At 39.1% G+C, this 116336-nt stretch overlaps 4 protein-coding genes across 6 annotated transcripts; 3 read left to right on the top strand and 1 right to left on the bottom strand.

The window, feature by feature from the left end:
- Positions 1–6488: 6488 nt before the first annotated feature.
- On the top strand, positions 6489–33541 carry LOC109044752 (uncharacterized). The gene is made up of 3 exons (XM_019062603.2): positions 6489–6940; positions 24929–25288; positions 29807–33541. Exons 2-3 carry the CDS (start codon positions 24934–24936, stop codon positions 30043–30045), a joined length of 594 nt encoding a protein of 197 aa, XP_018918148.2. The 5' UTR covers positions 6489–6940; positions 24929–24933; the 3' UTR covers positions 30046–33541.
- Positions 33542–33677: 136 nt separating this feature from the next.
- On the bottom strand, positions 33678–39018 carry LOC109044731 (lysophospholipase-like protein 1). The gene is made up of 5 exons (XM_019062577.2): positions 38604–39018; positions 38065–38189; positions 36814–36958; positions 35938–36053; positions 33678–35141 (listed from the first exon to the last, which is right to left on the bottom strand). The coding sequence occupies exons 1-5, from the start codon at positions 38686–38688 to the stop codon at positions 34920–34922; spliced, it is 693 nt and encodes a 230-aa protein (XP_018918122.1). The 5' UTR covers positions 38689–39018; the 3' UTR covers positions 33678–34919.
- Positions 39019–39283: 265 nt separating this feature from the next.
- LOC109044717 (uncharacterized) lies at positions 39284–64298 on the top strand. 3 transcript variants are annotated; one of them, XM_019062556.2, is made up of 24 exons: positions 39284–39502; positions 40757–40829; positions 41197–41314; positions 41825–42058; positions 43028–43457; positions 44099–44246; positions 45320–45511; positions 46092–46323; positions 46712–46885; positions 47454–47696; positions 48702–48940; positions 49520–49588; positions 51306–51542; positions 52311–52413; positions 53289–53419; positions 53700–53945; positions 55064–55123; positions 55812–56048; positions 56761–56881; positions 57871–58001; positions 58962–59228; positions 60562–60681; positions 61456–61624; positions 62084–64298. In XM_019062556.2, the coding sequence occupies exons 2-24, from the start codon at positions 40767–40769 to the stop codon at positions 62281–62283; spliced, it is 4164 nt and encodes a 1387-aa protein (XP_018918101.2). In that variant the 5' UTR covers positions 39284–39502; positions 40757–40766; the 3' UTR covers positions 62284–64298. The 3 variants fall into 3 exon arrangements, with proteins under 3 accessions (XP_018918101.2, XP_018918099.2, XP_018918100.2); XM_019062554.2 differs by having other exon boundaries at positions 47454–47786; XM_019062555.2 differs by having other exon boundaries at positions 39285–39502; positions 47454–47786; positions 56782–56881.
- Positions 64299–80093: 15795 nt separating this feature from the next.
- LOC140225564 (atrial natriuretic peptide receptor 2-like) lies at positions 80094–111219 on the top strand. The gene is made up of 4 exons (XM_072304812.1): positions 80094–80284; positions 100618–100716; positions 103729–103820; positions 105120–111219. The coding sequence occupies exons 1-4, from the start codon at positions 80134–80136 to the stop codon at positions 105408–105410; spliced, it is 633 nt and encodes a 210-aa protein (XP_072160913.1). The 5' UTR covers positions 80094–80133; the 3' UTR covers positions 105411–111219.
- Positions 111220–116336: the final 5117 nt, after the last annotated feature.

The raw sequence follows: 116336 nt of genomic DNA, 5'->3' as shown, positions 1-116336 counted from the left end.
ATTTGCAATTTTAGAAAAAAAATTCATGTCCGACCTCTTTCATTGGCTCGATCCATTGTATGCCGAAAAGTATTCCCTACATAAATTAATGTACCTATATCGGAAATTTTAATTACAGTAGTCCGAGAACGTGACATGAAACAAACGATAAAAACTCGTGGAAAACAAGGTTAAAACACAATATACATTAACGCAAAACATTTGGTTGGTGACCATAGCCATTATCAACCCCTGAAATATTAAAAAAAAATAAAAAATAACAAGAACAATCTTATATAAAAATAAATTCGTGTGAATCATGTAAATCATGCATGAGTACATATTTACAATATCAGATTTTCCTGTCTCTGCTAAAATTGGACTTGGGAACTCTTGAGCATAAAATATTTATACATAAAAAAAAAAAAAAAAAAATTAAGGGTGTTTATCTGAGGGAAATTTTTAAAATCAATTGATATGGACCCAAAAGATCAGTACGACTTAAAGACGTTAGAAATAAGGGTGGTACTCCCCTCAAAAAACACTGTATTCAACAACTTAAAAATTAAAGCATTAGGTACCTGGATCAAAAGTACGGCTAACGTTGCGAAGAACACTTTTTTGATCTCAGCACCCATGATCAAAAATAACTTGCAAAGCTCCAATCTCGAAGCCCACTTTTATACCTTCCTCTTAAGGTTAAAGTCATATTTTTGACGCACTTCAAACCTTGAAAAGTGTTGCTAATGGGTTTGCCCTTTTGCTCTGACATACTGCGAAGTTTTTCTTCGAAACGACGAGTAAGTGAGATCAACTTACGCACAAAATTAGTTCCCGATTTGATAAAAAAATGTGATCGGTAGTTTTACTCGGTAAATGCGCAAGATTTTTCAGCGAATTGGTTTTCTGCGCTAACTTTAGCTCTGATGAGTCAGAAACCCCTTTCCTTGAGTTTATAAAGTTTATTCTTCCGGGGAATCCGAAAATGTTGAGAAACTACTGTTTTGGTGCCGAATGTCACTTATAAACATTTGGAGAGGACAATATGTAAATTTAGAAAATATTGTTTGAAGTATATACTACATAGTAAAAGTAGGCCTCAGCAAATTTCATCGGAACAAAATCGATATAGTCCGTAACAATCCCCGTTTATATAAAAGTGACCACTTTTCCTCTGACATCATTCTATTTTGAGGTTAAAATGTATTCGATCAAAATTTTAGATCGTGAAATTTTACGCACATAAATCAAGTTGATTTTGTTGATTCTGAAACCGGCAATTATCTTGCTGCAAACCGTGACTGAAACTACGAAGAATGTAAGCAGCATTGTTGCCAGAGAGGGCTGAAAAATCAACACGTTTCTTGATTTGGACACCTGTAAAATATCCACATTTCATCGCACTTGGTTTCATCGGTTGGTAGGTATCGTTCACTTAAAGTTCGTCTTCTGGGCGAGGGCAAACAAATTTCAGGAGAGAACGACCCTGGTAAAAATTGGCTATAAGAACTGCGTTTCAAAATACCATAGGAATTCTTATAGCTGGCTAAAGAAGGCTACAGAAAATCATATAGCTGGCTGTAGAATGCGGAGAAAATCATACGGCCGGGCTATACGAAGCGATAAAAAATTATGCAGCCGGGCTAAAGTTCCTATCGCCGGGCTTTACACTTTCTCGCCTGGCTGTTGCTTCTTCGCCATCGATTTTAAAAGGTTATAAGAAATTGTGTAAAAACTTGTGTGCTTTGGAAATCATTAAGTTTGATACGGAACCACCTTAATATTTACAAAACACACATTATATTTTCCTTTAATACATATTTTTTTTCATCAATTAAAATGAGAATAATCCATACAGGATGCGCAAACATTTCAAAATCATGAGTTGAATAACGCTGGCTCCGCCACATTAAATATTAGAGTCTAACACAAAGCGGAGCGGCGACGCACTGGCGCCTACAAACCTAACAGGGATACCTCACGCGTTGCGCAATGCGTGAAGTATCCCTGTTAGGTTTGTAGGCGCCAATGTGCGTTTCGGGCTGGCTGCCCGCCGCAGCGTGCCACGGCGCTTGAGGCAACTATTTCACACCAGAGGTATTGCACGGTATCATACGAAACTGAAGGCGCTCTAATATATTAGGAATGACAGGCAACCATCAAAAGTACGGAGCTTTCCTCAAAAAATAAATCAAGATACTACGGCCCGAAAAGAGAGCAGTGGTCCAAAAACTCAGTAAGCCCTAGCATCCGTAATTAGTGACGTTTAGCATACACTTTATCGCCTGGCTGTGAGTTGCTTAATCGCCATCGGCTATTAAAGGCTATAAGAAATTGTGTAGCCGGCTATAGAAGCTATTGGAAATCTTACAGCCGGCTGTAGGTCTGTGGTATTTTGGAACACAGATTCTACTGCCAAGTTTTACCAGGGGAATGGTTATCTATTTGGAAAACATCTTAATCTTACACAACGAGACAACGTTGGACTAAACTTTGATTGAACTAATGGAGACGATGCGTAAACCCGTTGGGAGAAATCGTTCATGTTAGGTTCGCCTTCAAATTCGCCGTTTAGGCAACATACATACCGAGGAGTGCGTTTAGTTATCTGATCGAAAAACATACGACTATTGCATTGCTCTGAGAGTCTCTTTATACTGAGAGTCAAGACAACACCCCTTCATGGAGTCACAAACGGGAATGAAGATTACAGAAATTGAACGTTTTTTGTAATCTTTGATTGGCCCATTCTCAAATTCCTCTCTCCGTTACTTCTCTCACTCCGGTTGTTCCTGGCCAAACCCGTAATTCCCTGGCCCATTCCAGATTATAATCTTTGCAATCGGTGAAAGTATAATCTTTATTCCCGTTTGTGACACTGTGAAGGCCTAAAATACGGGAACCAATCAGAAATGAATTCTTATTGTCTTGACTCTAGGTCCAACTTTGGGGCTCCATGATAGCCGGCCGATCAGAGAGCAGCACACTTTTTCTGTAGTAAAAGGATTGAGATGACAATACACTGAAAAAAATTCTCGGCATTTTTACCAAGGTCCGTCGGTACCTTTACCATCTCACTTTTTTTTACCAATTATTGGTAATTTTACCAAGACAGACTAGAGAGCTTACCTAAGAACCGGTATTTTTACTGTTTTTCAGGTAAGAAAACCACTTTTATTGGTAATCGATTCCCGGTAACTTTGCCATTTTATCGCGGTAATTCTACCACAGTCGATAAAAAATATTGGCATTTTTACCAAGGTCCAGTAAAATTACCGAGAAAGTTCGATAATTTTACCGAGGTTTCTCGGTAAAATTACCAATTCCATAAATGGTAATTTTACCAAGAAAAAACTGGGATCAAATGGACTACATTTTGCAATTTGGACCTATAAATTCTGGCTCATCTGAAAAAACACTCATGTGCACAGGGAAACTAATGGCACATACGTTGTTTTTGAACCGGGCCAGAATTTATAGTTCCAAATTGCAAAATACAGTCCAAATAGAACCCTGAATTCTAGGTAATTTTACCCTTTTCTTAGTAAATACACCGAGATTTTTTTTTTCAGTGTACGCTTTCGTATTTAGGCACTCTACTTTGGTCAGGGGAACGAGGAACTGTGTCGAAGGGTCCATAACTCGGAGCGGTGTCTAAGACTGGGCGGGACGAGCGTTGGAATCACTGTTGTGCTTGGGGATCAATGGGCGGGGGGCGGGCGGAGGGAGGGATGACGTAGCTGCGTTCTGACCGACAACGCGGGGCCACGGAGACCGCGACTGACGTCATAGCCTATTAAATTGCAGCTGGCAAGCGCGGCTCTGGGACTGTGCCCCGTAACCCTGTGCAGTATCAGGGACGCCTGGACGGCGGGGGTCCCGCATCCCCGCTCACCGGGGTCGACCCCAGCGGAACCGGGCGAAAACCCCCCGCGACAACATTCCAATGTTACCAAATTTCCCGCCATAAAATGTTTAGTTTGGGTGAAAGTTATACAGTGTAGAGTCCCTTTATACTGAGAGTCAAGACAACACACCTCATGGAGTCACAAACGGGAATAAAGATTACACGAATTGAACGTTTTTCGTAATCTTTGATCGGCTCATTCTTAAATTCCTTTCTCCGTTCCTTCTCTCATTCCGTTTGTTCCTTGTCGAACCCGAAATTCCTCGGTCCATTCCAGATTATAATCTTAGCAATTGGTGAAAACGTAATCTTCATTCCCGTTTGTGACACTGTGAAGGCCTAAAATCCGGTTAACCAATCAGAAATGGATTCGCATTGTCTTGACTCTCAGTATAAAGGGACTCTAGATGTTGCATGCGCGAGGAATTTGCGATTTGACTGTTGAATCTTATGTAAAAGTTCGCGAGAAACACGATGGCGCTACTGGTTTTTTCTGAAATCAACTCCCAAGCTCAAAAAAAGCTCTCAAGTTGAAGCCAAAATGGAGGGGATATCCCACCCTACCCTGAGAGTCCACCTATACATAAAAAGAAACTCTCCGTGCAAAGATAGGGAGCAAATACATTAGCAGGGTTGCCGTGTTTTCAGTTTTGGAGTCCCCAAATAAAGTGGCAGCCCTGTCAATGTATTTGGTCCCTATCTTTGCATGGAGAGTTTGTCTTGATGTAGAGGTGGACTCTCAGGATAGCGAGGGATATCCCCTCCATTTTTGCCTCAACTTGAGAGCTTAATTTTTTTGAGCTTGTCGATAAAATCGAAATTAAATCGCCATTTACCGCGATTTTTATTTCGGAAATATCGCTATAAATTTCCTGGCGATAAAATTACGATTTTATCCCGATAAGATCGAGGATAATCACTCAGGTGTAAATGATCCTATAGCAATTCTATTGCCGATAAAATTGCAATATATCCCGATGTTTCCGTTGAAAAATGCTACTTGGATAAAGCTATAGCAACTATCGCATACTTCAGAGTGAATTGCCGTTTGAATTCCCTGTTGAATTGTCCCTGCGGCCTGATTGTTGAAATTGATAGACAAAGCTATAGACAAAGAAGACAAACGGGATATGAAGGGATCCTATACTGGTGGAAGCGGGTGGTTGCAATGGACGAAAGACGTAGGTAATGGACTAACTAATAACTACCTACGAGACACCTCACAGTTGGTCATCATTTACCCCCTTAGTCTATAAGAACCACGTGACTGAACCACTAAGATCGCCCTTACTCACCGCTACTCTATCGTTTTGTCTATCAATTTCAACATTCAACCCGATTTTGTTCCCTGATTTTGCACGCTTAAAACATCGATTTCGATGTACTTTCTACATATCTTTCTGATGTGGGAATTAGTATGAACATAGATATAAAAGTGAGAAAATGCACCGCCTGGTGACGTCAACCGGTGGCATTTCCCATTTAAATACGATATATATTATAGCAGATGAGATCGTTTTGTCATACACATACATAAAGCCGCTTTTATAGCGCAGCCTCGCGCTCTGCGACGCCCAATCGCCATTGCCCCCTATCCTCCCAGAGATCATCGTTTTTTCATAAATTCTCTAATAATTGCTCAATATATGAACCGAGGGTATCTCGTGTTCAGTTTACTCAGTATATTTTTATTTAAACACGAAATTCATTAAATTTCAGACACATGCAAACTCTTTATCGAAAGAGAGTACTCAGGTTTTTCTCTCAGGTGCGAGGAATTTGCGATTTGACTGTTGATTCTCATGTAAAACTTCGCAAGAAACACGATAAAGCTACTGGTTTTCTGTGAAATCATCTTCCAAGCTCAAGAACAACTCTCAAGTTGAGGCCAAAATTGAGGGGATATCCCACGCTATCCTGAGCTGAGAGTCCACCTCTACATCAAGACAAACTCTCCATGCAAAGATAGGGAGCAAATATATTAGCAGGGTTGCCGTGTTTACAGTTTTGGAGTCCCCTAATAAATTGGCAGCCCTGTCAACGTATTTGCCCCCTATCTTTGCATGGAGAGTGTGTCTTGATGTAGACGTGGACTCTTAGGATTACGTGGGATATCCCCTCTATTTTGGCCTCAACCTGAGAGCTTTTTTTGAGCTTGGGAGTTGATTTCAGAGAAAACCAGTGGCACCATCGTGTTTCTCGCGAACTTTTACATTAGAATCAACAGTCAAATCGCAAATTCCTCACACATGCAACATCTCCATTGACTCAAACTTCTGACTTCCAGATCCGGAACGAAGTTAAACCATTTTAGTGGATAATCATGCAGTGGAACTGCAATAATTTAGGTACATAGAAATCAGCAGTCAAACTGGAAAAAATGTTTTCATCAGACGAAATTCGGCAACATTCGAAAGCTCATAGGTCGTTTTTCCTTAGCGCGGGATTGCTCCACTCAGCGCTGACCCATCTCGCGAAATCCACCCCGTGATCAAAATTTCACCGTTACAACGACAACCCTCTAGGGCGGCCCCGTGAGCGGCGCGACGCCTGCGCCCCTGCGACTTATGCAACCGTCGCGACACCAGTGCAGCCTGAGCTGCATTCCCGCGCCCACCCGTCCGTCCGTAGCACGTGTCCCAATTTCCGCAAACCCCGTCCCGAAATCCAGCGCGAATCGCTCGCTCCAGCTGATTTTTCGCCCGAAATTTTACCCCCGGAAATAAAGGACGAACTCGAAACGATTAGTTCATATAAGAAGGAAGAAAAATCGGGACAAGTGTTTTTGCCAATTATTACTATTTTACTTCGAATTGAAGGACTGCTTATTGGAGACAGTGAATTTGATATTTTAATTAAGTGTTAAAATTTGGAATTTGTCTCCCCGTAGAATTATTCCCACCAGTGTTCGCACAACGTAAATTAGAAAGACTATACCGGTGATTTTTTGTTGAATTTTTGTGTTTTTGAGTTTTCGCATGTGGTTCGAAATAATCACCCAAGGAGATCCTCAGATATGCTACTCCATCGTACCAACATTCGTTACAATCTGAGGTACGTAAAGGTTTGAGAACTTTTGAATAAAGAAAGGGGAAAATTTTCTAAAATTTTTGCCCGGAAATTGATGAACATGCAGGATGTTGGAGTAGTCTGGTGCTCACACGATTTAGAGGGTAAAAAAGAGGAGAAAATACAAAAATTAGGTTGGAATTTCATTCAATATATCAAAATTTCATTAAGAAATTCTGATTTAATCTATTTGTAGTTATTTGATTTTATTTCCTCTCAATCGAGCATGGAACCCGAATGATTTTGGCTTGCTGAATAAAAATTCGCATGAACATTCAAATGTTGCCAAATGTCTCATGATAAGATATCCACTGCTTAGAAAACTTATTAGTGTCCCATCTAATAAGTTTTAAAACATCAGGTAAAATTACCAGTTTATTTGAAAACATTAAAGCAAAAGGAGCACAAGTTTGCCGAAGCAGTCCAATTTTATCAGAAAAAACAGAACAAGGCTCGAAGGCTCCTTCATATACGGCATCATTGTAAAATCCAGTTTCAAATTTGAGTCGATATAATGCCTAAACTTTCAAAAATCGATTTTTGTTGGGTCAATAAACGCTTCACAACGTTGAGAAAATTTTCGATTAAATTTTTAGAGGCCATAATTTTAAAAGTCGTTTGGCCGGTGGATTTAATCTCTATGTTCTATCTGTGATTTATTTGAGACCATGAAGATGTTTGATAATGCGGCGAAATTTCGTAAAGAATAAGTGAATCAGTGAGTTCGAAAATACACCAACTCGGAAAAAAAATTGTTCAGGTAACACCTAAAACTGCGCAGCGGGCGAAGAAGTTAGTTTGAGAAAAACCTTTTTGGTGCCAAAGGACAAGTACTTAGAGACTTTGTAAAGCACCAAGTTTAAATCGATACACCATGTTTGATGACAGAGAATTAAGCGTTTAAAAATTTCCGAGTTGGTGTGTTTTCGTTCCCACCGACTTTCAGATACCTACTGATTTTTCACAGGCTGCCCTGAAAAATTTATATTTTTCGACCTGAATAACGCTTGAATATTTATATAACTTGTTGGTACAAGGTATACTGAACCGAAAAAAGAAAGCCGCAAAATCGGGTGGTCGCACCCTTTCCCCTTGAAATGCCCAAAAATTGGTATTTCCAATGAAATACATCGATTCTTCCCTTTTCCCGTCGCTGTTTCGAGCACTTCCGATTCCAATTTCGAAATTTCCTTTTGCGTGCGGATGCTTCTATCCATAAGTGTTACTAAACCGCAAAAAAGTGAAAATCGAAAAAACCCGAGTTGGTGTGTTTTCGAACTCGCTGATTCAAGTAGACGCGAGAAACATTAGGGACAGGGATTAGTCGGAAAATATGGTTCGAGGCCTGACTTTTAGACCGAACAGTCTACCCACAATTTTTTTGCGTTAATTAATCAGATAGAGAGTGTCTCAAGATTTCAATTTGATCCATCCCGTCTCCGCTGTGAGTATTTTTACGTGCGATTTCACCGAACCAGAGAAATATGGTTGCAAGGCTACATTAGTTAGCACCAATTCTCCATCAATTCGTCGTCCCGGGCGAAAGAACGCAACTCCATTCCAAGGTTGCAAAATTGACGCAAACAATTCAATTTTTTACGAGAATGTATCCACGCAAGTTTTGTTTAATTTTTTTTTATTTTTGCCATCTAAGGAAAAATTAGTGAAATATTCAGATAGAAATGCCCAAGATACATACGTAAAAACCGCTTCCATAGCGCTCTTTGGCGCTGTGCGACACCCAGTCACTAAAGTATACCCTATCCTCCCAAAGTACTTCAGGGAGTTGACACTCCCTCATTTCCTCTAAAACCTCCTGTCACCTCCCTTCGCTGGGCGTCCACCTTGTCTCCTGCTCCCAGGAGGAAATCAATTAAGTATCTTCTTCGGCAGCCTTTCTACCGTTATCCATCTAACATGACCATACCAGACAAGCTGTTTGGTGATGACGTCGAATACGATGTCCAACAATCTGACGCACTCTATCATTACGGACCCGATCTCTTCTAGAAATCCCAGTCGACCGGCGACCGTCTTCAGAAACCCGTCTCCGTTGCTTTTAGCATACCCTATGTCCGTTTCTTCAGATGCCAAACTTTACATCCATAAAAACCCTGATAAAAATTGGCAATAAGAGCTGTGTTTCAAAATACCGTAGGAATTCTTATAGCCGGCTAAAGAAGGCTACAGAAAATCATATCATCGCGCAACATCACCCGAGTTGATTTAAGTAATTCTTATACTTGTAAATTTCATCTCGTCATAGCTAATCTCTGTTACTTATAGTCCAAATAATTCTTGTTCCTTAAATTCAATTTATCACTTTCATTGTAAGTGAAAACGCATCTGTTCTATATCAAGCGATAAAAAAAAAAAAAAAAAAAAAAAAAAAAAAAAAAAAAAAAAGCTGGCTGTAGAATGCGGAGAAAATCATACGGCCGGGCTATACGACGCAATCAGTGGCGTACCGTGCTCTGCGATATATCGATTGACCTGTCATTTAAACCTATGGAAAAGGATCGATTAACAGGGTGTTCCCGGCAAACACCTAAATAATCGATTCTTTACCACGATTTCAAATGAGGAAATATCGATAATCGATCATTCACGCCACGCCACTGGAAGCGATAAAAAATTATGCAGCCGGGCAACACTTCCTATCGCCGGGCTTTACACTTTATCGCCTGGCTGTTGCTTTTTCGCCGTCGATTATAAAAGGCTATAAGAAATTGTGTAGAAATTTGTGTGCTTTGGAAATCGTTAAGTTTGATACGAAACCACCTTAATATTTACAAAACACACATTATATTTTCCTTTAATACATATTTTTTTTCATCAATTAAAATGAAAATAATCCATACAGGATGTGCAAACATTTCAAAATCATGATTTGAATAACGCTGACTCCGCCAGATTAAATATTAGAGCCTAATGCAAAGCGGAGCGGCGACGCACTGGCGCGGCGCCTACAAACCCAACAGGGATACTTCACGCGTTGCGCAATGCGTGGAGTATCCCTGTTAGGTTTGTAGGCGCCAATGCGCGTTTCGCGCTGGCTACCCGCCTGCCGCGCCGCGGCGCTTGAAGCAACTATTTCACACCAGAGGTATTGCACAGTATCGTACGAAACTAGGCGCTCTAATATATTAGGAATGACAGGCATCCATCAAAACATACGGAGCTTTCCTCGCAAAATAAATCAAGATACTACGGCCCAAAAAGAGAGCAGTGGTCCAAAAACTCACTGGGTAAGTCCTAGCATCCGTAATTAGTAACGTTTGGCATACACTTTAGTGCCTGGCTGTTGCTTAATCGCCATCGGCTATAAAAGGCTATAAGAAATCTTGCAGCCGGCTGTAGGTCTATGGTATTTTGGTACACAGATCCTACTTCCAATTTTTACCAGGTAAAGAATACTTTTGACCACAACATTGTAAATTCTCCTCTTGTTCTCTTTGGAAATCCGCGGATCCCAAAAGACACCGCTATAACCTTCCTCCCTAGTAGGATGTTCCCAGAGTCGGACTGGCGTAAAAAAAGTTAGGCAGCTACTAGGATTTTGGGGCCCCTGACGTAAAAACTGGGCCCCTATGGGGGGTCTGGGGGGTCGCCCCCCAGGGATGGGGGGGGGTCCGGGGGTCCTCCCCGGAAAATTTTGAAAATTTAACCCCTGAAAATAGAAGTTTTAGGCTCTTTTCGCATTGAAATTTGATAAATAGCGCCTCCGAAAATGTCACCAATTTTTTAGATATTTTTTGAAAAATTCGGCGATTCCTCTTGTTGATAAAGAAGCACATAACCTCCTCAAACTTTACGCATGGGCCTCTGCTGGTATCTTTTCAGAGGCCCCGCCCCTGAAGTTACCTTCTCCCGGCTGCAGGGCCAGTAGGGGCGCCTCCAAAAAGAAGTCATCTTAAAGTGAGTAACCTTCAAAGACCGGAAAAAAGAGCTTTCGAGACCCGGAAGGGCCCCTGAAAGTGAAACTCTTTTTGTCGAGCCCAGGGTTAGGGGCCCCTGCTGACATATTTTCAAGGGCCCCAGAAGTGACCTTCTTCGGGCTATAGGGGTCTCAGAGAAAGAGTCATGCTGTTTAAAGTAAAAAACCCTTAGAGGCCGGGAAAATATAGCTTCGAGGGCCGCTCCAGGGCCCTTGAAGCTCATATTTTCCGATCGCTGAGGGGCCCTTTCAGGGGCCCCTGAGGTTACCTTTTTCCGGCCGTAGGGGCCTCAGAGAAGGTGTTATGAGTTAAACCCTCAAGGACTGAAAAAAACGAGGGGTTTTCAAGGATTCATTTCATTTATTGAAGAATAAATTCAAGGATTTTTCACTTTTTCATGGATTCATTTCATTTATTGAAGAATAAATTCAGGAATTGTCGGCTCAGGGGCCCCGTCGGGGCCCCTGAGCCGACAATTCTTAGGCAGCGATCGCTGCCTAGCTGCCTTAGCCAGTCCGGCCCTGGATGTTCCTTTCTTTCCTTGATCCATTTCCATCCTGGGTTACCAGCACTCAATATTACTTATAGTCCGCGCAGCTTTTGCCCAGATTCCCCGGGAAAAAATGCGATTTGCGAGAGGAAATTAGGTAACATTAAAACACAACGACGGTGTAAGTCGGCAATCACATGACTCGGTTTGCGACGTCGCGTCGCAGACCCCTGTAATACTTCACATTTTAAAAAGAAAACTGCTCAAGGTCAATTCTTCAAAACTGCCGTGATTTTTCCTCTCTGTCCGAAGAAAATTCTGCAAAAACTTCAAGGAATGATGTCAGTTTGTTTCCCTTAAAAAAAAAATAAAATAGAGGCGGAGATTTTCAGAAACCGCAAACGAGATATGTTGTTGCAGACTTACGCCGTTGATATGATTATTCATATATATTCCCAGACAAAGCGATAGACAAAGAAGACAAAGGGAGGCTTGAACAAGCCTAGGAACTGATCATTGAAATTGATAGACAAAGCGATAGACAAAGAAGACAAAGAGAGTATGAAGCTATCTTATTGGTTGAAACGGGTGCTTCTCATAGACTTCGAGGGAAAATGACGGAAACAGAGGGCCGATCAGTGAAATTGATAGACAAAGCTATAGACAAAGAAGACAAAAGAGATATAGAGGGATCCCATTGGTGGAAGCGGGTGGTTGCAATGGACAAAGGAGGTAGGTAACAGACTACCTAAGTAACGGCAACCCACGAGCGACCCGATAGTTAGTCGATCATTTTCTCCTTTAGTCTATAGAAACCACCCATTTCAACCAATACGATCACTCCATACTCCCTATGTCTTCTTTGTCTATCGCTTTATCTATCAATTTCAATTATCGGCCCGCTGTCGGGTCTCTCGTGGGATGTAGTTACGATCTTTCGTAAGAGAAATGACCAAATAGACAAAGATTACTGTAGTGTGGCATCCATGTCGGCCGTCGACTTTCAAGAGGGCCGCATCAAGATCAATCTTGAGGAGGCAATGACTTAAAATAGGGGAGAAGGGCGGTGGGCGAATCGTTTGCCAATGAAATGTATGAGAAAAACGTGCCGAATAGGACGACGAAAGAGAGCGCGGGAGAACACGTGAGTGTAAAGGGAGGTTTTCAACAGAACCAAATACTCAGAGACTGCGTCACGCCGTGTGTCGAATGAGTAATGAATTTTTTTCCCATTGTTGCCACATAAGGAGCGTCATTGAGGAATGGAGATGTTGCATGTGTGAGGGATTTGCGATTTGACCATTGATTCTTATGTAAAAGTTCGCGAGAAACACGATGGTGCCACTGGTTTTCTCTGAAATCATCTCCCAAGCTGAAAAAAAGGTCTCAAGTTGAGGCCAAAATGGAGGGGATATCCCACGCTACCCTGAGAGTCCACCTCTACATCAAAACAAACTCTCCATGCAAAGATAGGGAGCAAATACATTAGCAGTGATGCCGTGTTTTCAGTTTTGGAATCCCCAAATAAAGTGGCAGCTCTGTCAATGTATTTGCTCCCTATCTTTGCATGGAGAGTTTGTTTTGATGTACCTAGAGGTGGACTCTCAGGGTAGGGTGGGATATCCCCTCCATTTTGGCCTCAACTTGAGAGCTTTTTTTGAGCTTGGGAGATGATTTCAGGGAAAACCAGTGGCACCATCGTGTTTCTCGCAAACTTTCACACAAGAATCAATGGTCAAATCGCAAATCCCTCACACATGCAACATCTCCATTTATTCGAATGTCTGAACTGAAAAAATAGCTCCGCACTGGAAAAAAAGTCGCTTGAATCTAGAGCCCAAACTCTAAAAAACTGACGAGAAGAAACGATACTCTTGATTCAGTCGGATTTTTGCTCAAGTCAAAAGGAAATCCGCTTAAATTAAGAGGCCTGGCTCTTGATTTAAGCAAAAATCCGATTGAATCAAGAGAAATGTTCCCTTTGCTTGTCAGTTTTTAGAGTTTTGACTCTAAATTCAAGTGATTTTTTTTCCAAACGGCCGTGGAAGCCGCGCTTAGGTACGGGCTATGTAGACATACCGTCCGGGTTCCGGGCTCAGAGGCCGAAAGTTCCGGCCGTAGCACCCGGAGCAATCGAAGCTACGGCTCCAGCGCCCGCGGAACTTTCGGCCTCTGGATCCGGAACGGACAAAACGTCTATTTAGCCCGGAGCTTCTTTTTCAGCGCGTCAAACCTGACAACATGATTCTTGCATAAACTTTCAATGCTGAACTGTGGACAGTTTTTCCGTCGCTCTCCAAAACTCTCCGCAGGCCTTTGTCGCACTCTGTACAGAATTTCAGCCTTAAAACGATGCCCTACCTTAGACTCAGGTATGGAAGAAACTTGCGTTTTTGTCAAATTCGTGCAGCAATTCAAGAAATATGGGCCAAATTTTTTAGAAATGCATCGAGTCGTATCAAGTTTGAACCAGGAGAATCATTTTTGAAGGCTCCCTCCTCCATCAGACTATATTTTGAGTGCTCATCTCAATGACTTTTTCCGCATTTTCAGAATATTTTTTATGACAAGGAAAGTGGCCATAGCGCAACGCATTTTATTAAATTACACTTCAAGGCTTTTCAACACGAGTGTCATTATCAAGACAAGTGCAGTGGCGTGGCAAGAAAAATCTCACCCTAGGCAAAGACCTGGCGTGCTTTGCGATATATCGATTGATCGGCCTTTAAACCTATGGATAAGGATCGATATACAGGGTGTTCGCAACGAACACCTAAATAATCGATTCTTGACCATAGCTTCAAATGAGGATATATCGATAATCGATCATTCAATTCACGCCTCGCCACCGTACAAGTGTCATCAGTCACGAGTGTGTATCAATATCATGCGCTTAACTACCAACGTCTTCAAAAAATAAATTTTGTCGGCTTGGAATTTTTTACAGGAGAAATTTGCGCCATGTTGGATTCAAAACTAGTTGTGTTGGACTCAGTCCAACTGATTAGTTAAGAATAGATCGTATTCGATAGTGGTTCCATAACCACCATAAAAAATTCTAAGATTTAAGTTGTAAAAGCTGAAAATAAGAAAATTCCTAACAATTTCATCTTGCATTGCCTTTTTATTCATCACAATAATAAATAATAAATTATTAACTCAATCAATGCGGTATACCATACGCCAGTTCGACCATTCCAGAATATCGATCCTATTCGATAGTAGCTCGACGTATCGTTTGGTTCAAAATAATAGAACATAACCTCAAACTAAAACTTTAGGATTCAAGTTGGAAAGTTGAAAATGAGGAAAATTCCTAACAATTTCACTCTTCATTGCCTTTTTATCCATAAAAATACAAAATCTACCACAAATAACCTGAATTCCTTCAGATTTCTTAATTGACTTTAGAGGCTATGTTTACATGTTGAACCAATCGATATCGATACAATCTCACCTGTTTGATGCATTGAATACGACTCATTGACGCATGTCGCATCATACTGCCGTGCTAAGGTAGAACGCCATATGAATATTCGAGAATTGCCAAATTTCCTTCGATAAAAGGTTTATTTTTGAGGAAAGATACGAATATTCTTTTGAGAAATTTTCAAGAACTTTAGGTAAAATTGCGAACGAAATTATCTGAAAAATCGGAAGAAAAATATTTACAATCTTTCCCGAAAATTCGTGATTTACCAACGAAAATTTGGCAACTCCTAAAGGTTCATAAGGCGTTCTTCCTAGCACGGCGTCATAAGTCACCGAGATCCGGCGGAATTAACATGCGTCATCAATACTCCGTGAGAGCTGCAGTGGCGTGGCGTGAATTGCGATGTATCGATTGTTCTGCCTTTTAATCCTATGGTAAAGAATCGATTATTAAGGTGTTCGCTGCGAACACCCTGTTTATCGATCCTTTTCCATAGGTTTAAATGGCATAACAATCGATTTATCGCAAATCATGCCACGCCACTGGAGAGCTGAGGAAACTAGGGCCAGGCTTTTGAAGTTCGGAAAGGGATTAGGGAGTCGTTCACGCTGCCTTTGAAAAACGCCGTTTCGCTGAGAGGCCTCCGCGACTCCGCGAGGCCCTTTTTCCAGGATGCGACATCGCGGCATTATCGTTAAAAGCCGGAAATCCCTCAATTTTCGAAAAAGCCCGCGGAGGACCGAATGGGGGACGGATGTTTGGGGAAGAATGGAACACGTCCAACCGGCGCCCGGCGCTAGCCACCCTGTTGCCGCCATATACAAAAAAATGCTAATAATCAAACTTAGTGATTGAATCAGTGAGTTCGAAAACACACCGACTCAGAAAAAAAATTGTTCAGGTAACACCTAAAACTGCGCAGCGGGCGAAGAAGTTAGTTTAAGAAAAACCTTTTTGGTGCTTAGGACAAGTACTTAGAGACTTTGTAAAGCACCAAGTTGAAATCGATACACCATGTTTGATGACAGAGAATTAAGCGTTTAAAAATTTCCGAGTTGGTATGTTTTCGTTTTCACCGACTTGATACTGATTTTTCATAATCTGCCCTGAAGAAATATTTTTCGACCTAAATAACGCTTGAATATTTATATAACTTGTTGGTACAACATATACTGAACCGAAAAAAGAAAACCGCAAAATCGGATGGTCACCTGTTTCCCTTGAAATGCCCAAAAATTGGTATTTCCAATGAAATACTTCGATTCTTTCCTTTTCCCTTCGCAGTTTCGAGCACTTCCGATTTCAATTTTGAAATTTTCTTTTGCGTGCAGATACTTCTATCCATAAGTCGTGAAAAAGTGAAAATCGAAAAAAACCCGAGTTGGTGTGTTTTCGAACTCACTGATTCAATTGTCAAGAGGAAAAGGAAAATAAGAACAGACAGAAAAAATCTCACCATAGGCAGTGGCCCGACATTCTTTGCGATATGTCGATTGATCTGCCATTTAAACCTATGGGAAAGTATCGATAAATAGGGTGTTCGCAACGAACACCCTGTACCTGTATCGATTCTTTACTATAGCTTTAATTGAGGAGATATTGATAATCGATCATTCACGCCTCGCCTCTGCAGAAAGGTCTAAGATCGCCCTTCCATGTCGCACAGCAGCCTGATTATTGAAATTTTTTGTTTGTCGGATCGACATAGATGACATAGGTTAAATCGCGGAGCGTGATTGGTTGGCTATGTCTTATCGCTGCTTTGTCGTGTCTATGTCGGGTTGACCTCTCGACAAGCAACGGGACCTCTCGACAAGCTAACGGCACCTCTTAAGTTTCCGACAGTATGTCGATCATTCCACCTGACAAAGGCACGATAAAACAGCGATAAGACATAGCCGACCAATCACGCTCCGCCTTTTAACCTATGTCATCTATGTCGATCCGACAAACAAAAAATTTCAATAATCAGGCTGCAGCTCGTCTGCCGTGCTGAGGAAAAACGCCGTATGACCCTTCAGGCGTTGCCAGATCCCCCTCAATAAAAACCAAATAAACTGGTTTCAGAAGCGTGATCCGAACCTCAGCAGCTAGACCTTAAGTGTTCAGATGCTCAATGTGAAAACTTCAGAGATCCATATGACCTAAACTTCGGGTCCCACGCACGAGTTTTTTTTTTTCTCCGTGTCCATAGGTACCCCACTGCGGACAATTTTCGGGGAAGCTTCTCTTTACATCTGACAACAATGACCGCGATTCACCACCCCCTTTCCGCCTCCATCCCTCACCACTTGATGGGACAAGCGGTGAAAGGTCGGGGGATGGAAGCCCGAAAGTACACAAATATTTCCGGGGCCTAAAATCGGCAGTTCGTGTTCTCGGGGGTCGTTCGCGCCACCGCTGCCGCCACGACAAGGGCGATTAAAAAATGGATGATTAATCCCCTTTTTACCCTCTTCACCCCCCCTCCTCCTCCTCCTTCAGAGCCGCTTGCATCTGCATGCAACTTGGAAGGTCGCGCAATTCCTTCCGCGTGGGGCTATAAAAGCTGTCGGTCGACTTATTGCCCTGCCCCCCCCCCCCTCCGGCACTTCCCTCGAGGGAGGGGGGGGGGGGTAAGGGTAGTATATATGCCCTTCGGTGACTGTGTCAAGGAATGAAGCGGCTCAAAGGTCGTTAAATATCTGCCCGGGAAAAGCCTGTGCCGTTTAACTGCTTCGAAACTCATCTGCTAAACGTCTGCCTGGGTGGACGATGTTCAGCAAGCGCTTGATGTATCTTCAAGAGAGATCACTGGGGGGGGGGGGGGGGGGGGAAAACACATTGGATCTAGAGTCGAGACTCGTGAAAACATTGACAAGAAAAAATACTCTTGATTCAATCGGATTTTTGCTTGAATCAAAACGGAGTCCACTTAAATTAAGAGGCTTGGTTCTTGATTTAAGCTAGATTCTGATTGAATCAAGAGTAATTTTTCTTGTCGATGTTATTAAGAGTCTGGACTCTAGATCCAATGTGTTTTTTTTCCCCAGTGATTCGGAAACTGTTAGCTGTGATACAACTATTTTGACTCCCAAGAGACTCACATTGCATACCTTGTGAATTGAAGGATAACTGAGTTTGCTCACCTGGTTGTTACAATTATGCGATACAACTATTTCGACTCCTTTGTGGCTTAAATTGCATAATCGTGACAATGAAGGAAAACCGAGTTTTTATTTAAAAGTACATTCCTGCAGACTAAGTTAGTGTTATAAAAGGTAGTAACTGTATACTTAGGCTAAAAACTTGAAAGCTAGGGCTAAACGAGTGAGAAAACTCAGTTATAATTCGATTCGCCTTTCTTGTATATTAAAACGTACCTACATTTCAAATTTCCTTGCACAATTTCTATTTTTACTCGAAAATTACTTAACATGTTTCATCCATCATTTCAAACACTTTTCCACGGATGAATGAAAATTCAGTGAAAATTTTGAACAGAAATTGCGCTGTCATTTTTTGCGCGAAGAAAATAAGTTAGTGAATGGATTTTGCAATCTTGCAATGTCGATACGTTTTAAGCGAATTCGGAGCTTCACAATTTGAATCGCTTGAGAATCGAAATAGTTGTCTTGTTTTCCGTTGTCTCAGTTGTAGCGTTTCAGCGCGACGTTGTGACTAATAAGTGAGCCAACGCAGTTGTCCTTCAATTCAATGGTTATGCAATTTACGCAACCCGGAAGTCGAAATAGTGTTGTCGCGTGATTTAGTACTCCATCGCTCCATTTAGCGTCAAAAACATTATTTGTAAATTATACAATGACACCATGATCTTAACATGGTACCGACATTTTTTTTTCTCAGCAGGGGCTTTTACACCCTCCCACGTGCTGGAATGTTTGCACAGTACTGCGTTTTCATTACCGAGGCAACATTAGCGGATCTAGCAAATTGGCAACACTGTTTTTCTCCATTTAACCCATGGAAATGTATCGATTCCTGGAGAGGCCAGGTGCCTTGACAAGAATCGATTATTTAACATAGGTTTAAATGGAAGGAATCCGTTGTTGCCAAATTGCTAGATCCGCCCCTGCGAGGCAAACGTCACAACTTAGGCATCCCGCACGTAAACTACCGTGTTCAGTGGCGTGGCGTGCTTTGCGATGTATCTATTGATCGGTCATTTAAACCTATGGAAAAGTATCGATAAACAGGGTGCTCGCAGCGAACACCTTTATTATCGATTCTTTACCACAACTTCAAATGGGGAAATATCGATAGATCGCAAAGCACGCCACGCCACTGACCGTGTTAGATAAGGTCAGGAGGGTCGGAAAATCCAAGGGGCTCTTAACGGCCGAGTCGTGCGAAGAATCCCTCACTTAATCGTCTTGCTTTGGAAAAGCGTCGCAAGAGCCATCGGGCGCTGCCAAATTTCCTACGTCAAATCACGCATTTCCAGGAAAATTTGGTACTATTTCCCCTTTAATTTTTCAGAGGATCTCGTTCGTAGCTCGCTCTTAAAAATCTGAAAATTTCAAAGAAAAAAGTTCGTAATTTCCTTCAAAATCAAATATTATCCGAGAGGAAATTTGGCAACATTCAAATTCTCATACGGCGTTTTTACCTAGCATGGCAGTGATCTCATCCGCGGCGACGAGAAGTGCGTGACGTCATCAAATATTCACTCCTCTGCCTCCGTTCCCAACTCAGCGCTTGGATTGTTGAATCGATATCGAATGACCTTCATCGATACTTAACGCTGCTAAGATAGGGATCATTCGATAACGATTTCGATAACGATATCGAAAGACCTTCATCGATACTTAACTCTGCTAAGATAGGGATGTATCATTCGATAACGATTCGATAACGATTTCGATAACGATATCGAATGAACTTATTCATCGATACTTAACACTGCTAAGATAGGGATGTATCATTCGATAACGATTCGATAACGATTTCGATAACGATATCGAATGAACTTATTCATCGATACTTAACACTGCTAAGATAGAGATGTATCACTCGATCACGATTGGAAATCGAGCCGCATGACTCGTTAACGGGAAACACGAAGCGTAGCGGGGACGTTACGACTGGGGGATGCGAAGAGCCAACCCCCCTCCCCCCTTTCGCCCGGGAACTTGAATTTGACCGAGTTGGAACCGGGTCTAGGTCACCTCTGCAAAGCTCACGGTCTTCAACTTCCGGGAGCATAGCTGCGCCGCACAGTGGAGCAAATCAATGGGAGAGGTTGGACATGATTTTTTGGACTAAAACTACAAATTTAGATGTTTATTTCGTAATATTTTAAAGTTGGAGGGTTGCTATTTGAAGTAAATTATACGAGAAAACCCGTGGGAACACTTTTAAGACTTCCCAGTTTCGTAATAATAGAGTTACGAGCTTTTTAAGTTTCCAAATTTTGTCCGACTTCTCTGATTGATTCATTCCATTGTGTGTCGTGTCTGTGATATTTACCGGGCTGGTGTTATTTATTGAATCTAGTGGGTCTGTTGCAATCTTTTGCGACCTTTGAATCGCGTTCTATTGAAACGCACCAATGATGTGTTTTTGTGGAAAAAAATGAGAAAAAGAAAAAAAAGGAGCTAGGAGTAATTTTAAATAGTCGTACATCTTCTCCTGTTGAAACGAGGGAGAATATTTCCAACGAGAGAGAATATATCCAACGAGAGAGAATATTTCCAACGAGAGAGAATATTTCCAACGAAACAGAATATTTCCAACGAGAGAGAATATTTCCAACGAGAGAGAATATTTCCAACGAGAAAAACAGTCGTTGAACTTCGTCATAAACATGAACAAAACACAAACGTCAACAAATGAAGAAAGTGAGCCTCAAACCCTTGTTCCTCTTTTCAATCTTGATACGACTCTGTGCGTTTAACGGGGTCCATTTTAATCGGGGTTGCCACAGAATTTGGAAAAAGAAATTCCCTGACATTTCCGTGACAAATTTCTGGGACATTCCCCGACAATTGAAGATATGGCAGATGGATAAAAAGACATAGTTAGAAATTTGGTTTTCAGGCGAAATTTGTTGTTCGAAATGCCAAACCAATTCTAGAAAGCATTTAAAGGTGGCTTAAAATTTCCCCTGACATTTCCAGGTCTTTCTCGGTATTCCCTGACTGTGGCAACCCTGTTAATCCTATGCATTTTCCGGATTTTATACATATATTATATAAAAAAAGAAGAAAAAAAGTATCTCCTATATTTGGCTGTGTTGCTCACGTTTGGCCTTTAAGCATCACTGCGAATAAGACAAACGCAACCAATGCATAATATGGGAAGGATGGACGTTGGTGACGGCGCAGAGATACGACTATTCGTGCTCGATGGATGTCCGTGTTGCATCTGAAAAATTGAAGGCGCGAGACGTGAGCTCGCAATGCCTCGCTTCATGCTGCCAATGAGGTTTCGCTCAGATTCGCGAGAAAAATTAAAAAACGAGGCCCTTGTACGTCTCACCTCGACTGTATTCATATTTTCTCCCCATGCGAAGAGTCTTAGCAAAATATTTTGGAACTTTTGAAGGAGTTTCTCAATCAAAATGTTCACAGAAGATTAATTACAATGTGGAGTTGTTGTGGTTGGTTTTCTGTCACTAAATTGAAATGTAATGGGCAGTTTTGAAACGTCCAAATTGACTGACGCATTTTTAAATTTAATTCATCAATATCGATGGCTAGTATGCGAGACGACGTATCTTCGTTTGCAAAGTTTTAGACATCCAGTCATACTTGATTTTTTCCTCGGAAAACTAATGAACGTATTTTCTTATTCTTATTCTTAACTTCCTTAATTTTTCAAATTCTCTGTCAGTAGAATATTTGGTAGAAATTTCAAGCTATGAAGTTGACTTGTCGTTCTTCGAAAAAATAAACCAAGAGCAGAGAATTTTAAACATCGCAATGGAGACACGCAGTGTCGCTCTTTAACCATCGATGTATTATTTCCTAAAAGGAGAAATTAGGCGGTGATAAACATTTTTTTAAAATTTGTCGGTGGTTTTTTTTCTTGCTTGAGAAACTAAAAAAAAAGTCCCTCCATTTTTTATTTAAAAACGAAAAAACAAAAAATCGGACCTGTTGAGACGCTAACACGCGTATTTTTTCACCTCCCTTGTCGAGATGTATTCTAAATCTCGATTTTATCCTTACTGAAAACTCGGGTATGAAAGTTGGAAACGTTATCCTTTCATAGCGAGTAATTTCAGGAAGGAATGACAGCCCCCAGGGAGCATTAAATATCCCCCCTCCACCCCGAAACGCGCACCGTGGCGCTACCTCGAGGTCCCACTCCGAACATAAACACGAACACCCTTGACCCTGACAACACCCTCGCGATCGTGGCGTGATCATGTTCGGGGGTTGTTTTAGACTCGGCACCGGTCATGCTCGTTAAAGCTTTTCCTATTCTGCCGTGCTAAGGAAAAGTGCTGTATGAACATTGAAGCGTTGCGAAATTTCTGTGCGTAGAAACCTAACCAGGGTGTCTAGTTGCTTTTTTTTATTTTGGGAAATCCTGATGAAATCCTATGTTTGTATCAGCCGCTTTTACGGCACGTTTGGGCGCTCTGCGACGCCTACCCGCCACAGGATCTGTCATGGTAGAGATCCTCCGGAAGCTGGCATCTCTCCATCTCTTCACAGATGCCCTCTATCCACCGTTTGGCTGGACGCCCTCTCCGTCGCCTACCTGGGGGGACCCACTTCAACACCTTATTCAGCAACCTGGTATCAGCCATTCTCTGCACATGCCTGTACGTACCATACCACTCGCTTGGTCATGGTACCGTGCACAATTATTGTCCCCTCAACGCCCATTATCTCTCGGACACGTTCCATGAAATCCTGATTTCATGATTTTTCCAAATCCTGATTTTTTGCGGAGAAAAATTAATATCACAAAAATAGCTCGATAAAAAAATCCGATCGGTCGACCGACTTTTCTCAAATCCTGATTTTACGACTGATTTTTCCTCAAATCCTAATTGACCTTAAATCCTGATAGAACCTGATATTGAGTATAACTTGTAAATGTTTTTCTACAAATGTTTGGAACAATTTGGTTTGTATTGAATGTAAACATCTGAAAATTTCAAGGAAAAATGTGCAGAACTTTCTTCAAATAAAAATTTTGTAAATGGGAAAATTTGGCAACGCAGCAAAGATTGGCACTTGAAAAAATACACAAAAAAGGGAAAAAAAGGCTAAAAAATAGATCTGGTGGATCTGAAAACTGGTAAAAACAGAACCAGGAAGTCTCGCATGACTATTTTCAACTGGAAATGAGGTGTTTGGAGGACAAGGTTCTTGAGTGCAGTTTTTTTTATAAAAAAAAAAAAAAAAAAAAAAAAAAAAAAAAAAAAAAAAAAAATTGAAGGATTAATGAATTAACTAAAACTAATCTTCAAATATATTCTGTGAGAAATTCACAACTAAAATCCGATTTTTAAGCATCGGAAAGTGAGTTTGATTGGCCTCATTGGCAGCATGCATGGAGCGGAGTATTGCGAGTTCAAGCCTCGCGCCTTCAATTTTGCAGATGCAACACGGACATCCATCGAGTTCGAATAGTTGTATCTCTGCGCCGTCACCAACGTCCATTCTTTCCATGTTATGTATTGGTTGCGTTTGTCTTATTCGCAGTGATGCTTAAAGGCCAACGTGAGCAACACATTGATTGATTCTGAAGATATAGTTCCGACTTTCCCATAGTTTTCATACACGAAGAGTAAACCGGGCTAGAATTTGAAGTTCCAAATTGTAAAATGGGTAAAATGTAGTCCAACTGATGAACCAATCAGAGAGCGGCACAGAGATGGCAATACTCTCCCGTGTATAGGTACTCTAAAACACCCCACTTATCGATCCTTTTCCATGGGTTTAAATGGCAGATCAATCGATGTCCTGCAAAGCACGACACGCCACTGCAAGCTACCACCCTCGCAGAGAGACGGGGCTCATTACCTACCCCTCGCTGCATAAACACCGATCCCGACTTCCGACCTTCAAAATTGGCACGACACCTTGACTTTCATTGAGACCCTGACCGCTCCTCCTTTTCCGACGACGATCCTGCCTCCGCGGTCATAAATTCACCGCCTTTATCGAAGCATTTTACGATTGCCCGGTCCGGTGCCTAGCTAAATCAATTCCACGTGCAGTTAACACGAATTCCGTATAATTTTATGCTGACTTACTTAATTTCCAAATTAACATTGTTACTTGCCCGCTTTAACTTCAGCTTTACTCTTTTAGTCATTTTTAATTTTTATTGAATCTTCAGGTTCATCGTTGGAAACCATTTGTCTGTGTGTGTCATTTGGACGTATTTCTGTCAAATGGAACTAAGCGCCAATTTGAGTTGTATTTGAGGAATTTAGAATGCCGGATAGCGCGTTCTGTCAAACGGACCTAAGCGCTATGGAAACGCATATTGCGAGTATAGGACGGAATGAGCCCGACTCCCGGTTTCGCCGCCAATCAAAGCCCCCCTCTACCTTCAGGGGCGGACTGGTAGTCGAAAAGTTATAGGAGGCGACCTAAATGTGGGGGCCCCTCCTGTCGTTCGGGGGCCCTCCCCCGAAAAATTTTGAAAATTTCACAGTTTTTAAACGCAATTTTAAGCATTATTGGAGTAGGATTCTACGGTACTTGAACTTTAAAATAACCCATTTTCAGGATTCTTCGGGGGTCCCTTCATCACATAGGCTTTAGACGACTTTTCATGTCTCTTAGAGACAAATTTAAAGATTTCGGAGCCTTTTAGTGACTGAAAAGGATAGGAAAATTACAACATAACAGGAAAAAAACGATGACCCGAAAAAAATTCGCCGCGGGGGCCCCTTCGGGACCTCCGCGGCAAATTGTTAGGAGGCGATCGCCTCCCCGCCCCCCATGGCCAGTCCGCCCCTGTCTACCTTCCTCACCCTATGGCGCTTAGTTCCGCTTGGCAGAAATATGTCCAATTTCATCAGATGATGTTGATGATCCTAGGGATTTTATCTCCAATAAAATTGCAATACATCCCGATTTTTCCGTTGAAAAATACTACTTGGGACGTAGTTGTTGAAGTTTTGATTTTGTGTGTTGCAGCTACCATGTCGAGTCGGGTGGGCGGTGGTAGCAGCAGGCTCGGGCCGGGGGGCCCGGGGGCCGGCGGGGACGAGCACGCGCCGGTCCAGGAGCAGGGGAACGCCGCCGGGCTCGTCGTCATGGTGGCCGTGCTCTGCTTCATGCTCGCCTACTGCTGCTGGGGCGCCCCCTGCTGCCGCGGGGGCGCCGACGACTGCTCCGCGACGCCCAGCCGCGCCTCCACGCCCAACATCCTCCTCCTCCCGCACGGCCGCATCCTCCTCCTCGACCAGGTCGTCGTCAACGCCTTCCACCAGGAGCTCGGCCTCCACCACGAGCTCCCGCTCCCCAGGCTCCCTCCCACGCACCAGATCCGCTACGGTAGGTCTTCACTTCTAGAATATAGGTACTTAAGGGAGACTAAGGGCTTTTTTTTTATCACGGATCAGGGTGGATCGCAGTTAAACGCACTGGATCGGAATCCTGAGCGATCCGGACCCATCCACAGTGTTCCAAGTGATAAAAAAATCCAAACTTGGAATTTGGGTTGATTTGTTATTGTTTTGATTTGTTGGGGACGGCAACTTCCTCGTATTAGGTTAGGATCACAGTGGATCGCGAGCTCGCCCCACCTCGGAAGAGCGATCCAGCGTTCCACCCTGATCCACCTGGAACGCTTGGATAACGGCTGAGGAACGGAATAAAAAAACAAGCAGGAAGCTCCAACGCATTGGCGTCGGAGAGCGGCTCTGGGGGCAGTAGTTGTAGTCAAGAATGAGGGCCTAGACACATTTTGTCATTGATGTACAATCCGACAACTGTCGATTCAATCAACGAAAACGATTCAAACTGTCGAATCGCCCCAATGGCCACGATAGTTGTTAGACGTTTACGGTTTCCCTGGTAACCTTTGTTTGCTATCAGCTGATATCAAGTAATATGACTAGGAAGCTCCAACCCAGTAGTTAAAGCTTCCTTAACCGCGAAAACTTTAAAATTCAAATTTTCAAATTTTGAACGTAAAGTACATTTTTTCCATCACGAGATAAAAGCACAAACAAAGTTTGAATTGTTGACTGTATCACCATGATTCCAAAAATACAATACACAACATAGCATTGACTAACAATAAAACAGTATGCAATAAAATAAAGTCATGACAAGGAACATAGCCGAAAATGGCGCCGATTCCCATCAACCAACGCGCGGTCTCTACAATGTAACATGCTGCATTGATACTCCCCAGCTGGGACCGTCCGGAATAGCAGCTCTAGTGCAAGCACCAGAGCCGCTAATACCGATGTTCATCGCGATCCACCGCGTTCCACTGCGATCCGCATAAAAAAAAAGCCCTTAAAGGAATTGAGATGTTACACGTGTGAGGAATTTTCGATTCGACTGTTGCTTCTTATGTAAAAGTTCGCGAGAAACACGATGGTGCCACTGGTTTTCTCTGAAATCAACTCAATGGAGAGAGGAAGAGGTGTTGTTGTGGTTGCTCATTTTCTAAATGAAATGTTACTTTCTCCTTTTGATTCATATTTTTAACTTGTCACTGGTGAACATATGGTTTTATTTCTATCCTTAAAATATTCGATGTACAATATACCTTACATATGTATAAGTACTTTTTTTATTTTTTAATTTTTTTTTTTTTTTACGAAATTATTACTTCATTTTGTAAACATTTATATTTTTAAATCGTGAAAAATATTTGTAAAACCTTTCCCAAGCGATGGCATCGATATTAATCTCAATGAGCCGCAGTTGTGCCGAAAGAAACTGCAAAAATGAATAAAAGAAAGAAAAAAAAACCAAGAAGCACGCAATCTTTAGTTTTAACACATTTGTACATCGACCTTTTAGAGTCAAATACGTCAAATTTTGAGCGTTTGGTTGCGCATACACCTCGCTGCAGCACAGCAAAATCACAAAATGTAAAATAAAAATTAAAGTGCCTTGGAGATCATTAAATTTGACACGGAACCACCAATATTTAAAAAACACATTATATTATTACTCTCCTTTGAAAAATTGATACGTAAATTTTTTTTTTCATCAATTTAGGTAAATGAGAATAATCAATGCACAGTGTGCAAACATTTCAAAATCAGCAGTTAAAAAACGCTGAGTATGCGAGTATAAATATTAGAGCCTAACAGAGCGGAGCGGCGTGCTGCCAGGCGTGAGAGGCTCACTGGCGCCTACAAACCTAAGTGGATACTTCTCGCATTGCACAATGCTTGAAGTATCCACTTAGGTTTGTAGGCGCCAATGCGCGCTTCGCGCTAGCCGCCTGCCCGCCGTGCGGCGGCGCCTGAAGCAACTATTTCACAACAGAGGTGTTGCACAGTATTGTACGAAATTGAACGTATTAAGAATGACAGGCATCCTTAAAAAGGACAGATGTTTCCTCGCAAAATAAATCAAGATATTTTTCGTACACAGGAAAAATCTAAGAGCCTTTAGCTGAGGCAAATATAGAGGTTTATTCGGTTCAGGTATAGCAAGGTGGGAATTTCTTGAAAGATAATCAAGTCCTGTTACACCAAAGAGGTGTAGAGAGTTTTAGCGAATTTTGTCTCGTGGAATTGACGCTCCCTCATTTTTACCACAAATCTCCATTATATATTATTTTCCGTTGGATCAAGCGACTAAAAAAAAAACAAGCAAATCCTCATTCTTCCAAGACATTATACATTTTCATCCAAAAACGTCGTGAACAATTGTCGTTAGTATTTACATGTGGACCAATTAACTCTGGGTCTCAACTGGCACGTGGACCAAAACCTCCGTGCCGAAAAAAACGCGTGGACGTACCTACTTACTGGAAAAAACAGGTGCGCGGACAAAAAATCGTTGACGAAATGTCCGATAACCCGGCAGCGATCGCCGTGTAACGCATAGCGCCTACAAGACTGCACGAATACTTCACGCATTGCGTCAAACACAGTGCGATTGTTCTTTCATAATTTTTTCGTTCATTTCTTATTAATGGATTTCTTATAAATCCGGCCCTGCATTCAATACTACGTCACATTGGGTGCTCCCTTAAGAAATACATTGCAGGCACTAAATAATACACTGGAAAAAAGAAAAACATTGAAAACATTGACAAGAAAAAGGACTCTTGATTCAATCAGATTTAAGCTTAAATCAACAGGAAATCCGCTCAAATTAAGAGGCTTGGTTCTTGATTTAAGCTTGAATCTGATTGAATCAAGAGTATTTTTTCTTGTCGATGTTTTTAAGAGTCTCGACTCTAGATCCAATGTGTTTTTTTTTCCAGTGTACGTTACTACGCAGTCGAGTTCTAGAACTCGTCCTCAGGAATGACTGACCTGTGTGGATTGGTCTTGGGTAAGGGGCACTAGACAACAGTAACGGCTGGAAATTTGCCTCATTTTACCATTAGGCGACGCAGCTATCTTTCAAAAAGAAAAACTTCAATGTGAAAATTTTCGGTCAAAAAAAAAAAAAAAAAAAAAAAAAAAATAAATGACAGAAGCTGCAAAAATTTTAAATTTGAATGTATTTTTTTGAATTTAATGTTTTTTTAATTAACTTAAAACGTCAACTCTCAAATATACTTTTCCACCCTGCTGTATTAGTATAGGAAGTTGTGTAAAACACACAACGCCAAGGTGTTTTGAGAATAAACTTTCCATTTAGAGCCGAAGCTTTTCGACCTTCAGCCTTGATAATGATCAAAAAGATAGAAAAGCTTCGGCTCTAAATGAAAAGTCAACTTTCAATACACCTTGGCGTTGCGTGTTTTACATAATTTCCTACTAGTTCATGATTAGTGTTACAGTGATGCCTATTCATCATAATGTTCAAATACCCTGCTGAATGTCTCTACGCGGTCAGACCATGGTAAAAATTGGCAGTAGAATATGTGTTCCAAAATACCATAGACCTACGGCCTGCTGTAAGATTTCTAACAGCTTCTATGGCCGGCTACACAATTTCTTAAAGCCTTTTATAGCCGATGGCGATTAAGCAACTCACAGCCAGGCGATAAAGTGTATGCTAAACGTTACTAATTACGGATGCTAGAACTTAGTGAGTTTTTGGACTACTGCTCTCTTTTTGGGCCGTAGGATCCTGATTTATTTTGCGAGGGAAGCTCCGTACTTTTGATGGATGCCTGCCATTCCTAATATATTAAAGCGCCTTCAGTTTCGTATGATACTGTGCAATACCTCTGGTGTGAAATAGTTGCTTCAAGCGCCGTGGCACGCTGCGGTGCGGCAGGCGGGCAGCCAGCGCGAAACGCGCATTGGCGCCTACAAACCTAACAGGGATACTTCACGCGTTGCACAATGCGTGAAGTATCCCTGTTAGGTTTGTAGGCGCCAGTGTGTCGCCGCTCCGCTTTGTGTTAGGCTCTAATATTTAATCTGGCGGAGTCAGCGTTATTCAACTCATGATTTTGAAGTGTTTGCACATCCTGTATGGATTATTCTCGGTTTAATTGATGAAAAAAAAATGTATTAAAGGAAAATATAACGTGTGTTTTGTAAATATTAAGGTGGTTCCGTATCAAACTTAATGATTTCCAAAGCACACGTATTTCTACACAATTCCTTATAGCCTTTTATAATTGAAGGCAAAAAAGCAACAGCCAGGCGATAAAGTGTAAAGCCCGGCTATAGGAACTATAGCCCGGCTGCATAATTTTTTATCGGTTCGTATAGCCCGACCGTACGATTTTCTCCGCATTGTGCAGTCAGCTATATGATTTTCTGTAGCCTCCTCTAGCCGGCTATAAGAATTCCTATGGTATTTTGAAACGCAGCTCTTTTCGCCAATTTTTACCAGGGGATAGCCGATTGCTTGGCAGCTATGAAGTCACTACCATTAACGATTTCAAATAAGGATGAATTTTGGTTTCAGATGATGCGCCGAATGCTCGCCGGGCGCTTCTTCAGTATAGAGACACCTCCATCGAAACAGATTCGGACAAAGATAGCGAGTTGTCGCCCTCAAACCAAGGGATACCGCCGCCGACATATGACTCACTGTTCACGAGGACCGAGTCCTCTTCTAGCCAGTCCTTCCCACCTCCATACGAGGAAATCACACGACTGAATATTGATGTAGATAAAAATTCCGTAGCAGAGAGTAGCGTTTGACGGTAGAGGGAAATTTTCAGCGCTGCTGCATTTTCGGAGCTTGCATAGATCCAGGCACAAATAGCATATTTTTTATTTTTCTTAGAAATATGGGTTAAAATGGAGCTGGGGGGAGGGATACTTACAGACAAAGGGGAAAATGAAGACCTATGTGAGTAAAAGTAATCTGAGTTTGTTGAGTTGAAATCGGTCGTTTCTTTGGAACATTAAGCACATTCCACCGATTTCCTTCTCGGTGAACTCCGAACTTAGTTAAGTTTGTAGAGAATTCTAAAAAATAGAGAATTTTTGATGGAAAATGTGTCAACTTTTAGGAAAGTTTGAGCTATTTTTTGGTTCAGCGAATGTCGTTGCCAGCCTAACGGTGAATAATAAAGTGCTCAACCTTGAACATCATATAAGCAATTCTTGGCTTTGATCTTTTACAATAATCCTCGAATATGCATATTCTAATGAGGAAACCGAAGGACTTAACTTACCTTTCAATCAGAGGCTGCTAAGAAAATCATTCCGTATGAAAACAAATGAAAAGTTCTTGGTTTTCCGATTTTACGAAGAGAATTATACATTCGACAAAAGCATATCAATGAACAATTACTCTTAAGAATTACGACAACACCATTTTTAATCTTGGCCTTTCATTAAAGGGGGGTGTGGAGGAGCCAATTTCGGGTATTTATGAAAAGAAAAAACATGAAAACAGGAGGGAACTGAGTAGGTAATTTTCTACAAATTTGAAGTTCCTGAATGTTTAAGATTTGGAACACAATAATTCCTGGCATTTTTAATAAGTATAAAAATATTTATTAAAGGGTACTATGACCTCATCTCCTTAGTTGAAAAAAAAAAAAAAAAAAAATTCAAAATTTGCAGGCTCAGAGAGACATAAATGTATGGTTGTTTGACAGCCGATTTTTAGACTTTTCACAGCTGGGTAAAATTTTCTGTCACCTCTAAATTCTTATCAATGTTTTAAAAACTGATATTATCCAGACCCTGAGAGAGGGTTTTTAAATACTTTAAAAAGGAGAAGGGAGGAATTTAGTAGTCCTAGTTAAGGCATCTTGAAAAAAGTTCCGTACACATTTTAATTGATATGGTTAATTTTCCTGTATAAGAAGAGAAGCAAAGAAGCTAAAAAATGAGAGTTAAAAATTTCATTCTTTTCCCTGCTTCCTGCGGTAATTTAAATTGGAGGGCAACTCCACAAATCCCTGTTTCGATGGCCAATGATTTTAATACATAAGGTTGTATATTTTCAGCTACGTACGTAAGTGTCAAAGTTTTATTTTTTAGATTTTATCACTAGAATATGTTATGCATAATAATGCATGACTTTAGTTATAATCGTCATGGGAGCATTGCCCTCACACCTTTCTATTGATCAAAAGTAGTTTCCGATGCTACCCTATTCCAAGGTTGGCTTATGGCATTGATTGGCATTTTTTTGTCAAAAAGGGGGGGGGGGAGATATGTTCTGAGAGGTGGAGTATGCTGCCATGCTAAGAGAGAACGCTGTATGAGCCTTCAGACATTGCCATTTTTCCTTCAATAAAACACGAATTTTCCTGGAAACCTATGAGTTTTTTCTTCACAGAATTTCATTTGAAAGAGCCGTATGCAAAAACGACATTTTTCGCCCCCCCACTAAAACTTATTCAAACTTCGTCTATCAGTTACTAATACTGGAGCGCTTCTTTCCCCAAATTTTCAGACCCCCAAAAAATTTTGGGGGGGGCGCTAGGGGGGGTGGAAGTCAAAACCTGTGACCCTCGATATCTTTCGAACGAAACGAGATATTGAAGCCCGGTTTGGACGAAAAATCGTCTAAAATTGCATACTTTAAGATTCTAAAGGTCAAAATCCCAAAATTAAATTTTTAACTTAACTTATGTGCTTTTTTTCAGTTTTTGAGGAAAAACAATTTCTTTTAAACAGATTAAACTGAAATTTCACATTTTTTTATTTGAACCAAAACCAGTTTTTTAAATTGTTCGTCTTTTTCCGCATCCAACGAGTGGTCGTATAAGCTGGGGAACCGAACGGTTCCGGAGTTATGATCGATTAAAGTTTCCGCTCAACGCGCGCCGACCGATTTTCGCGCGCAAAAAAGTCGGATTTGACTGTTATTAAATCAGATTTAATGTTCAAACTGAGCAAAATGCATTATTAGGGACCCTTGAGGGTCGCTGAGTCCAGAAATTACAGATACTTCCAAAAAATTCACGTTTTTAAAATTACAGCTCCGTACAGGACCACTGAGCGGCCGGTCGGCGCTCAGTGGGCCTCTAAAATAGCGCTACGGAGCTGTAATTAAAAATTCATACTTCATCACTGAAAATTTAGCAACATTCGAATGTTTGAACAGCGTTTCTCCTTAGCAAGACAGGGCAGGGGAGATCTCTGCCTTAAGTCCATTTTGGTTGCCCTTGGAATTTCCCCAAATGAGGCCATAAAGTAAATATAAAACGAACAGCGTTTTCATGACAATTATAGCAATTGCTTTGCAATTGCAACTACTATAGCTTGTTTCTCACTTGTGTTCATTATTCAATAAATATTTTAATAAAATATTACTTCCTCTTAAAACAGCATACAACATTGAAGAATATATTAATGATAGAGGTATATGTATTACGATTTTACTTACATCATATTAATTTATATTGGGTGTTTTGATTAGGTGGCGATAACTTAAAAGTTTTTCCACCCGTTGAAACAAATAAAAAAAGTTCTGTAGACTAATGTCCGAAAAAGCAATCATTTGCTAAGGGCAATACATTAAAAGAAAGCAATGTCTTGAGAAATATTTAATTTTTCTGTAAAAAGTACCTACTTAAAAAGCTGCCATTCATTGATTAAAGAAAAAAGATTGGCATCATTCTGTTTTCCGATTTTTTTATCCTCCGAGATCTAAAGTATTATTTATTCATCTTGATGAGTGAAATAAGATCTTCTAATTATTATGTACAACATTCTCAAAATCCTGAGCCAAAGTAAAAAACTTGACTAAAAAATATTTCCGACCCAAATCTGCAAGAAAGAAAATCGACGGCTTGGAAATTATATTGGCCTCGTAATGTTTTAAAAGAATTCCTACACTGAAAACAGTTACTCAAGTTTCTTCTGATTGCAATTAACTAATTTTTTTTAACTTTGATGAGGAAAAGTCCTCCTCTTATTTTAAGTAACTTCATATGTAGTTAAAGGTGATACTCCCAACCTTTCCTCTCTTCCCTAAAGCTTATTTTTTCTCTAAGCTAATTGTAAGTTGATACATGCCTCCTATATGATTACTATTTTCATGATTACAATTGATGCATATTTACCTTTGTGTGTTTTTCAAGCGCTATTATCTTTTTCAACAGAATTTGTTAATTTTAATAATTCAAGAGTAAGAATTTGTTGTCCAGAACACTGCTTGTTCAGAATAAAAATAAATTGAAAAAAAAAATAACCCTTGAAGTTTTAGGACTATTAATTTTTCCTGTGGTTAAAGCAACTGCATAAAACGCTGCGAAATTTGGAAGCTGCGCAATGATATGAGGCTACACGATAAGAAGTCAACATTTACTCAGAGAGCACGAGCAATTTTTAAAATCATGATGTAATTGTAGATATAAACCTCAATGTAGAATTAAAATGACTTTATTAAAAAAATAACAATTATTTTCCTTGAAAACCTAACAAATAAAACACTTGATATAAAAACGTTTTGGTTGACTTAATAAGATCAAATATACATCTTAGATGTTGTAATATTCGGGCATTTTTATTTTTTATTTTCCGTTTCTCACTGGCATCGAAAAGTATGAGAAAGGCGATAATATTTTCTTATAGATAGACATACTATATTTATTGCCTGATATTACCATGATATTCTCAAAAAGCATGGTAGGAAATTTTCAAGCAATCACCTCCCATTACATTAAAGTACGTAATGTTGCCTTCCGAAATACAAAATTCTGACATTATTTTTGTATTGGAATTTTTGGATACTTAGATCAACACAGTAACATTAAAAAATAGGGGTTTAAAATTGACCTAAAAAAACTTTTGATGTTCATTAATCATCTCAGACGACCATCTGAGCTCATCAAATTTAAGGCATTGCTAGCAACAAATAATGTCAAAATGCCCTAATTTATCTTTATCTTAAAAGATTCCCTTGCAATTTCTTCTTTTATTTCATTCAATTGGAAGTTGCCCAAGAAATGAACTTTGATTTGCTGGGCATTCTAGATATGGAAAAACTACACACAGCTACCAACATCTCATCATATCACAAGCTTTTGAGGGAGCCTTATTTCTCAATCCCATTGAAAATTGTACTATGTTGCTGGAGATGGTTTAATAGGGTACATTTTTTTGGACTTAAATTGATCACTGGTGCAGATGCAAAATATGACCATGGCATTCGGATATACATACATTTTTAATGCTTTTTAAAGCAATGGCATATACACTACCTGTACATCTATCGATGATCTAATCATAGAGTATTTGTTCTGAGAAGCCATACCGGGTAGTGCTATCATCAACCCAATTACGAATGCAAATTCTATTGCTATTTGTTGCAACTGAATGCAAAGTGTTTTGATAACCAAGTAGGAAAGAAGAACCAAGAGACCCTGGCAGTGACAGCGTTAAAGGAAGGAGAAACTACCTTAAAATTTTATAGTGGAGCACTTGTCATGACAAGGACCGTACGTTTGTTCCTTAAAAATTATTGGAGCGCCTCAATTGTGATACATGAGAAACATAACAGTTGTCTCAAAAAACATCACAAGGGTTGAAACCCTCCATTCCTAAATCTAAGAAAGGCAGCATGGAATAAACACTTGAGCATGGCTATTGGCAATTCCTAATTTGAACTATGATGGAATTAATTTGTTTATCCAACTCCATACCTCTTCCAATTCCCTCGTCTTCATTTCATGCAAAGTGTTCTTCAGCACTTTGAACTCGACATCGACATTGTGCGACTTCAGTTTCTCCACGGTGGCTTCGCCCCACTTCAGAGGGACCAGCTCATCTCGGTCACCATGGTAGTGCAGTAGAGGAGGAAAGCGTGAACCTTCCTTCTCGCTGAGTGCCTGTGGAGAAAATTCAGTTTGTGAGAGAGGACCTGAGAGGAACACGAAAATGCTACAAAAATGAGATTTGAGGTAATAAAGATTTTGGTCTAGCCTCTAGCATCATGGAAATTCTGAACTAAACTTCAGGAAGCTGTTCACTTGTATGATTTATACAATTGGATTGCATTTTGCAAAAAGGAACCACTAGCATTGCAATGTTGCTAAGATTGTGCAACTTCTTTTGTCTTGGAGGAAAAACCCAATTATCCATTCATAATTTCTATTTTACTCGCTAAAAACTGTACATTTAAGAGAAAAATTACCATCTAAATTTCATAGTTTTTCACGATTTCCGCAATTTTATTGCAAAAGATGAAGTTGCACAATCTTAGCATCATTGCAATGCTAGTGGTTCCTTTTTGCAAAATGCAATCCACTTGTATGATTTATACAAATAGCTCTGAGGGTTTTCAAATTAAAAAGAGACAACTCAGGGTTGCCACAGAAGCTTGCTCATGTTGTTGAAAAGCTTGATTTGATTCAAATACACTCTGGTTTTCTCAAAAGTGAGAAATTCCGACTTTTTTGCAATCAGTGCTACAGAAAAACAATAATATCTGGGATGAGAGTATTTTTAAAGCGCAAATCGTGTTCTGCATACAATTTTGAAAAGGAAACATACCTAGGTAAATCAGAATGCTTAAGTTTGCACCTTGCGAAAACATCACAAAACTTAAACCAAGTTAGGCTTGCGTTAAGAATTAAAAAGCAAATAACAAAGAAAGTCACACACACAAGTTAAATGAAAACTCACTGTAAAAACAGACGAATCATTGTTCAAGAATGCAGACAGCGAGAAACAACCAGCAACCTCTTGCAATCGTTTGTACGTTAGATGCATTGCCAGAGCTCCTCCCATGGAGAATCCACCTAGATAAAAGGAAATAAAGTTAATGATAAAAAAAGACACTTGATTTATTTCCTGTGGTACAATGCAGGATTTGCCACTTAAAAACACTTTGTGGTAGATTTTAAGACTGGTAATTTAAAATTTTAGAGAACTGCAATTTCTTCTTTCTTTTTGCTTTAAAAGATATTAGGTATCCTGAAAATTGAAATGAAAATTCTGTTACTGACACCTTTAGCCATTTAATGGATCTTAAAAGCAGGGATATAAAGACTTCTCAATCATGTGATCATGATTGCATGGCCTCTTGCGTGGAAAATGGGTAAAAAACATTCAAATTATAAATTCTTGATCATGGTGTTCGGTTATTTTTGTAACTTCAGGAAATTTACTACACTTGAAACATCATGAAGTTCCCATTAAAAAGGAATCATAAAATTGAAATGTAGGAATCATTTTGCTTTCCCTCTAGCAATTTGGGCAGAGGTACAGAAATTTCTCGACCATGTGACTACAGTGGCATGTAAAAATAGGAAGGCCCCGAAACTAGGTTTAAAAGAATTTAAACCTGCGCTCGCATACAAAAATTGCGAGTTTCCTATGAAATTGAGGGAAAAATCTCATCCTTTCACAAAATTGCACAATTGAAGCAAAAAAAAGTCATAATTTTAACAATTTTGAGGAAAGAGAGATTTATGCAATAGGGAGGTCAATTTGAAAAATGAGGAGGCTAAGAATGTTCTTCTTTCGTGCATTATATTCTGTGAAAACTTTCTTACAAACCTATGATGACATTTTCCAGGGCAATGTCTTTAGCCACTTCTTTCTTTATAAGCTCTACGACTTGATCGGTGATGGAGTCAAGAGTTTCTTTGTCTTCCTTTGCTTCTGGGGTGATGGATTTTCTATCAAACCACACATTTCGCATCTGTAGGTACATAAAAATAATAAACATCGTCAAAAATTAAAATAAAATCAATATATTGCCAAAGATATTCCAATGAGATAAAATTGGTTTTGAGTCATTTTTAATGTCATCTCTTCGGTTGTTTATAGTGTGGGAAACCTTAGAGGTAAAACCATGCATCTTTAGTATATTCTCTGCAAGAGACATATCATTTGTATGGACATGGTTTCAAGTAAAAATAGGGCGTTTTCTGAGGATACAAATACTTAACAACATTGAGACTGCAATAAAGCATATCACTATTGCAGTGTTTCAAAATCTCTGCTCCTATCTTGTTTTATACAAAAAGACCAAACCGGCACCGAGGCTGGAAATTTTCAGAGAATATTCATAATCAACAAATTTTTCAAGCTATGACATTTATGTTCATAGGCGGTTCTAGACCTTCATGCTTGGGGGTGCCCAGGGGTAGAAAATGTCGCAGACCGGCCCAGAAGGGGAACGGTCGCTCAGGGGAGGCCTAAACTTCGGCCCTCAAGTTTCATCCCTTTCCTACCCTCCTTTCTCTTTTTCTCTCCTTCCTTTCTACTTAAATACGTCTAAATTCAATGTAGGAAAATTTTTAGCAAAACTTTCCATCAAAACTACAACCTTACCATAAAAAACAGTAGAATCTTTGTAAAACACGGCTTTCAATATTAATTTTTCAAGTCATGATTTACCAGAAGTCAACTTTCGACGAGATCCCCCCTCCTCCCATCACTCCTTGCCCATAATCATTGAATACTGGACTCCTGCAGATTTCAAAAATTCATGAAATAAAAATATTGCCAATTTTTTTCGCTTCATAATACGATTTTTTCTCGACGTTTTTACTTGCCCAAAAGCCACGGTTCCGGTAACCGTACTTAATTTTTGCTTGGGGGTGCCCGGCACCCACTGGCACCCCCGTAGAACCGCCTATGTTTATGTTGTAGTTTCTTGTGTTGATGATAAATTCTCGGTTTACACCAGGGAATTTTTCTGCAGGAATTATGAAAAATCAAGGAAATAATTAAGAATAAATTAACTATATAGAATACTGGACACATTGATTTAAGCTACAAAATGACTCTTCCAGGACTCACCTCACCTCCAACCGCTGAATAAGATCTTATTGGAGCAGTGGGAAAGTAAATATTTGCATGTGGTAGAGCAGCTTTATCTTGCAATAGGAATTCAACCCAACTTTTGGCACCTCTTCCAGTATCACCTAAAAGGATCAAAGAATAATATTAGACGAGAGCTAACAATATGGGTAAGTTTTAATTCTGGGAACTAGCCTCATAATGTAGGTTTTCCATAAAAACGGACCATTCAGAAATAATGGAGCTGGCACCTCATCAGTTGAGACAACGTCAAAGTATTATTTATGTCACCACTCATCAATAGTGCCATCTGACTGCATGTACTAACCTGCTGAGCGGTGCTAATTCAGAGTTAATCAAAGATTGATGTTTGTCTCAACATACGATGTGCCAGCTCTAATTATGAAGGATAAGACAGAATATTAGACATTTAATTGGATAACTATTTACATTGAGCTCAGAGAAATGAAAAATTCTGTGGAGCCTCTAAGAAGAATCAGTTAGTGAGAAATTAAGAAAGAGCATGGATGAGTAGGTACCTGAACCATGAAGGAATACAACGGCAGCTGTTGGTTTATGTCTGGCTGCGATGACTTCAAGCACTGAGCTCATTATAGCTGCCATTTCTGATGAAAAAAGCTTTGAATTATTAGAATCTGGCCTAAAATGTTAGAAAACTTCTGAACGAGGACAATTAATTCTAATTTCAAGAAGGCAGAAAGAGGGTCTCTCAAAAGATCTCGAAGTTAGCCTCGAGATGAGTGGGGTGGCAGTTTAAATACAAAATATCAACCACAAAAATTGAATGTGTGACAAAAAGAGGCGGACATAAACACACTAAGAGAACTAATTAACATAATTGATGTCGCCGAATACAGGCAGACAAAAGAAATTAATTAGAAGCGGCACAAAACTGATAATCACCACTTTTGTTTATAACCTAATCTTGTCTCATGATGATAAGGAGGGAAAAAGTTGAAACGCGAAATTTCCCATTTGGAAAAATGGAACTGCAAACTAATGAAGTCCCGAGGATGGAAGCGACAAACGTCGCATTAAATAGAGATTTAAATTGAAATATATTTAGAAACTACATTTTTCCGGTATCTTTAAAATCTAACAAGCTGAAACTGGATAAGTAACATACTTTCGCCCTGAAAAACTTCTCTGGGATATCCCTTGATTGCAAACCTGGTAATCAGGGTAAGATGGCGTCCAGGTAGATGTGACGTCATTTTCCAAAATGTCAATTGTTCGTGACATGTAATCTTTCATAATTTTTTACAGTCTAGAAATGTTGAAAAATACTTGATTTTCCCATGGATTTTAGTGAATTCTGATTGCGAATAGGCGAATCTCTTCTGTCTTGCTGGAACTACGAAACCGCCCTCGGTCAAAGTGTGTAGGATCTTCTCGAACTTCATCGTATCCTACCCTGGTACTTTAAACTTTTGTTTCCTGTTTATCATAATTTTGTGAAATCCTCTTCGTAGTAGCTTGTTCTTACTGATCACTCTACATTCCATAAGTACAACCCAATAACGATCGTAATGCTGCAGGAAATGTAAACTGTAATTCCAAGCAGATTGGTCATGTCAGTTATGTCAATGAGTGCAAGACTGCCTGCGGACAATTGCCCTGGAGCATTTCAGTTTATTCGTGTCTAAATGCATTTGCAACCTGTAATCGCACAATACCATCGCACTCGTTTTTTCTGCAACTCATTTCAATCACAGCCTAAAGCAAGCAATTGGCCTCCTCCTCATACATTTCTAAGGTCCTAAGTTTGAGGCTGTCTGATCTCGCTGTGCAATTTTTTACGAAAGACTTATGTATTAACCCCACCCAATAGTACACCTATCAATGCTTGAATCTGTGAGACAAGCATGCACAATGTTTGTCAATCCTAAGATACTGATAGTAATTCTTAATCTAGAATCATAAATCTTGACCAACCCATTTCAGAGAGCTTAACCTTAAACTTTCCTTTAACCTCAACTACAGCCTCTATGCACTAACATCAGTGAGGTGGAACTTGGATAACTGTACAATTTCATCATAGAAACGACTCAAGTAATGTAAGCAATGTATAGAATCGCAAAATATGTGGCGTAGTAAAGAAACTTAAGTTGCAAATGTCCCTATCGCTTTGTAAGTACCGCCTGTGCCTCTAGCAAAATGTTCTATTTGTATTTTTGTGAACTTTCACAGAGAGAGTCATAAAATTAGTCTACTATTTTTGCTTTTAAGCCAACCAGTCAGGTTTATTCTTGGAAATTCAGAAAAATTTGGTTAAAGAGGCTCTGATAACAAAATGTAAACATGTATACGGTGAAGAGCCTATCAGTCCAGGTAGTTTTAGAACACCTTGAGTTGTCAGAAAACTTCCCAAGCACATATGAATCACCTGCGTTCTCAGTGGGGCTTTAACAAATCTCTGTTTACGTAGATTATCAAAGCATCTTATGAAAGAAGAAAGGCTGCTATCGATCTAAATGGTCATGTGAAGCTACCCTATTTTGAAACGTACAGTAGCTCTAAGTTAGTAGGCTTTGGTTAGCAATTGTGACTGCATTTGTAAATCACAATTGGACCCATATAGTACATGATAGTTTGTTTTGACAAAAAATTTGCTTTGTTTTGTTCTTTTTCATTCATTGAATATTAAACACTGTCTGCCTCTATTTTGCAGGTGAGACAAGATGATCAATCTCACAGTGAAGACTTTGGATTCCCAGAATCGCTCATTCTCTGTACCAGATGAGGTAAGATTCACTACTACTACTACTCTTGCTACTCAAGTTAGTATTTAGATTGTAAATGCTGTAGCTAGAAAAGTTTTCCAGGGACCGGTGAGGTTCCTTGGGAGACCAGCAATTGAATTGATTCTCCATGAAATCAAATTCAACAAAATGTAATTTGTTTTTTGTCGATGATAATACTCTCCCCTCAAATGTAAAAAAAATTTCTAACATCGATTTATAGACTCTTTTCTGGTTTAATCTAACAGTATCAACTTTTTTTTCTTCTTTTCTTTAAAATTTTGTTCTAGATTTTTGTAGATTTCCACGTGTACTTTTTATTTTTAATTGCAATATTCTTATTTTTTTCCTTGTGTTTGATAATTTGCAGTACACTGTAGAGCAGTTCAAACAACACATCGCAGAGGCAGTCTCTATTCCAGTGGAATCTCAAAGGCTCATCTACTGTGGTCGAGTTTTGGATGATGAGAAAAATCTTACAGATTACAGTAAGTTGGACTCTTTTCCATGAATTCTCATTTTAAGTTAGGGTTTAATGATCATCAATGTATTCCATCATAACCTTGCAATGTATATGAAGTATTATGAAGGTTAAGTAGATTCAAGTATTATGTAAGGCACTGAAATAAGGCAGGGAGATCTGATTGTTAACTTGCCTAATGGAGTCTTATGAGGAGGGAATGGGTTATATACCTACCCTTGAAGTTATTTAATCATTCAATCCTAATGATTTTACAGTCCAGCAATAACAATTTCTCTTGTTGTAATTTTGCTTGATGGTTTTTTACATACTTGATTTTTTTTTTTTTTTTTTTTTTATTTATGAATATAGGTACGTATAGTGCGCTCGAGAATTATTGATGAATGTTGTTCCATCTTTTATTGCTTTAGCTTGAAAATTACTCCTGATATGAGCATGTTGAGTGGAGATAGGCTCAGACAATTTTTCATCCTTGCAAGCATATTTTTATTTTGTCCTTGAACTGCTTTTATTTCAGATCTCGATGGCAAAGTCGTTCATTTAGTGGAACGTTTGCCTCCGTCACGGCTCGGACCTTCGTCTAATTCAGATGGAAACAATGACGGTCCATCCACCCGCGGTTCTCGCGACTCTCGAGCAGACCGAATGCGGGCCTCAGCTTTACGCAGAACTCGTCTGGGTACCCAAGCTAATGGCGGCAACGCTATGTATTTGGGGGCGATGGCCATCGATGATTTAATGGATGGGCAAGGTGTGTAACCATTCATTTTTCAAAATTCCGAAACCATTTTCTAAAGCTACTTTTTTGTTCACATTACTACTATTATAGCTGAAACCTGATTTTTATTTTTTTCATTTAGTATAATAGTATGGAGCTCATATCAGAGGACTTTAAATTTCATTCCTCCCTTTCTATATTATATCATCCTTTCATTATATATTGTAAGTAAACAAGGTCTCTGTCTTAATTAAGAACCTGGAAAGTCAGAGAATTTATGGTGACCTGCAAAAGTCATGGCATATATAGGTAATGGGACAGTTGCGCTGGTCACAGAATCGTGTTTTGATACTTGATTCTTGTAGATTAGCAAAAAATAATATCTGTCCAAACCGCAACTTTCTACCTTCAATATTACTTAACCGAGAAATCGCCCTTCGAAAAGTCAGGTTTTTGACATCATCCACCCTTGAAGACACCCACATCCGTGACACCCTTGGTTTCTTTCTCTTTTGTTCAATCAGTGATGCAGAGGGTGCAACGCGAAACTTCAACGACGTTAAACGTAAAGAAATTCAAGAAACAGACGGATTAGCACTTCACAGATCTTCTTATCAGGAGAAAGTGCACTCGCCGCAAAAAGATTAGGCGGTCAGTCAGTTCACCTCAGTTTGTTTACATTTAATGTCGCTGAAGTTTTGCGTTGCACCCTCTGCATCACTGATTGAACAAAAGAGAAAGAAACCAAGGGTGTCACTGCCGCAGTGGATGACGTCAAATACCTGACTTTTTAAAGGGTGATATCTTGATTAATATTGAACTAATATCTAAACTTTGAAATACCGTTTTCTCCTGTTATTAATTACCTTTAAAGATTTGAGCTTTTTTTGTCGTTTGGCAACGGTCATGATCTTTAAGGTTGGTGATGTTGATTTGGAGAAAATCCTGTTATACTATATTTGTTAAAGTCTTTCCTGAAGATTGTCTTCTGTAATTTTCCAGGATTGAATATTCCTCAGTTAGGTGGCCGTAGGCTGCTTCAAAGCCGATTTGACCTCGCAACTTACATGGCTGAACAGTTAGATCAAGTGGTACACCGTCTAGAACAAGCCTCAAATCCAGATCAAGCCTCTGCCCCAGAACAGCCGGAGCCCCCGACAGCCTCTGAATCGATCCCACAGAACTCTGACAACACCGTTACAGGGCCTGATCCCTTGGACCTGGCTAGTTTTCTTGTCCATGCTACAGTGGCAGGAGCTTTTGGTGGTGATGCAACTGTTGAGCTTGAGATTAGACCGGAAACGGAAGATCAGTCCCAAGATGGAACATCGCAGAATGAGACGGCTGATAATGATAATACCAACGCAGCCAGTGGCCTAGGGAGTAGCTCTGGGCCCTCGTCAGCCTCAAATGAAAATGAAAATCAGTCATCGTGAGTAATCTTCAATTTATTAATTTTACTTTAATCCAGTCAAGGTGAATTGAAGTAATCAAAGGAGGAAAACTGCTACAACGTTGTGCTGTTGCATGACTGGTTTCTTCACGCAGAGATATTTTCTGTTCCTAGTCTTGGAGGTCATGAAAGAAAGTAATCAATAGGTGCAAAGCCACTGGCAACGAAAGCTTTTTCTTGTTGATGATTGATCGAACTGAAATGGGTGGATCATATCAGTTTCGTATTTTGTTTTGACGCCATCATACTTTTTCAGATCAACTTCGGGACTCACCAGATGGAAAGAAAGTGAAATTCTTTCAAACATTGGAGCCAAAATATAATCCTACAAAAAGTAGGACTTAGAAATGACCTGATAAAGATGATAGCATCCAACCAGCATTAAGTCGGAAAGTCTAACCTCAAATGTTTACCAATCCGATTATGATCTCTCCACCATTTTAGCAGCATTTTTGCTCGACTGATCATCAACGAAAATACGCTTCAATTAGAACAGAGCTCTCTTCGCAGTGGCATTTGGATTATATACATGATTGTGTTTTCCTATATTACCATCCCAATTTTTCAAAAGAAGAGCAGTATGATTTCTTGTGGTTGACAGATTAATTCCTTTGTTTCAGTTCATCAAGCTCACAAAGGCGACCCCAAGCAACCCCTGCAAACTTAGGCGCATTGTTACAACGTGTTGAAGGTATCAATGACCGATTCAGACCCTTCTTGCGGCAATTCGCAGACACCATGGTGAATGATCCCACTCTCCCTGCAACCGTGAGTATATTACCGTAATGCTTAATAGTAATTGTTTGTTTGGTCAAGCTTTACAGGTCCAATTTCATCCTTGACATGAAATTATTGCTGTAGTTCATGGAGAAGGCTTATGACTTCTGTGTTTTAAAAACTTTTCAATGAGTTTTTTTTTGTGATTAATTAATGTCATCATTACTCTGATGCAGCTACAAGCTACTGTAATTGAAAGGAATTATCGTCAGAACGTTCATCCTTGAGAACTAATTTTGACCACCTTATACCATCTCTTTTTTGAATCTTAATCTCTGAAAGAGCCAGACATTGTCGAATGATATGATTTAAAGTAATTTATTAATTCACAAACTGCGTCCTATTAATTCGTTTTTTAAAAAATGGGATTTAGTCATCCGTATGAAAAAGGGAAAAACCCACTAAAAATGTGGTCTGAACTTGGATTAAATTTTTATTAGAATTAAAAATTTGAGCTCTAACAAGTATCAGTATAAGACTGAGGTGGGAGGGTGTTCAGCATAGGCAGGTGCACTGGGATATTAAGCTGGGATCATGCCGAGAGATCTATACCTTTTTGGGTTTTATTAGACCTCACCTATAGATTACCCGTCAGTGGTCAATGAATCCAGCTTAGCATCCGGCAAAATCCAAGATGGCATCGAAATGCTATCATAAATGAATACTGAATACTCATCAGAGCTCAAAGTTTTTACTCTAATTGAAGTGTTTGAACTTTTGGGCTGTGCTCTCTCCGTTGAATATCGTGGACCCTACACTATTTTACCACCTTGTCTCTGAAAGAGCATATCGTCTTAAATCTGAATATGCGTAAATGTACTGTTTTCAGATAGATGTTTGTAACCAAACTATTGGTTTCTTTGCTACCAAGCGAATTTGCAAATGAAATGTTCCATACGCACATTTCAGATATCGGTAGTTGCTTTGATGTGGATTGCTGATAGCAATAAATCATTAAAAAGGCTGCACCACTAATATTAACAGTACAAGAGGGTATAATTGAACATTTTGGTAATGATAGTTTAGTCAGGCTCTAATTTTTGCCTTATTGAACTTTTTTACAGGGTGAAAACAGTGTTGAATCCTTGCAGCGTGTAATGGATGGAGTTAGTGAAGGAATGCATTTCCAAGGTCATCTTCAACATGCAATCAGTGAGCTCATGTATGACCTTTCCGAATCACCTCCCAGGTCCTTGCGATGCAGACCATTGCTCATTCAACAGCCAGCAGTTTTTCAGAGCACAATTCCAATCCAAGTAAGCATATGCACATGGTTGAGCGTCAAAAACAGTTCGTTTTTTTCATAATTGCCTTTAAATCATTGCCATGCCATCAGTTCAGTGCTATAAAAAGAACAACTCAAAATTGACTTCAGAAAATATTGTGTTAATAGTAGCATAATATACTGTGTCTAACATAAGGCTGGGAACCTTGGGCCAGTCTCTTAATTTAATGCTATTTTTCATTTTGAAAGAGGGACTATTTTGTCCTCTCCACAATCCTCCAACCCAAGAACAACCCAACATTGGCTCCTACAACTGCTGTACTAAGGAAGAATGCTGTACGAGCCATCAGGCGATGCCAAATTACTTTTGATAAAACACGAATTTCCTGGCGAAATTTTGAATATTTTCCTTCCGATTTTTCAGATAATTTTGTTTGCAATTTCGCCTTAAGTTCCGGAAAATCTCAAGGAAAATATCAGTAACTTTCCTCAAAAATAAACGTTTTATCGAAGGAAATTTGGCAACTCTCAAATGTTCATACGGCGTTTTTTCCTCAGATTACTGCTCAATTATTGATGGTGTCAAACTCAAACTGCGATTAAATTTTCAGGCTGTCATTCCGACCAGGAACGCTCCATCATCCCAGAACCAGAGCACCTCCGCTCCGGAAGAAAGTAGAGCGCAGGCGGCAGAAAGGGATGCTGATGACGAAGATTCTGCAGACCGAGAAATGGAGATTGAAGTTGACGGAGGGGATAGCGCCGAACCAGAGCTAGTAACTGTAGCAGAGCCGCCAGCCTTCCTTACAAATACTCCATCCCCATCGGAAACACAACCAGCTGGTAAATGTAACTTCTAACTATAGTTTGGGAGGCCTCTGAAACCATTTTAAAGATCTGTCTTCTTACCTCAAGTAGGTAACACAAGTTTTGTAATCAGCTCTAAGCTGCTTCTTTGGCATGTTTTAGTTGAACTCTGCCACCGAAGAGATGTTCTCTGAAAAAATAAGCCTCTAATCAAGAACCCGTATCAAACTACAACCTTCAGGCATTGAGCACCTAAAAATTTTTGCTTCAATCCTATCTCTCCACCCTCACATTTGGCGCCCTCTGTGGGACGGTGGCGGTTGGGTGTCATAGAATTGCCAGGAAGTGCTTTTAAGCGACATGTATGTATCAATGAACCTCATCCTGAAACCATTTTTGAAACTAACAAATTTCTCTTTAACAGACACTGCTGCCAATGGTGCGAGCAGCACGAATACTACTTCAGCTCAGAATCAGAACCAATCAAGCTCGTCTAGCTCAAATTCCTCAACTTCGTATCGCAGATCCAGAGTGAATTTTCCAGGAATCTCCGGAAGGCAAGGTGGACGACGCTCCGGGCTTTCCTCTCTCATTCCTAGTAAGTTTATTTATTCCTCTCATCTGACGCATAGCCTCTTGTTTTACTAATATGTGAATCAGGAAGCATGTTATATGTACCTTTTTTTTTTGTGGAAAGGAAAGATAATTTATTTTTGATAACATCTTCTTGTTCTATTTGTATTGGTATCGTTTCATCTTTCACTCTAGCACTTTCCATATCAAATCTGCCGCATGCACCCCACAAACCAGATCAGGAAAGAGGATCATGGAAAAAAGTGGAAGTCATCAGAAGTAATCACGAAAAATCTGGAAAAATAATCAAGAATTATAATCTACAAAATTAAATAGTGGAATGCCTTAGGCAACTGATTATATTTCAAGAAATTCAAAAACATACCTGGAATTTTCAATTCCATCATTGAAGTTTTGTAAAAATGTGTGGATGCATCATTTCATTCATAATTGTCACTTTGGGAGAGGTCTTAATTCTATGAAGTTGACATCTCTTTAACCTTATTGTTGGGAAATTTTTAAAAATTTATATCTTGTCACGGGCTGCTCAGTTTTCAAAGCCTCATTGTTTTGTTTTTCTCTCCTCTTCTCAGACATGTCATCCTGTTTCGACCCATTCTTGCCCTGCAACTCACATCACATCCGTGAGAGACGCCGCAACTACTTCTTCCCTCCAGGGGCGGCGATCGGCCGAATAACAACCGTCACAACTGCAATTCCGACCACAGCAATCCCGGCAACGGTGGAGGTCACAGCGACAACCGAGAGTCAAGCCTCGGCCCAACAGCCAAACCAAGGCTCCGGAAACCAGGGCACGCAGGATGGTGCGACTCAAGGTGGGTCAGCTGAATCTGATCAGAACGCGCAAGGAAGGTCAGGAAGTGTCAGATTGAGGTTTTTCGAAGATGCCATGTCGCGATTCAACTGTAAGTTAAATGTAGCACTCCTTGAAAATTGGAATGAGAAGGAAGATACCGGGAAATTCGGCAAATTTATTGACTGTTCCAAGTTTAATTTTTTACTGCGCCAAGACTTAGGTCTAGGAATTCAGTTTAGTGAGTTCATCTCCAAATATTAGCACCTGAAAAAGATGCCAACCCAAGTAACTTTAAAATTGTAATTGTTGGAACATGTCAAATGTCAGAATAATAATTTTCCTTCTCCTTTCATGCTTCAAGGGTGTTGTTGTAGGGATATGGTTATAAATATGCTCGGTGGGTGGGTGTTTTTTTTGTTATTTGAATTTTGTCAAATTTTATTAGATATGCCAAATTAGAGCTCTCCAATATATTTCTGACTTGATTTGCTTTCGTTAAGAAATTGAGTTTCTAAAACCTGTGCCCCTTTCACAATTTAAATTTTTTCCACAAGGCACGCATCTCCATTATTTTTATCTCCAAATTGATCTCCTTAAATGAACTTTTTTGCAAAAATGGTAGCTGCACCAGATAGTTTATCCATCATTCAGGGTTTCTGGCGGTCTGGAAAACCTGGAAAGTTAGGGAACTCAAAGGAAAAATCAGGGAATTTCGAGAGTAGCATATCGGCCCAGCAACTTTAACTGGTGCCGTTCGATAGAGCAGGAACAACTTCCAAGTGCCTTATTCTTTCCTTTGAATCTCCATAGGTAGAAATTTTGTCCATAGTTCAGCAAAAGTCAAAATAATTATAACCCGTAAGGTAAAAAATCTAAGCGGAGGTTTTATCGAAGGTCAGAGAAAGTCAGGAAATGTGAATATTTTGGAGTCAGGGCAAAGCAAAAAAAGTCCCGGAATTATTTTTTTGCATTTAATATTTAAAATTGAACAAAATTTCAACAGCTCTTGATATTTTCTTTGCAGCAACCTTGCTTGGTAACAGCAGAGGCAACAACGGCAACGCTAACGGAACACAGTCAGGAAACAGTGGCAGCAGACCTCGTGCACAAGCCTTCATTGGAATGTCGCCAATCATGGAGATGATCTCCGAGCCTGTCATCAATCTTGTCGCCAACTCTGATGGTCAGTCTCGAGTCATCAGACTGCCTGCAGGCAACTATGCGTCCATGTTCTCGGAGATGGCAACTGAGATGGCTAATGCTGTAAGTTTTTATGAAAGTTTTTTTTTTCCTCCTCCAAAACTTTCTCTGGCTTGTACAGCTAAAGGCTGAACTCTGTGAAGTTTTAAAAATGCAAATTTTATAATGCAGTATATTTTTCCTGGAACTCTGTAAATTTTTACTTCACTCCTCTTGACACCGAAGGCTCTCAAACTGCAGTGAACATCTTGAATTCCTGCTTTGTTCTCTCTGTTCAATAGGAATTATCAAGAGCAATTACCTGCCACAAGCTGTTCCAACTTCTTAAGATCTGCGTAAACAATGTCTGAGAGAGCCGTTCCTTCTTCTTTTTTTCAAGAGTTTTGACTCAGAAATGCCTATAAGCCGGATAGAAGTGTTTGTAGTTCTATTTTTATAGAATCCTTTAATGACAAGTTTCTCGTAATTCCATGTTATTCCTACAATATCAACAAATACTTCAGCAGCTATTCTATTTAGCTCTAAAAAAATATTGACTCACTTGTCAAGTCCTTATGTTACTTAAAATCTATACTGCATATTATTCTGTGTATTTGCAGTATGTATTGGTATTTTACTGTGTATTTCTTGGAATGTTCACAGGTTTCGCAAGCTGCTTCTGCTTCTTCTCAAGCTAATCAGTCAATACTTTCTTCGCTTCTTCAAATTACGGTAAGCGATGAATGTTAACAGATTGGTAAATAAACATTTAGTTGAAGCCATCCTTTAGCCTTTTTTTAAATTTTTTACTGATATTTTTTACTTATCAAGGTTTTTTTGGCCAACAAGTGCGTAGTATCTGAAAATTTCTGCTAAGCTTTTCATTTAGTGATAACATTGTATTTTTCGGATATTTTCCCTCCAAAAATCTTCTATTTGGCATTGTACTTGTTACAACCAATCAAAAAACAACTGTGATTTGGATCAAAATGGATACATTATTTGTGCAGTGTAGCCCGTCCGGGCATTCTGCTTTTGTACTTGGAGTAGTTATGTGGAAAAAAATCACAATTGAATCGGTTTATAACGAAAATAAAATACAGTGGACTCTCGATAATTCGAACCTCGATAATTCGAAAACCTCGTTAATTCGAAGGAAAGTCTGTTTCCCTTGAAAATCTCTCGATAATTCGAAGAAAATCAATGTATTTTTCTCCCCTCGTTATTTCGAAATTTTTAAGCTGGCGCGGCCCTCTATAATTCGAAATTGCGACAAAAATTCTCTCTGTAATTCGAAGTGTGGGAAGTAAATATGGTCCTCCCTCTATAATTCGAAATAAGACGGTACATTCCCTCTACAATTCGAAGTCGACTGTTCGTGTACCTGGGTGTCTGAAAGAGCTGATACGATTGTCAACATGTAAACAAGTCCCGTGAGTCTCCCCGCGAAAAGCTTGATCAGCTGATTAGTAAGCAGCTGATTAAATATAAATAATTAATAATTAATAATAATTTATATGATCATTTTTACTTTCGGTATATTTTTGGTCATTTTTGGTGTAAATCCGTCCATTTGCCCCTCTATATTCGAACCTCTCTAATTCGAAATTTCTCCACATGGAATCTCTTTAATTCGAACTCTCTTTATTTCGAAACCTCGCTAATTCGAATAAAAAGCAGATTCCCTTCAATTTCGAATTATCGAGAGTCCACTGTAATTGCCAAAATTGAAAACACACAAGAAAAACGATGAAAATTGTTTAAATCAACCAGTTCTACATTTTAGAGCTCTTGAATATTGAATCATTCAACTTAATTACTTCTATGATTTAAAATTGCTCGAATAATACAGTTTTTATTGTTTTTCTCATATTATAATTTCCGTTGCCGAATTCTTTTTGGAAATAATAGATTCAATTGAGCATGCGACTGTAGAGGCAAGCAAACTTACTGCTCTCTAGTAAGAGATCATCAAAGCAGCTCCACTACAGGCTGGAAAAACAAGAAGGAAAACGCTTCATTGGGATTCTTATTGAAGTTTACTGCACAGTTTCCATTTAATAAAAACCTCTATTCAATGAAGTTTTTCTCATCTTCCTTCAAGTTTGATAAGCAGGCTCGACTGTATTTCCACTAATTTGGCAAGATTTCTTCTAGCAAATCTTAAGGATCTCTTGAACAAGCATTTCAACTTCTTGGAAGCAATCAGGCTCACGGTACCAATTCGACGCTAGTGAATTGTGATACAATCACAGAATTGAAAGAACTCACCGGTTCTTTTGCTTCCTAGATTGGCAGCATTAACAGCAGTCTTTTAAATGCCATGATTTTATGATACTTCACCGTTTCGACTTCTGTCTGAAATCTGGTCTATTTGTCTCCAAAAGAAACCTAGAAATTTCAGTACATAACTATGTTATTAAATCCTTGTTCATCATTTTGCTTCCAGAGTGAGTCCCTGTCCTTCGACGAAATCATAACCTCACAGAACGGAAATATACCCTTGATGAACATTTTCAGTCGTCTTCAGAGTTTCATCCAAAGAAGGATCCCATCCGTTGCTACATATCAACCCAATTCAAGCTCCCCCTCGGATCTAATACTTAACTCATACCATCTACCGGTTTTCAGACGACCCGTGAGAGAGGTTCTTTCTGAGCTGGAGGATTCCGTTAAAAGACTCCTGGTGAGTTTCCATCTCAAAACTTGTCTGTACGGCTGAAAGCAACTGTATTGGTATTTCAATAAAACTTATGGAAATGGTCAAAACATCATGTAATTAACCTTCAACAACGTGGTTGAAATTACGCCTAAATTGTGAAAACTTTTCGTGGAGCTACCACAGTTGAAAGAAAATTAGTTTTTGTTTGAATTTAGAAAAAACGAATATAATTCTGGAGTTGTTGTGAAAACTCTGCTGATGAGAGAAATATTTGCTTAAAGCTCCATAACTCTTTAAATAAAAGTCATACCAAAATTTTTGCCTGAAGTTCCGTTTCTCTTTGATTATGAATCGCACCCAAATTTTCAGCTGGGAACACTGGAGAAAAAAATTATCAATTTATAGTTGCACCTAGAATTTTTTTCGCCAAATTGCCGGCAACAGGCTGAAACGATAAAGGCTGTTGAGTAAATATAATTTGCGCATAAATTTCTAATTTTGTCAAAGCCCTGGAAAAGTATTGTAATAAAAGTACTGGTTTTTTGACAGCCAGTTTTAGTAAACACCTTGCTTATGGGAGAAAATAAACGCGGAAATGCCCTTTGGAGGCAACGCTTTCTCATTTTTCTCTGTAATTTTTTATGCTCCTGCAGCCAATTTTAACGATGAGTACCTTTCGAATGGAGATGTATAATTTTCGGGGATATTATTGTCCCCAGCTAGGGAATGTGCATAGCTACTTATTTTTTTTCTTTCTTTTTTCACCTGATTGATTTTGCTCTCATCTTCCAGGAGGGTGTACCCATGCGGAATGAACAAGTGGATGTTATCAGTAGTGTAATGAACGTAATCGAGGTGGAGCTCTACATGTTTCTTGGAATTCTAGTTTATAGCTGTAAGTTTGATTTATTCATTTTCATCCTGTTCTTGCCTTGTTCAAGCCTGTTATTCTTGCATTTTTGTCACCAGGAACCTTGGAAACTTGGATAGTAGGGATGTGAGAGAGAACACTCATATGAAGTAAAATTTCATTTTGAAGATTTTTATTACCAGATTTTTTCTTTGACCGCTATTGGAAATTTCTACAGTATCTGGTTCAAGTTAACAGTAAGATCTTGATTTATAGGATTTTACAAAACTGACCAGTTGCTCTATTAAATTGCGGAACCTGTTAATTTAGATTCCTTGAAGAGACCAGAAAATCGATGCGTCAAATCATGGAATCTGTTAAATGGCGATCCAATAAATGATAGCCTTATTGAACTTGGCATTTTCAAAATTCACTTGTACCTCTGGTTCAGGCAATTTTATGACCAATAGATTGTCAGTATTGAAGTGGTTTTCTTCCATATTTATTTCTACCACGTGCCTTCAATAAATTAATCAATTTTATCCAACGGTTAATCTTAATCGTAAAGAGGGTTGTCTGATGTGCCACACAGTTGCATTTTAGACCATTTTTGTTTTTTTTAATTTTCATCAATGATCTAGTGTCCAATCTCTAATGTATCGTGTTTATTTTTTTTCTAATGATACAAAGTTTTACTTACTCTATTTTCAAAAGGGCCATCTATGCTGTTACTTTTAGCAAGATTTGGATTTTTTGGATAGTTAGGCTAAAACAAATTATTTACATTTATGTGTTGTAAATTTTTTATATATAAACTAATTTTTCTTCATGCTAATGTATTTTTTGGTCATGCCAGTATACTTAGTTGTCTATAAATGAATACTTAATCCTGATTTTGCTCCAATTGCTTGTTCTTCCAGCTGATTCAAGGTCATTCCAAAGAATGATGTACTGTGAGTTGGAACATTTTGCTCGCAAACTGTTTCATGTCCTATTCAACTGCTGCCAAAACGGGCTTGTCGGGGTGCACCAAATTGCGCAGGCTTTTATCGTAAGTAAAATAGATTAACTATCAATCTGTTGTAATAACAGGGTTATTGAAATAAGTTATAAAGAAAAATCAATAAGTAAGTCATCAAGAACAAATCTTATAGTAATCACAAAGTGGGTTTAGCATTTCAATAAATATCCTAACAGTCTCAATGCTTATCAGTCTAAGAAGTACATACTACTTGCTGGAAAATTGCTTATGATAATCGACTCTTAAGTAATGATTTGTTCTTATTTTGATACAAATTTGTCTAATTCATCTCTTGCTTTGTGATGCCTAGGCCTCGGTGATGAGCAGTTCAACCATGTCCATCTCTCAAATCATGAAAATGTGGATAGTTCATGCGACAGTGTCTTTCTTGCGTGCAAACCTAATCATCAACCCTGAGCGGTCAGACTTGTTTGTCGCCCAGCAAATATCGGAAGAAGGAGCCAGTGGAAGTAGCAGTAGCAGTAGCAGTAATGGTATTTCCTCTTCAAACAGGAGCGGTGAAAGTTCCTCAGAGACGTCTATGGCTGTGCCCACAGTAAGTGTTCCCGATTTTGCAGGTTTTTTTTTTATTATTTTAAACAGGTTCGCCACTATCAGGAAATATCAAGAATACTGGAAAAACCAGGAAATGTCAGGGAATTTTTAAAAGGCAGGGAAAACCTGAAAATGTCAGGGAAAATGATGAAATTGGTAATTCACTGGTGTGATGGTAATCACACTGGCAAAAGTCACTAATTTGCTTTCTAGAGTAGGTTTGACGTATTGAACAACAAATTTTGCCAAAAAACTATTTCAAGTTATGTCTTTTTAACCATCTGGCATGTTTTTAATTATCAGGGAATTTTACTCAAATGTATCAAGGAAATATCAAGGAATTTAATTTTCTAAATTTTGTGGTAACCCTGTTTAAAGAGGTACGAGCAACCTCAATAGAAAATTTGCAGGTGTCTGAAATTTGATGAATTTCATGTTTACGTGGAAACTACTGAGTGAACTGTACACGAGGATACCCTTGGTTCATGAATTGAACCGTATTGGAGAAGATATGACGAAGTGATCCAATCTGCTAAAATACAAGTGTTTAAATGGGAAATGCTGCCAGCCGACGTCGCTAGGCGCTGTATTTTCTCACTTTTTAAATCTATTTTTATACTATTTCCCGTATCAGAAAAGAAATTATCAAAAATACTGTGAAACCAGCTCTTTAAGCCTTTTCAGATGAAGCAATGAAACATTTGCATGCAATTTCTCCATTGTGATCAATATTTTTTCCCTTTTTTACGAGAGCTAATGAACTAATTAATCAACAAATAAGTAACTAATTTGAGAAATTTGAAATTCCTTTTGAATTCCCTCTCCGGTGTCTCTCAGAAAAAGTTCTGACATGATGAACTGAAAGCACATACCTTTGAGTTGAAATAGTAAATTATATAAATTGGTTGAATAGTTTTAAAAAATGGGTGCAGAGAAAATGAGGGTCAGCAGGGCACAACATTTTCAATTTTGATCATCACTCCTTGTGTGTTCGATTGACTTAAGTTATACATAAATCCGCTCAACCAAGCTTATTGTTAGTTAGTCAATCCTGACTTTGTGACAAGTTGTCTTATTTCCTTCAACTTTTTAATTTTTTGTATGTATTATTATTTTCAGACCTCTGAAAGCTCATCGTCTGATTCTGGATCGACCTTGTCAAATCTAATGCAAATAATTGTAAGTAATCTACTTTTTTCAGTTACGTCTAATTTATATATGTTTGTAGCATGATCGTATGTTACGATCACAATTAAATATGTTTTTTACATCAAGTCTCTGATAATCTTGGCAGGTGTGCAGAATTCGATAAATATCAGTTATAAGTGGAAAAGACCAAGTGAATTCAACCCAAAAGTATCCTTGATTTCGAAATTGAGCAATTATAAAAGAAATTTCGGCAGAAAAATCTAATTTGCTGAAATACATCTGTTGAGGTGCTAAATGTTGCCGCAAGACATCACATCACAAGAGTGAACATTTCCCTATTTTTCAATCTGTTTTTTGCCGATTTCCTACTTCAGAAAAAAATGTTAAAAAATTCTATGAACTTACCTCATTATGAACTTTCATATTATGCAGTACAATTTTCCCATGTAAATTCTTTACTACACGAAAGTTTGGATCATGGGTTTCTTCTCATAAATTGACAAGATGAAGCAAAAATTATTTCATAGATCAGTGTCACGCTGTCATCTCTTAAAACTCCTGTATTGAAAATAAGGTTAAATATCAAGAAATAATTTAAATATTGCACAAAATCATGGCAATGTCATCGTTTAAAATGGTTTTTATGAATCCCTGCACCATTGCAGACTTAAACCTATTGAAATTTCCTCCAAATTTGAAGCAAATTTTCAACTTTCAGAGTCAGAATGTAACTTTGGGAGACGCTGTACGCCTTTCCTGCGGAATCCGAGTTTCATTGGCCAATGTTGGGAGGCAGCTGGAGGATTTCTTGCGCAGGAGATTCCCCTCCGTCAGGGAGCTCCAGCGAGGACAGTTGGTCATCGACATCATTCGCAACTCCTATGGAATGCCTCAGCTACGCACTCCTGTACGTGAGCTTTATGGAGAGCTGAGAGCAACCGTAGGATCAGTTTTGGTGAGCTAATTTTCCACAGATTTTCCATTAATGCACTGCCTGTCATTGTGTCTTGAGTCCATCATTCCCCCCAACCCTGTGGCATTTTCTTTTTAAAGTTCTCCTTTAGATTTGTCCATATCCAATCAAAATTCATCCAACCTGATAATAATCGTTCAAGTCAGTCTTTTTAAAAAATATTGTTGGTTAATGTGATTCTCATGGAGTCTTTTTTTAATAAGTGTTATTCACCATTCAATTTCTGTCCATGTTTTATAAATTTTCAACTAATGACATCGCGTTTTCTTTTTGAATTCTGGGAAGGCGATGTTCTAAAACAAAATCATTGATGTTCAATGCGAAAAAAACGCAAGACTAATTTATAAAACACAGTCAGGAGTTGAACCACGCACCTTCTGAAAAAGGAATCAGTGCTCTGCCACTTCGCCTTTTGATGGCTGTGTGTGCCGAGTCACCAAACCGCATGCAGTGCACAGAAGACTCCCCTTAAGCGCCTGGTTTTGAGAGAAGAACTATAACTTTTAACCTTTGCATCTTAAGAACTTACAACTCTTCATTCTTCTTGTGGCATTGTATATAGTGTATATGAAATACAGGAACTTTATGTCGGCCTATGCCCCTTGCCAAATTCGAACCAGGTGTGAGGTAAACTACAATATCCCCCCTTTGTATAGTGATCAGAAAATACCCATACCTTTTCTTCTTTTTCAAGCCTGGTTTCCTTTTTTACCAGACTTTTGCAGACATGCGAGAAGGGGTCGACGCAGTAGCGGCTGTGATGGATGTTATTGAATCGCGTCTATACGTATTCCTGGGCGTCCTGTTTCTTAGTCGTAAGTGCTCTTCATTATTTTTTGATTTCTGATTTTCCTTCTTCTTGACAATTATTAGTAAAGGATTTTCAATTTTATGCAATTTTGGAGTTTTAATATTTTACTTGCCAACTTTTTCCTGGGTACTTGTACCTGCCAAGCTAGAATAACTTGCAAAAATAAACTTAAAATTTGAAAATTATGAATTACTATTAGTGGTGGTTGCTGTGATGCGAGTATTATCTCATGGATGTGCCCTTAAGAAGCCTTTCTCTAGCTCAAAGATAGTACGGCAGGTAGAGGAAGAGCTTTTAGCTTGGCAATGTAATAAATATCCGGCATAGATTAAACCAACCACTACAAACTTTTTTAGTCCATAGTAGTATCTTAATAGGCAATCACCATGACAAAATGTATGTTTGTTCAAAATCTAAATTACGCCCAAGGGGCAAAAATCCTAAAGATGAAACCTTATGGAAAAGTAGACAGTAAATGGTCCTTAAAAATTAAATCAAGATTTTGTTCTTTTTAGTAGTAAGTCTGGATTGTAAAAGTACACAGAGTTCTAGACTATTATTAGAAATAGTAGAACAAATAATGCCCGAATGAAGTAAATCTCTTTGCCAAAATAATTCTTACAAGGAAGAAAAAAAAGAAAACCTTCTCGCATGGTCCAAATTATCAAAGCAGACATATTTCAGGCTCTGGCCTATCCTCACCGTAATTTCAGGCTAGAGCCTAAAATGCATCTGCTGCCCTAATTTTGACAATAAAAGTGAGTTTTAGTCATTCTCTCTGTTAGAAATTTCCTTGTACAATCCCTGTTCCATCTGGTAATTCTTACAAGTATTGCTTGCTTCCCGCCCAGGCTCTCTCAGGAGTAGGAAAGCATCTTGCAGCACTGGGATTGTTTTATCTCATATCAAAGAGAAGCAAACACAATTTTTCCGTTTTACCATTTCATTTTAAAAATATTCATGCCAGTAATCCATATTTCTTACACTTTTCAGCGGACTGGGAGCAATTTGAAGTCACCATCCGAAGTGAGTTGAATCTCCTTGTTCGTGACTTAATCACCACTGTTTACAATTGTTGTGAGCGCAACCGTGATGGATTACTTCAAGTCTCTGAAGATATGCTGGTGAGTTACTTATTTTTCAAAACTCTAGCGGTAGAAAATCAGTTTATCGACCCATTCCCATGCTTTGACGAAAGTTTTCCTCAAGGGTACATGGAGAAAGAAGGTATTGACAAGCTGGCTTGTCCAACCAACTTCGTGAGCATTCCTCTTAAGTCCGTTTAATAACTACAAATGGCACCCTGTGTATGGGACAATCAATGTTTTCTCGACACCTGGAACTACAGAGCAAGCTGCAGGAAACGACGGCATTTACAAATAAGCTTGTCCACGCATCTTGCAGTTATTCAATAGATGGGCTGATTTTACCTAATTTAAATGGCATGTTAAGGTCCGGAAAATGAAACACAAGTGGCGTGGCAATGGGTTGAAAAAAAACTGTTTTGATCATATCTGGACTCTAACTGCGCTTAATAGCTCTCTGTTAGCTTTTTATATTATCAATTAAACTAATTTTTTTTTTTAAGTTTTTGATTCCATAAGACACAGTATACAGATAATAATCCACTCTCATCAAAAAAAGACATTTTACAAGAAAAACCTATCATATAATTTTAAGAGAATAGACAAAGTAAGGCCACTGGAATAAGATAAAAGACCCAAGAGGGGTAGGGGCTGATAGATAAACTAATGGAAAATTCAAGCCGAATTAACCAAGTAAATGGCATGCCTTGGCAGGGGAAAAACACAAAACGCTGATAAAAAGAAAGATACCGAAAATAAAAGATAGCAAGAATATGGAAATGAGGGGGGAGTAAAATGTGAAAAAGAGAGGAGACGAGACAGATAAGAAACTGAAGAAAAAAGAAAAGAGAAGGGAGGTTAATTGCAAGAACGACAAAGAAGCAATGTAAATTAAATCACAAAAGAGAAAAATTACAGTAAGTGACGGTAAAAGAGTAAAGTCTTCGCAAAAATAAATTTAAAAATTAAACTAATTTAATCATGATTTCTTCTTTGCAGTCGGGCATCATTAGATCAAATCTGCCACAGCCCCTGAAAATGTGGGTTGTGTACACAACGATCTCATACTTAAGAACAATGCTGAGTTCGAATATGCAGAGGTCAAGTGAGACAGTCAGAGAGCGGGCTGCCCATCAGTCGTCGGCCAGTGCGACCGTCTCCAGTGCTGCAGCAGCAACCCCCAGCAGAGAATTGCCTGCAACTGCATCAGCTCCAGTTAATGATGTTCCTGTTCCCACCATTCCTAGATCTGCGCCTGCGCCTGAGGTTTGTCAATGGTTCCCTTGCTCTGAATTAGACCCAATCAGAAGCGGATCCAGCAATTTGGCATCACCATGTTTCCTCCCTTTAAACCTATGTTAAATAATCAATTCTTGTCGGAACACCTGGCCCCTCCAAGAATCGATATATTTCTAAAAAAATACAATAATTAAAATGGGTTTAAATGGAAAAAAACAATATTGCCAATTTGCTGGATCTGCCAATGGACCCAATATGGCTATTAATTATCACTGGCTGATGCGTGCTAGTTAACCCTTTCCGGTCCAATGTTGGATATATTTGTTGTGAAAAAGAACAGGTTTAAGTCCAATGTCAAATATAATAGCCCAAAAGTTTGAACTTCTGCGCAAGCCCGATGTTGGGTATATTTGACTGCTTTAAATTGTGTTAGTAAAATTTGTTGTAGATAAAAACATATATTTCGTCATACCGAACCCCCACAACCATCAAAAATTAGTTTAGAAGGCTTAAATAGATGGAAAAACTGAGGAGCGTAGGAGTGACCGAAATTCGGAAAAAAGACGCGGACTTGCCACGGCGGCCGTGGAAAACTGCCGTGGACCAGAAAGGGTTAAAATGAAACAGGTGGATTCTGTTAAAGGGACAAAAGCAAAGCATTTTCATCGCACCTGCTTGGACTGAATGCACTTTCTTCCTTTATCGCATTGAAACGTATTCGTGTTTATTCATTCATTCAAATTTTTAATTCTAACCTTTCAAAGGTATTTGCTAAAAAAGGATGGACTGATTTTAAACTTCTATGTATGGATTTTGGCTCAAAATTTTCGTATTTTCAGATTTTGACGGATCAGTTTCAGAATCGTGTGGAAAACCCTGATTTTCAAAGACAGGACCTAGAGGGCTTTAGAATGGTGACATTTGGATTCTTTGGGGGTCAATTCCATGTTCGTCCATGAGGTTTCTGACTTTGTCAGACCCAAAATACCTAAAATAACCAAAATAAAGCCTTGTGCAGGTGGTCTGGGACACCATGTGTATACTAAACTTCAAAATGACCAGGAATAGTTTATTTTGCCTTCTTTGTTCGTAATTCAATGGCACAAAAAGACAATGATCGAATCCAACATGATTATTTTCCCTGCACATTTTTGAACTCCAATTTTGGAGCCTTTTTTCTTAAGTTACCTTGGCGGATCGGCGGGTCAACAACTGCTGCGGGGAAAATTTTGCATCCTATCACACTTGAACAACCCACCTACCTCACAATCCTTCCTTTTCTTCGCTCCTGTGAAGGATCTGCGTCCAACCTAGTTTTTATTTTGTATCGTGTTGAAATAAAATTTGTCTTGTTTTCCAGCGCATGGAAAGTGAAAGTATTGAAGCGGAGCTCCCACCTCTCAACTCTAGTTTACCGAATGAGCCTTTACCAGAAGTATCGATAGGTTCTGAGGGCTGGCATAATCACCTGCGTCGTCAGGTATTTAATTTTTTTTTTATTAATTCAATTTTCAGCCCTGTTTTCTTAAAATTGACACAAAGAAAATTAAATTCCAAAACTGTTTGTGCTCAGGAAGTTGTGAAGAACATCAAATAATAATAAAAATCAGCTGGTGTTGAATTCCTTGGTTTTCAGTGTAGCATTCTTTGAAAACATTTGTACACGTGTTTGATGTGTGATGAAAAGGAAGGTAAAACACATTGATAGGCTAATTGCGAAACCTTTTTTAAGTCTCTACTGCGGAGTTTCAAAATTTCCGCTCCAATTTTATTCTTTCAAAGAGAAACAAGCCAAGTTTATCGCTTAAAATTTTTACAATATATTTTATCAGCAGAGAAGAAAAATCCCGGAATTTTTCAAGGAATCGCATCAAATAGCTTTCCAAAGAAAAAATAAAGCATGACCTAAGTCTGCAATGTTGCGAACAGAGATCGTCGTCTTGCACTTTGGTCATCCATCTAGAAATTCCTTTCGCTCGTTTCGTTCAGAACATAAAAAAGTTTGATTACTGAAGAAGAAATTTTTCTGATTGTAGCTTTTTCACTTTAATCTTTTGTCTTTAATAAAATCACTCAAGAAACTTCTCTTTTTCTTTTGAATTATGTTCCTTTTTTTCATATATAATAAAACCAACATTAAATTTATCTTTTACCACTCAGACTTTATAGATTAAGCATTTGGCTTCTTGATTAGATGCTCTGCAGACTTACATGAGTGCTAATTAATAGTCAAATTTGTACTTTTTGGTTTCAGGATCTTCAAGAATGGGTGCCGATTATCACACGCGATGCTCAGTATCAACGTAGACAAAGTCCGCAAAGACCATACAGCGATGCTTATTTATCTGGTATGCCAAACAAACGCAGGCGGCTTATCACTGCAGCCAAACCACCAACCAATCGTGTTTCTCAATTCATTTCAGGTATTCATTCGTCCGATTTTTTTCCTATTAATTTAAAAAACTTGTACCTTGTACCTACTTTTTCCAGTGCCATGGGAGTTGTATTTATCCCAATTAGTTGCATCTTTAAAGCCAATCCCACAAAACCCTATATGAACAATCTTTCCTAATTAAAAGTGAGTGATGTTTGTAATAACGTACCAAAAGTAAGCTTTAATGTTGAGTTGTATTTTTTTCAACACTCCTCTGTTTCCAAAAACTGAATCCATAAAGTGCATTTAATTCTTTTGGAAGCTGCAGAATATTTAGCCTAATAATTTTTCAAAAGGGATCATGCCAAAGATGACTCAAATTCTTGCATCCACTGCGCTATCCTAATTTAATTTTCACTCTCATACTTTTCCTTTTTTTTCTAGGAACATGTGCCCTATCTAAGCTTTTTCATGTTTCAAATTATGAATAAGTTTTTTTATTTTTCAGAATCCCTTGAAAGGGCAATAACCTCTGCAGACGTAGGCACTAGCTCTGTCACAAGCTCTGTAGTCCAACATGCTGCTGTGGACCCAACGTTACGCTCTGCGTACGTACAACAGCTACGGGCAAGAACAGACCTAAGCTCGAATCCAGATTTTAACCCTAGTAAATATCCCAACGCTTCTAATTACTTTAAGAAAAAATAAGCGTTCTTGTAACATTGTAATATTAGAATCAATTGTCTTAGTGTTGCAGACAGAGCCCAAAGGCTCGAGTGTTCTCGTTAAATAGCACAAATGCTGCACTGCAGGTCCGTTTGTTGTGTATGTGATATTTGTCTTTTAAGTGCCACGATTTTAAGGAAGGTGTCTGTTTAACGGTTGATGTAAAATACTAACGAGTTTTTTGCAAAGTTCCATCTAATCAAATATTGCTACTTTGAGCGGAGAAACGTAAACCAATAGTTACATTGAAAGAGCCAATGTTCCTATTTCTTCTGCCATGGTGCTTACTATCAATGGTAAATCTTTTTAATTTTGCATAGCATGGAGGAGCTTTAAAACTAAATTTCGAGTGGAAAGTGAAATTCTACACTATAATTTGTTGTTCAAGGTGTTTACTTCGATCAGCATTCTTAATGCAAAATTTTTGTCGTGTGACGAACTGCACTAGTTTTATGTAAACAATTTAAAATGATGTAGTCACAACAAAATGCCAATTATAAACCCTGTAAGAGTTCCATCAAATTTGGCGTGTTGTTCCTACCTTTTATGTCAGTTAAACTCTTTTGTTGCAAGAACACCCTAGTGACTTCTCCATCAACATTTTAGTAGAGACTAGCAAGGTGAGCGGTATTTCTGATACATGTTCATGATTGCTGTCTGAGTCTCCGAAGCATTTAAAAAATTTACAATAATACTGCCGTATTCCTCTTTTTTTACTGTTGATTTGTATGTAGTAGTTGCTTGTTCAATCCTGTATAGATAACAAAACGCAAGACTGCAGAGAATTACTTTTGTGTAGTCAATCAACTCCTTTTTTTTTTTTTTGTTTAAATGTGGATCCATATCTCCGGTGAAAGTTTCAGCGTAGTTTTTTTGTCCGATTTGTAATCACTCTTGCCTCTCAAACATAGAATTGCACTTCTAAGGCTGGCTGTATTATTTTTGGTGCTGGCCAATTCCGTGCAAAATTTTTGTAGTTCTGAGTGTGGAAATGAATTCACCTCTAGAGGTCCTCTGTTTCTGACATGCCGGAGTTGATATTCAAAGTTCCCGGATTAAGTTTAGTTCTCAGCTTTTCATAGGCTGTCAATTTGTCGGCCCCTTAATTGTTATCTCCGTGTAATCATTTTAAAGTGTTAATCCAAGAATTTCAGCTTTTTTATTTAATTCTTAGAGTTTTCGGACTGGTTTAATAAACTTCCAACTAATGATGAATTGTTTATTTCAGTGGACTGTATGGCGAAAACTTTAATGCCACTCTAGCACTATACTTATGTATGTATCATTGTTGAAATTTGGCTTTTTAAACAAGCGTTTGAAGCCTAGTTTCTGGAAGTTTTTTTTTTTTTTTTTTTTTTTTTTTTTCCATTATAACAAATCCATGTAGCGTTTAATGTTATAAGAGGGTGTAAAATTAGCAGCTCGTGTTTTACAGCAGGGTACTTACAGATAAAGAAAATCAGAAACTGTCAGTGAATTTCATCTTGTCAAAGTAATCAGGGAAAAGTCAGGGAATTCCATGAATTAGACTCAATATTCTGAAAATCCTGTCCGTCTAATCGAACCGATTCTCACAATCAGTTCCGGGAAAGACCTTCAGACCATTGCTTTTTTATAGATAGTTGGCCCGTTTTTTTCTAAGTGTGGCATTATTTTTACTGTCACGTCATCAGTTCGTTTGTAGTCTCTTTGCAAGCTGGTCAAATTTTTAGCTTGCGGTTCTAGCATTACCGGAAAGTGTGATTACAATCTAAACTTATCCATCTGTGAACAAGTTAACAATTTTGATTTTAAGATGTGAATTGATCCCCAGTGATTAATCTGGTCAGAAAAAATTTCAGGTGTCTTACTTTCTTTAGACTTATGAGCAGATGAACCCTCTCAATTTTACTGCGTATTTGTATCACTGACATTTTTTTTAATGCTCATACCTTTTGTTAATTTAGTTGAAAGGTCAAACTTTTTAACAGAGCTTCAATAAATTTTCACTTCAATCACTTTGTCTCGGATAGTTCTTTTTCGTTTCCACCTTACCCATAAAAAATTCATTGCCATGGCTATTGCTAATAGTTATTAAATATCTTCTCTTCATCTATTAATTTAATATATTTAAGTGCTGTTTTATGTACAGCACTTAAATATTACTAAAACTAACTATATTACTTTATGTATATATTATTCTGCCATGAATTATTATATGCCAGTGTTTTGTAGTTTTAAATAGTTCACCCATATCCATGAAAGATTTATAGTTAGCTTCAATATGAAAGCAGAAGAATTGAACCGTAATCAGCCTAGGTGCATTTCTTATACCCTGGTTTTCTCTTATGTCTCATTTTTTGCTAGAAAATTATATTATTCAGTGTCTTTAAATTTTCCATGAAATTTGCCGAGATCATGAAAAATACCTATGTTCACAAAATTTCAAGTTTGAATGTTGCTTAGTTTCCTGTCCATAAAATAAAACATCAGAGAAAATTAGGCAGTGTTTGATAAAGTTGGACTGACTCTGAAGAAGTCCGTTCAAATAATTTTGAACAGTGCTGGATTCTTTGTCAATGATGAAATTGATAAAAAAAATGAACCTAGATTAAAGTAATGTAAGATTTTTATTAGAAATGGATAGTTTTTGCAGAATAATTAAAAATTGAAGAGCAGGAGTAATGTAACAAAATAATAAAAGGATCTCAAATCTACACTATAATGCAAAACAATTTGGAAAATCTCGTCATGTAAATACAGAAGATTCGAAAACGCCTTCAACTGAAGCGTGATACCTCACGCGTTCCGGAGAGTTCAAATAGTTGTATCCCTGCGCCTCAGCAAGTTTAATATTGAAGTAGCGTCCCGGCGTTGTTTTTCGGTTTTCCTGTGCCGCTACTGTAGTTTCGACCGTTAAGGCCGTAGTGTAAGGGCGCTAAAGCCAGGATTGTATTTCGCAGAAAGATAATTTTTGCATAATTATTAAAAATTAAGAAGCAGGAATAATTTAACTAAATAACAAAGGAACTCAAATCTACAATAAAATCTCACTTTTTTCACCAATTATTGATAATTTTACCAAGAAAAACTGGTAAGCTCACCTAAAAACCGGTATTTTTACTGTTTTTTTCAGGTAAGAATACCACTTTTATTGGTAATCAATTCCTGGTAACTTTGCCATTTTATCTCGGTAATTTTACCACAGTCGATAAAAAATATTGGCGTTTTTACCGGGATCCAGTAAAATTACCGAGAAAGTTCAATAATTTTACCGAGATTTCTCTGTAAAATTACCAATTCCATAAATGGTAATTTTACCTAGAAAAAACTGGGATCAAATAGAACCCTGAATTCTTGGTAATTTTACCCTTTTCTTAGTAAATACACCGAGATTTTTTTTTCGGTGCGGGGAAAACCACGTATCTCTGTTTGTGACGTTATACAGGCTTCCGGTCACACTTGATTGTATCCTTCAAAACCTAGCCAACGTAATTTCTTGGAGGCTTCCTTGATTTTTCTCCTCTTTTAGCGGATATACCTAAGTTTTTTGCGATTCTAAGCACTGGCAACGTTGTAAAACCATTAAATGGATCGCATTTGGCAAAAAGAAACCAGCGCGATTACAGTGTCTTTAAAATCGTGCAACTTCTTCTTTCCTTTTAAAAATACTCAATGTATGCACAGTATTAAAATTTACACAATGATGTAACAATATGTTGGTGGGAAGCCAAAAATGATTGCTATCCTCAGAGATCTCTTAGATAATTGAATCAGTGAGAACGAAAACACATCAACTCGGTCCTCGAAAATGCTCAATTTCCATCAAAGACAGTTAATTTATACAGAAAGATCATTAGAATTAGCACATATGTTCCAACTTGGATCTTTAAAGTGCCCATAAGTACTTGTCTTTCGGCAGAAAAAATCTTTTTCTTAAACTAACTTCTGCAGTTTTGTGTGTGTCTTGATAATTTTCACTTTTTCGAGTGGGTGTGTTTTCGTTCTCACTGACTCCATAAGAAGGAGCAACTTTTTACAACACTGTTCTCGCGCTGGGTTTTTTTTATTTCTAGATAAATTCACAATGTCGCAATGAAACTTAGTAATATTTTATTTCATTGCTACAATATTCAACGCTGTAATTAACTTCAAAATTAATCTGGTTAACGCACACTCAGTTTGTGGAGCCTGTGACAAAAATTAATGGAACATCATTATAACGCCTGGATGCAACTATTCGAACTTCATGGATTTCCGTGCTGCATACACACGGGATTGAAGGTGTATTGACTTTCCAGACACTCAGCGCTTCACCTCACCTGTGGCGCGACGCGACGGTGCTGGTGGGACGCTGTGCTGAACTCATTTTCTCAAAATTGTATCTTTGAACTTACGGTTCTCTTCGCTATTACAGCAGAAATATTTGTACCGTAGCGATATCTTCGTAGTGTGAAAGAAGAATTTAACGTGCTCCGTCATTTTTGATCCTCCCAGTACGGCCCGCGGGTGAAGCGCTGAGTGACTTGAAAGGCAAAACGCCTTCAATCCCGTGCGTATGCAACACGGGCATCCATGGAGTTCGAATAGTTGCATCCAGGCGTTATAATGAAATTCGCCTCGTATTCATCTCATCCACTACCAATTGAGGGCGCTTTGCTTGTTTCTCTCCACTATAAGTTGTTGCCCGCGTTGTATATTGTACTGCCGTGCTAAGCAAGAACGCCGTGAATCCATCATGATTTTTCCGCGTTTTTTGGAACTTAACACTTCATAAAATAAAAAATGTTTTACCCATTCACCTCAAATTTCCAGGTTAAGTTCTTGATAGTATTTGCGAAAGAAGTCTGTTAAAACATTGTCCCAAGGTACACAAGCTTTTCTGCTATGATGCATTGTTCCCAAAAAATTTAAAATGGCGTTTAACGGCGTTTTTGCGTTGCACGGCAGTGTACCGATGAAGTAAATAATCGCTAATTTTTATCGCGAAACTTTTAGTAAGTTTAGGTTTAGGACATTGTGGACATGACATCGATGCGATTTTTTGCTGTTTTCGAGGCGAAGTAGGTACTGGCTTCAATAGAGGGGAAACAGGATGAGGCAATGCATCCCAGAGGCGTCATAACTTGTGATTTCTTGGAAACATATATTTCTGGGAAACGGGACGTTGAAGCTGCAGCTCATTTCTGCATCATTATTCTAAGTTTCTGCGTAGTTTTAAAAATTTATATTTTCAGGTGTGAAACAGAATTGCCTGAATATGTGAGTGCTTCGATGTTTCTTTTTGTTGTTACACACACACACCAAACAAAAATTAATTCTTATATTTTTTAACTAGATGCACTAACAAATAACTAATACTTCAAAATTTATGGGATATCTTTGAAAATTATATCTGTAACTGACGCAAAATCACAAGTTAGATTGAATGAATGCTCAAGTTTTGATTTGTTTATTGACTAAACGTACATACGAAGAAAAATATGAATTTTGGTCTTTTCGCAGTAGTTTTTTTTACAGTAGTTTTTTTTCACAGTAACATTTTTCACAGTAGTTTCTTGTTAGATTTTGCTTCAAGGAGGCGACAATTGTTCTCTCGTCGTGATGAAATCGTTTTAAAAACTTCATACTTCATTATACGTTTTCCTGGTGGCAAGGATAGTAATTTTATTACTGGAACTCCCTTTCTTCTCGTGATTAAGTTACGTAGCATCGTCAAACTCGCTTTTCAAAAGCCCTGGACTAAGCTTTTTCCGCTACATGGTGGAACAGAGTCAACAGTAGGGGCGCTGAACATTTATTTAACTTCTACCGAGAAAACCAAATTATCGGTTATTACTGGGATACCACAAAAAATGTTGTCTCTGTGGGATTTTTGATTCGTATAGTTTCATCCTGTATGTAACTATGGTTTCGAATTTGTTCAATTTTAAACTTGTTTAGGGATATGAATTTCAGTTAAAGGAAGTTGCCGCTTGTTGTACTCTCAAATCGTGCGAGGGAAGATGAGTGAAAAAAGACGGGGATAAAGAAGATTTACTACAAAATGTTAAGTATGCTGTGTGATCGTAGGAAAAAATGATCCATTTTACCTAGGTATTTCGCTTAGTCGTTCATCTGAACAAAACTAAACTATCCTTGTCAGTTTTGTTACGTTGCAATGAACTTCATACGATGCTAAAAATGTATCCAAGCAGGTTACATGGTCCATGGTCGTCTGTAAGTTTCTATACGGAAAAATCTCCTCATTTTCTTTGCCTTCTTCAACCTTCTTGTGGCAAAAAATTGTTCATTTTTCCTTCTAGAAGCAAACTGAAATGCAATCGTTCATTATTCAAAACGTCGCCGGGTAAGAACACTATTCTACCTTCAATATTCATTCTCATCTCAAAGTCTGTTACGAGCAGCGTTAATACTTGCTAAATTCTTCCAATGTATAATTAAGTTACAAATAATGGACGCCACTTCTTACCGTCATTTTGGTACCTGCGAGTTACTTTCAATGCTTGAACCGCGTCGTGTCTGTGAAACTTATGAACGTCACCCCCGTGAATATGAGCAACAAAATCCCCAGGGTCTCAGATACTTAATTTAAGTTTCGTCGTAGTTTTAGACGTGAATTTACATCTTGTCTTTTTCAAACATTAGTCCCCCAACTTTCGAAGAATTGCCACGTATGTCATTTTCGTACCATATAATTACAACCGTATTACAAACAGAGGCAGCATTTTAAATTAGAAGTAAGTAATGGTTTCAACAATTTTTTTCATTGCTTGGAAAAATTGATTCTTACTCGAGGATAATCAATAATCAATTTGCCAATCGACTACCGAATTGGTCTTATCAGGAATGTCAGTCCACCTTACTGCCGTGCTAAGGAAGAGCGCCACATAAGCATTCAAGCGTTGCCATATTCCCTTCAATAAAAGCCAAATTTACTGTAAAAATTCTGAATATTTTCCCCCCTGATTTTTCAGACAATTTTAATCGCAATTTAATCTAAAATATCTGGAGAATTTAAGGAGAAACATGCATAAATAACTTCGAAAATACATGTTTTATCGTGGGAAATTTCGTAACTCTCAAATGGTCTTACAACGTTCTGCCTTAGCCCGGCAGCTTAAGTCTTCCAAATTTTTAGAGGGCTCAATATGACAGCGTCGGTGACGGCGCCCCCGTTTTTACGACTTCGTCCTCCTAAAAAATTACGGAAACAATAAATAAACAAATAAAGTCTGGAATGGGCAGCCAATCACATGCAACTTGATATAGATCCCGTAGCGTTCGGCTTTCCACTTTGTCGCACAGTGACCTAGAGACATGATCAATGGGCTAAATACTATAAATTTGGGATCACTAATCGATCACGTAACCCGATATCGTCGTTACCTTCACGAAAGATCGTGATCGCATTTCAACGTTGCCAAATTTCCCCTGCAAAATTGCATTTTTCGTGGAGAATCGCGCCTATTTTAAACTGAAAATTTCACCGATTTTTATCCTCGTTTTTACGCAAAAATCATAGAAATTTTGTTCAAAAATTGCACGTGTTCATTATTTTGAAAAATGTAATCTTTTGCATCAATTTGGAAATCTTGGAATACAGTTACGCTTCCTCGCCCGGGAAACTACGATATTCAGGAATTTTGATCAAATTAAGTGATATCATTTACAATGTTGTTGATTTAAAGTTTGAGGCCCGTAAAATTTTGGCCAGCTATTTCCAACACGCGCAAACTGTCAATCCACGTTTAGATTTTATTTTGTTAGCACATTTATCGCTATAAATAAAATACAAAAAGCGTTTAATATCTACAAAACCAGAAATGCTGTCTTTATCAACGTTCCATTATTGATTGTTGACAAAGAGAAAATATTGTTCAGGGCATCAGGCTCTTTATAAAGCATTTTAGCAATCCGTTCAATGGAAAAAAAACAGTTGGTTCAGATTCATTCAACCTGGAATGCAGAGGGAACTTCCTTTGATAAAACGCAGTTTATCGATTGAAAACCTGGATTACTGGTCTGATTCCGACACGTATGTAAATTTCAGAATGCGGCTAGAAAAATGTAATAATTTTTTACATGTTTTCATCTCAAATTTTTATATGAAAAAACTTTTCACTCCATGAAAAGTCGGGAAAAATCACCTTTATTGAGGCATTGATATTTAAATTTAATGCTTGTTGAATACAAAGAGAGTTTTACTCTGTGGGAGCTTGTTAGTGCAGAGATTAAAACATATTTCATCCTCTGCTAGCCAATTGTTGAAATTTCGTCGTTGTAGGGGGGAAACAATTAGACTGTAAGTACTTTCATCGTATCAAAATGAAGTTTAATAACAAACTTTAATATTCTAAAACCACCCTTGAAGTATGTAGCTCTGTATAAGCTCCCTCGTATACGCTTTAATTGAACCGATGAACAATGTTTTTAACCTGTCGATAGGAGTCGCAAGTCAAAAGCGCCTTCAATTTTGCAGCGTAGGCAACAAACCTACTAGTTAGCACAAATTAATAGTTAGCCGCTTGAAAAACACACATTTATCTCGCTCTGTGAGCTTTAATTGAACCTAATAAACAATTTCATGAGCCTACTGTTTGGTATCGTCGATTTTAAATTGGCCCTCAATTTTGTCACTTAGGAATTTACCGAGAAGCGGCACAAATAGTTAGTTAGCTATTCAAAAGTACATCAATGGCTAAAGTGCCAAACGACGTATTGCGGCGTATTAACGACATTGCAGAATTCCTGTTATACTATACTTTTTCTTTGGAAAACTAATTAACGTAACTTCTTGAAAACTCCCTTGGTTTTTATCCCCTTTTAGCAGAATTTTCCGTGTAAATGGAGAACTTGTACAAGCAAATATTGCTTCATCTGAGAGTGCTCAATGAGCTGAGTTTGCAGTATTTTTCATCAGTTTATCTGAAGATGAAAATTGTACAAAAATAGATTTAACATTAAGAAAATCTGCCGCCTTGTGCCGTCATCAGGCGGCATTTCCCGTTTAAACACCGTGTATTTAGATTATTTTGTCGCGGTTCCTCCAAAAATTGGTTAATTTATAAGTTAAGGATATTCTCATGCTAAGTTCTCTCAGTTCCATTATAAACTCGAAATTTACAACATTCCAGACACCCGCAAATTCCCAATTTCAAGCCATTTAGTTGGCTTCTTGATCCTCGAAAAAAAAAAAAAAAAAAATAGGAGCGGGAATTATGTAACACTGCAATGGAGATACTTGGTCACATGGCACTTTGGTCATCAACTTGTACATTCATTTTGCTGCGTACCTTTTGATAGAGCCTAGTAAACGATGTGATGACCCTACTTGTTAATTGTACATTTTAAGTTTGCCTTCGGTATTCTTTCGTAGGCAAGAAAGTATCCGGGGAGCGTGAATAATTCCTCATGTTGACTAATTGCCTACGACATATCGACGGTGTAAGTCGGCAATCACATTACTCGTTTGCGGTGTCTGAAAATCTCCGCCTCTAAGTCATTTTTTTAAAGGAGAACAAATTGACATCATTCCTTGAAGTTTGTGCAGAATTTTCTTCGCATAGAGAAGAAAAATTAAGGCAGTTTTAAAGAAGTGCCGCGGCAGTGCCGTTGAGTAGTTTTCCGTTTAAAAAATAAAGTATGACAGGAAGTCTACGACGTCGCAAACCGAGTTATGTGATTGCCGAATTGCACCGTCGATGCGTATCTTATTGTTAGCCAAATTCATGAAAATTTTATTGATCTTAATGTTAAGGTTCAATAACCGGTTATAACAAATAATTCGGTTAAAAATAGACCTTCCATTGTGACAACCCGTAGAAATTATTGTAACCAAGGTTGGATTGATTTTGGCGCTTGAGGACACTCCTACTTAACTGGTAACTTTTTAAGACTCATAAGTTTTTAAGGTTTCGGTCGAGTTTGGAATCACTGTGCGTCTATCCGCTTACCCGATGTCTCCGGCGCGATGGCGCCGGCAACAACTCTCCTAATAGACCATGAATGCGACCTTGCCAAATCACAGGCAAGATTTATCGGAGAGTTCCAAGATGACGTCACAGATAAATGTAAATAATGGACCACTAGACAAGGTACGAATTTCAGCATTCTGATACATATTTCTTCACCAAAATTTCACGTAGAACACGATGCGCACAACAAAAATTACCGAAATCAACTCCTTACGATTATATTTAATGATTCTTGATGCGTGAATTCAAACCACCCGCTCATGAAAACTCAATGCTCTGCGTGATTCACATCGCGCGCTAAACGTTTATCATGACAGTCTCTGCGATATAAAAATCTGAAAACCTCAATCTTGACGGTTTGGTTCAGCTATAGCAAATTTCTTGTGGTTTGAACAACACATGATGAGAAATGAACATTGCTCGATTGAGAAGCTTGCTGAAACCGTTGTAGTGCGCGATTTGACTCAAGTAGAGCTTTGAGTTTCTTGTGAGCGGGCAGTCCAAATTCCTCGTAACCAATGTGAAATAAAAACGTTAATATCTTCGTTGGGAGTTAGTTTCAGTAATTTTCGTTGCACGAATCGTGTTCTACATGAAATTCTGGTTAAGAAACAAGTATCAGATTGCTTTAAATTCGTACCTTGTCTAGTGGTCCATTCAGCAATGCAAATGATTGTCTACGAGGAAATAAGAAAATTTTTTAGTTTACCAATTTTTGTACGGATTGGTTGCAGAAAAATTGAATCCATAATTGAATTTTAGGCGGAAAACACTCTCTAATCAACGACAACATACTGTGAAAATTGTGCTTGCTTAATTCCAGCATTTTAATCGGGTGAAGGAGAAGTTAAATCCGGAAATAAGCTCTATTCATCGACCGATGATGATTGACGAACAACTTTGTTGGCCATTTTATAAGCCTTATAAGAAGTGAAATTTTATTCATAGAAATAATTGAATTGAATGCTCCCCCATCCCGTAATGCAAATAATATAATACAAGTTCGTAACCCCTCCCTCTTAAAAAAAAGGAGGGCTATACTCTCCGCTCCCCCCACCCTTAGATTGGTGTTTCTTGATTCATTTCTGGATGAAAACTTGCGATGCCATGTCGGTTCCGCAAAAACTAAATCAAATGCGTGCTTTACAAACGACGGAGCGCAACAATTTTAAAAACAAATCACTCTTGATAATTTGAGGTCATAGGTTGCCTGACTTTTTGAGCCCTGGAAGCTATCCATACCCTAAACTAACCTCGAAATTACCGACGTGTCCATAATCTCCCTATCGAGGCATTCTAGCGTGTCGTTTTGGTATCGTCAGCTCGCGGCCAAAGGATTACAAGCGTCATGCAACGTTTAAAAATTTCCGCCGTCATTTTATTTTTTTACAGAGAAATTGTTGGTGGAATCTGTTTGAAAATTTCACGGATTTCTATCGGCATTGCAGAGAAAATTCAGTGAAATTTTTGGACAGCGTCGTTGAACAATCTCTCCGTAAAAAAATAAAATGGCTGCGGAAATTTTCAAACGTCGCATGGCGCTTGTGACACTTCGGCCGCAGGCACGTGACGGTATTCTCCCACGCAAGGGTGAAATTTCCCCAGGGTTCAATGAAACTGCACCGGTGCAAATTAACGCAAAGATCCATGGCAGTGGCGTGGCGTGCTTTGCGATAAATCGATTGATCTGCCATTTAAACCTATGGAAAAGTATCGATAACAGTGCGTTCACAGTGAACACCTTAATAATCGATTATTTACCACAGTTTCAAATGTGGAAACATCGATAGACCGAACAGCACGCCTCGCCACGCCCCTGGCAGTGGTGTGGCGTGCTTTGCGATGTATCGATTGATCTGCCATTTAAACCTATGGAAAAGTATTGATAAACAGGGCGTTCGCAGTGAACACCTTAATAATCGATTATTCACCACAGCTTCAAATGGGGAAACATCGATAGATCGAAAAGCACGCCACGCCACTGACAGTGCTTTGCGACGTATCGATTGATCAGCCATTTAAACCTATGGAAAAGTATCAATAAACAGGGAGTTTGCAGCGAACACCTTAATAATCGATTATTTACCCCAGCTTCAAATGAGGAAATATCGATGGATCGAAAAGCACGCCACGCCACTGATCCACGGGTGGCAAAGAACATGAAACCGGAAATCGACCGGGGTGCCGGGTACTCCCGGTAACCCCGAGGGGCTGCAACCATAGACACCCAACAGAGCCCGACTCTAGCTGGGGAGGGGATTGGGGGGCACCGGCCCCCGGCGGAATTTCCACACCGTTGCCAAATCTCTAAGCTTTTTGCACGTGCAGGATCGGGGCACGTCCGCCGGTCGGCAGCGACGCATCCCCCGATTGCAAAAATGCATTAGTTTAATGTGAATGGCGCGTTTACGGCGAACACACTTATTGTCGACTCCGCCCGGGGGCAATCGGGGAGGGCGGAGAACGTGAGACGGCGAGGGGGTGAGACGGCGGAGGGCAGTGGCGTGGCGTGAATTGCGATATATCGATTGTTATGCCATTTAACCCTATGGGAAAGAATCGATTATTAAGGTGCTCGCTGCGAACACCCTTTTTATCGATCCTTTTTATAGGTTTAAATGGCATAGCAATCGATATATCGCAAAACTCGCCATGCCACTGGCGGAGGGGGTGAAATACACTTTTTCATAGACGAAAGCACTCGAAAAATGATTCAGCGTATTTATTTATACGAGCGACGTGCTCGGGGAAATAATTCCCGGGCGGGGATGCCGTTATTCCCGCCGCGATCCCGCGGGTTCGCCGGGGAATCGGCGGTTTTCGGTGCGAGCGCACGGGGCTGCGAGACCCTTGATGTATGCCGGGCAAACAGCTTCATTCATTGAGCAAATCTTCGCGATAAACTGAGCGATCGGGGCGTGTAACCGCTCGGGGAAGGTCACGGTCGGGGTAAATTGATCATTTGGACTGAATGGGGCGCTAAACAACGTACGAACGAACTCTCGCGTGTTACCGAAGGGGCAATGAGTTCGAAAATCCAAAGTTCTCCGCACTGAAAAAAGAAATCTTAAATTTGCCGCCAAGAACTTTTTTTTTATCTTGCTTTAAGCTGACTTTTTCTTGATACAAGAAAAATAATGCTTGAGTTGAGCAAAAAAGTAGCTTATATTAATCAGAAAAATTCTTGATTTGAGAAGAAATATCTCTTGGCGGCAAATTTAAGATTCCTTCTTTTTCAGTGCGCTGGATTTCGCTAGAAAACAAGAAACAACACTGAGAAACTTACAATTTTTGTCTATTGCAGCCACCCGTTTCTACCAATAGGATTGCTTATTTCCCTTTGGTATTTTATATCTATTTATCTCTGAGATTTATAGACAAAGCGATCGGCGAAGAAGACCAACGGGATATGGAGGGATCCTATTGGTAGAAGCGAGTGGTTGCAATCGACAAGGGAGGTAGGTACTACAAATAGACAAACTAACACCCGTGTGTATTCTTTTTTTCTCAAAGCACGAAAGTCCCTCGCACACTTTCAATCGAGTGACGAAGACAAAAAGAGAGTTTTAGTCGAAAAACTTACTAAGTCCTAATATCTGTATTCAATTACGTTTATCATGATTTTTGAACTTAATAATAGGAAAAAGTGACTCGATTCAAGCAGAAATATGCTCAAATTTACCGCCGAGAAGATTTCTTCATGAATCAATAAAAAAAATAATGCTTGTTTAAAGAAAAAATATGCTTATATAAAAAGAAAAGTCACTTGCATCAAGCAGAAACTCGCTTTCATCGGCTACTTTATTCTTCTTTCAAGATAAAATCTTCTCGACGGCATACTTAAGAATATTACTGCCTAAATTGAGGCACTTTTTTTCTGGAATGAAATTCAAAAATTATCCTAAAAGTTATTAAAGGAAATACTAAGACTTAGTGAGCTTTTGGACTACCGCTCTCTTTTTGTGCCGTAGTAACGTGATTTATCTTGCGAGGAAAGCTCCATATTTTTAAAGAATGCCTGTCATTCTCAATATGTTGAAGCGCCTTCAATTTCACATGATACTGTGCAACACTTCTGTTGCGAAATAGTTGCTTGAGGTGCCGTGGCACGCTGCGGCTCGGCGGGCGAGCGGGCAGCGCCTACAAACCTAACAGGGATACTTCACGCATTGCGCAATGCGTGAAGTATCCCTGTTAGGTTTGTAGGCGCCAGCGCGCGTTACGCGCTGGCAGCAAGCTGCTAAGCACGCATTTAAAAATTAGACACTTTTTAACAACAGCTTATTTTACTCGTTTTTATCCAAAAAACACCGTTCGAATAGCACATGTGTTCGTCGTCACCATGCGGTAAGCTTTTGGATAGCATTTCGTCACCTTATTCCAACCAAAGTATCACAAGCGCCATGTGACGATTAATATCGGCCGCCATTTTAATTTTTTTACAGAGGAATTGTTGGATGCATTTTTTTGCAAATTTCACTTAATTTTATCGACAGCACGAAGTAAATTTAGTGAAATTTTCGGCCAGTTTCTTTGAAAAATGTCTCGGTAAAAAAAAATAAAATGGCGGCGGCAATGTTTAAACGTCGCATGGCGCTTGCGATACTTTGGAAGGTGACGACATGTTGTTTTTTAGGAGAGTCAGAATTAGTAGCTCTTCTTAGCAAAATGAAATCCAAATATGGCAGTCAGTGGACAAATAAATGACTTAAGTCGACAAAAACTTAAACTGTATGACCATATCTTCGCACCAATATTTTTTTTACGGATCTCTGTGCTAAATTCAGCACACTGGAAAAAAAAACACAGTGGATCTAGAGTCCAGACTCTTAAAAACATCGACAAGGAAAAGGACTCTTGATTAAATCAGATTCAAGCTTAAATCAAAAGGAAATCCGCTCAAATTAAGAAGCTTGGTTCTTGATTTAAGCTTAAATCTGATTGAATCAAGAGTATTTTTTCTTGTCGAAGTTTTTAAGATTCTGGACTCTAGATTCAATGAGTTTTTTTTCCAATGCACAAACTATAAAAAAATAAAATGGCGCCGGATATTTTTTAAAGGCCACATGGCGCTCGTAATACTTAGGTCGGATGGTGGCGATTTGTTATCCTGAGTTTTTTTCTGTTTACTGTAAGTACCCGATATTGCGCAAATTTGTGGACCATCTCTAAGAGAAATGAGATGAAACAGGAGCATTTGAATCTGTTCCTTTTCCTCCTACTAACCGCTGTCTCCATTCTTGGGAAAGGTGAGATTCCGCCTCCCTCTCAACGCCCCCAAGAGGGAGCGTCTCCGGGTAACTGCGGGGAATTGCAAATAACCCGCATATTTTCTCTGTTGCAGCAATTGCATTCCACTTCAATTTAAATCGTTGCCTACCTGACATAAAGGCGTAACTACACTCTGCAATAAACCCTGTCTTCCGTATGTTTCAATGCTTTCCCGGGCTCATCTCAATTTGTAGTTACGCCCTTACGTCGGCCAAGCGACGAAATATGCCTCAAGGGTGAGACAAGATTGGTGGGCGCGCAGGCTTGCTTCCACGTCGCACAGTGGACCGAGTCGATAGGAGATGTCGGACACAATTCGGAAACTATAAACGCTTATAACTCCGTTCGTACAAAACTTTGAAGTTCCAAAAGTGCACTGAGAAAAAGAATATTGCTGAAATTGCCGTGCACGCGGGTATTTCATGGCATGTTGTAGCTAAAAAACGAACGTGCAAACCATGCAGGTATAGGTAATCGCTACACAAATTTCAGCTAACTTACACACACGCGTGTATGTGATTTTGCTCTCTGAAAAGCTACGTCTGTTACCTTTTTAGTTATTCTTCCGTAAATTTCGCTATTTTTCCGTAAATTCCGCTATTTCAGCCTAACTATTGAGCTATTTTTACTGTTCGCAAAGTACCAATACCAAAAAATGCAGTTACACTTCCAAGCCACTCGATGAAAGATTAACTGCATGAAAGCGCGCAGATGTAGCAAATCGGTGTAGCAATTCGTGCTAGTCGGTCACTTGATTCAACACCGTGCACGGATAAGAAAGCTTTACGAAGTGAGGCAAATTTTGCTCCACCCTAAATCGGTGAATTAGCAATCCTTTTTTTTTTTCAGTGATGGTTTCGTCGGTTTTCTCGTGAAATTTTCTTTCAAAAGCACCCCATGAACTTTAAATTGTGACGAAATAAACAACAAAATTTGGAGTTTTTGTAAACAATTTCATGTCCGACCTCTCTAGTTGACTCGATCCACTGTGCGTCGCATCAATTCAATTTGAAATTCTGAGAAACTGAACGACGCTACATTGAGAGAGAAAATAACCCATGAGTTTGGTTACTACGGAAGTGGAACACAAAGTAACCAAAGCCTTGGGTTGAAACTGGGGTTTCTCGGTTTTTCTATTGTCTTTTGTGCTGCAGTGATTTACACAAAAATCAGTATTTAAGCAGACCACTCGCACAATTTTCAGCAGTATGCTGTATACTTCATTTTCATTTGCTGACGCTGCGAGTTCCACTCATTGGAGGCAACAAGAGGCTCCAACGCGGACCATTCGCCACCACAGCGCCTTCGACATCGCAGTCATGCTTCAAGCACTACACCGTTACTCAAGCGGTCCGTTGTGCAAATTGCCTAAACTGCTCCTACATGAGTGTACATACACCGTGTATTGAGGTGCACACCGTCCACCCGCGACCCACGCTGCCGTGTTAAGGAAATACGCCGTATGAGCATTCAAATGTTGCCAAATTCCCTCTCAGAAACTGTTTATACTTGAGAAAAGTCAGGGATATTTTTCCTAGAAATGCTCTGACTTTTTAGGTCAAATTACAAACAAAACAGGGGCGAGGCGTGAATGATCAGTTTTCCATATCTTCCCATATAAAGTTACGGTAAAGAATCTATTATTAAGGTATCCGTTGCGATCACCCTGTTTTTTATCCTTCCCCAAAGATTTAAATGGCAGATAAATTGATACATCGCAAAAACGCCATGCATGCCTATAGAGCGAAATCCTTTGAACAATTGGAAGGGAAATGTTCACAGGTTTTCCTGATAATTCGTGATTTTCGAAAGAAATTTGGCAACGTCTGGTGGTTCGTGCAGCTTTCTTCCTTAGCATGGCAGCATTGCCATTTTTATAGCCTTAAGTTCTCCGTGACATCCTCGTCCATACTCTCCATATGAACGTATTTTTGTCAAACGGAACTAGGCGCCAATTTGAGTTCCTTTTGAGGAATTTAGAATGCCGGATAGCGCGTTCTGTCAAACGGAACTAAGCGCCATGGAAAAGCATTGCGAGCATTAGACGGAATGAGCCTGACGCCCGGCTTCGCCGCCAATCCAAGCCCCCCTCTACCTTCCTCCCCGATGGTGCTTAGTTCCGTTTGACAGAAATACGTTCATATACACGGAGAAAAAAACCTAGTGCATAGGACCCGAAGTTTAGGTTAGGAAGTTTTCGGATTGAGCATCTGAACACTTTAGGTTCAGCTGTCGAGGTTCGGATCACACATCTGAAACTTCTGTTCTTACATCTGAAGTACTTCAGATGTAAGAACCGAAGTTTTTCGGATGTGAGAACCGAAGTTTTTCGGATGTGAAAACCGAAGTACTTAAGATAACTGAAGTTTCAGATGTGTGATCCAAACCTCAGCAGCTGGACCTAAAGTGTTCAGATGCTCAATCCGAAAAGTTCAGAGATCCATATGACCTAAACTTCGGGTCCCACGCATGAAGTTTTTTTCTCCGTGTATAAATATACTTTAGCCTATACGATGGGTTTGTTGTTTTTCTTGTTCGATGGCTTTGTTTAAATTTTTGGATGTTTATTTCTTTTGTCCAGGTGGAGACAATCGGTGATGCGTACATGGTAGTGTCAGGGCTCCCCGTGCGCAACGGTCTAGAACACGCGAGAGAAATCGCGCTGATGTCTCTAGAGTTACTGAAGGCTGTGAAGACTTTCACCATAAAGCACAGACCTGACGACAAGCTCAAACTCCGAATCGGAATTCACTCTGGTGAGTCGCTTATCACTGAAAAAAAAGTAGCTTGGATCAAGCATGATGATTCTTGAATTTGCCGCCAAGAATCTTTTTTATCTTGCTTTAAACTGACTTTCTCTTGATACAAGAAAAATAATGTTCGGGTTAGGCAAACAAGTAGCATGTATTAACCAGAAAAATTCTTGATTTAAGAAGAAATACCTCTTGGCGGCAAATTTAAGATTCTTTTTTTTCAATGATGTGCCATTTTCGACCCATAGTAATAGTATATTCGACTACATATTGCAATAAGGAGTGAACATTCTAGGTTTAATAAAGAAAAAATGTTCGTCCTTTTACAGGGTGATTCTAAAAACCCTGCAACACCAGCATCACTGCCATGCTGAGTAAATACACCATGTAAGCATTTGAATTTCATCAAATTTCTTCTTCGGAAATATTTATTTTATTCATAAAAACTCCTATCTGCCTAGGGGAGCAAAGGACAACTACGCTGTTTCTAAAATATGTCGTAATTAGTAGCTCTTCATTGCAAATGTGGTCCAAATACAAGTGCCTTATTGAAAAATGAAGTCATTTTAACTGATGTGGTACTGTTGAGTACAATAAAATGTTAAGACCTATCGATGGCGTAAGTCCGCAATCACATATCGACGGTGCAAGTCGGCAATCACATAACTCGTTTGCGGTGTCTGAAAATCTCCGCAACTATGTTATTTTTTAAAGGAGAACAAATGGACATGATTCCTTGAAATTTTTGCAGAATTTTCCTCGCACATAGAAGAAAAATCACGTCAGTTTTAAAGAATTACCGTTGAGTAGTTATCCGTTCAAAAAATAAAGTATGACAGGAAGTCTGCGACGTCGCAAATCGAGTTATGTGATTGCCGACTTTCACCGTCGATATCTCGTTTGCGGTGTATGAAAATATCCGCCTGTATGTTATTTTTTTAAAGGAAAACAAATTGACGTCATTCCTTGAAGTTTATGCAGAATTTTCTTCGCAGAGAGAAGAAAAATTACGGCAGCTTTAAAGAATTGCCGTTGAGCAGTTTTCTGTTTAAAATAATAAGGATGGAAGGAAGTCTGCGACGTCGCAAACCGAGTTATGTGATTGCCGACTTACACCGTCGATATGTTTCATAAACAAGATCCAATAAGATGCGATAAGTTCCAATCTGATAGACTTTCTGCAGTAGCTGCTGGATGAAACGCGGTCAGCAGTATTGATTATTGCAACTTGGCAGCGCTGAAGTTCATCAATTTAAATGTATGCAAAACAATTGAATCCAAGCGAGGAGGCTCTCTCATCTGAAATCGATATTCCAATTGATTTAAATGGAAGGAAAACAGTATTTCCAGCTTACAAGAATCAAAGGAACTTTGCATCCTGCAGTTCAAAAACACGTCTTAATCAGAACTAGAGATTTCTTCAATTTTATTCTAAAACTTTGATCAACTTAATCTCATTTGGATAGAGTTAAGCAAAACATTCATATCTACATTGCAGTGCTCCAAACTCTCAGCACTTATTTTAATTGTTTGGAACGAAACCAATCAACGTTATCGTATATTTTATAGAAATAATTTTTGCATTGGCAAAAAGAATGCAACAATTTTCGAGTCGGGATGTTGGTAGGTACCCTTCCAAAAAATTAAAATAGGAGATGAGAGCTAGAAACACTGCAACACAGATCAAGCAGAAGTGACTGTTTTGCTTAACCTCGTCATCTCATGCAGATATGTGAATCCATAGGCCTTAAGTGTGCCTTTAATATTGAATGATAAACCACAAGTGATCCGCGGTGAACGGTATCCGTAAAAAACCCGATTTTTCACAAAATGGAAGAAGAAAAAAAACTATTAAAATCCTCAAAGTCTTGATAAGTAGTATTGAGAAGTCAATTCGAGCAGCATCTCAGCCTTTGCCCACATTTTTGGAGGGTATATCGTAGAGATACTTTTAAAAAATTAAAGCATTTCTAGGTAAATTGACAAAGTTTCAATAAAACGTAGTAATATTTTACTTCATTAGTAGAATAAACAACGCTGGAATTAACTGAATAAGTAATAGAAAGAAGCAAACCGTCCTCTCTTATTGTTAGTGGTGCAGGTGAAAAAAAAAAATGAATTTGAGTGTAGCGCCTGGATACAACTATTCGAACTCCATGGATGTCCGTGTTGCATATACACGGGATTGAAGGCGTTTTGACTTCCAGGCATTAGCGCTTCACCTGCGGCCTGTGGCGCGTGGCGCACATTGGGACGAACCCATTACAAAAACGGGACATTCACGGTAAAAATGAAAATCATTAAAAGCAAAAACCAAAGGTGTAGAAGTTACCTGGAGGGTCTAAACTTCCAGAATAACGAAGATTTTAACAATTTAATTGAGGAATATTCAAATGACAGGCGTAGAGAAACGCGTGTTTCGGTAAGATGAAAAAAAGATGTAAAAGCGCACTTATACAAATGTTGCTCCTCTAGCTTTCGAGATGATTTTAAATGCAATTTTTTGCCATAACAATTGAATACAAACATAGACTATTCGTTTACGTCTTTGGTGACGATTCATTTTTACTTCTTGGGGGTCAGAGAGTGAATTAAAAATCGACAAGTCAAAAAACTGAAATTCAAACTTCAATTAGAGTTTTAAAAAAATGTCCAGACTTGTCCAAGAAACGGTTTGCAAATCGAGATTCTATGTATCCTTAGCTTTCAGAATCATATTAGTTTTCATCCGACTTCTTCCGACTTTGGAAGTTACAAGGGAAAACATGAGCGCGGTTCGCTTAAAATCGAGCGCTTTCACAGGCCAAATTGACGGTTGAGGTTGAGCGCAACGGGCTGCGTGGCTGCGTTGCTGGCCGCCGCGCCGCGCCGCCCTGCGTTGCTTATCAGCTTCCTGCGATGCTCATCTGATATCTAGGATACTGATTGCTATCGTCTTTTCTTTTAGACCGATTTTTTATTTTGAATGTTCAAAGAATCGGATGATGTCGTGATGGAAACGGTGTTTAGAATCGAGGCTGAAATTAAGAATTTAATTTCAACCAAAGTAGACAGTTTGACAGTGTCCCATGAATTGTATTCCACCATGTTCGATGGGAAAATATGCAATGTATTAAGGGGCAATAAATCCTCATTCTTATGAACGGTATCTCAGAAGTGCAGAAAAGACCCCTAAGAAACTCGGAGTTTCTAAAATATGGAATTTTGCCTTGGCATCTCAAGATTAGAACTTTTGAGTGTCTGTTGCATATTTCGTATGATCAGGATTTTAGAAAATGACGCTCAAAAATGTAAGAAGAAAAGTCCTTGAAAAAAACGGGAAAAAACAGCATCTGTGTCAAAGAATGATAATATTTGGGAGCAACTTATTCGTTTATGATTTTCGGATTCACTTTAATGTCTGCCCATTGATGACCTCATTCCCCTATAGTCAAATATCGCTGCGGTTTTTGCGATAGGTAAGAAGATGGTGGGGGGGGGGGTGGTTTTATTCTTACTCAAGACATTTCTCAATTTCAGGATAAGTGAATTCATTTTCTTTTTCAATGAAAAAAAGCAAACGACACGCGCGTTAAATCTCTACTATAATCATGCTAATCTGTTTATCAAATACATTAAAACAGAGATTTGGCAACACAATGTTTTGGCGGGATTGTCACTATGAACCAAATACTGAACATGATATTGGATTCCTTTTCCCAAAAAGACCGAAAATGTCAAGTTTTGAGAAGATCGGCGAAAAATTATCGTTTAATGTGCGAATGTCCCGTTTTGACACCTTTTCGTCCCACTGTGTGGCGCTGGCGGGCAGTTCTGCAGCAAAGAGCCAAGAACATAGAGCAATGTCATTCAATGAGCATTCATTGCATCTGCAAGTCTTTTATATTATAAATACTTAATTTAGGGCACGAATAGTTACACAAAGACGTAAACCAAGGTACCTTTTGTGCATCAGTTATGCTATTAATATGTGCTGAGCGTGATGTTTAAAGCATAACTTTTCGAGCCTAAGATATGTCTTCGCGGAACAAATGAAGTAATAAAATCGCACTGTCTGATCTTCTCAATAAAACTGCCCGCCTGCGCTGTCCCACTGCAGGTGAAGCGCTAAGTACCTAGAAAGTCAAAACGCCCTCAACATTGTACGTATGCAGCACGGACTAGTTTAGTGAAATTCATCTAGTGTTCATCGCGTGGGTTTCTAACTGAGGACGTCTCGACGTGTTTCTCATACACCCTAACTTATTAAGTTTTGGTGGTTTTGTCGCGGGCAATTTCAGCCAATTGGTTTCATAATTTTTGTAAACTTTACGGTTACAGTGGGACCTTGATTCGTTTAAACCTAAAATTACCTCATTATTACCCGAAGATTATGGCGAAGATTTCCCCCAAAAATTTTGAGGAAGAAAATTACCCATACTTAAAACACCGAAACAGTGTTGGGATGGTCCTAATTTTGCAATTTAAGTAACGTAATTTCGAGAAAGAACAATTCAAAGTAAATATTTGTTACCTTTAGAGCGCAAACCCTGGATTAAACTTCTCCCTCTTATGTTTGCCACAAAAATATACTTAACTGCACTTACTTCGACGAAAAAGCACAAACAATTCACAAAAAATTTCTTTAACAAAAAAACCTATGATAGTGACAGAGATTACATATAACACATGTAATATAATTTTACGTAGAATTCTATTTCCATCAAGATTTTTTTCACAAATTTCAATCGAAGATTTAATCCGATTTTATTTTTTTCTACCTTCCATTCATTTCTTTTACCCTGCTCGACAAAAATCTTTTTACTAAAAATCTTGCTTGCGTGAATTAACGTAATTTTGACCTTGGGCTCATCGATTCTCAATAACCACCAGAAAATGTGGTACATTTATCGTATACTGCCCATGTATAATGTTTTTCAATCATCTCTGATGTGCAGTCGAAGTTAGTATCGTATACAAAGCTCTCCCTCTTTCGTCTTAAAACCGCATGTCAATAAATGAAGTAAACTATTACGTGACCGTCATCTCACTCACTCTTTCTCTTTCTCTCTCCAGCGTGATGTAATCAGTGGCGTGGTGTGCTTTGCGATACATCGATATTTCTCCATAGGAAGCCATGGTAAAGACTCGAGTATTAAGAGGTTCGTTGCGAACAACCCGTTTTTCGATCTTTTTCCATAGGTTTAAATGGTAGATCAATCGATATATCGCGCATAGCACACCACGCCACTATCGATATTTCCCCATTGGAAGCCATGGTAAAGAATCGAGTACTAAGATGTTCGTTGCGAACACCCCTTTTATCGATATTTTTCCATAGGTTTAATTGGTAGATCAATCGATATATCGCATAGCACGCCACGCCACTATCGATATTTCCCCATGGAAGCCATGGTAAAGAATCGAGTATTAAGATGATCGTTGAGAACACCTCTTTTATCGATATTTTTCCATAGGTTTAATGGGCCTGTTGCATGCAAGAGATACAGCCGCGCGAATAGACTTTTTAAAGGTTAAATGACACGAAAATTACGATGGTCACATTAAAAAAGTCTGAAATACACTCCTTACTGCGCAATTTGCGTTGTTAGGAACGCGCTTTTTCAAATTTCCCGCGTCTGAGGGCAGTTTTCTAATCACCGGAAACGAGCAAACGGCGGGCTCGGTGATTTCCGGAAGATGCCGATTCGTTGTTGTTGTTGTTATTTTTTCCTTCAGTTTGTTTACAAACCCAACATGATCTCCTATAGTGGTCCATATACGCTTTATGCGCTAACCAAATCGATCAACTTTTAAATATCCAACGCAATCCTCCTACATTTCATTTCACGATATCACGAGCTCCGATTTTCAGGTTATGTTGTCAGTTTTAGTTGACCGGAAATAGCCGCGAGTTGCCGTTAATTGTTTCCGTTAGAAAACTGCCCCCAGACGCGGGAAATTTGAAACAAGCAGTTCCAACGCCAAAGCGTTGGAGGGCGCTTCTTTAACACTGCGCATGCGAGGAACGTTTTCATACGGCCAAGCGAGAGTATTGCGGACGGACGATGTATAACAAATTGCCTACGTGAAGGTGGTCCGGCAGCAACATACCCACCGCTAGTCTCTGGAAAACAATAGAAAATAGTAGTTGCGTACGTTGCCAGCGAGCGCATCTGTTTCAATTACCTAGCATCGAGTCGGGCCTCTAACTTTCTATTCTCTCTGACATAACCTTAAACCTTTTTAGCGGCTCTGGTGCTTGCACTAGAGCTGCTATTCCGGACGGTCCCAGCTGGGGAGTATCAATGCAGCATGTTACATTGTAGAGACCGCGCGTTGGTTGATGGGAATCGGCGCCATTTTCGGCTATGTTCCTTGTCATGACTTTATTTTATTGCATACTGTTTTATTGTTAGTCAATGCTATGTTGTGTATTGTATTTTTGGAATCATGGTGATACGGTCAACAATTCAAAACTTGTTTGTGCTTTTATCTCGTGATGGAAAAAATGTACTTTACGTTCAAAATTTGAAAATTTGAATTTTAAAGTTTTCGCGGTTAAGGAAGCTTTAACCACTGGGTTGGAGCTTCCTAGTCATATTACTTGATATCAGCTGATAGCAAACAAAGGTTACCAGGGAAACCGTAAACGTCTAACAACTATCGTGGCCATTGGGGCGATTATTGAAATGATATCGACTGAATGTCGCCGCTTACGACAGGACATAGCCCTATCTTAACTGTGTAATATATCGCAATTCGATATTGTTTTGATTTTTAAAAGGAGCAATTCATTAGCACTGCTTTCAGAGAGCGCCAAAATTCAAACGAGCCAATCAGATTTAAATATTGCAAATCGCTACATCGAATGACATCATGATTCTTCGTTAAAAACGGCGCTTTTTGCAAAATCTAGGGATTTTTTAAGTATATTTGAGCAAATCTGGGGATTTAGGGATTTTTAGCGAAATCTAGGCATTTTTTTTCTTCCCCGCTAGGGATTTAATATCGGAAGACTGGCTTCCAGTATCGTAGCGTTGATCGTCGCTGATGTCGAAATGGAACCTAATGCCGGACTTACTGTAACACCTCCATTCCTCAATTCCGGTGAGGAATACGTCTCTACCCTTAACTCAATATAAATATACAAATTGATAAGTGAGTACTTTAGTCTCCTGAAAACAGAATTGCGAAACTTAAAATTGGAGAAAAATGATGAGTAAATGAAAAAATGGAACCAATTGATGGGATATGTCGCATGCCATTCTGACACAAAATATGGCGTCTATCGAATCACCTTAACTAAATAAAATAACCAAATTTTCAACTCTCAAACTATCAACTATCAACTATCAAATTTCAAACTATCAAAATTTCCAACAATGACAAAAATGATTGTAATATACCTATAATGTAATGAAATATACACGCTCTAATCATTTAATTTGTATTACCTTTATGCACTGTACCTACATGTTATACTATTTTTATAATAAATTTTGCCAACATGCTTTTCAATTCAGTCTACAACATTTCATTCCGACGTGGCAATAATGATTTATAATGCCCCTAATCCATTAAAATGAATTACAATAGTAATGCCGCATTATAATGTCGTATTATACATCGCAACGATTCATGTCCTACTGATTATTGATTATTGTAAGATGAATTCTGTTTTCTCTGATTGTATGTTTCATACGTGCGAAGCAAGTACGGGTCACTAGAAACGTGGTTCGTACGGGTGGCTGATGAAATTGATCTTCGAATACCTTTTGATGAGCTAGGGAAATGGAACCATCTGCATCTCATGGACAATAAATAGTTGCCGTAATTAAGGTCATCCCGTGATTAAGGTGCCGTGATTTAAGTCATAAATTCTTCATCTAATTCTTGATTCATCTCCAAAATGTCTGCTAAAGCTTTCATGCGCTTCTCCTTGTATGCATGAATGAGCAAATTGGGTACCGAACAAGCGGACACTTTTTGAAAATTTAGATGATTCTGGACAATATCGTACAGAAGTCCACGAGCTGCAGATAGAACCATTACCTCTAGCTCATCAAAAGTTATTCGAAGATCATTCAACAACCTCTTTGACAAGTTGCAAAAACTTTTCGTTAACAATAGTGTCACACGGTACTAGGAATATTTACTATTTAACGAACCTTATATTTCCCTGACTCAGTCCTAAATTATAGAAGTATGCGTTACTTTTCCAGCAATCCAAAAAAAACAATTATACAAAAAACCAATACCTACACTTTCAGATATAAAAATGCAAATTTTTTGCAGCCTCGCTAAACGACTTATCAACCAGAGATTTTTTAGGAAGCGGACCTCCAAAGAGCTTTCAAAATTAAAAGTATACAACAAGTGATAATGCCATGTATTCGCCATATCAAAGCCCAATACACATTTATACACCGGCTACGTAAATCTGCTAAGTTACAAAACATGAATCGACAGTTGTCGGATTGTACATCAATGACAAAATGTGTCTAGGCCCTCATTCTTGACTACAACTACTGCCCCTAGAGCCGCTCTCCGACGCCAATGCGTTGGAGCTTCCTGCTTGTTTTTTTTTTTTTTTGCTGGTTTAGTGGCTTATATTCCGTTGGAACCTACAGCCATCGATAGACAGTATTTATTGTCCTTAGACATCATGGGATTTAGGCACATCCATGCTCCAGGCTTTCAAATTTTCAGGGATTAAGGCCGAGTGGAATCTGTTTCTGCAGATCCACTCGTCAGTTCCATGAAAATTTGTCGCCACCACCGGGATTCGAACCCGGGACCTATTGGCCTAGAGTCAGACGCGCTGACCACTAGGCCAACCTGGCCGGCAACCTTAAACCTTCAACCCAGAGCCGCAAACAGCTGACGCTTGACGATGCTTGTCTCTGACGATGCTGCGCCGAGAAAATGAACCAATCACAAAATAGCACAGTAATACGTCACTAAAATGAAGAGATCACGTGACTGTTCGTGATTTTTTCGAATCAATCTGAAACTACAACCTCGAATATGAGGCATTTAAGCATAACGAAGCCCCAAAATAGTTTAACCAGGTAATACGTCCGTGCGAGATTGTTATGCTTAAAAGCAAGACATTTCACGAAAACTTTTACGAATACCAGATGCAGAAAAAAATCAAATTTTCCCGGGTGTACCAGAATGGCGTCATTACCCATAAGGCAAAACGGTATGTAGTATAGTACATGTTACATCGGGGGAGTCGAACGGCTGGAAAGGGCGCATCTGGTACCCAGAAGCGCCTAAAAGCGCGTTCCTAACAACGCAAATCGCGCAGTAATAAGTGTATTTCAGACTTTTTTAATGTGACCATCGTAATTTTCGTGTCATTTAACCTCTGAAAAGTCTATTCGCGCGGCTGTATCTCTTGCGTGCAACAGGCCCATTGGTAGATCAATCGATATATCGCATAGCACGCCACGCCACTGGATGTAATGTCTGGCGCGGAGACCGAAAAAAAGTTTGCACAAAAATAACATTTTATACTAAAAAAAAAAAAAAAAAAAAAAAAAAAAAAAAAAAAAAAAAAATCCTCTGGAAACTTCCGGAAGCGTCACGTGCGTTTTCAGCCGAAAGCGAGAGATGCACACTCGCTCATTCATTCTGGTTAATCCACGCGTGCATGCAACAAACTTCCCGGAAATCTGCATAAATCCATCGCACTGTGGATGTGTAGCGGACTTGACGGGGAAAACGTAATGCCGAAATCGCGCCAATAGAACACACATATTTAAATTATACTACACTGGAAAAAAAATAATCTCAAATGTGCCGCCAAGAAGTATTTCTTCTTAAATCAAGAATTTTTCTGGTTAATATAGGCTACTTCCTTGCTTAACTTAAGCATTATTTTTCTCGCATCGAGAAAAAGTCAGCTTGAAGCAAGGAGAAAAACATTTCTTGGCGGCAAATTCAAGAATCATCATGCTTGATCCAGGGTACTTTTTTTTCAGTGTGCCTCGATTTTTAATCGCGGAATTACACCGATATTTTTACCACCGCACGCTGGCCGGCAAAATATTTACACAATGCACCGAGAGAACGCATTAATAAGTAAGGGGTTACATCCCTGACAATTTCCCGGCCCTTGAGAGCGCTTCTTGAATCTAAATCGAAAACCCGAATCAAGCGGGCTCATTTAAAAAATGGGCCCAGGGCCAGATTTAGGGGGGAGCCACATGGGCCGCGGCCCAAGGCGGCAAAAGGGGGCGGCAATTTTGTTTCAATGTAGGTATAAAAAAAATCGGATTCAGAAAAAAAATTAAAAACAAGAAAAGGTGACAAAATCTCTCATTTCCTGAGAGAATGTTTCTAATTTTGTCGTACATATATTTCGGTCATACAAGAGACAGCACCTTTAATAAGTCGAGTTAAGAGAGAAACCAAACACGCAATTTGGCCTGGAACGGCGCGGCGCAGAGGGCAATGATGACGAGGACTTGATATGAAAAGGAGAAACCCTCGGCGCAAAGGTCGGCATGTAACACATATTAGTGTCTACAAGGCTGCATGAATACTACTCGCATTGCGTCAAACACAGTGCGGTCAGCAGCGGGCAGCGTGAAACGCATAGCGCCTACAAAACTGTAGGAATACTTCACGCATTGCGCCGAACACAGTGCGGTCATCGCGGAGAGGTGGCGGGAGTTAAAATTATGAATCCACATTTATGTTTGTCCTTTCATAATTTTTTTCGTTCATTTCTTATGAACGGAGGGCCTTCTCCTCACATTATAGATAGGTTTACGGAACTTAACTTTCACGCTAAGCTCCGTGAAGTTTTGCTAGTAGTGTTGACAGGGATTTCGCAAAAAAATGTGTCCAACATGAGTAAACGCGTCTTATGCACTTTTCTCCCTCTGGCACGTTCACTTGATGGTTTTCATTGATGTTTCAAAACGAATGAGAAGAGGGCAGCAAAATACAGGCGGCCCATGGGTGGCAAGTAAGTTACTCGGGCCTTGGCCGTTAGATCTTTAAAGCAAACGGTGGCAAAAATGAAAATTGATTGCGCTTAAATGGATTAATTTTCAACTTCGTAACGTAATATAAAACAAAAGCCGGATCTGGGATCTTTTTATCGGATGGGTATATTTTTATCTTAAATGCAAATTTTTACGAAACAGCCCGAAATAATGGTAAAAGGAGAAAAACAAGAGGAAAAAACGTTGTTTTCTTCTGCACTTTTATCGCGTCTTACACTAAACTCTTAGCACAACGAAATATTTTAAAACTGAATTTTCGTAGGTAACTTGTAATTAGACCAAGAAACCAAGCCACATCGGCCGTACTGGCAAATTAATTGAGCAACTCATTCTTTACATGAAAAAGATTGTACGAATTTTGTTGCAAATTTCAGTATCACTCAAAAAAAGGTATGACTCTGAGACCCATAAAAAATGGCTCGGAGATCCATAATTTCTAACCAAAGTTACTTACCGTCTACAGTATGGCTTTCTGGGCCATACTTTATTGGTCGTGAACCTATAAGCATGGCCCCAAAGTATACTTTTTGGCTCCATGATCCATAACTCGGCCGGTAAGTCACGCTGCCCAACTTGTTTTTTGAAGTGTAGATTCCCAGCATAGTGCGAAGCAAATTCCATAATACTTTCGAAAAAATCCGCACCAACGTTCTCTTGTAAAAAATTAAACTGCTCACTAAATTTTGCAATAGCTTATGTGGCGCCAGACACTGTTAAATTGTGACGCTGACTTTGATAATATTTCTAGACGCCGTTCGGCTGCAAGTTGCAGGTCTTAATGGCAAATTTCGTCCACTCTATCCTAACGAGCCGCAATCTACGGGGGAAAAAATTCAGGAAGAACACGTGTAGGGTAACCACTCTCCCCCCCCCCCAATATACAATAGACCCTGTGAGTGGTGTAGTTTTAAAAAATTTAATACTTTGAAACCTGTGTGCGCGTTTCCACAATCAAAACGCATAAAAAATCAGGTCCACTGTGTGGCTACGTAGTGAAGTTTTATCAATGCCACGAGTCGTCGTGAAATATGCATGGAGCACGATACAGCATCCTGGATGTGAGGCGCACTCGGATACTGTTCGAGCATTCTGCCATGCCAAGGAAAAACGCCGTATGAACATTCGAGAGTTGCCAAATTTCCCTCATTAAAATTCTTGTTTTTGAAGAAAGCAGCGAATATTTTTCTTTGAAATTTTCAGGGGCCTCGGGTGAAATTGCGAACGAAATTATCCGAAAAATTGGAAGGAAAATATTCATAAGTTAACCAGGAAATGTGTGTTGTATCGAAGAAAAGTTGGCAACGCCGGAAGGTTCATGCGGCGTTTTTCCTTAGCACGGCAGCGGCAGCATTGCTGCCTCAACAAACCTTTCGTACCTCGCGCGCGTCCTCTGGGATTTTGCTTTGAAGCGTGGGAAACTCAAATCGCCCTCATTTGTAATAACATTTTATAGAGGGAATATTTTCAAACCGACAAAGAGACGAGAGCTTACAACAAAACTGATGGCGCGGGCGGAGTGACTGCATGAATGAAAATATAGTGAGCCTAAAGTCAGCTGTAATTGTTCGGAAAATAGCATATACAGGGTTATTCAAAAGTCACGCACCACTACCCATAACTTTAGTACCTATTATGATATCGATTTGCGGTTTAAGACGTTTTTCCTCATATCGAGAGTTTTAAAAAAATGTTTTGGTACTCTCCAGTTTTTGATTCCCTCGGGGAAAGGGGGCGGGGGGCAACTCAAACATTTCAAATGGCCATCCCCCTCATGACTAGTGGTGCGTGACTTTTGAATAACCCTGTATATATTGAGAGGATACGAGTGCCCGATGAGAGGAGGGACGTTCTCCTAAAGGTCACGGAGTTATGATTTGATAACACGTGTGCATGTAGGAGTAGGTCTGTGCTGAACGCATTATGATCCGTCAGGCGTTGCCAAATTTCCTTCGACAAATTACGATTTTGGGGGAAAACTTGTAAATATTTATCTTCCAATTTTTAAGAAAGTTTTGTCCGTAATATGATCTAAAGTGTCTGAGAATTTCAAAGAAAAATGATCATAAAGTTTTTCAAGAGTAAATATTTTCCGGAGGCAATTTGGCGACATGCGAATGCTCGCACGGTGTTTTTCCTTAGTACGGCAATGTAGGTGAGTAATCGAAGGACAAGGGCTCCTGAGCCTGTGGCCGTTAAAATAATTGAAGCTTAAGATGCGAAACAAGACCCTTAAAAAGTCTCAAAACATTCAAACGAGGGAATATAATAATCATTCACTACGAAATACAGAAACAATTTTTTCTAATTCAACGAATTTTAAAGTCATGGGTACGACCCCACCCTAAAATTTTGAAATTATGTAATATATTTTATATTGTATTTCATATTTTTGTACCGTATGGACGCCGCGATCCGGGATCATGTCCAAATGTCCATGCTGGGTCAATTTCGTTTTACATTTGCCTATCAGATTTTCACTCTGGCCGGAGCGCGAAATTCACGCCGAACTTATTTCGCGCCGAATCCATGCATTCAGGTAGTAACAGGTGGTCAAAATAGCAACTGAGTAAGTGTAAATTTCTCGCCGGGATTTTTAACAGTGTAAGGTCAAAACCCAGATTAGTCCGGAGCTTAACCTCGCGATAATAGGGGGTATTTTCTGAAGCTTAAGAAGCGCAGTTTAGACGAATTCCTTGAATATACCTTTCACTTCACGACTTTGAGAAAAGGAGCTGTTTATGGAGCGACTACAACTCGGATTTTTGCGCTACAGTAGCCGCACGCCTCTTTCTAAGAATTTCCTGAATTGCATATTTGTGGAAGGTTGGCGGTTAACGCGTCTGGCTCTGTGAGCCGCATTGCGTATGCTCTCCGACAAAAAACCGTAACTTTATTGCATCAGTGCAATATTTTCATACGCAAGGTGTATTTTTACCGGAACACTGTTACTCATTTCTTCCTAAACATTTTGCTGATTTTTTTTTCCCAGATTAAATGCAAAAATCAGATAACGCTCAGCTACATTTTGTAAAAAACCAAATCGTCCGCGTTAATTCTGCAACTTTGGAAGCAATTACTTTCTTTTTCGTTCAGGAATCGACGAAATACGCCCCTCAGAGACACGCTGACTGCCAACCGTCCAAAAATGTCCAAAAATGGGCCTGTTGTAAACTTCAGCTAGAGTAAAAAAGACGAATACTTCTGCTAAGCAGTAGCTCAAAAATCACGATGAACTCATCGGAAAAGTCTGAAATACACGGCTACTTTCACAATCTGCTCAAGAAATGTGCTTATTTTCAAGCTGCCCGCCTCAATAACCAAACCACGGCACAGGTTCGTAAGGGGAGTCGTTCCATCCAACCCTTTCGCACTAAGATGCTACACAATATTCAAAATGGCCGACGCCAACCTGCCAAAATACACGTGACCAAACGGGATTTTGTCAACCGGCGTGTTTATGTTTCTATTTTTCTTGCGTTGATAAAGACCATGGTGCCGCGCGCGGCGGCCGGCCAACGCGGAACGCGCATTGGCGCCTACAAACCTAAGGGGATACCACACGCATTGCGTAATGCTTGAAGTATCCCCTTAGGTTTGTAGGCGCCAATGCGCGTTCCGTGCTGGTCGACTGCCTGCCCCCCGCCCCGCGCGGCAGCGTGCCATTGTGCTTCCTCACGATGTGCATGTGCAAGTCATGTTAAATATTATGTAGCGTCCTAGAGCGCGAGGGATGGATGGAACTACTCCTTTCATGAAATTTTCACCTTGGCCTTCGTATAATTTTGAAGCGGAGACCTTAAAAGACGCATATTTCTTACGCAGAGTGTGAAGTTAAGGGTGTTTTTGCACTCATCGTGAGATCTGAGCCGTTTTCTACAATAAACAACCCTTCTTTTTACTGTACTCAAGTTCAAAACAAGCCCATTCCATAAATTCTTAGAAAGGAGCTTGCGGCAAGCTTGCTGCAAAAATGCTTCCATCGATCAGGCACGGTTGCCAATACTACCGTGCTTAAAAATAACGTCATACGAGCCTTCAGGCGTTGCCAAATTTCCTCTCTGAAAATATCTGTGTTTGAAGAAACTTATGCATATTTCTCCTTAAAGTTTTCACAAATTTTAGATCAAATTACGAACAAAATTCTCTGAAAATCGGAAGAAAAACATGAACTAGTGTTTACGGAAATTCGTGATTTGTCAAATAAAATCTGGTAACGTGCGAAGGCTCATACGGTGTTTTTCCTCAGCACGGGAGAATGAAGGATCTTTCCCGTGAAATTTCCTCCGTTTTAGCAAAACGCCCCGCGGCGAAATTCCCGATCGTCGAGCGGCCTTTTCAATCACCGACGCACAGCGGTTCGATTCAATCAGAGAGGACGGACTCGAAATTTTTAACTAAAACTGAAACTTTTGATGTTTAATTCGTCATATTTTAACTTTTAACGTGCGTTTCCGAAAGCAAATTTCACGAGGAGAACGTTGACACCACTTTTAAGACCTCAAAGTTTTGTATAAACGAAGTTACAAGCGTTTGAAGTTTCCTAATGGAGATGATGCATGTGTGAGGGATTTGCGATTTGACCATTGATTCTTAAGTAAAAGTTTGCGAGAAACACGATGGTGCCACTGGTTTTCTCTGAAATCATCTCCCAAGCTCAAAAAAAGCTCTCAAAGTGAGGCCAAAATGGAAGGGATATCCCACCCTACCCTGAGAGTCCACCCCTATATCAAAACAAACTCTCCATGCAAAGATAGGGGCAAATACATTAGCAGGGTTGCCGTGTTTTCAGTTGTGGAGTCCCCAATTAAAGTGGCAGCCCTGTCAATGTATTTGCTCCCTATCTTTGCATGGAGAGAGTTCGTCTTGATGTAGAGGTGGACTCTCAGGGTAGGGTGGGATATCCCCTCCATTTTGGCCTCACTTTGAGAACTTTTTTTGAGCTTGGGAGTTGATTTCAGAGAAAACCAGTGGCACCATCGTGTTTCTCGCGAACTTTTACCTAAGAATCAGTGGTCAAATCGCAAATTCCTCACACATGCAACATCTGCATTCAGGGCCTTCTGGTACCAGCGCCAATTGGCAAAGTGGTGAAGCACTCGTTTCTCACCGCCGCGACTAGGGTTCAAATCCATGCTGCGGCAGTTCCGTTTTACATTTGCCTGTCAGATTTTCACTCATTTTGGCCTCAACTTAAGAGGTTTTTTTGAGCCTGGGAGATGATTTCAGAGAAAACCAGTGGCACCATCGTGTTTCACGCGAACTTTTACATAAGAATCAGTGGTCAAATCGCAAATTCCTCACACATGCAACATCTCCATCGCGTCCGCCCTCTCCTATCGACTCGATCCATTGTGCGACGCGGTTGACGTCACGACACTGCGGATCTAAGGGTGCGTCCGGTGCGGAACGGAGGTCGATGAGTGAAGTTTTAAAACATTCAGTCGATAACGAATCAAGCCGGGACCCTGCCCCTGCCGCGCCGACGGGTCGAGTTTCAAATTCATCCTTTGCGAGGGCTTTTAATCGGCCGCTCATTTTACGCATCCGCGCTGCCGCCACGCGGGAATTTAGTTAATCGGCGCTCATCGAGGTCTGTTGCCAGCCTGTCCGGAAAAATCCTCGAATTTCAAAAGGAGGAAAAGGGGTGGTTGTAAATTCCCCGCCTTTTTTTTTGGTATCATATTCATAGTTATAAAAAGCATCGTGTTTATCGTGCCAGACGAAGGAACACAACTTTTTTCGAAGGTTGCAAAATTGACTAAAAAACTCAAATTTTAATAAAAATGAACCTGTGCAGGTTTCCGTCCAAACATTTTCTCATGGCTGCATGAGATCACAAGAAAAATTAGTGGAGTCTGAAATTTGTAGAAGTCTGAAATATTGTAAATTTTCTTCATCAAAGTTTCCATTTTTACATACATATAAGTCGCTTTACAGCACTCCCTCGTGCTCTACGACTCCTAACCTCCTCCACTGCTCTCTTTCAATTTTCCATTTTTCATGCCGTATATTCTTCGCATCAAATTTTTCTCTCCACAAAAACGACTTTACATCGGAGACACAAGATGAGTAGCTCAATTCTGCCGTACTATGTAAGAACGCTGTATGAGCCATCAGGCGTTCTAAATTTATTCAGTAAAAAATTACAACATTTCAGAAAAATTTGTGAATGTTTCTCCTCCTATTTCTCACAAGATTTTGTTCGTAATTTGATCTAAAAAGTCTGAAAATCTCAAAGAAAAGTATTCATAACTTTGTTCAAAAATAAATACTTTCAAATAAGAAATTTGACAGCATTCAAATGTTTATACGGTGTTTTTACTTAGCACGGCAGTATTGGCGTCACCTAACTTTTTCCGTCCCACACCGACCGCTTCAGGGCAAAAGCGCAAATCGGATAAGTCACAGCCCTAAACCGGCAGGCGCAAGATGCAAACAAATTACGCAACGTCAATTGACTTACCCGCCACGCGTTTCCAGCACGCACCCTTTTTTCGCGTAACGAACTCATTCTCAAGCCAAGAAAATTCTCATAACAATTCGATCTGGCAATCATTGTTCAGACTCCAAGTAACGGCTAAATTAAATTCAATTATAGAGACAACCTTGATCGCAAATCAAGCAGGGCTGTGGCGAAGCGTGAATGATCGATTTTGGATATTTACTCATTTGAAGCTATGGTAAGGAATCGATTATTAAGCTGCTCGTTGTGAACACCCTGTCTATCGATCCATTTCCATAGGTTTAAAGGGCAGATCAATCGATACATCGCAAAGCACCCCACGCCACGCCACTGCGCAAATCAAGCAGGGGAAGGAGAGGGGGCAAATGCAGGGGATCCCTCCCTGCAATAACTGCTTCGTTCTCAATCGGTTTTCTACCTGCCTATCCATTAATTACACTAACATTTACGTTTTCCGCACGTGTGTTTATTGGCCGCACAGGTGAATAAGCTCCAAACTAGGATAGAGTCAGGGCCGGACTGGCTAAGGCAGCTAGGCAGCGATCGCTGCCTAAGAATTGTTGGCTCAGGGGCCCCGAAGGGGCCCCTGAGCCGACAATTCCTGAATTTATTCTTCAATAAATGAAATGAATCCATGAAAAAGTGAAAAATCCTTGAATTTATTCTTCAATAAATGAAATAAATCCTTGAAAAACCCTCGTTTTTTCCAGTCCTTGAGGGTTTAACTCATAAAACCTTCTCTGAGGCCCCTACGACCGGAAAAAGGTAACCTCAGGGGCCCCTGAAAGGGCCCCTCAGCGATCGAAAAATATGAGCTTCAAGGGCCCTGGAGCGGCCCTCGAAGCTATATTTTCCCGGCCTCTAAGGGTTTTTTACTTTAAACAGCATGACTCTTTCTCTGAGACCCCTATAGTCCGAAGAAGGTCACTTCTGGGGCCCTTGAAAAGATGTCAGCAGGGGCCCCTGACCCTGGGCTCGAAAAAAAGAGTTTCACTTTCAGGGGCCCTTCCGGGTCTCGAAAGCTCTTTTTTCCGGTCTTTGAAGGTTACCCACTTTAAGATGACTTCTTTTTTGAGGCGCCCCTACTGGCCCTGCAGCCGGGAGAAGGGAACTTCAGGGGCGGGGCCTCTGAAAAGATACCAGCAGAGGCCCCTGCGTAAAGTTTGAGGAGGTTATGTGCTTCTTTATCAACAAGAGAAATCGCCGAATTTTTCAAAAAATATCTAAAAAATAGGTGACATTTTCGGAGGCGCTATTTATCAAATTTCAATGCGAAAAGAGCCTAAAACTTCTATTTTCAGGGGTTAAATTTTCAAAATTTTCCGGGGGAGGACCCCCGGACCCTCCTCCATCCCTGGGGGGCGACCCCCCAGACCCCCCATAGGGGCCCAGTTTTTACGTCAGGGGCCCCAAAATCCTAGTAGCTGCCTAACTTTTTTTACGCCAGTCCGACTCTGGATAGAGTGTCACCATTGAATGACGAAGATAAGGTTTATTTCGATTCAGACTGACAATGAAATTAAACGAACTTGAGGTTATGTACTGTCCCTTTTATCGTGAACCAACGCTTAAAACCTAGCTCTGGCTTTGGAGTTCTGGCGTGCACGCATCTCGGTTCCCTTCCAAGTGTAAGCTTCCAGCTAATAGAGAGCGATTTGTGCCTTATGGCATTGTTGACTGTTAGCCTCTCTAACATCCTCGGCCCGATGATCCTTGAAGGTAACAGATGTGTATGAGATACATCAAAGATCGCTTCTAGAAATTTTCAAGGAATTTCGTGAAGATCTGATTCTAATCGGTGCCACTTTGAAAGCTTTACTTTAATCGTGTGATGCTGGCTTAGCACTAAAATACCAGGACTGTAGCGATCCAATGGCTCATCAACAACTTATCAACAAGATGGTGGAGAGCTGTCTCTTGACCCTTCAATTCATGAGGAGATCATTATCAGCATGTAAATTTCAATGGTCTCCAAGACAAACCACGGAAGAATGTATGGACGATATTTCTATGAATCTACTTCGTTGAGGGCGGTAAAGTTTATAGTAAATCTGATTGCCCATACTGGCTGCTTCAGCTCTCTTTGCCAGTGATAATGGGATTTTTAAGAGTGGCTATTGAAAGTTTCGAATTTTTGTATCATCTGGGCATCATCAGCTTTCGTTTGTAACAAAAATAAAACAAATCGGCCCGACGTTTCCTCAGAATAAAGGATCACAAGGTTTCAACCCTTACCGTTTTACTTGTATCGATTAATTAGGGTATTTTTCATCCGAATTGTTGTCATACCTTCACTTCACAACAGTTTTCCTCGGGTTTTGTAAAAACCTTGCCTGCTTTTGGAATCTTGGTTACATTAATAGTAATAAGTGGGTTCTTACACTTGGGAATTCTAGCAGTAGATAACACTAATGTCTTCCTCTTTAAAACTTACTGATTAGAAATAAAAACTACCATTTTTTCTTTAAAACCCCGTGACTTTTTAAAGATTCTTTAATACTCATACGTATTAAGACTTTCCGCCTGCTTGTCATACTTCTTAATCAAAGAGAGGTATATTTGAAGGTATTTCTGATGCATAGTTTTTCTCACTTTATGATCGTCGTTGATTTCATCTTCTTTATGAAGCATAGTGCTTTTTGACCATATAATATCCTCGCCGAACATATGCTATTATTAAACAAAAAACCTCGACATTTTTTTCGAAAGCATTTCTGAGAAAAGGTTACGATAAAGTAGCCATGCCACTAACGTTAACCAAAACTGTGGAAAACGCATCATGGATGTTTCGACAATCTCTGAAACATGCTCAATACCATTAAGTATTCTGAACGAGTAAGTTTCTAAAATTTATTTTTGCTTTTTTTCAGGACCTTGTGTTGCCGGAGTCGTGGGTCTCAAAATGCCGAGGTACTGCCTTTTTGGTGATACTGTAAATACTGCTTCGCGAATGGAGTCCACGGGCCAAGGTACGTCTTATCCTTCCATTTACATCATTATCTGCGAGCTATGCATGGGTTTTCAAGAAAAGGGTTTTCAAGGAGAGAAGGATAATGACAAGTAAAATGGAATGTTTATTTTTCTTTAAGAAAGTGTTTTAAGCTTATTATCAAAATAACCGATTTGCACAAGGAACACTGGAAGAAAAAGCACATTGGATCTAGAGTCCAGACTCTTGAAAACATTTACAAGAAAAAATACTCTTGATTCAATCGGATTTTTACTTGAATCAAAACGAAATCCGCTTAAATTGAGAAGTTTGGTTCTTGATTTAAGCTAGACTTTGATCGAATCAAGAGTACTTTTTCTTGTCGATGTTTTTAAGAGTATCTGGACTCTAGATCCAATGTGTTTTTTTTTTTTTTTCAGTGAATCTAATCTGTCATGCTAAGGATGAACGCCGAATGAACATTCGAGAGTTGCCACATTTCTCCGGATGGAACATGCATTTTTGAGGAAAATGCATATTTTTATGTTTAAGTTTTGGATAAAATTAATTGAAAAATTGGCGGGAAAAATATTCAACATTTTTCCAGTAAATTCGATATTAATGAAGGAAATTTGGCAACGTTTAAAGGCCCATACGGAGTTTTTCCTTAGCACGGCAGTAATGGCCTGCAATCAATAGTTAAAGTCGAATATAAGCATCTCAGATTCACTGAAAAAAAAAATAATCTTTTTGCCGCCGAGAAGTATTATTTTGAAATCAAGAATTTTGCTGTTTAATAGAAAATACTTTTTTGCTTAACACAAGCATTATTTTGCTTATATTAAGAAAAAATCAGCTTAAATCGAGATAAGACAAATTTTTGGCGGCAAATTCAAGAAGTATCATGCTTGAGCCCAGCACCTTTTTTTTCAGTGTTCCGACGTTGTAAGTCTCCTCTCAAAAGGAAAACCAACTAAAATTATTTCTTGGAATTGTATGGGATAATCCTCAGAGTTGATGAAGAAAATTTGGCTACATTTTGCAAATCGGAACTACAATATCTGGGTCATTCGTAAAAACGAGTACGTGCATAGGGAAAGTGATGATGCATGCGTCGTTTTTAAACCGAGCCAGAAATTGTAGTTCCAAACTGCAAAACGAAGTCCAATTCGTAAAAAATTTTAATTAGAATGTTGGTTTGTTTATTCCTTTAAAAAACCGAGACAGAATTGGAGATTTTAAACGTTGCAATTGGACGTATTTCTATCAAACGGACCTAAGCGCCATGGGGTGAGGAAGGTAGAGGGGGGCTTGGATTGGCGGCGGAATCGGGCGTCGGGCTCATTCGTTTCTATACCCGCAATGCTTTATTCCATGGCGCTTAGGTCCGTTTGACAGAACGCGCTATCCGGCATTCTAAATTCCTCAAAAGGAACTCAAATTGACGCTCAGTTCCGTTTGATAGAAATACGTCCAATTGAGATACGCATCCTTCGCATCCAGCTATCAGTACGTTGTTCTAAAATACGCCAGAGTTCCACATCACAGAATGAAAGCCATAGAATATATCTGACAGTCTTGAAAAGGGAGAACGTTCATCAAAAACTTCGTCGCTCAATTGGACGTATTCCTATCAAACGGAACTATGTGCATTATGACGTAAGCCGTGAGACCCATTAGAATACACGCATAACAGGGCCCACGTCATAATGCACATAGTTCCGTTTGATAGAAATACGTCCAATTCTGTCATCCATGCAATTAAGTACGTCGTCGGAGCGTTTGAAACGCATCCCCTAATATTGAGACCTGCTGATGAAGTCGTCGGCGAGAACCACTCAAAGTTTACGGAGAGAAAATATCAAAACCCTCTGCAAATACTCAAACGTAATGCACCCGTAGGATCTAAGTGCGCTTAATTCAGAGCTTCCGTTTAGCTAGCGGTAACTTTCGCTTCAGTCGAAGAAGCGCTGCCTTCTTATGTAGCGACGCACACGAATTTTCATTAGAGCATTAGAGTTGTACTGCCGTGGTACGGAAGAACGCCGCATGAACATTCGAGAGTTGCCAAATTTCCCCGGATAAAAGATGTATTTTCGACGAAATGTATCCATATTTTTCCTTGAAATTTTCAGATATTTTAGATTAAATTGCGAACAAAATAGTCTCAAAAATTGAAAGAAAAATGTCCACAATTTCGCCAATAAATGCATATTTTATCGGCGGAAAGTTGGCAACTCTCGAATGTTCATACGACGTTTTTCCTTAGCACGGCACTGTAAAGGATGATACTTTTGCTCACCAGTTTTGTCCAATTATTGGGCATTTTCATGTACTTAAGCTTCTTTAAAGTTTAATGTAAAGAGTCGTACCTGATATTATCACTCATCGATTTATTCATAACATTTCCGCCAGAAAGATTTGGTTTCAACTGCTTTCAATGAACTGAGCTTGTGCCATTTCATTCATTAAGTTCATTATCTGTGTGGGGGTTAAATCTGACTAGCATGTGCTAATCTTATTACGCACGACTCACGCGCCTTAGAATTTTTGAGCTTGATTAAGATTCTCGTCCCAAATCTGGTCTGCAACTAAAAGACGGAAACATCGGAAATGCAGAGTTGCCAAAATGTCTGAAATTACTTTTTCCGAGTTATGTTTTCCATGAGAAACACCTCAAAATTCTAAACCATGCGGATAAATTGCACTGTAGGAACGACTATTTTTTCGTGTATAAGCTGTTCGTGACGTGTCAATGAGATAGGAAAATTCCATCGTTTATTATGGAGGAAAGCCATCATCTTTGACCAATGAATGCTGCTCAATATGTGGTGAAAAATTTGACAAGCTAAGAACAGGTTTGCCAAACGGATCGCTTTACATATTGCACAATAGTTTTGATTCGTCGTTCTTGGTAGTAATTTCACCCTATGAGGCCGTCCATGAAATACTAACAGACAATACAACTGTTATCATAAGCAAAGATATAGTAACATATTATGCAAATTATTCGATTTCTTTCGTGACATTGATTTTTTTCCGTGTGTTTCAGCTCTAAGGATTCACGTAAGCAAATCGACAAAACACATCCTAGATGCGTTTGGCACATTCCTATTAGAAGAAAGAGGATTAGTCGAAATGAAGGTGAGACGTTTTCCATTTTTTCGTTTTTTCACAGAAACTTTCTGTGACCAAGAATTTGGAATCCGACCTTTACCTCTTTTGAATGTGCGTTGGCTCATTTTTGATGAGTTTCGGCTCAGTAATCCTAAAATTTATGATTTACAGTCCTCGGCTGCAAGAGTACATAGACTTCATACCGCCGAATGAAGTATCTGGCTGACAGATACGTGTTATAATGTGTAGTAATGTAAACAGCGTAAAGATACAACTATACGTGCTCCAGAGATGGCCTTGTCACATACCCAAAAAATTGAAGGCGATTTGGCTTTCTTTGTCTTCTTACAATTTCTCCTCTGATTCATTTTTCCTCATATTTTCTGTTATATTTAGGTTCCACCGCTTCGTTTCCAGCTTGCCCATACTCTTCCTCTTTTTCTTCTGTACCACCATCTCCTCTTTTCCCTTTTTTATAATTTAACAACTCCATTTAACAAAATGTTAACAAACGTTATATTACCTGGTAAGAACACTTTAAAATTCAATAATATTTTGTCCCTTTATAAAAGATAAGATCCAGTCAACTTCGGTTCTTCCTTCGAGTCAAATTTGACTATTTTTAAATTCCCTCAACTTTAATAATTCTGATATAAAGAGAGACCCTACTCTTTTATCGAGGCAATGATGACAGCTTTTACTATTGGGACTCCAACATTCAACTGTCTAACAATCCGAAATTTGGTAAACTCATTTTCCCCATTACGTCACCCAAAGCTCATCATCCACTTGGTAGGTAGATCGACTATCACTCTCGTATAATGGAGTTCTTACAAGTGTCAGGGATTTGCGTCGTCGGTACTTCTTCCAATGTAAATTTTCGGAAAAAACGCTGAAGTGCCGCTGGTTTTCTCTGAAATCAATTCCCAAGCTCAAAGAAAAAGTTCTTAGAGTTCAGTCCGTTTTTCAAACAAAAACAAATTCTAAGTAATATAGGCGTGGTTTTTTTAGAGGGAAAATATCGCATTCGAGTGCAGTTTCGATATCAGTATCGAATGCGATATTTTTCCTTTGAGAAACCACGTCATTATTACGTTGCAGTTGTTTGTCGAAATTGGTAAGTGAATTCTCCAGACTCCAGACAACAGAATTGCGATCTCAAAATTCGAAAAAAATGACAAGTAGCTGAGAAAATGGAGCTAAATCGATGCGATATATCGCATGTCGTTCTGACGCAAAATACAGCGTCCATCGGATCACCTTCAAGGAACGCAACTATGAATTCTAATAGTTCGAACTAACTTCATGAACTTCTCTTTTCCGCAGGGCAAAGGGAAAATGCACACCTTCTGGTTGCTGGGCCACGACTCGACTGCCATCAGCTCCTGCCCGAGGGTCGCCCGACCGGAGTCACCCCCCGACGCTGACCCCCCGCCCCCGCTGCACATGTCCCCACCCCCGCCCTCCCCGCCGCCGCCCCTCGTGACGTCACCCACCATCATGCCGCCTTCCTACAACACCATGTGCAGCGTCCTCACCAACAACAACAAGCACATCGAAGCCAACCACAACCATACCATAAGCTCCTCCACGCCCCTGCTCCAGGAGGAGACTTGAGGGGATTTCGCCCCTGTCCCCGACGAAAACCCCGATGGAAGGCCACGACGCAAGGGTTCTTGCCCACGCTTTTGGGACCACGAGGACATTTCCCACGGCGCGTCGCACAGTGGACCGAGTCCATTAGAGAAGGCGGACATAAAATTTTGACTAGACTTGCATATTTTTATGTTTATATCGTCAAATTTCAAATTTCAAGGGGTGCTTCACTGGAAAAAATACACATTGGATCTAGAGTCCAGACTCTTGAAAACATTGGCAAGAAAAAGGACTCTTGATTCAATTAGATTTAAGCTTAAATCAAAAGGAAATCCGCTCAAATCAAGAGGCTTGGTTCTTGATTTAAGCTTAAATCTGATTGAATCAAGAGTATTTTTTCTTGTCGATGTTTTTAAGAGTCTGGACTCTAGATCCAATGTGTTTTTATTCCAATGTTCCAGAGGACAATCCCACGAGAAAACCAATGGCAACACTTTTAGAGCCTCAAAATTCTGTATAAACGGAGTTACAAGCTTTTAAAGTTCCCACATTTTGTCCGACCCCTCCCGTTGATTCGATCCATTGTGCGTCGTCAAGTGAAATCGTAGTTTTAGGAAAGGCGGCTGTCGTTGGAAAAAAATCAGATTATCTCATTACGAATTCCTAGAAATCACGGAAAACGGCTTTTCACAATCGCCTTTCGCCTATACTGCCCTGCAAAGGAGGAGTGCCGTATGATTGTTGGGATGTTGCCAAATCTTCCCGAATAAATACTTATTTTTAAGGAAAGCTATGCTTATTCTTGAAATTTTTCAGAAGCTTTGGGTTAAATTGCAAACAAAATTATCTGAAAAATTGGAAGGCAGTATACATAATATAACTATCTTCTTTAATATACTTAATATTCCCTGGACATTCGTGTGTAATCAAAATATGATTTGGCAACGCTCGAATGCTCGCACGGCGTCTTGCCTCAGCACAGCAGTATCGACTCCCTCATTCAAAAGAACTTTGCTCTGCTCCAAGTTCGAATTTACATTTTCTTGGATCTCAGTGTCAGAATTCTCAAAATACTCCGACTATCGACCTTTTCATTGATTGTGATTTTTTTATATTCCAAGGGCCCCATGAATCAAAATTTTCAGACTCTGGTTGTCACAAAAACCACGTTATAGGTGAATTTATTACTTTTTTGTTTCCAAGGACGAACCCTGACAAGGTTTCTTTAAAGTTAAAATCATATAATTGCCAAGAGAACTCCGATCCAACTAATGTTTGAAGACGAGTACTTAGGTATGATAGTATATCTGAAGAGAGTGTGATTTTGGTATGAGTTGAACATTACTAAGGAGGACAAATCTTATTCTCAAAGTGATTAAAAAAATATAAATAAAAAACGCAAAGCTCATTGTTGTATTTTATTAGTCAAGCGTCTATAAACAAAAGAAAAAGCCGATCACGAAAATAGATGTTTCCTGCTAGATGAAGTAATTCGACATCAAAAGGCGAATTTTAAACGGAATTCTCATGAGATTGTCTGTTCTTACCTTACATTTCCATTAAATTTCTGATTTTTATTTTTCTCACTTTCTCTATTAGATCGAACAATGTTCTGAGGTAAAAACTAATTTTAAAACTGCTGAGGTCACCAAGGAAATTTCAGATTATCGAATTTTAGGTTTGGGCATATTTTAAGGTGCGACCCAGTACATTTTTAATCGCAATATAAACTTGGTTTGAACCCTTTGTACTTCTGCCCGTGTATTCAAATTTTTCAACAAACTCTTTTGGAAAGTAAAATTGCTATAATTTCTGTAAAATTACAGCAATTAACCAGAAAGGAAGAAGAAACAAATTTATATGAACAGTATTTAGTTATATTTAACATTTTAGGTAGAGATCTTCCTTCTCTACCGTCGCGCGTCCGTAGAATTATAAGCAACTCAAGTTGCAACAAAATGTATTTTTCTATGCAGGGTCATTCGGCATTTGCCTGTGCGCAAAACAAATAACTTAATGGTCGAATTTTTCACTGCATTGAGAAAGACTGCACGTAACCATATCTGAAGGTGACTCTGGAACACATTTGTGTTAATTATAATGAAGATAAAGAGCTGCTTAAAATTTACAGTGTTTTACGTGCAATTCAACCCACGAAAATGATTGATTCAAACATCAGGTGAATGAATTTCAAAAATAAATTTAAGAAAATAAGTCAATTAAATGCATAATAAGTCCGACCATTAATTTGTTATTGTTTTGCGAGCGAATGCTTGAGCTCATTAGAACTTTTAAAACTATGTAAATAGCTATCCCCGTCCTTTTACATGTTTTGTTTCTCATTAAAATGTTCTATTAGTTTATTGAATTCCATTATTTACGTTGTTAAAGTTAATTGTCCGTCGGACTTTTAATTCCTCTGCGAATATTGTCCGTTGGTATCGTGTCTATGATTGTTTGAATGCGGAAGTGTAGTGAACCTGACTTGTGTGTAACATTTTAATTATCAATTCCAACTATGACTTGAGTTATGATGCCTTGATGACCAGTCGGCACGGTGTGGAATGAATCATTTGATTGTATGTTTTTTCAATCGAAAATTTCTTTCAGAAAATAATAATAGCAACGATAATTTTGGTTGAAGATTTCTTCCTTTGCTTACTGCTCCTTCTTTTCTTATGCTGCTTGGAAAAATCAATGTTTTGATGTTGCATTAAAATACATCAATTGAAAAAAAACTAAAGCTATAGGGTGACATTATTAATGTATCCCGTCTCATCAGCAACGCTCGCCAGCTCACATTACCAGCATTTTAAACTGGAATCGTTGTGTAATTTATTAATCATGCACATTTTAATGACTGATTTGAAGTATACATGTTACCGATATGGATAATTCATTTAAACTTTCCTAGAGAAAGTCAAATGAATGAATACTCAAAAATGGCCAAAATGTAATCCAAAGGAATTCTATGCGAGGACAAATGAAAAATTGCATACTCAAAAAAGCGTAATAATCCCATCGCAATTTTCAAAATCTCGGATTTCGTCTAATTTTTACTAAAGAAAACCAACCAAAATACCTCTTTGGAAGCTTCTAAGAATATTTTAGAAAGGATTGAACTGAAATTTGAATTAAATCATTTAGAAGATTAAAAGGATAGGAAATTTTAAGTATAATTTTTCGTATTTTTTCTTTGAGAAGGAAATATGTGAATAACACAGAAGCAGACATGTATGTTGTCGCATTGAAGTCACGTATTTTGGCTTTCATCAATTGATGTGTAATTTGCTCAAACTGGACTCCTCTCTTAAATTTTGTATTTTTACTTCATCGGAAGAACAATTTTTTTGAAAAATTTCTAACCTTATCCTAATATTTGGTCGTCGTCATGATCATTAGCCATCCTTTTGGTCATTCAAATTTGATAAAAAAGAGGTTACAGGTTAAATAAGATCGAATGAACGAAAAATGAATAAAAACACCGGAGATAACCCAATTTACCTCACCCCTCTCATTGAGTGTAACGTTTTTGAGAAATAAGGTTTTGCAGATTGTTTCAAACAAGTACGCTGCACACTTGCAATGAGCCAGTGACACGTGTCATAAAATTGTGTGTGTGAACCTAGATCATCGTCAATAAAGATGACGTCATAGAAGGAGACCAACGACGTCATTCATCCAGTGGCGTGGCGTGATATGCGATGTATCGATTGTTATGCCATTTAAACCTATGGTGAAGAATCGATTTTTTAAGGTGTTCGCTGCGAACACCCTGTTTATCGATCCTTTTCCATTGGTTTGAATGGCATAACAATCGATACATCGCAAAGCACGCCACTTCACTGCATTCATCGCGTGAAATTTTACTATAAATCCTTCTACTTTGGTCTTGTACTTAGTACATTTTATGCAACCTGTAATTATCGTATACATCATTAATCGAGAATATCGAAAAAAACGATGCCATGGCATGCGCTAACTGGAGGAAATGACGTGATTTTGAGAAGAGAATGATTCCGTACGGAGGCTTAAATTCAAATTTCTGTTTTTCTCTTCTTGTTATTTGTTACTATCCTGTGACTTCCAACGGTGATCACCCACTTCTGTAACCCGCACAACCACTGACTCGCCTATGGATGTTAAAAGTGTCGTTTTCTTGCAATTTGGCAACACCGGTTTCCCGCTAATTGATCGTATGTAATACAATCGATTCAATATCTATAATGGATTAAAAAGGAGGAAAACAGCAACACCGGTTTCTCTCTATTTAAACGTATGTAATATATTCAACTCAATATCTATAATTGATTAAAATAGAACGAAAATGCAACACCGGTTTCCTTCAATTTCAATATATCTAAAACAGTATATATTCGACATTTTTTATTGAATTAAAATGGAGGGAAAGCAGGGTTCTCAATTGGAAAGAACCGCCACTGGGTCGGCGTATTTTGAACTGCACTTCTTCGTATAAGTATGACTTAAGTGACGTAATAGAGTTACAAGGAGTCGGATGAATGTTTGTAAATAGCTCTTTAACTTACCTAATTGTGATAAAATGTATATCTATTTTCTTTTTAAGTGCAGCATCGTAAGCCTAGCGTACTTTCCTCTTTTCTTTTTTTACCAGTGCCGAAGAAGTTGTCTCAGTTTGATCCTGTGTCTCTACTGGCGCCTACGAAGTTCTCGATCAAGCTGCGTTACGTAGAAAATAACCAAACCACATCAACTGTTGCCAAATCTAACTGGAAGATTTCATTTTTTACGAGAGAACGTTTGTGCGGATACCTTTAAAAATTTTGAGGAGTTCGCTTCGAACTACTTAAGCAGAGATTTCACTGAAATTTGTACAAAAATACGCGCAAACGTTTTCATGTAAAAAATTAAATTCCCTCATTACATTCGGCCTTAATTCACGCAGTTAAGGAATCCGAATTTAATCAGGCAATTTAATTTTTTACATAATAACGGCTGTACGAATTTTTGTGCAAATTTCAGTGAATTTTCTGCCTAGTACGAATCAGATTCCTCGACATTTTCAAAGGTATCCGCACCAACGTCCCCTCGTAAAAAATGAAATCTCCCGGTTAAATTGGGCAATAGCTGATGTGGTTTGGGTTTTTTTCTACTAAACGCGGTCCAGTTGACGATAGTGAACAAAAAAAAATTGGTAGCTCCTTCCCCTCTTCCGAGAGAAATTCCGAATAAATAATGAGCCCAATGGTCGCATTAGTAAGGGAGAAAAATACTAAGAGCAAGGGTTGTTTTTCGTCGGAAAGCTATCGCGGATCCATGCGGAATTTTTGATTTCTCATCGGTTCGCCTTCAATCAGTAATGTAGGCAAAACGCTCACAGCCGAGTGCAAATAGTTGCATATGCTCAAACTGAATAAAGTTTCAACTACACAAACGATACCGCGCACCCAGCACTAGACCCTCACCCCCCTTTTTCAAAATGTAAGTTCTGTCGGTGAAGTCAGAAAAACTCGTCATTTAGTCATGTTTCATTGTAAGGAGTTATTCTAACAGTTACACACGACATTGTTAGTGCATATTTCTCTCAGAGAAATGTTACAAGAGCCTTCATTCTTCCGAACTGATGCACATTGAATGCAAATTCTGCCATTCCACACGTAGATCCTTCATCTTTCAAACCCTTGAATCCAGAAAGAAACAGATCTTAACTGGTGACACGCTGAAGCAAGATATATGTTGATCTTCCTTCCTCTTGGAATCTATGACAGACCTTTAAATTTTACTGTATTATATTTTACTACCTGTATACCTTTTGTCCATAAATGTTTATAGTAAAACTGTTTTTAATGTATCCGTTGTTTTTTTTTTATTCAACAAACTTAGTGATACTTTAAATGTTCTCAGTTTAACTGTATACTTTCCTCTGTGCCAACCACTCGCAGCACTAGGCCGTAGGATTTACGAGCAACATCGCAACCTGTTATTGAATAAACAACACCGAGAAAGTATACCATATTTTTAAATCTATTATCTGTCTTCAATACATCAATGTTCAAATTCTAAGCAAAGACGAAGTATCAATTTATTCTGGAATTCGCCTAGGTTTTCGTCGACTTTTTTTAGTCTTGCTACTCCTCAGAGAGCGAAGTCATTCAAATGAGCCCGAAAAAAATTTTACGAGTAAAAATATTAGGCGCACTGATTAAATATTTACCAAGAGTCAAGCTTAGTCTAAAGAGAACTTTAAAAGCCCCTCTCGAATGTCGAAAGATTTTAAAATATTTGAAAATCACCCTCTTCAAGGAGTTTACTTTGAAATACGTTTAGATTACATTGCACTCAGCGACAGCTTGTGGATACACGCAACAAAAATTGTTCCTTAACAGCCACAGAGGCTACAGAGAACACCATCCGTGCAAATTTAAACGGGTGGAGTCACTTTGTGTTACTTTATTTGCGTTGGGTCAACCTAAAGAACATGGTTGCTCAACAAAATTTTGTAAAAAATCCACCCAAACCGTAGGCTAGTCCCAGACAGCGGATCATAAGAAACGTGTCCTGCCGAACTTATGCACTCTAGTTTTCCACCTCACTTTTAGAGGTCGTGACTTGCGAATGGCTAGCGCATTTGACTATTACCGATATGATCCAGAATCCTGGTACGACCGTGATGGCTGGCGACTAATTTAAAAGAGATCGCAGATTTTCAACACGAAGATTCGGTTGATTTCACACAAGAAAAACTAACACAAAAAAAAATCAACCAACAACTTGTGTAACTTCGTGTTTTACATCCTACGTTAACGCAAGATTTTGTTTATTTATCCTTACTGTGTGAAAGTGTGGCCACAGTTATCTTTATGAGGATACTTACCTATCCAGCTCTCTATTAATCTTTTTTTCAGTTTATTGATTAAGATAGAATAACATATGGATTGCATTTTGCAAAAAGGACCCAAGAGCATTCTAACGTTGCTAGGATAGTGCAATTGACATTATTTGCAATACAAGGTTTCAGGACATTTTGTCAACGGTTTTTTGTCCGCGCACCTTTTTTGTCCAGTAGTTAACGCCCACACGTAAAATAAGCAACGGTGACTTGGTTCAAGCGTTATATTTTAGTCGGCATGTAAAATTATACTGATAATATGGAAATGAGAAATTGAGAGAGAAGGAGGTATTTTTATGGTTGCTCATTTTCTAAATGACATATTATTACTTTCGCCTTTTGAATCATCTTTTTAAATCGTCTTTGGTGAATATTTGGGTTTATTTCTATCCTTAAAATATTCGATGTACAATATACCTTATATGTGTATAGGTAGGTACTTTTTTTATTTTTTTAATTTTTTCGTTGCGAAATTATTACATCATTTTGAAAACATTTATATTTTTAAAACGTGACAAATATTTGTAAAACCTTTTCCAGGCGACATTAATCTCAATAAGCCGCAGTTGTGCCACCAGAAACTGCAAAAATTAATAAAGAAGGAAAAAAACCAAGAAGCACGCAATATTTAGTTTTAACCCATTTGTACATCGATCTTCTAGAGTCAAATACGTCAAATTTTGAGCGTTTGGTTGCGCGTGCGCGTACACCTAGCTGCAGCACAATAAAGCACAATATGTAAAAGGAAAAATTAAAGTGCTTTGGGAATCATTAAATTTGACACGGAACCACCAATATTTAAAAAACACACATTATATTATTATTCTTCTTTGATAAATTGATACATATTTTTTTCCCATCAATGTAAATGAGAATAATCAATGCAGAGTGTGCAAACATTTCAAAATCATGAGTTAAAAAACGCTGACTATGCGAGTATAAATATTAAAGCCTGACAGAGCGGAGCGGCGCGGCGTGCTGCCGGTTGCCAGCGCGAGAGGCTCACTGGCGCCTACAAACCTAAGTGGATACTCCACGTATTGCACCATGCTTGAAGTATCCACTTAGGTTTGTAGGCGCCAATGTGCGCTGGCAGCACGCCCGCCGTGCGGAGGCGCCTGAAGCAACTATTTCACATCAGAGGTGTTGCACAGGATTATACGGAATTGAAAGTATTAAGAATGACAGACATCCTTTAAAAGTACAGATCTTTCCTCGCAAAATAAATCGAGATACTTATCGTACACTGGAAAAATCTAAGAGCCTTCAGCTGAGGTAAATATAGAGGTTTATCCGGTTCATGTATAACAAGGTGAGATAATCTTGAAAGATAATTAAGTTCTGGTACACCAAAGAGGTGTAGAGAGTTTTAGTGAATTTTGTCTCGTGGAATTGACGCTCCCCCATTTTTACCAAAACTCTCAAGTATATATTTTTCTCCGTTTGACACAACAGGCAAAACAAAAAAACAAGCAAACCCTCATTCTTCCAAGACATTTTACATTTTCATCCAAAAACTTCGTGAGCAAATGTCGTTTGTATTTACATGTGGGCCAATTAACTTAGGGTCTCAACTGGCACGTGGACCAAAACTCCCGTGCCGAAAGAACGGGTGGACGTAAATTGCTGGAAAAAACAGGTTCGCAAACAAAAAATCGTTGACGAAATGTCCTATAACCCAATGCAAAATCACGCAAAAAATTGAATTTAGTGAGATAATTGTTGTCATGAAATATAGTCTATTGACAGTAAAGATGAAGATTGTTTAAATTATCAGTCTATATTTGCAATGTGAACCAAGTTGCACAATCTTAGCGACATTGGAATGCTCTTTGCTCCTTTTTGCAAAATACAATCCATATCGACGGTGTAATTCAGCAATCACATAACTCGGTTTGCGACGTCGCAGACTTCCTGTCATACTGTATTTTTTAAATGGAAAACTACTCAACGGCAATTCTTTAAAACTGTCATGATTTTTCTTCTCAATGCGAAGAAAATTCTGCAAAAACTTCAAAAAATAATGTCAATTTGTTCTCCTTTAAAAAAAATGACGTAGAGGCGGAGATTTTCAGACACCGCAAACGAGTTATGTGATTGCCGACTTTCACCGTCGGTATATGATATTCACAACAAGGTATTATTTTGGGCCTCAGTAAATTGTTCAAAATAGGGTATTGAAGAGGGTACTTCAATGAGAGACTCAAAACTTGACCTTTAGAGTAAACGGGTGGAGGGGTGATGTCAAAGCTGTTCATGAAATACAACCGCAGGGACCCTAAGGGATCGAACCTAAATTACGTAATGCTCTCAGAGGAGAGGAGTTGAGATGAGCGTCACACGCTTTTTGCTTTTACGTGGCACAAAAGCGTTACGAGGGGGGGGGGGGGGTAGAAAAATCCGAAATTTAGCATTACATATTTTATGAACAGCCCCTGTTAAGCTACGGCAGGGGTTGCGCTGCCGAAAGTGTGCCCGAGGAAAATCGAACATTTTTGGACGCAACTTTTGCTCTCTGTGGGTTGCGCGTATGGTGGATAGAACCTCAAAATACGCAACTACCAACTCGTTTCTCGTGGTTCGTCATCACTAAAAAAATAATCAGGAAAATTCTCGTGAACTGAGCGCATTTTCTACCTTGCAACCGTGCGCGAATCAGACAAACCTGGGGAAGCTTATCACCAGTGGCGTGGCGTGAATAATCGATTATCGATATCTCGCCATTTGAAGCTATGGTAAAGAATCGATTACTAAGGTGTTCGCTGCGAACACCCTGTTTATCGATCCTTTTCTATAGGTTTAAATGGCATAACAATCGATATATCGCAATTCACGCCACGCCACTGCTTATTACGCATGAAGCTCACGTCGATGGTGAGAATGCAAAACTGCGTACATCGGTTTGCGGCGTTGCAGAATTCCTGTCGTACTTTAATTTCTACTTTGCAAACTACTGAACGTCATTATTTGAAAAGTTCAGTGTTTTTTCTTCTCATCATAAAGAATCTTCTGTGAAAACTTCAAGCCATAATGGAGATGTTGCACGTGTGAGGAATTTGCGATTTGACCATGGATTCTTGCGTAAAAGTTCACGAGAAACACGATGGTGTCCCTGGTTTTCTCTGAAAGCAACTCCCAAGCTCAAAAAAAGCTCTCAAGTTGAGGCCAAAATGGAGGGGATATCCCACGCTATCCTGAGAGTCCATCTCTTCATCAAGACGAATTCTCCATGCAAAGATCGGGAGCAAATACATTGACAGGGCTGCCACTTTAATTGAGGACTCCAAAACTGAAAACGCGGCATCACTGCTAATGTATTTGCTCCCTATCTTTGCATGGAGAGTTTGATGTAGAGGTGACTCTCAGGGTAGGGTCGGATATCCCCTCCACTTTGGCCTCACTTTGAGAGCTTTTTTTGAGCTTCAGAGATGATTTCAGAGAAAACCAGTGGCTCCATCGTGTTTCTCGCGAACTTTAACATAAGAATCAATGGTCAAATCGCAAATCCCTCACACATGCAACATCTCCATTCCTGTCGTACTCTAATTTCTACATTGCAAACTACTGAACGTTATTATTTGAAAATTTCAGTGATTTTTCTTCTCATTATAAAGAATCTTCTGTGAAAACTACAAGCCATTATGTTGGTTTGGTCTCCTTTGAAAAATAAAATCGTATAGCGAAGATTTCGAAACACCGCGATCGAGATATGCGTTTTTGCAGTTTCACCGTCAATATGGCATCGTCTACGCTCGCGGGAAACTTACCGCTTGGGTGTAGAGTTCATTAATGCGAATGGGCGACAATCCTTGGAATAAAAAGCTCGGCTGTATTTTGATTCAACGTCAGTTGTAATTCCCAGATTTTACTAAGTTCGTCTCTGCAAACGTTACGTTCTGCGCTCGGTTCTCTACAAACGCACCCACATCAAAATGCTCAGCACGAAAAAATGCCTCATCATCGTCTGTGCAGTTCTTGCACTACTGCAGGTAAGGTCACTTTCTTTTGACAGCGGGCTGATTAATCTAATTGGATCAGTGAGTTCGAAAACACACCAACTCGGAAAAAAAAATTGTTCA

The sequence above is a fragment of the Bemisia tabaci genome, chromosome 10, assembly GCF_918797505.1.
Source record: "Bemisia tabaci chromosome 10, PGI_BMITA_v3".
Taxonomy (NCBI): Eukaryota; Metazoa; Arthropoda; class Insecta; order Hemiptera; family Aleyrodidae; genus Bemisia; species Bemisia tabaci.
This window is presented reverse-complemented; position numbering and strand designations above follow the sequence as displayed.

What these genes read in the sequence shown, in the direction of transcription:
- LOC109044717 (XM_019062554.2), top strand. Translation starts at nt 40,767, where the DNA reads ATGATCAATCTCACAGTGAAGACTTTGGATTCCCAGAATCGCTCATTC. An exon ending in TGGAATTCTAGTTTATAGCT is followed by an intron (nt 52,414 to 53,288) that starts GTAAGTTTGATT and finishes TTGTTCTTCCAG; the next exon opens with CTGATTCAAGGTCATTCCAA. An exon ending in CGTCTATGGCTGTGCCCACA is followed by an intron (nt 53,946 to 55,063) that starts GTAAGTGTTCCC and finishes TATTATTTTCAG; the next exon opens with ACCTCTGAAAGCTCATCGTC.
- LOC140225564 (XM_072304812.1), top strand. Translation starts at nt 80,134, where the DNA reads ATGGTAGTGTCAGGGCTCCCCGTGCGCAACGGTCTAGAACACGCGAGA. An exon ending in CCGAATCGGAATTCACTCTG is followed by an intron (nt 80,285 to 100,617) that starts GTGAGTCGCTTA and finishes GCTTTTTTTCAG; the next exon opens with GACCTTGTGTTGCCGGAGTC. An exon ending in GAGGATTAGTCGAAATGAAG is followed by an intron (nt 103,821 to 105,119) that starts GTGAGACGTTTT and finishes TCTTTTCCGCAG; the next exon opens with GGCAAAGGGAAAATGCACAC.
- LOC109044731 (XM_019062577.2), bottom strand. Translation starts at nt 38,688, where the DNA reads ATGGCAGCTATAATGAGCTCAGTGCTTGAAGTCATCGCAGCCAGACAT. An exon ending in ATTCAGCGGTTGGAGGTGAG is followed by an intron (nt 36,959 to 38,064) that starts GTGAGTCCTGGA and finishes ATGTACCTACAG; the next exon opens with ATGCGAAATGTGTGGTTTGA. An exon ending in CCTGGAAAATGTCATCATAG is followed by an intron (nt 36,054 to 36,813) that starts GTTTGTAAGAAA and finishes CCTTTTATCTAG; the next exon opens with GTGGATTCTCCATGGGAGGA.
- LOC109044752 (XM_019062603.2), top strand. Translation starts at nt 24,934, where the DNA reads ATGTCGAGTCGGGTGGGCGGTGGTAGCAGCAGGCTCGGGCCGGGGGGC. An exon ending in CACGCACCAGATCCGCTACG is followed by an intron (nt 25,289 to 29,806) that starts GTAGGTCTTCAC and finishes TTTTGGTTTCAG; the next exon opens with ATGATGCGCCGAATGCTCGC.